The 140,187-nt window shown below is 40.6% G+C and overlaps 9 protein-coding genes and 5 long non-coding RNA genes across 25 annotated transcripts; 6 read left to right on the top strand and 8 right to left on the bottom strand.

Annotated features, from left to right (window-relative positions):
* The first annotated feature begins 14,989 nt into the window (after positions 1-14,989).
* Positions 14,990-22,205, top strand: LOC116934045 (uncharacterized protein ZK1073.1). Of its 2 annotated transcripts, XM_032941679.2 has the most exons (12): positions 14,990-15,166; positions 15,233-15,378; positions 17,227-17,286; positions 17,817-17,880; positions 18,169-18,286; positions 18,630-18,840; positions 19,259-19,336; positions 19,864-19,875; positions 20,081-20,190; positions 20,979-21,150; positions 21,534-21,642; positions 21,724-22,205. In XM_032941679.2, exons 2-12 carry the CDS (start codon positions 15,322-15,324, stop codon positions 21,831-21,833), a joined length of 1,101 nt encoding a protein of 366 aa, XP_032797570.1. In that variant the 5' UTR covers positions 14,990-15,166; positions 15,233-15,321; the 3' UTR covers positions 21,834-22,205. The 2 variants fall into 2 exon arrangements, with proteins under 2 accessions (XP_032797570.1, XP_032797576.1); XM_032941685.2 differs by lacking the exons at positions 14,990-15,166; positions 15,233-15,378 and adding an exon at positions 16,768-16,853.
* Positions 22,206-31,214: 9,009 nt separating this feature from the next.
* On the top strand, positions 31,215-32,641 carry LOC116934141. Of its 2 annotated transcripts, none has more exons than XR_004400534.2 (6): positions 31,215-31,273; positions 31,339-31,670; positions 31,731-31,791; positions 31,855-31,942; positions 32,003-32,083; positions 32,179-32,641. It is a non-coding gene; the product is annotated as an uncharacterized LOC116934141 (long non-coding RNA). The 2 variants fall into 2 exon arrangements; XR_004400513.2 differs by having other exon boundaries at positions 31,217-31,273; positions 31,376-31,670.
* Positions 32,642-34,862: 2,221 nt separating this feature from the next.
* On the bottom strand, positions 34,863-99,018 carry LOC116926993. Of its 4 annotated transcripts, none has more exons than XM_032933921.2 (17): positions 98,882-99,018; positions 74,194-74,595; positions 43,977-44,117; positions 43,640-43,783; positions 43,388-43,556; positions 43,188-43,301; positions 42,870-43,118; positions 42,652-42,771; positions 42,454-42,590; positions 42,046-42,265; positions 41,887-41,967; positions 40,271-40,375; positions 40,081-40,210; positions 39,826-39,986; positions 37,453-39,762; positions 37,005-37,382; positions 34,863-36,928 (listed from the first exon to the last, which is right to left on the bottom strand). In XM_032933921.2, exons 2-17 carry the CDS (start codon positions 74,508-74,510, stop codon positions 35,762-35,764), a joined length of 5,943 nt encoding a protein of 1,980 aa, XP_032789812.2. In that variant the 5' UTR covers positions 74,511-74,595; positions 98,882-99,018; the 3' UTR covers positions 34,863-35,761. The 4 variants fall into 4 exon arrangements, with proteins under 4 accessions (XP_032789812.2, XP_032789807.2, XP_045026050.1 ...); XM_032933916.2 differs by lacking the exon at positions 98,882-99,018 and adding an exon at positions 92,263-92,968; XM_045170115.1 differs by lacking the exons at positions 74,194-74,595; positions 98,882-99,018 and adding an exon at positions 58,278-59,322.
* Positions 99,019-99,188: 170 nt separating this feature from the next.
* On the top strand, positions 99,189-101,955 carry LOC116927076. 2 transcript variants are annotated; one of them, XR_006643818.1, is made up of 5 exons: positions 99,189-99,747; positions 99,813-100,515; positions 100,608-100,746; positions 100,848-101,121; positions 101,212-101,955. It is a non-coding gene; the product is annotated as an uncharacterized LOC116927076 (long non-coding RNA). The 2 variants fall into 2 exon arrangements; XR_004396432.2 differs by having other exon boundaries at positions 100,848-101,955.
* Positions 101,342-102,808, bottom strand: LOC116927082. Its single transcript, XR_004396434.2, has 2 exons — positions 102,628-102,808; positions 101,342-101,499 (listed from the first exon to the last, which is right to left on the bottom strand). It is a non-coding gene; the product is annotated as an uncharacterized LOC116927082 (long non-coding RNA).
* Positions 102,809-103,139: 331 nt separating this feature from the next.
* LOC116927013 (bromodomain-containing protein 8) lies at positions 103,140-106,750 on the bottom strand. Of its 3 annotated transcripts, none has more exons than XM_045170120.1 (9): positions 106,565-106,750; positions 106,140-106,233; positions 105,857-106,083; positions 105,660-105,792; positions 105,185-105,594; positions 104,001-105,111; positions 103,795-103,935; positions 103,549-103,726; positions 103,140-103,475 (listed from the first exon to the last, which is right to left on the bottom strand). In XM_045170120.1, exons 1-9 carry the CDS (start codon positions 106,596-106,598, stop codon positions 103,242-103,244), a joined length of 2,562 nt encoding a protein of 853 aa, XP_045026055.1. In that variant the 5' UTR covers positions 106,599-106,750; the 3' UTR covers positions 103,140-103,241. The 3 variants fall into 3 exon arrangements, with proteins under 3 accessions (XP_045026055.1, XP_032789830.1, XP_032789838.1); XM_032933939.2 differs by having other exon boundaries at positions 105,857-106,071; XM_032933947.2 differs by having other exon boundaries at positions 105,857-106,071; positions 106,685-106,722.
* Positions 106,751-106,857: 107 nt separating this feature from the next.
* LOC116927061 (charged multivesicular body protein 3) lies at positions 106,858-108,308 on the top strand. Its single transcript, XM_032934036.2, has 6 exons — positions 106,858-107,038; positions 107,170-107,230; positions 107,292-107,471; positions 107,527-107,648; positions 107,705-107,797; positions 107,963-108,308. The coding sequence occupies exons 1-6, from the start codon at positions 106,994-106,996 to the stop codon at positions 108,110-108,112; spliced, it is 651 nt and encodes a 216-aa protein (XP_032789927.1). The 5' UTR covers positions 106,858-106,993; the 3' UTR covers positions 108,113-108,308.
* A 64-nt stretch (positions 108,309-108,372) lies between these two features.
* On the bottom strand, positions 108,373-110,112 carry LOC116927054 (ubiquitin-like domain-containing CTD phosphatase 1). 2 transcript variants are annotated; one of them, XM_045170144.1, is made up of 6 exons: positions 109,643-110,112; positions 109,334-109,530; positions 109,063-109,269; positions 108,973-109,008; positions 108,785-108,907; positions 108,373-108,723 (listed from the first exon to the last, which is right to left on the bottom strand). In XM_045170144.1, the coding sequence occupies exons 1-6, from the start codon at positions 109,800-109,802 to the stop codon at positions 108,451-108,453; spliced, it is 996 nt and encodes a 331-aa protein (XP_045026079.1). In that variant the 5' UTR covers positions 109,803-110,112; the 3' UTR covers positions 108,373-108,450. The 2 variants fall into 2 exon arrangements, with proteins under 2 accessions (XP_045026079.1, XP_032789914.1); XM_032934023.2 differs by having other exon boundaries at positions 109,096-109,269.
* Positions 110,113-110,250: 138 nt separating this feature from the next.
* LOC116927049 (adenosine kinase) lies at positions 110,251-112,226 on the bottom strand. Its single transcript, XM_032934010.2, has 9 exons — positions 112,063-112,226; positions 111,795-112,002; positions 111,654-111,739; positions 111,522-111,571; positions 111,311-111,456; positions 110,999-111,169; positions 110,784-110,937; positions 110,641-110,727; positions 110,251-110,579 (listed from the first exon to the last, which is right to left on the bottom strand). Exons 1-9 carry the CDS (start codon positions 112,086-112,088, stop codon positions 110,437-110,439), a joined length of 1,071 nt encoding a protein of 356 aa, XP_032789901.1. The 5' UTR covers positions 112,089-112,226; the 3' UTR covers positions 110,251-110,436.
* A 440-nt stretch (positions 112,227-112,666) lies between these two features.
* Positions 112,667-114,416, top strand: LOC116927027. Its single transcript, XM_032933959.2, has one exon. It carries the CDS (start codon positions 112,870-112,872, stop codon positions 114,352-114,354), a length of 1,485 nt encoding a protein of 494 aa, XP_032789850.1. The 5' UTR covers positions 112,667-112,869; the 3' UTR covers positions 114,355-114,416.
* A 195-nt stretch (positions 114,417-114,611) lies between these two features.
* On the bottom strand, positions 114,612-116,254 carry LOC116927067. Its single transcript, XR_004396431.2, has 6 exons — positions 116,124-116,254; positions 115,788-115,878; positions 115,519-115,622; positions 115,145-115,311; positions 114,940-114,982; positions 114,612-114,765 (listed from the first exon to the last, which is right to left on the bottom strand). It is a non-coding gene; the product is annotated as an uncharacterized LOC116927067 (long non-coding RNA).
* Positions 116,255-117,595: 1,341 nt separating this feature from the next.
* On the bottom strand, positions 117,596-119,328 carry LOC116927043 (nitric oxide synthase-interacting protein homolog). 3 transcript variants are annotated; one of them, XM_045170149.1, is made up of 6 exons: positions 119,205-119,328; positions 118,738-119,137; positions 118,141-118,673; positions 118,026-118,068; positions 117,849-117,957; positions 117,596-117,756 (listed from the first exon to the last, which is right to left on the bottom strand). In XM_045170149.1, exons 2-6 carry the CDS (start codon positions 118,911-118,913, stop codon positions 117,685-117,687), a joined length of 933 nt encoding a protein of 310 aa, XP_045026084.1. In that variant the 5' UTR covers positions 118,914-119,137; positions 119,205-119,328; the 3' UTR covers positions 117,596-117,684. The 3 variants fall into 3 exon arrangements, with proteins under 3 accessions (XP_045026084.1, XP_032789886.2, XP_045026083.1); XM_032933995.2 differs by lacking the exon at positions 119,205-119,328 and having other exon boundaries at positions 118,141-118,443; positions 118,504-118,673; positions 118,738-119,153; XM_045170148.1 differs by lacking the exon at positions 119,205-119,328 and having other exon boundaries at positions 118,738-119,153.
* Positions 119,327-135,028, top strand: LOC116927034 (RNA/RNP complex-1-interacting phosphatase). The gene is made up of 10 exons (XM_032933982.2): positions 119,327-119,530; positions 119,651-119,726; positions 127,636-127,670; positions 127,756-127,843; positions 127,975-128,054; positions 133,066-133,112; positions 133,261-133,321; positions 133,420-133,466; positions 133,590-133,692; positions 133,805-135,028. The coding sequence occupies exons 1-10, from the start codon at positions 119,499-119,501 to the stop codon at positions 134,697-134,699; spliced, it is 1,464 nt and encodes a 487-aa protein (XP_032789873.2). The 5' UTR covers positions 119,327-119,498; the 3' UTR covers positions 134,700-135,028.
* Positions 119,520-120,522, bottom strand: LOC116927087. The gene is made up of 3 exons (XR_004396435.2): positions 120,383-120,522; positions 119,824-120,308; positions 119,520-119,763 (listed from the first exon to the last, which is right to left on the bottom strand). It is a non-coding gene; the product is annotated as an uncharacterized LOC116927087 (long non-coding RNA).
* Positions 135,029-140,187: the final 5,159 nt, after the last annotated feature.

Below are 140,187 nucleotides of genomic sequence, written 5' to 3'. Positions count from 1 at the left end.
ATTATGCTAATATCAGTTGTTGCTTCGATAATGGAGGCCCAACGAGGAAATCTGAAGGCTCAAAAAAGTGTTCGTGTTATCCATCATTTTCTGCCGTGCATTCATTTTTTGTTGTTGTTTTGTTTCATCTCTTACGTATACACATAAATATTGTTCAAAAGTTTCTCTTCGCAGTTTGAATATATCTGGCAACCGGTTTGTCCGAAAATGCCATTGATACATAACTGAGGCGAACCTCAAAACTAAAACTCGACCGAAAACCGGTGATGTCAGCAGCAATGTCAGTTGATTTGGTTCAACTTCTTGGACAATATCTCTGATAAATCATACGTATATAGTATAACGGGTCACGTATCTCTTAATACAGTCAACGTGAACGGGATATTTGGGACTATAAATTATGTACCGAAAAATAGTGAATAATTCTATGTGTCACGTGTTATTAGTGTGGGTGAAGAGCGAAACGTTTCGACACAAAAGGACGAAAACAAAAGAAGAACCGGTCTTTTCTCTTTCAAACTGGTGTTATTATTCCAAACAACATATCGTCGATTTGAATCAAGAAAAAAAACAAATGTATAGCATTGAAATGATTATAATTTATTCTCCGTCTCTATGGTTTTGCGCTTCATCATTTTATTCATGCTAATTCGTTTTCTCTGGCGCTTTACCATAACTGTTATTCATTTCACGTTAACAGCGAGCGCCATGCACGCATGCGCAGTATATGTAGAGATGACTTGTAGAGAGAGAGAGAGATGGTCGTTGATGATATTCTACGCGTGTAACTGTATACAATTTTCTTTCTGTTTTTGATGTGCCTCAAACAAAAAGACGCTTCTTACGGTCTGTTTCTTCGGATGCTGACGCGCTGCTAATTGAGCTTAGCTAACGGGTTATATATACATAAAAAGAAGAGTCGAATATGCGTACAGTATACGTTGGAAACGATGTAATTACATCACCCACCCAGCTTGTTCTTAATTAGTCCTCTCTTTTATTTTATTTTTAAATCTAAAATTCAAAATGCAAATCAACATTTTTTAAGTGGGGTGGTATTTTCTATTGAATTTTACATACAGAATAATTATTTCTTTCTTATGTTGTTCAGGAATTGAATAAAAAACTTAAAAAATAAATAATCTTTGGCGTTTCTTTTCCTTTTGCGGCCTCTTCATCTTTAAAAAAAAAATGTCAATAAGCAACTGACGGGGAATAGAATAAACGAATAACTGTTAACGTCCGCGCGTCAATAATTTCCCCCCCCCAAAAAAAAGGCCAGGGAAAGTCTGAATTGTTTGAGTTCGACTCGCATCAGCTGATGCTGCGCTATCGACGAAAAACGGTGAACTTTAATAGCTGAGGCGGACCATGGCTCTCATCGTGCGCTCACTCGACTTGAAAGAGGGAAGAAGAAGAACACAAAAACAGTCAGATAACTATACATCCATGAAATAAGATTTGATGCAGCAGCATTATACACAATAACAGAACGCACGCAGGCCACACGGCATTGGAAGCCATTAACATTGCGGTCCGCTGGCTTATTTTTGTATATCCTTAATATACCCAACGACCCCCATTAAAATAGCTGCACCCCTTCATCCCCCCCTATACTATATACTATAGCTGATAAAATATGAAACAGATATTACATTCTTTTCGAGCTCACTTAAAACCCATCAGAGTTAGATATATACGGAGCGCGTTGACAACTCCATTTCTATAGCAACCCCCTTCTTTTGTTTTTCAAAAGCCAATTCAAAAGGACGAGTGCTGTAATACAACAGCCGTTGAAGCACTACATAAAATTGAGTACCTCATCTGGTCAACCCTCTTGTGTGCATACCCTTTTTCATCTCTTTCTATACATATTTTTTTTTTTTTTTTTTGAGTTGTTGTTATCTGAAGAATTTAGAGTAGAGAGTCTCATATGTTGGCATGACCGTAAGACCACACACACACACGTAGGTATGTTGTTTTTTCTTACCTGTGCGGAATAGCCGGAATGCATTCTTTCTTCCTCCATTTTCCTTGTTGCATATCAATTGAAAAAAAAAATGGATGTTGAAGGGTCTATATAGACATATAGCACATTGTGTGGAGATTATTCTTGTGCTTTTAGAGACTTGGCCAACCTTCATGGAATTACATCGAGTGTACGCTGGAAGTTTGGAAGAAAAAAAAAAAAACAATTTTTCGTCTTTTAGGAAACATACCGGCGTGCATAATTGCAATCGGATACGCGTGCGGGCGTCGCTTAGTTGTAGCCCTCGTGATCAACACTAAAAAAAAAAATTGTTTTTTTCTCATTTAATAATTCAAGTTTAGTGAGACGACGCTGCTGCTGCTTATCGGCGGGCATTAAAAAACAGTCGGACCTGAAGAGATTGTTCAAATTTTTTAGTTTTTTTTCCAGCAGTCGTGCTGTTCACCTGATGGATCTTTTCTTGCAGGCATGAGATTTTCTCCAGCAGAAGGAGATGACGTCATCCACGCCCAATCGACTGTAATGAATGTTCCATTTGGAATACATTTTTTTTTCAAAATTTATTTCTTTGACAAGCAAAAATTCTTCAACATCTATAAACGGGTTAATGAACAATCATCAGCTGCTGGACGTTCTCTTGTTTTTATCCGACGTTTCTTCTTATGTTGGCCGTCTTTTTAAGGACAATCTTTCACGGTCATCTGCTCGCCCACGTTTGCCAAAGGAAATTCCTTTTGACGAGGAATTCCACCAATTAAACGAAGCCTTTCCAAACGCAGAAAAGCAAATATTTGAAAGTTGTGTCAGACAATCAAGAAAGCGACATGTGTGCTGTTATGCCCCAGCTGTGTGCCAACAATCCTTTACCCTTATCGGAAAGGAAGCTCGTAAATGTATACGTACGTACGTAGAAATATGTATTTTTTCTTTTTCTTTTTCGAGAAAAATAAGGAAAAGCTGTTCCAAAACAGCCGCCCATAATCTCCTTCTTCTACCTGTTGGCGCTCTTCGTCCGTTTTAATTTCATTTTCTCGGTGATGTATTTGTACGTAGGCATGTAGAGTGTATATACATCTCTGTTTCCTATATACTTCTTTTTGTTGGGAGGGGGCTATTGCGATCCAGCAGCACACCCACTTTGAAATGGCCGGCCGATTGGAGGGCGCACCACTAGTCGAAAAAAATGGGTCGTAAAATAAGTTGGGAGAATAAAGAAGAAATAGCCGGGATGCATTCAAGTTAGAAGCTGAATTTGTCTGTGTGTGTGTGTGTGTTAACAGGGAGCAATTGGAATGTTCCATTTTCCTTGCACATTTAAAGACACAACACAAGAAAAAAAGAGCCGCCATGGAAAAAAAAAATAAAAAGGTGTTGAGCAGAAAAAGGTAGACCTGGAACACCTTCGTCAATCGTGTAGACAGCAAAGAACTGAGTCGGCTCGTGAGCTCTTTTCCACTAAAAAAGATAGAAACTGAAGGCTCAAAACAGATAAGAAAAGCGCAGGAAAAAATAAAAAATAAAAATAAACGATGGAAGAGAAAGATATAGTGTTCCAAAAATCTTTTCTTACCTTTCAAAAAGTTTAGAGGACATTTTTTTTTTGTCCCCGCCCTTCCAGGTCTAAGAGAATCTATGGGTAGGCCTAAGACGTACAAGGGACATAAACACAAACCGCCCTTCTGACCTTAACTGTCTGGAACAAACAAAAAAAAAAAAATGTCAACTTCTTTCTTTCTTTCGGTCTCCTTTTTGGATCATTTTTGTACCCCCCCCGCTCTCGTCACTGATTCATCTCCCAACTGGCCCAGCGGTCCAGCTTATTGCCGGTGTGTTTTTGTATTGAAGTCATACCTTAGCTGCTGTTGCTTTTAAACAAGGAAAAAGGCCACCCATCATGGTTACTACCCACCCAAGAATCTCTTGCTAACAATATGCATCCCTTTTAGCATCGGAAAGCAAATGGCTTCATTCATTTGTGTTCTCCCTCTGGTGGTATAATATAAGATGCTTCTTTTGCTTACCCCCCAATTTTTTTTTTACCCCATTATTCACAACTTTAGTTCTAAGCTTATTACATCATACACGTTCAATAAACTTTGAAAAAAAAAATAATCACGTCATAAATTAAAGGGGAGATAACTTCCCTTTTCCTCTTTTCGGTTTAATAATTGACCGATGAATATGAGAAGAAATAAAAATGAATTTCCCCACTGTTTTTTTTCTTTTTCTTTCCAGAAGATAAAAAAAAAAAAAAAACGAAATTCAGAGACGTTTATCCTTCATCAATTTTTTTTTGCCCTCCAAACTTGCCATACCGTTCCAGTAAATGTCTATAACGTTTCGGCCAGCTGACTATATACGCGTTGATCTTTCTCCTACGGGACTGAAAAGATAGGAATATATATATAAAAAAGGGGGGAAGAAGAAGAAGAAGAACCGACCGTGAGTGAACGACCGTAGCGAATCCGTGACTGTGCCGGTTGCGTGCCGTTCAACATCATGATTGCCATCGAGAAAAAGAAAAATAATATGAAAGAAGACGAGGCTTCTCGAATGCCTTGCAGCAACCGGCTTTATTCGAGTTGGTATAACACATAGGAAAAAATATATATACAGTATATAATATAATATAAAAAATTAATTTCTTTTTAAATTTATTTAAGACGAAGGGGATTCAAATAATAAAAGAGAGATAAGGGAAGGTGTTGTTACTCGTTCCGTAAGGTTGGCCGATAATTCCGAAACGGTTCTTTTTTTTTTTTTTCTTTTTCCGTTCAGATGATTCGTAAAGAGAGTCACGCGGGAGGAACAAAAGACCCATCCCATTATCGATGGCAAAAGAAAAAGAGGAATGATCGCAGGTGCGTGCAGTACCGGGTACAGACAGCAATTGTGAGAAGCGCAAATAATGTAATGGCGCACTACAGAGGTATGGAACGTATTGTCTTCTATTTCGTTCTATAGGAGAATCAAAGAAAATAGAAACAGAATTCCGTTTTATTTTATTTCTCTCTCTCTCTCAATCCTTTAATATATTCATTGGCTCTAACGAGCGACGCTAATGGCAAGTTAATGACCGGTCCCTTTTCTTTTTCTGAAAACTTCCCCAACAAAAAATCAAAATTCATTCACATTTGTTTTCTATGAATAATTCTCGTCTCTTTTGTCCTCGTGCCTATTATCATTTGCTGCCGAACATATATCCGTCTGCTAGATATATCTTTAATGGATACAAACAGTAAATTATGTTCCAGAAAAAAAAAAACACCAGCAAAAGGCGCTCCTTGGTAGAAGGAAACAAACCGAAAATAAAAAAAACAAATGAATTCCAGCAAAATAATGTGGCGCCAATGGGCGATTTATTGTATTTTCTTCTTCGTGCATATGTGTGTGTCTGTAATAGGTAAGAAAAAGCACCCCTTTTTCATTGTTTTTCTTTCGAAATGAAAATACAAGAAGGGGGGGGGGTGAACATGGCTGGATGATGACAACTTTTGTTTTGTTTTTTTAAATTTCATCCACTTCCATAAATTGTTTGCCCTTTTTTTCCCCCCTTCCTTCCATTGTTTTTCTTATTCTCCATTTTACACCGGTCGATGGGGGGAATAGGATAGGCACAACATCTATCTCCAGTGGGGTTGGGATGTGAGTTTCTCTAAAGCGCACACCTGGACAAAAAAGATCTAAAAGGACGTGGGTTCCAGACGACTTTTCTTTTTGTGTTGGTTTCACTGCAGGAGGGCGCGGTCGTCATCGTTTGCACATCAATTTTATTTAATAAAAAAAGAAAAAAAGGCTTGGCGGCAGTTTAAACTTATCGGTGAAATACTCGAATTTCATTCTTGTCCACACAACGGACACAAAAAAATAAAAGAGGGAAATATAATTCTGTTTTCTCCTCCATCGAGCGACATACAAAAAAAAAACGTGAAAAGAAAAGGGAAAAACGACAACGTTTGTCTCTTGTCCCCCTTTTTTTTTTTAAATATATTTCGGTCGTGTTCTATTATTTTCTTTTATATACACAGCCTTTCGAAAACGGAGTTGCAACGATTCCAGGTGAATCGTGTCCGCAGGGGCTGGACGTGGAGGGTGTCGGAGAGAACGGGAGGGGTGCCAGATGAGAAAGTCAAATCATCCAGGTGTGTTATTGGACAAAACGGAGAAGAAAAAGAAAAAAGAAACACATTTTGTGTCGTACTGCGTGATGAATCCGACCCTTAATTGCATTTAACACGAACGTATAAAAACGCTGGAGAATGTTTTTTTTTCGGTTAATGGAAAACAGTGTCATATAGGGTCCGTCTCGTTAAATGTTTCTCCTTAGAAAATAATAATAAAAAAAGATAATAATATTTAGATCTGACTTGTTTCTGATTTGTCCGCTAGATATTCCACGCCGTTCAAGCCATAGGCTACGGAATAAGAACCCCTTTTTTTTTCTCTTTTCTTATGTATTATATGCAAATGCGCTACAGGTGTGGACGATTCGGCTTCATCTTGCGTCTCTTCTTTCATTTATTTTATATTTTATTTATTTTTTGATTGTTATTACGGCATCTTATTTTTTTTTTCTTTTCTTTCGGTCGGGCGCCGCCCTTTTTTTGTAAGACATCAGTTCGAATTTCATCGTCTCGTTTCCATTGCTGTATCTCTCACCTGCTTCTTTTTTGTTTAACAATCATTTCTTTCCCAATTTTTCGATTTAAAAATATATACACCCACCACCACCTACCCAAACGATTATTCCCATTAAATTTTATAACCATTTTGGATTTGGATTTGAATCACGCGCGCCCTACCGCACCAATTATTTCTTTTATCTATACGTCATCAATTTGACATCGTTGCCTGGTACCAACAGATAAAGACGATGAGGCGATCTCGCTAACTTCAACCCAACACTTTAATTGACATAAAATCACGCATTATGTTTTAAAAAAAAAAGAATAAAATAAAACGTTGTGCTATGTTGCAAGAATGAAACGATTGCCCGTGGCTGTCGAAGGTCTTTACACACCAAAGGAAACAAAAAATCCCCAACAATGTCCCTTCCTTTTATCGTCATATTTATGTATTACTACATTAAACTAAATAATGACATGCGGCTTTTTTTTTTTTTCTTTCCCCGACGACCATATAAGATGACTATAAGACGACCAGAGTAATAAGCATCGAAATGATAATAATAAAAACCGGGATAAAAAAAATCCTCAACGTCACATGGCATTAACCGGCGCTCTGGGTCGGGTTCATCACACACGTCTCTGTATATAAACTATTCCTCCGTCTTCTTCTTTCTTTATCCTTTAGCAGCTTCCGCACTCCAGGAGGTCCATCTTACCAATTTTTTTTTTTTCTTTTTATATTATTAAAAAAAAAATAAAAAAATAAAGATGGAATAATATTTTCTTGTTGTTTTCTCCCCTTTCACCTTTATCCTTCTCCTTCTTCAAGGGAAACCTATTTCTTGAGGGAAAAGACGTGGCTTTTATTACAGGCTAAGCCGCGAAAAGAAATGAAAATCCAAACGATGAAAAGGATTTGATTTTTTTATGTTTTAAGAACCGAAAAAAAGGGCACGTCGTAGATCTTCAAAACACATGCGTCTTATGTATAGCTGTGCACGCCAAGTGCTGCATACGGCGAGGACACGATTCGATTCGGTTTCAATCATTTTCTCATCAACTGTCATCAGGCAAAGTTGTCTGGTCGACGTGAACGAAAATGACTGGCTTCGGCTTTCTCGTCTGTGTTGAGACTTCAATTAGCTCGAGCAAGTTCCTCGCTAGAACCAAACATTTTGATCGATGACTTATTGAAGGGATTATATTAGTGCTGTCTTAACTTTAACACGGCATAATGTCAATAAGCCGATTTAATCCGCATACAACGAGATGCTGGCCCTCCGCTGGAGAAGTTCTCCATACATATAATTCTGTGCTCCGATCCTGAATGTGTATATAAGAAAAAGAAAAACGTGCAATGGTACGATGGCAACGGATCTAAATACACGGACGTGTCCACCGCGGAATGCGGCACAGTTTTTATTGGAGAGTTTTGCGTTTGCTGTTCCAAAAGGCTTTTGACTTTCGACACGGGAAGGAAATTGTATGGTAGACACGTAAGCTGCAACTCTTGAAAATAGTTCTCACGTTTTTTTTATTCGCTCGCTCGTAATAACATTTTCTAACGATTTTGTTTTTCACAGTTTTTTTATTTTTAAATAGCAACGCAAACAGGTGCGTCTAATCGTGTTATTTCATTTCGATTGGTACATTGCAATTACATTCAAAAATTACTCTGTGGGGAAATGTCTATCAAAACAACCTTAAAAATGAATCCATCATTAAGTCATTGTGGAGGGGGGGGGGAGGGATAAACTTTGGGACTTATCGTCTCCGACAGTTGGAAGAGAGGGGGCATTTTCCCACACTTAACATCTTAAATTATTTTTGTAAAAAAAATTTCTTTCGAGATTTGATTTTACGAGGAAGAGGATTCTCAGATCGACTTTCATGGAGGCACTAGTTAGTGGGGGGTTAAACTATAGCCAATTGCTTAATTGGTAGAGCATCACAAAGTTTGTCGGCTTATATAGTGGGGGGGGGGGGACCCTGTGGTTATAAAAAGAAAAAGAAGAAGACGCTAAAAGACTTTTTCTTGTTTTTTTTTTTAAGGGAAACTATTCGTTAAGTCTGTAAAGAGAAAACGTGGGAGGAGTTGAAAGAAACGTTTTCGTTTGTTTTCATCTTCGTTAAATTTGTCCTGACAGCCAAATGCAAGGAACACAAGAAACAAGGAAAACACTAACGCAGTAATTCCGTCTAACACACAGCTGGATCGCTGCCCACCCCCCCTTTTTTTGTTGTTGTTATGTTTCAGCCTTCAATCAAAAACGTTGAAAATGAGCCCAACAGCAAATGATTGTACATACAACCTCACCACTCGTTTTCGACCAAACTATTCGGTAGAAAACTCTGCCTCGCCCGCCCTCGGTAAAAAAGAAATACCCAGGCCATACACACACACACACACACAGTTGTTCTTTTGCATTATAAATGTTCCCCTTCCTCTATTTGGCGCAGGGGCATGGTCCGGGCAACTTGGGTATATCCCATTCAAACGTTCTATCCTCCTTTTAATATTTTATTTTCCCGATTTTAACGGAGGAACCAAACGAGGAGCGCGCGCGCGGCCATTCGTCATGTCCAGCCAAACAGAGAAAACCCCCCAAAGCATTTTCTTTTTTTTCTTCTTTTACCTGGACAACGTGATATACCTGTCTCTTGTGTTGGGGGTTACTATATTTTCTTTACGTATATGGCACCATCACCATTTCTTTTCTCTCTGTGTGTCTCTAAGTTTTTAAGTTTTCCTTGTTTACAATCAGCATACGATGTCGTGTGTGAGCTTGCCAGACACACACAAAAATATCAAACGAACCGTGGGAATATGTGTGTGTTAAAAGATGAGCATTGGAAATCGAAACGTTTGAAGGAAACATAAAGACAAACACACACAAAAACAGAAGATACCTCCCCCCACTTCTTTTTCTTTTTTTTTTTACTATTATTGTTATTATTTGTAGTTTCTTGGCTCTTTGTTTTTTTTTTTGTTTTTTTGTTTTAAATATTTATTGACGATGGCATGGGATGGTGGCCTGACTGGTAGACGAGGCGTAACGCGTGAAACGGATTCTCGGCCTCCGCAAAAACGCGGAAAAAAGGCGCACGTAAATAAACCGCAATAGAGTTTATTTTTATTTGTCTTTTGCGGATACTTCTGGAAAGAATGTTAAAGTTATCAAAAGTAAAATAAATTTAGGTATAAACATATGAATTACTATTAAAACTCCTCCCTTGACATCAACGCCAAACGACATCAAGAAAGCGTGCGTGATGAATGGACTTTGAAGTATGTAACCGTTTTTTTTTTTTTTTCTTTCAGGAAACTCCCATCAGATTTACATACTCACTGAATATAACATTTATTGAAGACAGACGCACAGAATCAGTATATATATATATCGCATATATATTTATAGACTGGGACGACTTGCGTGCGTGAGCCCAGGCATTGTGGGAATGTAAATCAACAGCTCTGCCTCTCTTTTGCATATGAAACCTCCATACATATACATATACATAAAAAAAATAAGCTATAGACGTTAGTCTGTTCTCTTTTCTGCGTCTTGTAATCCTCTTTTCTCCAACTGGCCGCTTGAAAATGATATAGTCGAAGTGGTGTCTGTGTGTGTGCCTGATGTATGTAACACAATCTCTTGCATAAGAATGAAAGCGAAACAGAGATGAAATTTATAGTGAACTGACCTTTGAATACGATACGTCAACCCTCAGGTAAATGGACGCATATAACAATTCGATTTAAAATAAAAAAGGATATAAAGCAATTGGAAGGTTAGAAATCTTTTCCCGGACGCACTTCTTTTGTTTCCTACTGTGCGACACGATGGCATAAATACTAGATAGACCTACGCAATTATAACGAATAGATGTGTTGTGCGTCTCTTCTTTTTCGGATTCTTCTGTTTTCCTCCTTTATTTTTTATTTTTTTATCTTCTGATGTCCGAGTCTGCTATCAGACGACAGATTCAGGGGATTGTCTGATGGCTCCTCCGTTTTGTTTTCTTTCGAGCGAGACAACACCGCATGCTAGTCGAACAACTTTGCCCAAAAAGATATGGAAACATAAACGAATATAGCGAAAAAAGGATAATAGCGACATGAAAAAAAAAATGGGTTTATGTGTAAGCGGTGCTTATACATTCAATGCCATTCACGACGTTCTCCGGGAATGAATGGCGAAAAGGGAGGGGGGGGGATGTCTGACATTTACGGACAAAGTTGAATTTATTATTGTATTGTTTGTTTTCTTTTTTTCACGTAACAACTGCAGGTGAGCGAGAGTTGGTTGACTGGACGCTAGATGTCTTTCTCTGATCGTAGTTTGAGAAAAGAAACCCCAAACACATCTTACTGGAGGATCCAACACCAGCAAACCAAACGATCAAAATGAAATTAAAAAAAAGGGCCAAGGTGATCGGATTAGAATCTCATTAATCCGTTCCCTTTTTTTTATTTCTCAGCCGCTGCATCGAAGGGAAAAAAAAGAGTAAATAATGGGATAGCATCATCAATTAAGAGTCCGCTACTCTTTCCTTGCCTGTCATGGGAGAAAGTTTTAAGCCGCTTGTTTTGCCACTTACTTTGAACTTAAGTACGTCGTTACGAACGTTTTAAACGATACTAGAACATAAAAAATAGCTGCAGATTTCAAATTGTAGAGAAAAAAAAAAATAAAAAAAAGGGTGACACGAAAAAGAAAAAAAAAAACAAATTGTCCTGGTTTAGTTTCAGACCTCCCCCACATAAACTCTGCGTTTATTTCTAAACACAAGACATAACGACCGTAACAAATTTCGCAACGCCCTGCGATTCCAGGTGAGTCCCACCCGCCAACTCCAACCGCCGCTGATGCGGTTTTACCGCTTTCAAAACAAACTCTTTTGTGTTTGTTTCTCGACTGGTTCCACGCACTTGTATCCCGTTTGTCCCCTCCTGCAGCTGCAAGACATACAAAACTAACACAAAATTGCCAATAACGAAGAAACAGGAAGAAAAGAGCTGCTCAATCGTGAATGCAAGTCGGAATATAAAGAAGGATTGAACACAAGGATAATAACAGGGTCCGTTCCTTCTTTGCAATGGGGCTGACTATTGTGTATACATATATGTGCAGGTGGAAAGGTAAATAACAATATTGTTTAATGTTGTATACGACAGAGAAGGCGGACGCAGAACATTGCCGATTTCGTGAAAAGGACTGGTCTGCCGAGAAATGCTGAACTACCATAGCCAATGGCGCTGGTTCCTTTTTTTCGATGGCCCATCATCTTGACAACATGATCGACCGATTGGGCTCAAAAACATATAGTTTGCTATATCCTTAAAGCGATGTGTGTGTTTTCCCCCTTTATCAATGCGACGATGTGGTCAAGGAAAAAGAAAGGACGCGCACCGTCTGGCTTGATTTATACAGTCCATGTCTGCAACGTCTTCGCCATGTCTTTCTGTGTTTTGGGCCTAAACTTAAGCTCGTTTTATTTCTTTTCATGTAACACATTTTCTTGATATAGCTCTTTCCTATATATATATCGAAGCAGACAGCACTGATGGAGATCGGACTCGTTGACTCCCTTGTGCGGACCTGTCGGGAATGCTACATTATGTTCAGCCGAATTTTTTTATTTTATTTGGACGACACTTTGGAACACACACGAAAAGGTTTCAACTCCGGCCATATTGGAACGTTGTATCCTGGAGTGAAATCAATATACCTTGGCGATTTACTTTTCCGTATTGCGTTCGCAGTCGAAACGTATATCGCTAACGGGTGTGAACGATTGGATCCAACTCGGAAACGGTGCAAAATTTGAAACGAAAGGAAATCGATAGTTGATGAACAGGCTCAACAAATAAAATTCGACGTAAGTATACAAATGATCAAGAAATGTATCCGTGACATTGTTCCCGAAATTGGTAGTCCCTTCCCCCCTTCGTGTCTCTGTATCCGTGTCCATCTAGTAAAGATCCTATACACTATAGGTTTTAACTAAGGATTAACAATCTCATCAATGCTGCTGCAGGGGCGGACGATTCCGGATTTTGTTCACCTAATGCTATAGGCCTCACGTTTCATGATCAAAACTGTCGATGCCTTCCAGAAAAAAATCTTCATTATTTCTGCGTTGCTCTGATAAAACTTTACGGGGACAGGCGCGGACGGTGAAAGTCGCACGCTATTCTTATATAGCCCTCTAGCCAACCTGATAGCGATGCTTAAAGCTCGTTGATATCGATCCACCCCCTCTCCTTACAGTCTCTGTGTTTTTGCGCAATATCAACTTATCATCGTGAGGGGTCTACGTGTCTTTCGTTATTTTCTATGCTCTGTTTAACATCTTTAAAAAAAGAAAAAAGCATTATGCACATTGCTCAAAAGGTTTTAACTCTTTTTCTTCCGGATTGGAGGTTCCGGAATGAGTCTATAGTAGCACAGTATATACGATCTCTACTTGCTCGTGTCTATACTTTCCTGCCCACGTATCCCATCCGAAAGAAAAATAAATAAATAAAAGAGTATCTTCTTCTTGTCAACAAATTTTCGAGTGACTTTAGTCCTCTTCTTCCACAATTGCCAATGGCAATCCGCCTGGCACGTCAATAAAAGCAGCTGCACAAAGTGAGTTCCGTTTGATGCAATTTCCTTTTATTTTTTATTTTTTAAAGAGAGAAAAGTATAGGGACAATAAAAACCGTTTGATTCCCAGAATTTGACGGCAGTCAGCACGACGTGAAACTGGACGGATCAATTAGATCCGGCCATCTAATGCGTCGGAAACCTTCCCGTGTTATTACAAAAGAATTCTTTTGAAAACGCCCTTTCATCTATCGTCATTGTTATTTTCTCCGGTTGCTAACCGACACCGGATCACCGGGTTACGTAATTGATGGCCAACTCAGTTCATATCTAATGTGTTCCTCGCATTTATCAGACGGGTGGGGAAAACGGGGTCGTATACCTACACCCCCCCACGTCAATTGCTCGATTAATTACACAACACCGTCGAAGGAAAATTTAAGCTGGCCAAAATATCCGTCAGCGAATAAGCATCCTTTTCATCAACGTTGAAGGGTGCTTTGAGAAGACCAAGTGTACCCTTGATATATCGGTGATATCGCTCAAACAGATCTAAACAATAATTACCTTGGGTTGTGCGTCTACGGGACATTGGAAGCTAGTTTTTAATGAGTCTGTTGCCTTGAAAACCCTCTCATTTGCAGTCGACTTTGGTTTGCTCAAGCACTCCCGAGTAGAAAAAGGACAGCGAAATGAGTTTGCGAAACTGTTTTTGCCGATGGAAACAAATGACGTTTGTGACCTTCATATTAAGCCCTGTGGCAAAGCCAACTGAATGAGCTAGAGAAATCAACTGATATGTGCTTTGCATCTGAGTATTTGTATTTCCCCCGTGTGGTTTGTTGGCAAAGAAACCGCACAATTCAATTGCAGAAAAAAAAAAAACACTTACAAGGAAATCAAAAATAAATCTATTCCCTTAGCGTGGGTCGTATCGACTTTGAGACTCTTCAGTGTGTGTGTACAACATCCGCCGCATGACAATGACAGGGATGGTTTTTTTTTGCGACAAACAAAACAAAATGTGTTATTCCTGCCAAAAAAGATATTCACCATTTACGTCCGCAAACATCACCCTTATCCATAACAAAACCCACGCGTCGACATTGAAATGGGTCAACTGACTATCTATCACCAGCTATCTAAAGTCGTGGCTGCAAGTTTTTTTCACGTGCAGTTAAAAAAAACCTGCCCTTTTATTGTGTATTGGCGGATGGTATGAACCCATGGAATGCAGAGGTTGAGATATCTTATTTTTTTGATTTTTTTTCCTTACCCCCCCTAACCCTCCGCCCATATTTACTTAACTTTTATTCTTAACGTCATTTGCTATTTTACCAGGATGTGGCAGACGGTTAAGCAATCTTATTAGTTTTAACGTGTACACAATAAAGACTCAGTATTAAGCTACATTCTGACTTGCTTTGACATGGAAACTAACGTTCAATCCCCTCGTTTGACTGAATCAGAAAAACTTTGTCTCTATTCGTTTCATTTGAGCGTGAGGCAATAGGGTTGCTTAACCGTATGCCACATCGTGGTAAAATAGTAATTGACGTTAAAGGAAGAGTTAAGAAAATATACGTCCGTAGGGGTAGGGGTTAGAAATGAAAAAAATCGAACCAATAAGTTATCTAAGCCTCTGCCGTAGACTCATACCATCCGTCAATACACAGTAAAAGAGCTGTTTTTTTTTAGCTACACGTAAAGAAACTTGCAGCCCCCGACTATGTAGGATTTGTATATTCTCCGTTTTTTTTCTGTTTGCAGACGAAACTTTTAAGGTTCTCATTCCACGCCAAGTGGCTCAGTGCAAATCGATAGGGGAGCGTGCGCTGTCTTCGAAGGTCTCTTTTTCCTGTCCTCCAACAAAAGTCTTGGAATAACGGGAGAGAACACAAGCAGGATCGCAACCACAGATCCAGTCTTTCTCCGGAGCTTCCACCGTCAACGTCGGTTTCAAACAGAGATTTTTTTATTTTACTTTTTTTTTATTTCTCGAATATTTTCCTATTTAGAGATTGAATTTTTTTGTGTTCCGCTGGTGTGTGCCGTGCTGCTGTGGCGATCAAGTGGTGTCTAAAAGTTGTTCTTGGTCCACAGAATCATGGCGACAGAAAGCACTTTTAAGAACGGCGACGCGGTGCACGTCGACAGTCCAGAGGTCATTGTTTTTAAGTTTAAGCATTAATAGTTCATTCTTTTCTTCTTTTTTTTTTTCAAAACTGTTTGATTGGTAAGAGAAAAAGTGGTTTTTCTGGACCGGATTGATTGATGTTTTTGACCGATGATTGATCCTTCCTTTTCAATGTTACTCGTTTCTTTTTTATTCTTCTTTATCTTGTTATCATCGTATTATATTATCAGCTGGTGGAAGCTGTCGTTTGATAATCGCACAACAGGGAATCAGCGATCTTTGCTGTCTTGTCAAAAATTTTGATCTCGTGGTCTTAGCCAGTGACGGCAATAAAGCGGGGAACCTTCTGTCACAGACTACGAAGTAAAGACCGCTATCATCGCCATAAGGCTGAGAGAAATCAAGTAGGCGATGCTCGGTCTTACCGCTAGGGGCGCGGGAGTATACTTTCTGAAAATTTTTCTACTTTTTCTAATATTAGTACTGAATACGTGCTTCACACACACGTATTGGCGGGAATTGTATTTAACTTTACGTCATCAACTGTACACCTTAATTTTCTAGATCCCCTTCCTGTATCCCGTGAATTATTTCAAAATTTTATTCTAATTCTTTGGTATGGTAATAAAATTATACATTTACCCCCTCTTTTCCCTATTTTTCAGATGTATAGAGCCCATCGTGAAACCCTGCACGATGGGAACACATCTGAAAAATAGGGAAAAGAGGGGTATGTATAGAGCCCATCGTGAAACCCTGCAAGATGGGAACACATCTGAAAAATAGGGAAAAGAGGGGGTAAATGTATAATTTTATTACCATACCAAAGAATTAGAATAAAATTTTGAAATAATTCACGGGATACAGGAAGGGGATCTAGAAAATTAAGGTGTTCAGTTGATAACGTAAAGTTAAATACAATTCCCGCCAATACGTGTGTGTGAAGCACGTATTCAGTACTAACATTAGAAAAAGTAGAAAAATTTCAGAAAGTATACTCCCGCGCCCCTAGCGGTAAGACCGAGCATCGCCTACACGGTGAGATAGAGGATAGCGGTCTTTACTTCGTAGTCTGTGCTTCTGTGTACTCGATCGAATCAAAACACCCAGCCACCGGGCCACCCTCAGCCGCCGCAAGGCAATCGTACCTAGGCTGTCGGTGTTGCCATATAACAATGATTAATTCAAATTTTAATAATATTACCGAAAAACACGCAATTCAGGAAGTAATAAACTTTCAACACCTCAAGCTACTCAAAAATTCTTTGTAATCTCGATGCAAGGAAACTGTTCTCAGAAAATGGAATTTTTATTTGTTTAAATAGAAAGTGGCAACGTTGACAGCCTAGGTACGATTGCCTTGCAGAAGCTGAAGGTGGCTGGGTGTTTTAATTTGCTCGAGTACATAAAATTGTTCCCTGCTTTATGACCGTTAATATAGAAGACTATGCTCATGGCCTCAGACATTGGTGGAATCGCATTTTTAGTGACCAGTATACAAAGTACATTCGTTAATTTATAATTTTCCTTAATCTTTTTTGATTTATCGTGTTTAACTTTCCCTCATTTACGTGTAGTTTATGATTCGTTTTTGACGACGGACAAAAGCCCATTTTCTTGAATGGGTTTATTATCGATCGTCAGTGCCGAGTAGTTTGTGGCGCTTTGACTTCGCCTATCAGACTTGATCGGTTCACGTTTCTTTTTGTTTTGTTTTTGGACAAAATCCAGTTCAGTCAAAATATTTTTTTAAATAACTAAAATAGAAGAAAAAAATTACTGAGCTTTTTTCTAATGTTTGTCTGGAAAGTGATCGGTACACACTCGATGACAAATATCTAAAATTTTGAACATTTTCTTTTTTTCATTTTACAGCCTGTACAGAAAAAGATCGTCAGCACTAGCAACTGCGGACTTTTGACTGTTCACATCCAGGTAAATAAAAGTTTTGGTTGGTGGGGGGGAAATGAACATGAAATACAGAACATTAAAAGAAACTTTTTGATAAAAAAGGAAAACAAAATGTTTTCAATTTGTCGGAGAGAGTAGAACGAAATAAGGACGGCGGTTATGTCCGTCGAAGAGCAAATGACGGGTTGTTTTTCTCCCGAGTCGTGAACATGTGGGCAGAAGCTCACTGGGTGATTGATTAATCATCGTGCCAGCGGGGCACGCGTTTTCCCTTCGCTCTCGTAATGATTACAGAAATTGCTCACCCCCCCCCCCCTTCATCCTTGTCCATCCGTTTATTATTACTGAACAAAATAAAAGCAAGAGGAAGAGAACAAAAATCCAGTAAGAGTTTTGATGGTTCACTGTGGGTTGCGACTCGTTCTTTGTTACGCATTTGTTTGTTTTGCTTATACCATTTGTTTTCTTGTTTGTTTCCGGTCCACTTTGAAACGGACGAAATATCTTCCCCTCCAAAAAAATTGGAAAATCAAAATCACTACGACCTACCGAAGGGATCGCTGCAACATGTCAACTCCAAGCCCGTTTTCCTGACTGTTCACGACATGGGATCGAATCGTAAGTCCCGAAAACTTTTCTTTCTCGTTCTCCTCCTTTCTGTCTACTCGTATCAACGTTTTGCTGAAGAGGCCATCCCTAAGGCATCAAGAATACAGTATGTCGGTGAAGTAAATTGCTAAACATTCGGGATCGTTTAAAAGGTCTCCCGAAGGCCGTGATAAGTTGCTATAGTGACTCCGTTTAAATCTAAATTCGATCGCGTGTAAATTCAGCCAACATGTTTTCTTGATTTGATTTAAATTTTTATCTTTTCATGTGAATAAAACAAAACCTACGAATGAACAGATGATGAATTCATCAAGTTTGTCGATCACCCGTCGATGCTCGACGTCAAAGAGCGGTCCATCTTCGTTCATGTCGACTTACCGGGTCAAGAAGATCATGCAGCCGATCTGCCTGAAGAGTATGTCTATTCTCTCTCTCTCTCTTCCCTTCCTTAACCTCACACACACACAGACTTGCTTTGTTTTCTAAAAGCGGACCTTTACAGAGACTTGATACAGTACAATGGGCTCAAAATCTGGATGCCAAGTCACGTTGAAAGCGTCGTCTTCCGTGCTGTTAGATGTAAAACGGAAAACGATTGATTTCGTGTGTGTATGTGTGTGTGTGTGTCTGCACTTGGCGATTGTTTGTCCGTTTGAAGTCCTCTTTACCATTTTTATCCCGGAGTTAATCGACCATGACTTTTATCTTTGATGTTTTTCGTAAAAGTGAGACTTTAAAAATCTTTTTGTGTCTATCAGTTTCCAGTTTCCGGATATGAGGACTATCGGTCACGGATTGGTCGATATCCTAGACGCCCTGTCTATCCCTTACGTCATCGGACTAGGCGAAGGAGCCGGTGCCAATATTCTAGCGCGATTTGGCATGGATTATCCTGAACGCAGCCTCGGATTGATCCTGATTCATTGCACGTCTACCGTCGCTGGTGTTATGGAGTACTTTCGTGATAAGGTGCGTACGTGTTTATCGATGCATGCGCGCTTCGGTTATGTCGCAACTCGGTTCCCACGAAAGCCACCGAAAAAAAAAATGCTTTTAGTTTTACAAGAAAATTCCGTTTTCATTCGTTAAACGGATTTAATTCTTGTTTCCCTTTTGGGATTCATAGTGATTGCATCAGCGTCCATTTGTTTGATGGCTTTACCGTCAAGATTTCCTGCTTTCCATTTAGAACGAACGGAAAACGAGCTTATGCGTGACTGACATGTCAAACGAGGCAGGAAATCCAAAAATTGAAACAGAATATTAAAGAGAAACTAACGAATTGCGAACGAATTTGAAATGTTATTCTTTCGTTTTTTGTACGGCTAATCAATTTCACTTCATTTTTCCTCACGTCTTCACTTTCTACGGCGTCTATGCAAACCAGCTGATCAACTGGAAGCTGGCTCACGTCGGAATGAATCCCACTGCAGAGCAATATTTGGTCTTTCACAAATTTGGACGTGTAAGTTACTGTTATTTTTACTTATCCAGCTTCTCTTTTAGCCTTTCCTTTTTTTTTTTGGTCTCATTTCTTTATCGTGTCGCGTTACGCAAAGCGTTTTTTGTCCAAGGCTAAATGATTGTCACGCTAATTTAATCACCACCGATAGAGGAAACGCTATTTTCGCTTTCTCCGTCTCGGTCGTTTTTTTAAATGGCCTGACGTGACAGACTTCCATGGAAGGGGTTTTAGTCTCACGACACCGATCAACTACAACAAAGCCTAATCAATTTTTTTGAGGTTTCGTGTAGCGCTGTAATAATTCTTTTTTTTTTGTGGGTTTGCTATTGAAATGTCCATGAACTATTTTTTTGTGTGTTGACATTTTCAATTATTTGTAGTCGACTAAATAGTCGTTAAACGACAGACTATTTAATGAAATAATTTGCCTCATTTGCCGTTCCTTTTTTTTTTCTTGTCTGCGTGTCGTGAACGCCACCTGGGGCGACGTCTCAATGGATTACGAACGACGTCATTACGCGTTGCAGTCGTTGGAAGAGGTAAGAAACCAAAAATTCTCTTTCTCCCTTGTGCGCAGTATCTCACCCGAAAAGGGGAAAAAAAAGAGAAACCAAAAATTGAATCAGAACGTTTCTCTGGTGAAGGGCATCACACACAAAAAAAAAGACTTTGATTGTTTTGTTCTTTTCCATACCGTAATAATTTTTTTTGTAAGTCTCATGTTTCTTTTCTTGTGAATTTTAGCAACTGGAACAGTCTGAGAACAAAGAAAAGGTGATCACCGAGTACCAACACAAGTTGCGCAGTACCATCAATCCCAAGAATCTACGCCGCTATGTGGAAACCTTTCTCAAGTATTGACCACAGCACCATCCTACATTTTTTGATTGTACCCGCGGGTCTATTAGTGGCCAGCTTCTCCTGTCTTTTCCAAATCCTTTTTTGTTCTTTTCTTTTCGTCTATAAGATCCGGGTAGCATAGCTAGTGGATTACTTTTTATTCTATTGACGTCCTATTTGCCCTTTCTATTTCCATGTAATCAGCTTGCTACTTTCCTTTTATACTCTTGCTGGCTCACCGGAGTGAGAATGCGATTCGTTCCTCTTTTTTTTTTTCATCCCCTTTTATTTAAAAGATATATTTCTAAAGGACAAGAAAGTGGCGTGAATCGGCAATGTGGACGAGAGAAAGGAAGAGATAAATGGGCAGATGAAAAAGTAGTTTGAAGGAATCGTGTGTCATGGCTGTTTCACAATCTTTTTCGTACACAGACGCATCAAAAGACAGTGTTCTCAATGATGCAACATGCTGTACTGGAAGAACTACTGCAGACAGAAACTGATTGCATGTCGTTCTTTTATTTTCGGTTTGCATAGGCGTAGGCTTTCTTCTCTCGTTTGCCAATCAATCTTGTCTTTTCTTGGGCTTTATTTCCCCCCCCCTTTTGACTTTTTGGTATTAAAGGAACAGTTTGTTGGCATTAGATAGAATCTAAAATAATACTCAAAGACTGTACGGCATAAATGTCGAGGGCTGGGTTTCTCCTGATCGGCTTAAAAGACTAAGCTTCCATCTGATTATTATTAGCCAACGTATTCAAATACCGTTTTTTTTTATTTTTATTTTCTCTGTATAATACAGTCGGACGGATTTAAGCGAAGTGCTCGAGTCGCAGCTCAAGACTGACGTCATGCTGGTGGCCGGAAGCTTGGCTTCTCATTTACATACAGTACGCACCATGGCCAATCACATGAACAAAACGAAATCGACGCTCGTCTTAATTGACGGAGTAGGCGACGTTCTCATGGAAGCTGTAAGTCCATCTGCTTTTGCTACGCATATTCTGTTCTCCACTTTTGTACGTACAATTGATGTCGTTGACGTTGGAGTATAATCAAACTGGACACCTCTCTTTCCGTCGCCTTGGTCAGGACTGTAAGCGAAACCTAATACGAGACTATTCAGTGTCAGAAAATGAGGTTGACCATGAGTGTAACAGCCTTTGTGGTCAGTAATTTGGTCTTTATTACATTAAAAGGGCGCTTCGACTCCTCTCTCCTTGACCAAGTAGGCGAATAAATGAGGAGGATTATGTATTATGCTATTATTTTAAGTGTGTAGGATAGAATTCTACAACACAGCACTGTGAGAAAATCCGCAAATAAAAAATTAATTTAAAATGTGAATTTTTTCCAGCCGGAGAAGTTTGCGCACAACTTAGTTCTCTATGTCCAGGGGCTTGGAAAGTTGAGCTCCCTTTCGGTAACTGGAAGTTGGAGCTCGCGCAGTCGCACCACATCGCAAAGTGAGTGCAAACATCAACACGAAATAAAAATTCTTGTACCACTTTTGCTTAACACTAACATTTTTTAATAAAAAATCTCAGGCTCTGACGCCCAAGACTTGGAGGCTGGTCGCCGACGATCCCGTGCGATGTCCATGGAGGAGTATGATATCCCCAACGTACGACGTCTTAGTCTGGCTAAAAAGGAATGATAACTATAAGCAACAGCAGTACAAATATCGAATATCGATGACATCGTAAAAAGTATATTTCGTTTTCTGCTGGTTAACTTTACTTTAGAAAGCAATTTTCTTTCCCTTGCGACTATATATATAGTATATATATTTGGTTGCTTATAGAAAATAGTTTATAACTTTCTTTCATGTGGTATACGTTCGATTAGTATAGTCATTCTCCCTATTGCCATATTTCCTGATCGTCAAACCTTTGGCACTGGAACGAGTTCTGTTTTGTTCTTAGTTTATTTCGGTTTTTCTCTTCTCCGCAAAAGAAGACAACAATTTCATGTAGCGGTTGAGATACCGTAAAGATTCAGCGAAATAAAAGCCATTGTTTTCCTTATACATACATCTGCAAACACATTCTCCTGTTTAGTTCCATATTAAGGAAGTTGACAGAGGACGCGGTTCATTTTTTACTCATGATAGATGTTATTGACAATGGCCAAAATGCCATCGATGTTTTCTTCTTTTTTCTTCACGGTTTGTTCGAGGACAATCTGCCCGATCGACCATTCCAGTGTTTCGGGCTGTTAAAGCATGATTTTATTTGTGTTTCCACGGATGTCGTTGACATTCTCAGAATTGGATAATAAAAATAAAAAGTTTTGTGACTTTCAGTTTAGCATATCATATAGGACTCTCAAGTGAATAATGAAAAAAAGGGAGTTACGTGAATGTTTCCGGACACTATTCTCCATATCCATATCCATTTGTTGTTCATGTTCTATGGATATTTTACTAAACATTATCCAAAGTCGTGTTTCGTCTGGATTCCTTCAGCATTGTGCTTGAGATGATCCTGTAGTCTGAACGAGCCTTTAAGGGAAAACTCTTACCGTCACCAACCCAACCCATTGCTCTCTTTCTCTGCCTTTTTTCCTGTCCTAAAAAAAAACTGTAAATTGTTATTATTTAAGGAGTCACACTATCGAGCGCTAGATGGCGTCGTTGTATCCTTCCTCTCCTGATTGGCCCTAATCGGCACGTGATCAGAAAGGATTCTGATTGGCTTTGGTAGCAAATCCTCTCGCCTTCATAGGAAAGATTGAAGTTTACTGGCCTTAACCATTTAGTAGGCCATGGTCTATTGAGGCCTAAGTTGGCTACAGAAAGGACGAGCTTTTTGTCGTCGTAAAAAACTTGTGAAAAGAGAAAAAACTTATTTGTAAATTTTAGCCCAATAACCCTAATAAAATTGTGTATGACTTTGCATTCATCTTTCCATTTTACAGGAATGTTACCTACTGCGTGAAGTTTGTTAATATCAGTATTTCACATCATATTGAAATTGATGTTTATCTTGGATTGATGTAACAATTGTCTTCAATGTTTGAACCTAAGCTGAAAAGAAGAAAGTGAGAAAAAATTTTCAGGGTGTTTTAAAGTGTGCTTAAACAGGTGGCTTGTTCCTTTTCAGGAATTGATGAGAAAGGAAGAAAATGGAATCCAGCAAATATACCCACCAGGGAAACAAGGAATATATAGGATGTCTTCATGTCAACCAAGTGTCATTGGAAAGATTGTAAAAAGATGTTTAAGGTATTTGACAAATTTTAAATCATGTTAATAAAGTGACTTTTAGTTATTCTCAAATTTAAGAAAAACCTTAAGTTGGAGAACACTACATTTGTTTCTCGTTACTGGTTTTGTAAAACAAATGGTAAATTGGTAAATGAAACAACATGTGGCCTATTACTTTAAATGAATTGTTTTTAAAAGTGGAGATTGATTCCAAATTTTCAGCTTCCCAGGCAGACACTCACCCACAAAGCCATGGGTGATAGATGAAATTCACAGCGGGCACGACTGTGTTGTAAATTCGTATCACTTTTACAGAGCCAAACAGGTAAAATCACTCTCACGCCCTGACCGCCCCGACCTAAAACCCTAATTTAAAAAAAAATAGTATTCCCCGCTTTCTGAGGGAAAATAGCCTTAGTGGACGAACCAGGGGTCTATGACTCTGGTCTATCTGCCTTACAGGTATCAAGTATGTTACCTATCGTACGAAGTTCATAAACATGTTTATCTCACATGATATAAAACCATTCCTAGTCTTTCAAGGTCTTACACGATGGAAGCCATTGCCTTCCACATTGAAATCTGAGCTGAAAAAAAAAAGAAAGTGAGCTTAAATCTTCAGCACATTGCAAAAGTTCTTTCATATCTGTGGTTTGTCTCAGTTTAGAAATCAAGAGCTGAACAAAATTCAAGCCATGGGAATAAAATGTGCAGTAAATAACAAAACCCTAAGAACCAGAAGCATTCAGCAATGCAATGCAAGTTTTGCTTTGCAGTTGTTTCATTTGTGAATTTTAGCATCAAAAGGTATAGTACATTTGATTGAAAACCACAATGCAATGCCGGTTGCTTTGACCCAAGCCATTTGCCAACCTTTTAAACCTGTGGTGGGAAAGTAAAATTTATGTTCACCTATAGCAATATAAAAAAATAAAAAAAAACTGTTATTGAAATATTATATTTGTTATATAATTTTTCACTTTTTAACGCTCATTGGATTTGCTACATTCATAGGAAGAAATCCCCACATCGCCCTGTTCCGGCAGCTGTAAGCAAATGCAGAGTAGTAGGCTTGCGCTTTTAACAGAATAAAAATGCAATGCCACCGCTCTTATCATTTGCATACAAGCTTGCCGGGAAAAGAAAGCGATTGGAATCGAAATACATGGAAATCCTCACGACGCGCGACAATGAACAACTACATTTACGGGTTCGCCAATCAATTTCGTTGGATTACTACAGTGAAAAAGCGTTCGTTCATGTTTAGGGTTTGATAGGCCGAAAAGGGGAGGGGCGAATATTTGACGGTTCGTTTTCGTAATTATGACGTAAAAGTAGACGAGAAGAAACCGTTCAATGAGCTGACTATTGCACAGTTGGAGTCTCCACCGACTGAGCTGTCTCTTTAAGAGCGGCCCGTTGTGTACGTTCGATTAATCGTTTCTCCATCTTTTTCTGATACCACGCATTACCGTAATGGGGTTTGGGTTTCTTGTCCTTTTCGACTGGCGCATCCTTTCCATCGGGGGTGGGAACAACCGAAGCGACTGAGGGTTCTTGTTTGATAAAATCATCTCGAACACACGGCTTGGCACTAGCCTTGGATCCTTTTGCTCGTTTCGGCAGTTTTTTCTTAGGTGATGCGTTATCGTTTTGTGATCTTTGCTTCTTTCCTTTTTTTACAGGAGCCTCGTTTGCAAGGGCGTCGGTAACAACTAGTGCGAATGCAGGTTCTTGTTGAATAACGTCGTTTACCTCTGCTAAAACAGGGGAAGAAAGACACGGCTTGTCGCTGGCGATGGCCAAAGATTCATCTTGGACTATGGCCTCGTCAAGCCCTGCTTCTGGGATTATAGCGACTGGGAGATTTTCTTGAGAAACCACTGCTTCGTCTTCGACCAAAGATTCCATCGATGCTTCTTCGGCTGCCATTGACTTCTCTGACGTGTCACTTGCATCGGCAAAAGTAATACCATCCGTTGCCTGCTCAACGCAAGTGACAACCGATGTGTTTTCAGTCAACGTGTCTTCGATATCTACCGTGGCTGCTCCTGCTAGTTCGCTGTTAATAACGGATGGGCTTGTTGTAGCCAAAGGATCGTCCTGAACGACGCTGTCTTTGGGAGAAGAAACTACTACATTCGGAGTAATTTCTGGTGTCGTATCCACATCGGAAACATCGTCAACCACCTCGTCTGGGTTTATGGCGACGGAGGTTTCTTGTTGCGACATGTCTGGTTCGTCCAAAGTGTCCACTCGTGTTGTTTCGGCTGCCATGGAAGCCTCTGCTGGGTCAGTTGCATCGCAAACAGTGACATCATCCAATGGTTATGTCATGGTTCCAGTTTGTTCTGTTTGTGGATTGAACAAAAAAACAACTGCCAAAATGTTTAACTGCATAATAATTATAACTATTGATGAGCTCATTCGATTACAAAGACAGTTGGATCAGAAAAACCTTGCAATGCAAACCTGTTCTTCATTGTGTGAATAGTAGTTGAATCTATTTTGATTGTCCTGTAGTTTCACATGTGAACTAAGTCAATCAAACGGGGCAACAACAATTAGTCGGGAATGGAATTAGTCAGTGTAAAACAACACATTCATTCCTGAGGATGGTTTTGAGTTTATCTTTGCTTATTGCATTTAATTTTTATTATTTTAAAATTAATATCTGAGGTTTTTCTTTAGCATGATTGAAATTTGCCATGTTTTCCGGCCAACTGGAAGGTTTTCTCTTTTTCACATAACTTTACCATTTTCATGGTATGCTTACTTGCTTGTCAGTGGATTGTCACTTGGCATCATTTGAATGGTACAGTATATTTGCACATTATTTTGTTTAGTTTTTGTTTGTGATCATATGTCTCACAGTATTTGCATTTTTTCAGGTATGGTCCTTATCAGCAATGTTATGGTGCACTTCTTAAATACACCAATCCCTCAGAAAATATTCTAATTGAAACAATGGAAATTCCTGCCCTTCGTGCAGAACTGCACAATGATTGGTTCGTATAAACAAGCTTGAAAAAACAAACCAACAGTATTTTTGGTTTAGCTTACACATGCAGCTCTATGACATGTTGATGTTAGCTAAATTGTTATTAATCATAGGACTAGGTGGTATGAAGTGAAATATCTTTTCTTGGAAGTTTGTGTCAATGGATTTGTTTGAGATGATTCTTGATTCAGGAAGCTTTTCCTGCTTCATGGACATTGGATGCCTGAATGTCTAATACCAACAAAGTGTCATTGCAAAGATAGGTAAAAGATATATCAATATAGATTATACTCTGAGTGATGGTGACATGGTAAAAAGAGAGCAGTATGAATATTTGCTGCATCATGTACTTCTATTATTTTTATCTTCAAGGCATCTTACTGACTTCTATTGGTTTTATTTGTAGAAAGAATATCTTGAGTGGGAGAATTGGATCACAATTGACTAGATATTTTACTATTTTAAATGAGTTTATCACAAAGAATTGTTTACTCATTCATGTTCTGTTTCTGTAATGTAGGAAGAATATTCGCCATGTCGTGGTAGTAATTCGCGAGAGATATGCCAATAGGGTTTCGCTGTTTTCAGTAAGTGTATCAGCAAAAATATTATACTGAAGCATACTTAATTTCTTTAATGTAGATTCGCAATCGTAATGGATTCGAAGAGGATATTGATGGAGTCTTGGTATTAAAAAAAAGTATAGGTACATGTTCGTTGGAAGGGCAACCGAAGAGTTCCGGTTCCTTTTACTATCGCACATGTTATGGTATTTTTACAAAACCATTGAAGTGCTTATCTGGACCCCCTTGTTTTCTGTGGCCCCGTTTCCCCTTGACTTATATTATTTTCTTTAACCCTCTAGTGCGTGTAAAACTAAAGGCTAAAAGAAGAAGAATGATTCAAAAATTGTGGGAGAGAATCATCAAAGAATTATACTCATTTAGGTAATCCAAGGAAATAAGAAAGAGTATTAACTCGGCGCAGTCTTCGATTCCATCTTTTTAAAAGCTGTTTTTACTGTGCTTGTAAATTTTTTGGTCGAGACGTTATGGGTGTCTCAAAGGCACTGAAGGTTGCGTTAGATGTCATAATCCCCAACAAATAGGGAACGCTGAAGATCCCAGGTGGCGATGGGAATTAGTGGCAATGTTACGGTGTAGATAACTTCAGAAAGTGTGACACTAGCTGATGTAAACCGCATCAGCTGTGCTACTACTGAATCAGGCTTACTTTTGCCGCCTAGGTATCTCTTCTAACAAAATTTGTGTTATCAAATTTTCCTTTTGTTGATTGATTCTCATTTAGCAGGAAAAGGTTGTGAGATGACCAGAAGAAGAGGAAATTGCAGTAAACTAGGTTTTGAAAGAAGCCAAACATTCCGATGATATGGGAGCCCAGCCAGTGGAAACAAAAACTCTATGTTTCAGATAGTAAGTAATCTTGACATTCGACAAATCCAAAGTTTCACACATAGATCTGCTTAAATATTCTTTGTTTCTTAAATTTATATCGACATCAGGAAAGACAAAAGGAACACATCTTTCCTCAGCTGCTTCTGAGGACCACTGCCACCGAAAGAAAGTCACCTCGCTTATAGACTCGGAAGGTGAAAGCGAGACCCAAAAATTTGCCACAACGAAGCAAGTAAAAAGTATTTTCGCAGATTATCGTGCATACAAAGCTAATTAGTCGATTCCATAATATTTTCTTGACACATTTTACATGAACATTTGCTTAAAACGATTTTAGGTCCTCCACTGTTACAGACCACAATGTGTAAATGCGTCACATCCGGGAAATTAATACTGCAGTAACCAGAGCGGTAAAAAAATTGGCATCAACTCGTACATATCAGGCAGACTTATCCAATTCGAAAGCATTCGGAAAGACAGATTTGTAGAAAAGTTCTGTGCAAATGATGCCATAAACACAAATCATAAAGATTCCGAAATGGTTCGTCAGTTGCGCATTTACGGCCGTGTAGTAGAACCTCTTAAAGGGAATTGCGTTGTAGCGTCCTAGTAAGATCTTTAATCTTTTCGCAATTTTCCCCAACAGACTTCCATAAAGATGAAGTAAGGGCTTAGGTCGCGAGTTGGGTCTGTCCACAGAATTACTGGAACGTCACCCGTTTCCTGGTCCCGGTTTGTCAATTCAAATCAGTTATGCCGAAGAACTGTTTATGGAAGCTGATTTCGTTGAGACGCAAGTGCTGATTCGTTTGATGGTCGATTATGCTAACATGGCAGCTAAGTAACATGCCTTGCTCAATCGGATTGAAATCGTGACGTCGGAAGAAGGGCGTATTGTTCTAGAGGAACTGTCCAGACGCAACCAGTATGTTGCCACGCCACTGCCTATTCGCATTGTCGGTGTTAAGGTACAAGAGCTTTGCAATTTAGACGTTTTGTTGGTGGAATTTTATAAAGACGGTTCTCTTACTTGCAGGGAGATTGCCGAACTTCTACCTATTGCGTAGAACTGAGCTCTGATCATACACAACCAAACTGGAATGATCTAGCCACCTACGCCCCCTTAATTCAGCGTGTGTGCCATAATGTTGTGTTCGCTACATATTAAGAAAGGCTGTGTGTGAATCGGTGACAGACGTTACACCTACCTGCTTAACGAGTAACATTTTGGCGATCTTGAGGGAAGCAGATTATTTGTCAAATAAAATGTTACGGGATTTGGGTTGCTGTAAGAAGCTAGCGCAGATGCCAATCGTCTTGATCCCTTTCACTTTGATCGCGATTCGAGTCAACGCATTCCATCATGCCAGTGATCAGTCGTTTTTCGATCATTCTTTTCACAGGATTTTATGACTGGACTTCCTGCAATTCCGGATACCCATTTTCCGCAAGAGGTACGTAAAAAGTAGGTACATTTTTTAACAGAAAAAAACATGGATACCGCTTATAAGGTTGTAGTCAAAATGGTTGATCCGTCTTAACTGTTCCAGGAATTTTCAGGGTCTCTTATGATCTGACGGCGAAACCACCCTGGAAAACAAAGTGGGAATAATTTAGTTTACGAACGTTGCTTAGGCAAATGATCTCCGCCACTCTTTACAGGACACGGATGCAGAATTGTATAACTGACCAGATTTAAATGGGATATATTATAATAGTGGATTCAGTATAGACTTTTGAAATTGAAAAATTTATCAGCTTTGTCGTCTCGTGAAAATCTCTTAAACTCGCTTCTTAGGAAAAATTCACGTGATGACTCGGTTGAGTATTCCTTAATATACATGCGCACTTGTCGGAAATAATGGGTGCATTTGGTTTTCGTGGAACAAATTAAACATTGTTAATGTGCAGCTAGGTGGGTTGTTGTTGCTCTCCGAAGGCTATTCGATGCGTTATGCCATTTCTTGAAATTGAACATTCAGTAAATATGTTATATGTTCGCAAATTGTTAAGATCTATTCGAGGTGGTTAAAGTATGACAGAAGGAAAAGGTACGTATGCTTCTAAAAGTGAAGAACAGCTCTGACGTCTTTGGTAAGCGGAAAAGGTACTGCTTATTGAAGCGTCAGATGACGGTTTTAAGAATGGACTCTTTCTTTTGCTTTGCCCAATGAATCTGTGCTTGGAACTGGCAGGTGGCGTTTAGCAGTGGCACCCAATCTTTATTCTTAAAACCCAGAGGTGTTCTTCACTATTCAGGGGGATTGATTGATGATACTTGTTGATTAATTCATGAAGAATACCAATACATGGATAAGTGGAGGGTAATAAAAGTATAAAACTGTAATTCCTCATGGCATTTATATTCACGCATATGTGAAAGTTCATGAGCAGACGAACCATTGAAAAAGCCTTCCGTAGTCTAGCTGCATCTAGCCAGATACTAGTAGAACCCAAAACATTGTTTTGACAAGTACTGTCATATTTCGGTTGCAGGTTTTCACTAAATACCAAGTAAGTAAGTGGTTTAATTGTGTTAAATGTATGCTTTTTAGATTCAAGTCTATTTAGGTGTCAGAACTGAAATTGTACTTTTAGAACTTTTAAAACACCGCATAGCTTTTATTAACAATAGTTTACTTTTACAACTATTAACATTTTGTTAACCATTTGAAGGAGAACAAAGTTCATTTTTTAGATTTTTGGAATTTCAACTTCCGGTTTTACTTCCGGTTCTAAAATGCCAAATAACTCCTTATTTGTTGGTCTGTCAGAAAAAAGATTCAAATTTTCGTGATTCTGTCAAATTTGGGGTCGACTCCATGTATCAACTCAAAATACCCGAAAATCGTCAAAAATCGCAAATTTTCCTGAACTCATGAAAAATCGCGATTTTGGTCAAATCCGACTTTTGGCTAAAAACAAATCATTCCAAACCCAAATTTAATAAGGATCACGAAAATCCTACTCGTTTTGTTTTGGGATCACTATTTCCGGAGATATCGGCTACTTCCGGTCACGTCCTGAAAATTTTCGTGACAATCTGCAAAAAGTAAAAAGTGAGCTGTATTGTTCTAACAATTTAAAATACTTTTCTCGCATTCGTTAGGGTGTGGTAGCTATTATTCCGTGTTTTTTTTTTTTGCTTTCAACAATACAGCCTGATCCTACGAGCTACGCCAGTTTTACCTACAAATGTTTTGCGTTTCGTGCTGCAACTAGTGTTGATATTCTAGGATGTTATGCCTAAAATTGGAATTCAGCTATCAGAGATTAGCAAAATTCAAGTACTTAAAAGCAAATATTTTACTTATTTCAATATTCAAAGTAAAATATAATTTTGGGTTCTAGGCGGAAACTCTAGATGGCGTTGATGTGCGTCTATGATGAAGATTATGAGTGACAAGTTAAATCGGTGTTTGTTACGTTACCCTGTTATGTGTTTCAAAGGATTTTTCGTCAAAAAGTTTACGGTTTGTTGTTATCTATCAGTATTGCTATCGTTGGGTATGTATTGAAAAGGAATCCCTTGAAATAGTTTTCTTTTTGTATGTGTTGGTGTTTCGCCTTGTCAGCCATGCCAGCTGCTGAACCAGCAGCCTGCATTCCTGCTATCAATGTACCACAAGAGATCCTGACACTTTAAGAAGACCACTAATGCTTACATGAAGATCACCATCTAGTTCAAATACTGTTAATTGACCTCAAGCCTTTTGTTTAAGCTTAGTGGTGTGTTCTCTTGTCAGTCAACGACAGAGGCTTCATCTACTTTGTGTTGCTAACCATCAGCCCTCAGCATCCCAGGTATCCAGATTTCCAAGTTTCTCTGATAAGCCAACCATCATCCATACCCTTCAGCTCTTCATTGTGGTATTTCAGAACATTAATTATCTTCCACTACACACATCTGTAACAATTTTCTCTACACAGGCTTCTCTTCCTCTCTTCTTAGTCTGCTGAATCCCAACATTGAATAAGGGTCATCATCACGGTATTTTAATTTGGTGGATTATCTGGATTTGTCATTTTTAATAAATCTTTATTGTATAAACAGAAAATCTGCATTGTTAATCCTGCTGTTCTTCTCCCTGTTACTTAGCCAGCTCACATGGATATGCTTTAAAAAACATCTCCATTTTTTGGTATTTTAAGTTTCAACATTATGGAGCATTGTTGTGTTGTAAGAAAAACTTCTGTGATAGAACTGCAAATTTTCATCTTCCTTTGGTACAACACTGCCGTTTTGACAATTTCGGTAGTTTCGCCCCCAGTGGACCACACGCGTAAGTTCTTTGTCTTTTTCATCGTTTTATCAGACAAATGCCATTTTCCGCTCAAAATCACTTACTTCTTTTTTTGCCTCATTTAATCTATTTAGAACTACATTTTCTTCGTCTTCTTGTCGTTGTTGTCTACGACTTCACCTCATCGCTGTCTTCGTTTACGTCTTCGCCTTCATCTCCATCTCGTCGTCTTCGTCGTCTTCGCCCTCTTTGTCTACGCCATCACCTCGTCGCCGGCTTTGTCTACGCCATCACCTCTTCGCCGGCTTTGTCTACGCCATCACCTCTTCGCCGGCTTTGTCTACGCCATCACCTCGTCGCCGGCTTTGTCTACGCCATCACCTCGTCACCGGCTTTGTCTACGCCATCACCTCGTCGCCGGCTTCTCCTTCGCCCTTCACGTAGGGAACTCACCGTGGATCGTCGCTCTGGTATTGTTTTATTTTGCATTCTTATGTTTAAGTTAACCCGTTGGCTGCCACCCCGTTTGCGTCCCATTTTTTTTGTAGCTTGTAGGGACCGGCCGCAATGGCCTTCGCCGCAAGGCGCCTTAGGCAATGCACCAGTAGGGACTTCTCTTTGTCGATGCGGTGGCGGATTCCTGAGGGTGTGCATTCCCTGTAATGGATTCCGTCACCGTGTCAGCCCGGACTTGTCTTCGGACAAGTCCCACCTTGTTCGCGATCCTTAAGACGCGATGCTTAGTTACTGTAGTTTAAGCAACCTACGGGTTGCGTGGCCTGGCAGCCAACGGGTTAACTTAGTTAAGTGTATGTATGTTTGTGTAAATATTTGTGTATATTTATTGTTGTGTAAAATAGTGGTGGAATTGTCGGGAGGAGGTGGGACAATAAAAACAATTTTAATTTTAATCTATTTTTCGTGTTTATTTCATTTCATCTTATTATTTTTTATACAAATCAAAGATAAACTTAGATCATTTGTTTCCCCAATCTATTTCACTCTAAGTCCAGCCATCACTACTACTTATTTCCATAGATTTCACAGTCGGTGAAACATCAGTGAATAAATTGTTTTCTTTGTACCATTTGACTTCAAATGCAATCCCTTGGCACAAAAGAAAAGGGAAAAAATGACTGAAACAAACTAACTTCACATGGTGGCATCACAAAAGGAATGAACCATGACCTTCTTTAACTCCTTAGAATTTGAATTGAATGAGGTAATAATTCAACAAACACAAGAATGATGCTGGATATGTTTTATTTACACTGACAACATGACATTAGGGGCATTCTCTTCTGCAACTGAATAACTCCAACGTCAATGAAACACATCAGGGGCCTCCAGGATCTCTGCAAATAAAAACTGTAAACCACTATTAAAAAAGCCAAGTCCTGGATTGAACCAAGTCATTGAATGATTTTGCGGCCACCACAGTACATCAGGTACACCCCAAAGACCTGAAAGCATGATTTTAAAAAACTTAAACTATTAACAATAAATTCTAACATCACCTGATGACACCTCCAAGAATCTAAGAGATTTAGATAGAGAAAAAGATTATAAAGAACTACTTTTTTTTCATATCACCTTTGAAACAAAACGGGTATATCAGACTATCGGAGATATTAAAAAAAACGTGCTAGCATAGCCAAGCCATGTTACTCCTTTAAAAATTCAAAATATAAGTGGTACGATGTTTCTTTGACATGCAATTTTCCCATAATACCTTGAACAACTCTGCATTGATTGAATTCACAAGATGCAACTAAAAACACACTGAATCTGTGGTAAAATTTCAAGAAGAGAGACGTTCGTTTCAGCAGCCATCCTCAGTCCGAAGCCACGCCAAATGAAACAGCTGACGGGACAGCTGACATACCCATAAAAATTCTACGGAGTTAGTTATTTCTCCCCTAGATGTCTTTAAAAATATACGGGAAATGTCAGCTGTCCCGTCAGCTGTTCCAATTCGCGTAGCTAAAAGCAATCTAGAAATGACCTATCAACAGAAATTTTGTTTTATATGTGGCTTTCATATGCAAATCAATGACACATATTTATATTAGCTAAACTGTTATTGAACATAGGACTACTCAGTATTAAAATACTCTTACCTTTTAATTTGCAGCTGTGGACTTTCTTTAGAAAACTCTTGTATTGGAAATATTTTCCTGCTTCTTGGAACAAGGAACATGGGATGTCTTGATGCCAAAAAAGTGTCATTGTTAAGACTGTAAAAAGATGTTAAGGTATTTTACAAATCTGTAATCATTTTAATAAAGTGACTTCTTTGGTATTCTTAAATTAGCAAGAGAAAACTTAAATTGGAGGACAATACATTTGTTTCCTGTTATCAATTAATGAAAATGTCACTTTATTCTCATGGGGATTGAATCAAAGACTTTTATCTTTCTATGCCAACATCTTAGCCTTTTAGCTATAATACAAGAATCATGGGCATCTATGTTTTGGTACGAAAAAAAGTCATTCGCGAGAAGAGTCGGGCTTGTTTTGTGGGACTTAAAAAAAGCCCTAAGACTTTTATTTTATTTTTTAAATTTATCTTTCAAAAACCAACATATTGCTATAAAATTACACGATTGATTCAAAATTCACGGAGGAGGTCGAAAATCATCAGGAGAGTATAGTTTAGTTTTCAAGTGGGTGATGCCTTTATTGCTGGAAGGTAAGTTGTCATTAGATGTCAGTGAATTTGCATCACAGTTTTCTCCTGGTATCCCATCTAGTTTGCTATTACCTCAGATCGCCAGATTAAATACTAACTTTAGAAAAATTTGCTAAAAGCAAGCCGTCCCATGTTTTCGTCGTTTATTTACATTTCTCTTCTTTACAGAAAAGGAAGGTCAGAGTGTAATTTTATGAAAAAAGGTAAGAGTGGCAAAGCGTGATATCATTGAAACTCCTACAAATGAAATATATTTTGACAGTTCCACTGCGATAAGCAGCAGTATTTGCTTTAGTTATATTATGCAAGATAAAGTGGTAAAAAAGATGAACATAACTAACAAATATGGACACCGTTTTTTCTGTTAACAACAGTGAAATAGTACTTAGTGATTGACGGAACAAAGAAAAACACCCGATGTCACCAACGTTTTAACGAAGAATACTAATTTCTCGAATTTGACACACGATAGAAAATCGCAATGTCAATAATGATTCTATATTTTTATTTTTAAACGCGAGACGATTCGACTTTTGTCCGGTTGCTTGTTGCCTGTCTTCGAGGAAAATCCGATCGGAAACATTTGGCGACTAGCGTAAAACAAGTTTTGTTTTGTTTTGTTTTTTTAAAGAATGGGGTTGAACGATGTCGACAAATAGCGAAACCACACGATACACAACATATTCACGGCTGGAGTTAGAAATCAAAAGGTATCCAAATACAAAATAAAATAATTAAACTTATACGACACAGGAAACCTCTAATCGCTTGGGAGTAAGATGGCGATTTTAGCGAGATTATTTTTGGGGTTTCATTATTAGACATCACGAACGAGAACCATCCCACCAGAACTTTACAGAAATTCCAGTAATGACTGTCAATCTAAGTGTGACTCATTACAATTACAGTTGTACCGGAGAAGTTTTGTGTTCGAAGCACACGAAGCAGGTCGGTGTACTAACAAACGCGGGTTATGATTGTCACCGTTTACGCATTAATTAGCTCACGGCAAAGGAGATTAATGTTCACGGGCGCAAGGAGCGCATTAGAATAGTAAGAACGCCGGCCAAGGCTGTGGCCTTACCCATAAGACGACCCATGCTCGGGTCACTAACTCCCTGTCCGGACGCTTCGGCGGCTGCCTTGAGCGTGTGTAGAAAGGCTCGGGCTACGTCACGAACTTTTGGAGGCAAATCGCGGTTTTGTTCCCGTTGAGATACATCCCCGACAGCGATACCCATACGTTCTATCAGCACGACGCACTGGGAGAGACAGATGGCCATTGCCTGGGGAGAATCAGTAACGCTCTTGACAAACATTTTTGAAGCCGTAACAAATTGACGCGATTCGTTAATTAATCTATCCCGGGCTGCTTCTACTTGACTCAAGTCTTCGTCTCCTTGAAAATGGGCTTGTTCGGCCTTAGCTACAGGAGGAACGGCTAGCCGTGAAATGACGCGACTGACTGCCTGTTCCGACTGACTGATGAGTGTAGTAAGGTCGAAATCTGTGCTGCCATCCAAAGAATCTTGTTCGAAGCTTCCAGAATCCAATGATCCATTATCTCTCTCCGGTAAGACGACACCACTGTTTCCCGATTTGCGGTGAGTTGGGCTGTTATTCGTCCACGTTGGTAAATCCTGGCCAGGCGTGCCTTTCCCTTCTACTCGAATGTTCAGACTAATGACATTGTTTCCAATACTAGCATTAGTCCGCGCACCCAGCTTCGGGCTACTGGTGCTTAATGGAGCTCCCGGTTGGCTTACGCGGCTGCTATCAGATGGAGGTGGAGGTGCCATCGTTGTTCTCGGTACACGCGATACAACGGGAATCTGATATTCTGAATGTTTGGCTGGACTCTCGTTTAACGGTTTCATGACACCGGGTACTGCGTAATGACTGGGACTCGGCGGGGGTGTCGATGTGATTGGAGGTGGAGGTGGCGCTGCTGCTTTGGTTACCGTCGTGCGGGCACCGGATGGGCCGTTTGCGCTGGGCGTCACCATCTGGATCGCAGGTGGTGTTGGTTTCTGTGGACTGGTCACCGAGCTGGTCACCGGAGGCTTGCGAAGACGGGATGGCAAAGCTGGAGGTCTTTGACTTGGTAAGACATTCGCCGTGGTGGGTGCGGATCTTGAATCTACGCCTGGACGAGTCACTCGATTAACGATCACGCTTTTTGTTGTTGATTCCTGGGAAGTGTTAAAATAGACGTATGTAATGAATGAATGAATGAAGTACCGTAAAAATCGATAACAAATGACTTACGATTTGGGGGGTCACCGGCAGCTTTGGAATTACTACTCGCGTTGGGCTGTTACGTGGAGGCAATGGAGGTGTGCCGTCTGATTCCTTTACTGAGGTTACAGAAATTCCAGTAACGAAATTTCCTGGGGCATTTTTCACGGTCGCCACGCTGGCGTTGGAACCAATAGAATCACTGCTGGACGCCATGCTCAACTTGGAGGGCGATGAAGTGCCACTTTGCCCATTCTTGTGCACTGTTGAAATGCTTTCCGTAGAGGCTGACATGCCCTTGACTCCGGCAACGCCGCTTGGGCCCATTTCCTCCATCCGTAAGCGATGAGTATCGCTCATCCGGCCGGATGAGGGTGTCTTTACGGAAATACGTCCCAAGAGGTCACCCTATATTTGACATCGACATTCTAGTGTTAGTGAGGGAATTTGACTCATCCATTTTGTATTTCATAAATACCTGAGACGAAGATTTGGTCAAGGGACCTGGAGGCGGTACAGTTGCGCTTTCGGATCCTTTTCCGGGCGTCGAAAGGCGAGCATTGGCGGCTGCAGCGGCGGCTATAATCATTCTTGGAATGGGATTTCTAGGGGGCGGCGGTGGAGGAGGGATGGCTTCGTCGTCTTCATCATCATCCTCGATAAAAGTAGACCTGAAATTGGGCCCGTAACCTGGTGCTTTAAGGGCACCATTCAATGGATTCAGCGCGGGCATTTTGAAATTGGCGAATCCATTCTTTCGCGGACTGAACTGGCCTGCTGGCTGACGGGCAGGTAATTCAGGTGGAGGGTTACTAGAGCAGTCAGCAATCGACTTGAGTGATCCGTAGCCTGAAGAGTGGCTAGAAGCCGGACTAAGATCTGGCGTTGTGCCTTTGGTAGAAGTAATATTCGAACTTGCGGTAGTCACAGTTACAGTCTCCGTAACGGCTGATGCGTTGTTTGATGATGCCAGTAAACGATGCATCTCTCCTATTTTCGACGAGACTCCATGGTTAGGCTCTCGCTGTTCGAAGCGCACTTTCATTTCCACCATAACTCGATCTTTTTCGTCAAAGTTCTTTGCACTTTGCTTGGCGCTGTTTACACCGGAGGGAGGCTCTTCTCTCATTACCTGGAAAATACCTTCACGTGCAGCGTAGAGCTTCTGCAATATGACGAGTCCATTATTAGACGAAGTGCTGGCATTTGCTGGTGGTGGTGGAATGATGTAAGCAGAAAGGTCGTCGTTGCTGAAATCACCTGATCCAGCCTGAGACGAAGATTTGTTGCCGCCAACTGGAGGTAAGGGTACAGCTACCGTAGATAAAAACTTGTCCAAATCAGGATTGGCTGTCAAATGTTTCCGCTTCTCATCTGCTATCCATCGCCTCTTACTCTCAGTCAACGTTTGGACTGACAAGCTGGACGTAGATCCCGCGCGGACTGAGCTGGCTAACGAACTGACCGAGCGGGTACTGACGCCGCTCAGTGAAAATTTGTCTTCCGAATCATGGAAGTCTCTCTCCTGGCTGCTGTTTAGGCATGAGGAATCAGAAACAACGTCCGACCATTGGGCCAAGTCGGTCAAATCTTGCAATTCACCAAGATCAGATGGTGAAGGACGGCCACGAGCAACGCCAGACGGCGTCGATTTCATGGCGGCAAGCTCGTTTTCCAACGAGTCGCGATCGGCGAACGGAGTTGGAGGTTCGTTAATGGTCGCTGGAAATTTCATTTTGAGTCCGTCCTCTTCAGGAGTGATGGGCGGTGGAATCATAGTCAAGTCGATGATGTCCGGATCGAGGTAGATGAGCGAACCTTCGGCTAGTGGAAGGTCGTCCTGTAGACGACGAAGTAGACCTTCCAGATCTTTCTCTTCGTGTCCAGCAACGCTGGGAATGACGTCTGGACTATGCAAACCGAAGCTTGAGTCGCTAGGCTTGAGCATCGACGGTGGCCTGGACGGTGTGCCATGTTTCAGCCCTTCAGCTGATTTGGGTCGCTGAGACGGGCTGTGAGTTGGCGTCTGGTTAGGAGTCGTGCTGACCGAATCCGTGTCGCTACTGGACGCATGATCCGCAGCATCCAACAAGATCGTTGAATTGTCTGGCAATGATAGTTGTTTCTGTCCCTGGGTTAGAAGAAGGAGCGAGTCGCTGTGACGGAGCCGGCCGTATCCAGCGCCGGCACCACTACCTGACTGGTCCGACTCAGTTTTAGAGAGCTGTGACATGTCGGACAAGAGGCTGGAGGTCTCAACGTCAGAGACTCGACTGGCACGATCCCCGCCACCCGTCAGGTACTGTTCAGCGTCTTCCACCAAACGTTTAAGCTCTGAAACACGTTGAATGACTGCATCGTTACGAGCCTCCGAGCAGTCAGCTAATTGCTGAACAAGCAATTCAGTCTGTTGTTGCTGGGATTCTAAAATTTCCATCGATACGACGCTGGGCATGTCAAACCCTAGTTTGTGACTGGGAACTGCCGTCTCCAACGTAGAAACCCGACGGGCAGCTGGCATTTCTCTCGACGAGACCGACGTCAAGACTGGCATACGGTTCTTCATCGCAGCCGTTGCTCCAGCAGCATCAACATTGTTGTTGGGCAATGGCTTATTCATATTGCTGTCAACCTTATTATTTTGCTGTGGACACAGGGCTAGCGAGACGCCTCGAAGAGCGCGTGGGCTATCGTAAGTCGCGGTTGGATCGAACGGATCGTCGAATTCCCTTTCACCGATGGCTCCCTCGTCATGTTCACCAGCGCAAGGGTAGCGATTGTTAGGTATCTGTGAAATTTCAATATTTTTATCTACAGAATTCGACCCGTTAGAAAAACGAATTCAAAATACCTGAAAGCCTTGTGGTGGAGGGTGATACGGAGGTGGTACCGACAAATCAGCGTAACGAACCAGTTTTTCTTCGGGTTCAGATGCACCGCATGAAGCAGGCGGTTGTTCAACAAAGCTCCATGGAGACGGAAGAACTGTGTGTCTCGTGTGATACGGCGGAGCTGTTAAACAAATAAAATTAGCAAAGTAGAATTAAAGCAAACAACCATGGTGGATTGCGAATTTCGCCTTAGCCAGTTCAGACAGTCAACTTACCGGAATCTTGGGTCCATCGGCTTCTTTCTCTATGGACGGGCAAAACGCGATCTGTGGCTAATTTATGATACCCACGCAAAACGAGGATGATCTCTTCGGCGTCACGTTCCTCCAGGCTTAAGAGCAAGGTCTACGAAACGTAATAAATCAACTTCTTGTTCGTGTTAACTCGAGTGAAACGCAATCTTACCTCCTTATCAGGATCTTTCAAACGGATTTCAACGTACTGTATTAACTCGTCCTCACGTCTCACATTCAGAGAGGTGATGTCTTCGACGTTACACAGCGTCAAAGGCTAAAAGCGAACAAAAAAGAAAATGCATTTAGAATTCAATCACGAAGAGGATGTAGGGTAGTTACAAGTTGACGACTAAGTCGCTAGAGTTGAAGGGCATTTCTCCCACATTTCACGCCAATAGTTAGCTTGGATGGGCAATGATATGGAAACGAAAACAGGCACCCTCCCCCACAGTTTTCGGCCGTTTCTACTCTTTATCGATGACCAAAAGACATGTACTATCTGGGTTAGCAACGCCCACGCAAGTTTTCCAAGTATTTAAAGTTCTTGCCAGATAATTCGCAGTGATGACGCGTGATGAGCGTAAACAAACATTCCATTCCTTTTATCCTTGCTCATCATCCAACATAAAATCAATTCAAGCCAAACCAAAGTTTAAAAGGAAACGACCTGAATCTGAAGACAGTCACAGGGGCCTCACTTTCAAATAGTTGTATAAGCATTAAAGTGATGTATTTCCAAAAAGCTCATAAACTTAGCCACTCTTTGATTAAAACTAGCATTCGATTTGATTCATATTTCCTCAGATTTACCTTGTGTGAAATTTTGATGCAAAGGCTTGGCAAAAAAAAACAAACAAAAAAACTTTGAACTAAGCGATGTACAATCGCCGTTCGACAAGAGAAATGATATGGAGAGAGACAACACAAACTTTTTCGAATGCCAGGAGCCGGCTGTTACCGAAACATTCGTCTTTCTCCCCTCTGCCTCAACTCTGACAATCAGAGCGGCTGCAGCACTCCATTAAGCACCGACCATCAATCCGTCACGATCCACTCTGCCTCCGCACACATACGTACGCGTAGACACACACAAACACACGTGAGCTCAAAGACAAATCTACAAAAGACATAGGCGGGTTCCTCATTCGTCTGTCTTCATTTCTATTCGAAGCCATCAGGCGGCCAAACGCGATTGGATGGCCATCGGAGCCGACAAGGCTTGACGCTGTCGAACATCAGGCATCGAGACTGATGCATTTTTCACGAGAATCCTTTTTCGCTTTACCATCCCGACAAGAACACGGAAGACGTTTAACAGAACCTTTGGCTCGCGCTACGCATAGTTGTCTTTTTTCTTCGATCTGTCAAGCCGGCAGATGAAAGATGTGCTTGTCGCAAGTTACCAACCGCTTTCACCCGCCCTCCCATCCGTTCTTCACACACACAACACAACTAAACAAACAAATTCCACGTCAAACAGGGGGTCGGCTAACGCTCTAGCCCATTGAGGACCTGGAATTTCTCTTTTTGTTTAGTTTTATTTTTTGTTTTACCCTCACGCAGAGACGGTGGTACCTAAACCGATTTTCTCCGCCTCGCTCTCTCCACATGTCTGTGGAGTAGGTCGATAAAAATGCCAAGATGGCTCACCGTCTCAAACGTTAAGAGTCTCGACTCACTAAAGATGGCCAAAACGTCAGAAATTTCACGATATCCGTACACGCTGCTGGAACAGCCACATCGTTTAGACAACATCTAAGGTGTAAAATGAAATTTCCAACTCACCGCACTGCTCCGCATTCCGGATATTTGACTAACGCCAAACTTCGGGCTAACCAGTATCACAGTTTCAACGTTTGAATCCGACTAAATAGAACACAAAGAGAAAACCGTGAAAAGAAACTGAAAAAAAATGGGGATAGAAAAGCTATACTAGGAAGTTACCTTGAAGTTGGTAGAAAAACACTTGGCTCCATAGCTGGGTAGTTCAGCGATTATTTTGAGGTAGTGGAGCTTGGCCTGCAGGACGGTCAATTGTTTCTGACCGGGTGCTGTCAGTTGCTGGTTGACTTTGAAAAAGTGCGAAAGCAATTTGCGCAACTCTTTGCGTTTCATCGCCTCGACCAGCGAGGTGGGCACGAAACGTTCCAATCCATACTCGCGCCTGTTGAATCACCCAAAATTAACATTAGAACAAACAATGCGAGATCCAATAGTGAACGAGCAGAGTAGGGAGAGAATTTAACGTGATTGAATTACAGCTGCCCATTACTGAACACGAACTAATGGTTGCTGAAAACTTATTGCGAAAGAGGATATAAAAATATATAACAACCAATCAACATAACTTACTCGATGTTTTTGATGGTGAGTTTGCCCTGCATCTTGTTCGTCAACGCGTGTTGGTGCATGTGTAGGGCGGCGATGCGCAAGGCGATGTCGTACTTGAGCTCTGGGGCGAACCTCTCCTGCACCACATCATTGCAGCACTGCAAAGATATTGGCGTTTAATGTGTTGATAGCATTAGATGATGATGGCAAAGGACATACTTGGGTGAAGAGGTATTCAAAACTTCCGGTATCTTTGCGAAGTAAGTCGTAAGCGTCTTTCGGTAGAAAAGCTATTCGCAACATGCAGCGCAGATTATGGGCACCAGGTCGAGCCGCAATCTGGAATAAGAACGCGAGAGAAAAATCAAAACATGCCGCGACCGTTCTAAAAACAAAGCCGAATGATGATGCGGCAACTCTTAAAATTGTGGACGTACCCAAGCGAGTGATTCAGCCGGATCGAGCAGCGTCAACTTATTTTTGCGGATGCTTTTGACGTGCTCGACACAGAGGGAAAAGTTGTCCATCGATTTGAAGCCGAGCTTTTGTTGAAGTGAATTGAGGACGTCGGAGACGGTCGTGGCCGAATCGTATTTGAACGACTTAGTCTGGCCGTTTTCTAGGTAGACCTTCATCACGTTGGGCATCAGTGGCGGGCACGGTTCTTCTTTGCCCAGCGACTGACTCTGCAAAAAGGGAAAATCAAGATGAACGGAAACAGCTGGAAGGAAACGGAAAAAGAAACAGAAATTTACCAGTGGCAACGTGGTGCCATTAATAACCACGCCTTCGGCAAAGCGAACGCGAGACGGATTATTTCTGAGTTTGGCTTTCTTTGCGGCACTGAGCAGAGCGGATTTGCGCGTCGACTGAAAACCAGAACCAAAACAAGAAGAAAAGGGAAAAATATTTCAAATCCCGCAAGTGAGTAAAAGGAAAACAAATGGGGGTTTACATTATCCAACGGCGGTTGGCAAACGGCAAGATGGACCGTTTCCTTGCAAGAGCGGACCAACTGGATGACATGATCGCGTGGCGCGTGTTTCACGTCTTCCCCGTTGATCCTCCAAATTTGATCGCCCGGCAGCAATTTGTCAACACTCGGGCCACCTTCTGTCACGAACCTACAAAATAAACACGAGTACACAGCCATTTGTAAAGCGTTGCCAATGAATATGTAAAGGAACCCATCGTTACGATAACCTACCGGACGATGACTGGTTTCTCGCTACCGGCTACAAAACCGAAACCGAGTTCTGGATGACGAGAAAGTTCCACTTCGCGCGGCTGTGGAGGCTCTTCGCCCCAATCCTTGCGGGGATCCTCGTAGGTCGTCGTTTTGTTCAAGTGACTGTCAAATAAAAATAAAAATGAACACATAGCAACACCGAGACTGAGCGTCCAAGAGAAAACTCCGCACACGCCCACAGACGATTGACAATTGTATAAGATAATCGAATTTGTAATTCCTATCTGTGTGGCTGTGTCGACCGTCGCTAATCCGAGACTTATCGATCCAATTGCCCAATTTCCGTATTACTCACTTGATGAAGTAGGCTTTGCCTTCTCGATCGGTGGCTGCCTCCCAGCCATACGGAAGAGACGTGCCTCCACTGGCACCAGCCTGGATGCTTCCATTCCAATTGTCGATGGGGGGCAACCAAGACGACGTTTGATTGATGTGACTGTAACGGGAAATAAAAAAGAAAACGGGAACGAATGAGTTTCGAACGTTCGTCGAGATCGAGGTAGCAAAAAGAAAAAACAAAAAAATGATATCGGCGGCGACGCATTCCGTCGTTTCTCGCAACCGATTCCATCACGATTTTTTCTTATTAACTTAGGATATGATTCTTTCTCATTAGCTGCATACATCGGATAACTGGAGAGGAAACTAAACAATCCAATTTTGGCTCATGTTCCGTCATAAACTCATAGTCAACGTCGTTGATCTCAATCAAGACAGAAATGAACCAATACTAGGCCTTTTAGGTTGGCACCCGTCGCGGTAACGACACGAGTCAGACAGAAAGGGTTCCCTGACGGCCACAACACGTGCGAACGTCGTGGCAGGCGTCGGATGTAAAGCTAATATAACTGTAGCGCGTAATGAAGTTTTATGAATCGTTGAAAGAGGCGCCAGACGTTGGGATCGTCAAGTCCCGCGTTTCAAAAGAAAAACACACGAAGCAGAATCTACGGATATCTTCGTTTTAGTCGCAAAGGAGAATCAACGAAAAGGTTGCTAATAAGATAAGAGGAGGGAAATACGAAAAATCAAAATAGGGAAGAGGATAAAAGACGAACAACAACAAACGGAAACAAAAGAAAAACATGGTCGCATCTAAAATTGGCCGTTTTTCAGACTCTCTGGAGACGTAATGGGCTATGGCAGACGAAAACAAGGAACGTAAACGCTTGTAGAATCGGCCAACAAATTGGGCGAAATAGAGCTAAAAGAAATGATATAATTTCCTTTCATTATTTAGGGTATACATTCAAAAAGGCTACGAGCCTCGTGATCGAAAGGGAAACGTCATTGCGAGACGTTCACGTTCTCTATTTATATTCCTCCCTAGACCCTCTGTTTTGTTTCCAACATTTACGACGTTGGCAGCCATGCCCGTTACGTTTATATACTTGTAACGTGCACATTCGTTAGAGAACCGTTACGGCTCGGTACACTTGCTGATTGATTCGTGACTAAATTAAACAGGCGATAGCATTCTAGCCAGAAAGAAAAAAAAAAAGGTAGCTAATTCATCATTTTCTAAAGCTCAAGTTAAACATCCAAATTTAACTCGTGGTTAGAGTTTAGATTTAAAAAAAAATAAATGCTCGTGAGGGCAAAGAGAGTGAAAGAGGGATACTCGCTATGCGGTACACAGCAGGAGGAAGGCTTTTCACTTGGGGCTTGGCGATTAGGAACGATATTATACAAGGATAGACATGAAGTTTGACTACCGTTTTTGATGAAATGATTGAGCTGGTCCCGAGAGCAAACTCTGAAAGAAAACGCGCAAACTGTTGGCCGCCATATTTTTTTAAAAATAATTCTCAGGGTTCAGTATAATTTCCTCTTCACTTGAGCTTTTCCTTTAATGTTTTGGTTAGATGCAAGATTTCCTTTAAATTTTTTCTCTTTTCTTTTTTGAATACCGCAAGCTCCCGTCACTCTATCATCAGTTTCTCTTTCAGTCTATTCTCGCACTCAACTGCAGCTTCAAATTCACGTGAATTGCTCTAGTTTTTTTTTTCCCCCAGCGTCTACGCGCTTCACAAAGCAGACGAGCGGGATTTTGATACTCAATCCCTCACCAAACGAAAACTTGAACAGCGAATGCACACAAAAATAGTGTTTCAATGTTTTCCCCCTGTTTTTTTTTCTTCTCTTAGATTGGGAGAGTTGTACGTTTCATTTCTCTTCTTTTCTTGTACTGTATTCCAAGCAGCATCGTTCACTACGGTTGGCACTTCATCGAGTCACGCACGGTCCATGTCAGATAAACGGCAGTGACGAATGCCCCCAAAAGACTGCTTTCTCCTTAAACATTTGTCATGCCTTTCTCTCTCTTTCGGTTAGATCCGATGTGGTTGCGCTTATGGCACTGCAGTTGCTCCGCGTTGCACCGTTCCATCAAAAGACACTGGACATCTCGAAGGACTTGCACGAGCAAAAATACGCTGACACATTTCTTCTTTCGTTTTGATGATGAACTGCCGTGGGATAGGAGTGGCTTTATTATTTTTGTTTCCAACGTTTGGCGCTTTTTTACGGTCGATCCTTGCACACCTTCTCTTTGCAAAGTGCAAGGATAACGATGGTTGGCTTTCCTCACAAATCGTCACGCCAAGCCGGAAGCAAGGAGATTGGATTTGCTTCTTCCACCTCCCTCTGTTCTTTTTTTTTTTCCTCCTCTTGTTTCCGTGTCGTGTTCTATTCTGGCTCACTTGGCACTCAAAATTCCACACACTAAGGATTCACTCCGGGCACGACGGGCGCGAGACACGACGCACTTGAACACCAAAATCTACTATATCGAAATGGCACATACTGACCAGTACTTGTTGTTTTTTTTTTTTAGAGTGTTCTTATTTTCTTGCCTTTCTTTTCTCTCACTCGCTTTTACTTTATTTTGCCCTTTCTTTTCCTTTTACGCTCTCTATAGAATGGGCCAATGAAACAAGACACGGTCCAAGTCGAGAGAGTTTCCTTCTTCTTCGAGGCAATGGAAGAAGGTGAAAAGGAGGCGGACTGTAAGTGCCCAAAATGAGGACGGATAAACAAAACAAATAAAAACAGTAGTCACACTGCGGTTGGTCCGAAGGGATTTCCGCCAGAGACGCTAATGACGCAGGACTTCACTTTTTGTTTGTAGCGTTGCCAACGGGTCTGGGTATGATTTTTTTTCCCTCCCTCCTCTTCGGTCTGTCAGTCTAGCACGCCAAGTAACGAGCGGGCATCGAATACAAGCATTTGCCAAGTTACGTGGAAGACGATGAGAAAACAAAAAGAGCGGACGCACTTGTACCCTAGAGAGGGCGGAATAACAAAAAACGATTGTAGTTTGTGGCTGGCAATTGTTGTAATGCGGCGTGTTTTCCTCGCGGTGCTGAGCAATTCTCGCAAACGCGATTGGTCCACTCAAAGTAAAATCCCAATCAGGAATTCGATCGCTAGAACTGCCCGAAATATATCGCAAGTTTCGCTTCGAACAGAAACTGGTGATGTCGACGTTATCGTAAAATTGGGCTTAGTGGAACCCGCAAAACCAATGGCTTTCGATTCGAATTATTTTTAAAGCAGAGGAAAATGGGCAGAGGTCAATGAAGCGTGAACAGGGAAAAACAACGAAATCCGACCCTCTTCCTTTTGCGCGTCAGCGCAAAACGACACAGAATGTAGTAAACTGTGTTGGCATGCGGAGAGTCATGCGACCGGGAGTGGGGCGGAAGGGACAAGGAGGATCATCGCCACCACGGATGAGTCGTCCAACGGCTTCGCTATAGAAGGAAAGAGCCAAACGGATGAAACCTTTCAACAATCGTTGATAAGCCGAAGTGCAGAAAGGACCGCTCTTTCATTTCACTTCCATTGTTTTCAACACATTTTTCGAACGGAGTAACGAAAGCCAGAAAGAAAACGGAAAAGAGTGGAGCAAAAAGAGAAAAGGGGATTATTAACATCGACGACAATGGAGCACGCAATCAAACGCCAACAAAGCGACGAGTTTCTAGCGCTCGTTAGTCGAATTTCGCCAGCCAATATTTGTTTCCGCTTTTTTCACACGCAAATCGGTTTCCATCTGAACAGCGACGATCCGTCCAAACAGAATGCGGAACTGATTTGAGACGTCGGGATACGAGCGCACAAATTCTGAAGTGGGAAATGTCGATAGAATCGAGTCTGATTGCTTGCGCGACATTAATCAAAACATCCGCTTCGGTAACCGATCCAACGGGCAAGTCGATCTCGGTTTCAGGCATCAGGTCAACGAGTTATACGAAGAACGAGGCAGAGATCAAGGGCCAAGTGGTAAATAAAATCTTGTTGGTTCCTTCACGTTTTATTTATTTAATTTTTTTTCCCCCCCTGTCTCGATTGTGAACTTGGCAATGCCCAAAAGTATATGACGCATGGATAAAAAAAAAAGAACGAGACCAGAGGGGATAAAAAGGAAAAAGTGAGGAGAGAGCAAGAAAAAAAAAAGCGGAGAAACGAAACGAAGTCGAGCACTCGACAAGGGACGACGACCGACTGAATCAGCAAGGCGAACACGGCGCACTGGTCACACGGGGAATTCGACGTCGGCGACGCCCGAAAAGTGTCGGGAAACGAGAGATGAAGGGAATAAAAAGGAAGAAGAAAACGAAGAAGGGTGGGAGAAGAAGGATAGAAGAGGGAAAGAAATGAGAGGTTGCGGTGGGTAAATATACAGCTGTGAAGGATTCAAAGAGCCCATCTATGCCTGCAACTGGTTGGTTGGACTTCCCTCTATCCTGATTCACTTTTGACTCTTTGGTAACCGACAGAGTTATATTTATATCCACGCAGACCGTAGACAGATGGACGAAATAACCCATACCCTCGGTGCCAGCGCGTTCACACTCGACAGTGTGAAATTTTCCATTTTTTTCTTCTGATGTTTGTGTCTTTAGGGGGTTTATGTATTCGGGAAAGACGACAGACGAACATAAAACGGAGATATTCCTTATCATAGATCGGTAAGGAAAATAGAAAAGTAGGATAAAGTGGAACCGCTCCGAAAGTCAAAGCAAACCGTGTAGTACGCTAATAAGCTTGAAACGAGAGAAAACGAAATAATCGTCTGTAAAGAGATTTATAACACTTATACAACCTCTCGCACGTATACATCCTATGCGTGCATACCGTTAGGCAGTATATATAGAGACGTATGTTGGCTTTTGCTTTCGACCGCGTGCGTTTGGCATGCGCGGGACCGGCCCAGAGTGGCACGAAATAGCAACGAAGTCGGCATACAATCGAGCAGGTCGTGAACAACAACATCGACACCACAGCGCCATTTGCAGGTATACCCTAGCGCTGAGCGCAATGGTGTTTATCGATCATATCGAAGCAGCGGCGGCGGCAACATCCGCGTCTAACATACGAGTTATTATATTGGAAAACGCACCCATCGCCTTCCCAAACGCCGTATCCTATTGGCAGTGCTGAAGCTTTAAAGCCCAGCACATCTTGTCGGCTATTTTCCTCGTGAATAGGTACAAAAAAAAAAAAAAAAAGTGCCTTTGCATTCGATCGTCTAACGGGCTTGAGGATCGGGAGATTTCTTTTGAACGGGACGAATAGTTGTGGGGAGGATAGAAACGATAGCAAACTCGTTTGACCAGTAAAAGCACGTCGCCAGGGCACCGCCAGGTCCGACTATATATGAAAAGCACAGTACCGTCTATAATTTTTCGCATATCTATGTTAATTTTGGGCATCCTTTCTCTACTCTCTTTCACTCATGTTTCTACGTCCCACCTACTCTTTCGCCTCAGTTCTACACAATAAATCGATGTACCATAGTGTTTAGCGCAAATGATATAAAGATATGTGTACAGTACATATTTAAATAGAGGTTTGGACGATTTGGTGTCGACATCACCGGGGCCGACTCGATTTCTACCATTAAAAGGATTGATCCCGCGGTTGACATCGAAATGCCATTGGTGCACTCAGCGATTGCCATTCCAACTATTCATATGAGCTTTTCTTTTTTTTTTCTTTTGTTGAGAGCGCAGCACAAGAGAAGGAAAAAAGTACGTAGGCGGAAACCGACAGTGATATGGCGCTCACGGATGTTTATGTCTTTGCCGTTCTAGGCCTTTAAGTCCTACACATAAATATCTACTACACCGGTAGTGTGTTCTCGGTCACGAGTACAACGACTGACCAAGTTCTTCTTCTTCTTTTACCCCCTTTTTTTCTGAGAAAGTTTCATAAAGAGGTACACATACGAGCACATCCAAACGTGAAGAAAAGAATGAGCGGAAGACAGTGTTTGCTTCCGACCTTTTTCGGCCCGTCATCCAAGTCTATATACTCTATAGATGAAAATATATTTGCAGAAGATGAAAAGAACATTGCCTAAGAATAAGTCAATGGGGCCGAGACGAAGGGACAGAGAAGTGGAAGAAAAAAAAAGAGAAGTACCGGATTATGTGAACGACTTACGTGTTTTATAGCTAATGCTGATGAAGGCAGAATGAGACGTTGTGTGAATGAATTCTCAGAACGAATCGATATGCCGTCGTCTGTGGAGAAGGAAGAAAGAAGACGGCGGAACAAGATGGCTCATCACAAATTTAGTTGTACTACACATAAACCGCAAGCAAGCTGTAAAAAATAAGGTATCGGGGGCGTGACTCGATTGAATCTTTTCGTGTCATGGTCAACCCATGCAAACTTGATTTGATTTACTTGGTAGGATTCCTGTTCGAACTTCTAAGCCACTGAGCTTTTAGCTACCAATCGATATGAAGCTTATCTCTTATAATAAGGCCACACGGTACGCGAACACCAGACGGCAATATTCCCGCAAAGTACCATACAAAGTCGAGTTGCAAAGGGTTTCGCAATGGCACGCGTTGAATGGATCAATCCATACGAGAGGAAAAACATGTAAATGGTAGATAGGATTTTAACTTTCAGAGCGGAAGTTGCGTCAGCAAGAATAACGCTTGCCTCGCTGAGTATATACAATAACAAGTCACTGTAGAAGGGGGGAAAGAAAAGAAAGAAAACATTCGAGTATACATACAGCCCCTAATAATAACAACTACAAGCCCAAAAAAAAAAAAAAAATCTACTCGAACGTGTCTCTTTTCCAAATCTTTGAACCTCTCCAAGGACTACGCGTATACTCTTATTGTATATTCAACAAACATGGCGTCATCCGTATACAAACAGAAGAAGCACCTAGATGCAGACAAGACCGTCAGCCGGACTTGCTATTTCTTCCAAGTGCGCTGTTGCTTCGGGCTGTTACATGTACAAGTCCCTTGAAACGTCTGCTTTCGCTTCTTATTACCTCCCACTTGCTGTTTTTAGTAGACTGCAGTGAGTTGTGTTAACTTGCACGGGAAAGAGGCGCACAACGTTTACATGTATAGTAAAATTGGTCGACAACGCTGTTTAAGGGAAACGCACATTTTCATGAAGGGCTCACCGTTCGTCCGGAAATATCAACAACAAGTAGGAAGAAGCTGTGTGATCTGCTGCAACTAATTCTTTTTATTGTGCTTAAATAAGTAAATAGATGGTCATCGTCTCAAATTCAGCTCTACTTTCGAACGGCTATGTACTGCCACTGATGCCTTTATAGCCACTCACTTCAGACGGCAGCGTGACAAACTCCCACTCACGAAATTCCCGTCTGAAATGGCTGGCCATGTTGTATGGAAATGAAGTAGAAAAGCATTCAAACGATCTCGATTGAAACGTTGGATACAGCGGGCCCGTTATTTTCTCAATCAATGCCGGCTGATGTGTAGCCCCTATACCAAGCCATTAATGAATTTCATTATCTTAATTGCGTTGGTATGCTGTCGCCACGGTGGAGCAAATGTGCCGAATGAAGGGGCAGAGACGATTCAATTTTCAAGGAAAATAAAAAATGAACACAAATTACAAGCTCCTGACATCAATTTCCCGCCCTCTTCCCTTGCTATTTTTTTTCCTTTTTTTGCATCTTGATTCCAGAGTCGTTTCGTAGAAGAGCAAGGCCTGGCAATCAGTTCGAGCTGATTTGAATAAGAAAAAAAAAAAATCACCGTGTTTTGCATGGTGCACTGCATTCAACGTGCGGGGTGGATGTGGTTGTCTGTTCATTTCAAACTATCAGAAGTTGATTGCTTTTGGCAACTAGGGTGAAATAAAAGTCGCCACGAAGAACATGATTGTCTGGGTGTTGATTGTTGACTAACAAAAAGCGTGGGGGAGTATAGCTAGAGGATTCGCCATTGACAACAGAAGAAGGACATCGACTACAGCAAAATCTTTCCATGACCTATTGTATACATTTGCGGATAACATTCAACGCCAAAACCCGCTCTGTTTCACGCACGTCGGTCATGTGCTACCGCGTAATCCCATGGGCGGCCGTGAGCTTCTGAGAAAACAAACGAAAAAGAACAGGGAACCGAAAACGAGGCCAGATCGAAAGAAAACCGAAAAAAAAAAAGAGTTGGAAATCCAACTTCTTTTAATTTTTTTTTTGGCTATAGTCAAGCGAGTGAAGACCTGATCTTGACAGTGCCTGTCATCTTTGCTTGGCGCTCCTTCACTCAAAAACTAACGAGTTCATTCCGCTTTTATAGCCACGCATGGAATGGAAGAAATTATTCACGACATCGACAGCGATGAAACCGAAAAAAATGATTTTTTTTTCTCTCTTTCGTGCAGGGACTGTACAAGCTAGATGACTCTGAAATTTCTTCAAATAAAATAGTCGTGCAGAGGGGTGATGCATTACGTGGAATATCACTAAAAACCGTGGGCATCTTTTTATCGAACGCTAGCACGACAACAAACTTATAAGGAACAGAGTCTAAACTTATGCAACCCCCGCAAAACTTCCAAGCAACCGATAAAGGAATCAACACTATAATATCATATGCTTTCACAAGATGATGGCTCTATATCTTCCCACTGGTCTCGACCCCAATCGTATTATTATCCCCTCTCCAGAAAGCAATTGATGGTCACAGTGTACCATTGCTTGCTGCACTGGGTTTCTTTGTACTGGCCGGCATGATCCTGTACGTGAACAGCTGGAGACTGGACACATCCTTTTCTTTTATAGATTACATACGATAAGGGTAAATAAGACTGCTTTCCGATTCCATCCAGAAATAGGAGGACAAAATTTTGAACAATATCGTAATAAAGGGACGTCACTGTGCTCGACATCAAGGATTCTTGTAACATCCAGGAGATAAACCACCAACCAAGGATAAAAAGAGAGCAAACAAAAGGATGAAAGAAATGCCGACGGAAAGAAAAACAAAGTCCCAGTTGCGATCCTTGAGGATTCTTCATCTTTGACTATGGCAAGAAGCAGTCAGTTACGTCACACGTCCACAGTGTCCACGTCGTTACGCTAATGCTTCCAACTAGTAGCGCCTGCGTCCCTCCCACTCGCTCACATCTAAGACGGTCTTTGCTCGTGCGCTCGTTGCCTGATGCAGTAAATTCGCTTTTAATGACACCCGGGGTGGCAGACAAGTAGGAGAACTCCCTGGGTGAGCTCGAAAGCGAAATGAAAAAAGGCAGAGAGGAGGCAAAGCAACTCGTACGTATTGTTGCGTGTTAAGGTATGCATACAACAAACGCCTCCCTCCAGGGCTATACTAACAAGATTGGCTTTTTTTTTCTGTCTTCCTCCTTCTTTCTTGCATTTTTTTTTTTTGTGTGTAAAAACATCCAACAGCTGATCCCGTCTGGTTTCAAAAAGAAAACTCGCACGCGGATAGCTTTTTAGATTATTTTGTTCCGTTTTCTTTGCCATGTCTTGTTATTGCCGTTTCCGAGTAATCCTTCATTTTTCATTGCTTTTCTGTTGACTGCTGTGTCTCTTTTACTAACATTAAATGTTGTCAACATCGTCTGGATTCACAGGCATGCCACTCAAAAGCCCCGTAATAAAAACAACAAAATCTTATGTGTTGTCGTTGCAAGATGGAACATTTGCGAGTTGAATGGCGAGAATGATTTGGTTGCGTTTCAAATCTTTGAAAAGACAAAAAAATAAAAGTAAAGACCTGTTGTGTTTGTCAAAGGGTTTGAACTAAGAAACGCCTCGCAAAGGACGCGAAATAGAAAAAAACAAAAACACAAAATTAGGGCGATGGACTCTATGGCAACGGGATGGAAAGATAGGCAGTGAGAAATCTTGCGGGATACGTACACATCCAGATGGGAGCAGATGTTTGCTTGTATTATGAGTGCCAAGCGTATGCTAACCTTCTCACCTCCGTACAATAGAGAGGACGGCATTAGGCCGACTGTGGGACGCGCTCCACCGAAGGCGGCCGTCAAAACACTATTAACGCACTCTCGCAAAATAAATAGAGACATTTTTTTTTTTTTGAAGAACCAAAGAGTACCGAAAAATAAAAGGAAGAGCGTGAGAGACAAAATAACGCATCTCAGAAGGCATTCTCTAACAAACGTCTTTTACAACAAAAGTCATTTCCCTGTTCTTTTTTTTCGACGACAACGCCACTTTTCAAATAAAAAAGAACGAATTCGTTGTAAAGATAAGAGGCAATTGAATAACATCGGCAGCTGTTTAGACTGCGATGCCATTAACAACACGGTTGAGGCCCGGGATGCGTACCGAGTTATACAGAGAATTACTTGAGAATCTTGTTTTGCTGGACTCACCCATTTATCACGCATCTTTTTGTTTCCCGCCTACAGCAAAGAATTGACTGTCGTTTATCTAACACAGCCCCTCTTCTTTTTTGTTTCTTTTGAGTTATGTACGTATAAAAAAAAAGGGAGGAAGCGGAAGCTCGGGAAGGATACAGAAAGAATGTAGGAGGAGTCTAGAAGGGTAGTATTACCGTCTCACGTCAGTTCCGGCAAAGACAGGGCTTCTGCCGGAACTCACGCCAATAAGCAAGAGCCACCTAGTGTGTGATGGTTCCACCGGAAGCTCAAAACAGCCCCGACCAAATCGAAGCCACAGGCGGAGAACGAAGCGCGCGGAAATCATTATGGCATTATATGGTCACACGGTTTCCGGCGAATAAGAGAGACACTGGATACTCGTCCCTAATTTACCGCATACGCGCGTGACCCCCTTCGCTCTTGTTAACGAATACGGGAGAGTCTCTTAACTAATGAGTCGGCGTCCCACTTGTACGAGCCTCTGTCGAGAATATGGAAGCAGGATCCTCCCCAACAGCCTAGTTATGAGTTTTGTATAACGAGACGGGGGCTGAAATTACGCGACGTGGCCTCTCTTCATCGGCACGTCACTCCGACACGACGAAAAAATTGAATAAAACTTCCGCAAGATGAGAGCCAGAAGAAAAATGCCCAATAGCGCGTTTGAAGTACGAGACATGTAAAAGAAAAAAAAGGGCAATAAGAAACAATTTCCCCAGACCCCCACGATAGACTTACTCGAGTCCAGCGTATCACGTCTTAACTAATACCAGACGGTCGAAATCGATGAAGTCCATCGATCTTTCTAGTTATGGAAACAAACAGCAACGTACGATTCCAAGAAGTCGAGTTCAAACAAAGCAGAGAGATATGCAGATACGTATCGACGTCAAAACGAAATAGATGATTCAATCGTGCACGGTCAGCTTGGATCTACCTTTCTACGAAAATGCAGCTTTTTACCTTTGATATTGTTTCAAAATTCGGTCTCTTTTCTTTATGTCGTTTGCAAGTCGTTGTTTACTTGTAGCGCATAGCACGTCATTCGTTAACAAACGCACCGACATATACGAATCGACTTGGCTCCGACGCATATTGCAGATCTGTGTCACGGCCGGAGAGATGAAACGAACCGTTGATCCATCTACTGTCATAGAAGAGCCGACAAAAGACAGCGGGGGATTTCTATGGTCTATTAGGTCGGATTATGGTGTAGGAACAAAAAGAACAGAGTCGACAGAGGCTTGTTTTGTAACCCACAAACGGAAAGAACGGAATAAGGAGGGCACTTGACAGGCCTACAGGAAAGACATTTCTCGCGTCTATATTGCGCACTATTGTTGCGGACCAATTCCGTTCTGATGGATCACCGCCTCTATATATTCTAATCCGCATTTTTTTGTTTTTTCATTTCTTCCCGCAGATTCATCAGTTACCGTAGCAACCATCAGCAGACACTCGCCCCATCGTTTTTCCTTTTCGCCGGCTCTTATATCCATTGCCAATTTTTCCCCTTTTGGCTTTTTTTTGTGTGACTTTCAGATTGCTGCGTGCGTCAGCAAGTCGGATAAGAATAGGGTTAAAAAGGACAGAAGCACACTGCAAACTTTTGAAATGTGTTTAGATAAGAGTATATCTTTGTGTGTCTGTAAAAATAACACTTTTTGGCGCATAGCTTCCTGCCCCACTAACACTAGTGTCACGCTAAGGATACGTCAGACTCTCTCAGGGTGGATTCGTTTGATCCTCGTCTTCCTGTGCCACACGGGATATGACGTGCTCGTCAACGTACAATGTGGTATATCCAAAAAGATCCAGATGTTGTGTCAAATGAAGCCTCCGCGACAGAATGATGATGAGAATTCTGACGCAAAGCGAGAATCGTAAAAAAAATAAGAAAAGATCTAAAACACGTAAAAGTACGTAGCATTTCGTCTCTATTTTGTTTGGGGGGGGGGTTGCAGTTTTATCTGCCATTTGGATTTTTATTTCTAGGAGGTCATAAACGAGTACGACATCTGTCATCCATACCGATCACGGTGGCTACCCATTGGGGCGTTGTTCCACCTTCTACGGCCGTCACGTTTATTGACGACTTGCGTTTTACCAATTTTCCCAGTTTCGATGTCATTGATGTTAGAAACCGCGCTAAATTAAAGAGTCGTGAACGAGCCCTTGAGCTACAAAATCCGAGAAGACAGTGTATGGTAAAATGTTCATTTGGTTAGGGGATCTCTCGTGGCCTCGTTAATAATGTCACCAGATGGAAGTTGTGGAGACCCACATGTCGTTCCAGCCACGCGAAAGAACGCGAAAACAAAACAAACAAAATCCAAAATCTGTTATGCAAAAATAAATAACCCCCCCTCCCCTCTAAAAGGAAACCCTAATAATAATAAACAAAACTCTTTATAGCGCTCGTTGAGGGACTGCAAAGCCGCGAGTTGACGACCGTAAATGACACATGATTCACGAGACATAAGGGGAAAAAAAACCCATATCGAAGCTAAGGAGATATTTATAGACTCATACACACACGGTGGAATATAGGCAAAAGCCCGAAATGATGAAATAAATTGCCAAAAAACTTGTCCCGCAACCTAAAGTGGGATGATGGAATACACATTTCCTTTGCTGACACGCAAACACGATTGCAAATAGAACAAAAACAAACATAAATATACACACAAAAAGTGCAGCGATGCGTGACACTCGTACGTAATCAACTTTCTAGGAAAAAAAAGAAAAAGGGGAGGGGAATGAAACGTCAAAAGTTTTCCCCGCGCTTGTCATCATCATCATCGATTTCTTTATCGTCGTCGTCGGTGAAATTCAATTTGTGCGTACCGAAATAGCAAGATTTGAATGACGGGCGCGTAGAGACATATGGTTGAAGCGTAAGGAGGTTTTTCATACCATCAGAAGGAGAAAATATGAACGGAAAGAGGCGAAAGAAATTCGCAACAAAAAGATTTTCATCTGGTGAATGACTGCCGCTATGGTTTGACTTGTAGAAGAAAGTCATCCGAATCCTCCCGGTGGCATTGCCACTTTTTCTTTCTCACCCATTCGAAATTTCAAGCAGTTTTTTTCTTTCTTTTTCTACTTCAAAACCAAATCCGATTTTTCTTTGATCATTCATTCGTTATAATCAATCAAAAAAAAAAGGTTTATGGTTTGCTTGCTGTCATTTTTTGTTATTCAATTCTCACGCAATCAGCAACTTTTGCATATGTTTTCTCTTTGATTTCTCTTCCTTGGCTTATGGTAAGTGTACGCAGCAGTCGGCTTGGCTCAAAAGAAAAAGAGGATTTAGAAGCCACGAAAATAAACAAAATAAGTGGTAATGTTAGGATGTTTGGATGTAGAGAATTACTAACGCGCGGTCCTGTCTTTTGTGCCTGTTTCTTTGTCGGCAAAGTTTTTTCTCTTTTCAAATTTGACGACGTCACAGATCGATGGTGAGTAACTGATCCCGAAAGCCTTACAAGTCTAAATACGACGCTTGACGCCGGATTCTCGCCATTTTGCAATTCGATCGATCTCGAATGTAGAGACCTGATTTTCAGTGATGCAATCAAGCCATGGTGAGACGCACGGCCATTAGAAATCAATCGGGCACGAGCGAAAAGAGGCCGACAGAATGGAGTGACCAGCACCATTAACATAGTTAACCTCGACGTTTTTCATTCACAGCTCTCCCTTTATAAATAAAAAAAAACAAAAAAAAACAAACAAAAAAAACACGAACGAAATGGTGCCTTATCTTTCATTATCAAAACGTCTCTTTCGCACTTCCCTTTTCATTTCCTTCATCTTCTCTCGCCCTGACATCAGTTATGGTACGCTGATAACGAGGGAACGAATGGGTATATAGTAACCGAATCGTAAACCGAATGGATATGGACACGTTTTACGTTACCTGGTTCGAAGAGATTGAGCGATTTTAGAGCGTTTCCTGCGCTGCCACGACCACAATAGGGTCGACTGCTTGTTGCCCATCTCTCGGGACCCTGAGAGAGGGAAAAACGAGTATCACTCTTTCCACTTTTTTTCTTTTTTCTTCTTACTTTTTCTCTTTTTATAATTTTGCCCGTTCGCGCAAGTTGCGTGTTTTTTTTTTCAACGCTAGAACGAAGTTGTCTGGTCTAAATCTGGTACAGATAAGCAACGACGAACCTTCAGCGTCAAACTAGGACGACGTTAGCGAAGGCGGCTACGGAGTTAGGGCCGATAACACAAGTAAAAGCTCCATCAACTCGTAACGAGAGAAAAAGAAAGAGACTAAATGTAGACATCCACAGGGATCGGAGGCGTTCGAATCGCGTAGGACCGTCGCAGAAAGACGGCCCCTTTTTTTCTTTCTCTGGTTGCCTCGTGCGTGTTTATTCACTCGCTTCCGTTGCCACCTCCGTGATTGCCCGCACAGGGAAATCGGGAAGCGCAAGACCACTGAACTGATGCGACCCCATCGAACCACCAATCGAACAGTAAAAAACCAGGCGACATTATCCGTCTTTGTTTTCTTCGATGGCTATTCGATGGTTTCGGCAACTGTCAATTCACTTTTAGAAGCTGCTCAAACTCACGAATTTTCACAACCAAACGTCACATCCACCAAAGTGCATCTTGCATACCGTTGTCGTGCATTGGCTCAGTTCGAACTGAACCGATCACCCAACTAGACAAGACTGCTGCTGTTCCATATCCATCGCTAGCGTGACTATTGTTGATGACGTCGATTGGAGGAAAAAAGAAAAAAAAAGTAGCACCAGACGAATTGATCTGCCCAACTAGGCCACCGCTAGACGAAAGTACCACTAGAGAGACGGACATGACACGCAATGAATCGCCGAGGAGGCGGTGCCATTTGAAACTACACAGCAATGAAAGCAAAATAATAATAAAAAAAGGGTAGAAAGAAAGAAAGACAGAGGCCTATTAGACGCGGACCGTTCGGTCACGGATCGCGACGCCAACTGAGATGATACACATGTGACGTTCCAAGGAGCAGAGGCAACAGCGGTAGGAGGATAGCAGACGAGGGAAGACCGAGGAGGAGCTCCATGTACCGCATGTTGTTACTGTAGACTTTTACGTGTGTGTGCGTGTGTTTGCTCCAGTTGGCCTTTTGACACGAGCAAGAAGAAACAACACGTTACAAAAATGAGGCAAAACTCGAGACTAATTGTAGGCAATTCAGACGAACAAGATGCAAAACAGAACCGCGAGTGTCGTGTTTTGATGTTGAGTCCCGACAATGTCACTGTAATCGTTAACAAAATTTGGGATTACAGATAAACTAGAAATATTAACTATAAAGTTGTAAAACGTTGAACGCAAAGTATTAAATATTAAAATTTCAAACCAATGGGCGTGGAATAAAACGTTGAAAAACGCGAAAAGAGAAATTGAATAGTCACGTGACGATCGCCATCTATTATTCCATGTCCATTTTTTTTTAGTAGCTAGTATTACTCTTGATTTCCCCCCGAACGCTCCATTTCTCAACTCGACTTACGGTCTGAGACCGTGCGCACTGTCGATGACAGCCGCGCTATCCACCTGGGTAGTTTATGGTACGGGGTATATAGTTACATCGAACAAACATACGACCCCGGAGGACCAAAAATAAATGCAACGTGCGCTACTGTGCTGTCAGATAATGCTAGCTGAGAGTCGGCAAGAAATGCACCTCAAACACGCAAACAAGAAAAAAGTGCGATCCGCGGGCAATGTGGGGATTGGGGGACGAAGAAGACGACGTCCCCCCGATCGACTACGTTCGATCATTCCCCAAGTGGATAACCTCCTTCGCTATCGTCCGAATGTATCGCAAAAAAAAAACGAAGGGAAGGACAGAGAAGAAGATTGCTAGATAGCAACGGCTAACGCACGTCATCCATTTCGTTATATTTTTCGGTCTGTGGAACAAAAGAAGTGCTCTGATGTTGCGGGTCAAAAGAGAGTGTTTCGATATACGTAGTATAGGCAAGGCAGTTTCTTTATTCTTGCATCCTTCTTATTTTGTGCCTACGTCATTTAACGGGCTTTCAGCCGCATGGCTACTACTGTTGATACATGTAAAACGTGCAAATGTAGACAATAGGGAGATCGTAAAGCCTGAGATGAAGGGTCAAGTACCGATACGCTATCTACGCGAAAAGAGATTTTCGATGGCCGGAGAAAAGAAAGTTTGGAGGGAAAGAAGAGAATCCAGAGATGGACGAACCAAGGATCTTCAATGTCATAATTGATTGAATTCCATCGGGGCAGGAGGGAAGGAAGCCTCAAAAGAAAAGAGCGAGTTTCCTTTTTAAAAATGGAGATGGTCTGACTTGATCGTCATGCAAAAAAGCTGTTTCAAGTCTATTTACAAGTCAAGTAAGGCACTCTGGCTCTGGGCATCAATAAGAAAGAAGATATAGGGCGGATGGTAGAATTTGCTTTCATTTTTATTATTTATTTATTTATTTTTTTTTTTTCAAGTTAAACCTCTTGAACAGAACACACTTGGCTAACGTTTGGACTCCGAAGTCTATAGTTCGATCGCACGAGAAATGATACATCGCTCAAGTAGCTTGTTGTGTATGACAGGCTCAAAGTTAATGGCCAATCAGCGTGAAGGTTAGTGCGCTCCTAATCCGTTGTTGAGGACCATTCATGATTGTGTGTCTTCTTGTGTGCTGGCCATAAAAAGTTGTTGGCTACCTGTCATGGTGGTGATCACGGCCGCGCTTTTAACTTGTCTAGGAATGTCCCCCGTTAGAGATCGACTGCCGACAAAGAAAAGTTTCGTTCTCCAAGATCCCCGTCATTCAAGATCCATTCGTGGGGATGAAACTTGATGAACTCGGCTGGACTTCATCTCAGTGAATGCGTGTAACTTTGAGAAAAGAAACTTGAACTCCTTGTTCTACATTCTTATTGCTTTCGTTACGTACCGCGTTTTTTTTTTTATTTTATTTTTCATGTTAGTTTGAAACATAAGTTACTGTGTGCATTCCATTCAATTGAAATCAGGAGCTCCGAAAATTGAATTTCACTAAAGCCAAGCCAAGTTTTTGATGTCATTCAAACTCGGAATGAGTTCCTGCTGCAAATGCCGTTTTAAAAAGGAACCATGTCGATTCAAAGTAAGACGAGCAAAGGAGACGGGCCAATTTCCAATGTTGGAATCCCGGAGGTGACGCATCCCTCTACATGCGCTGCGCCATCATCTCTTTTTCATGACCGAATTCTGTGGCCACCACTTTTGTGCATTAATTATTCAGGCTGAAGGGTACAGCTTGACGTGACGTATCTTTGGCCTACACGATGACGTGAAGAAAAAAAAAATACCAACACAAACCCAAAGGGAAAGAACGAAGAGAAATAAAAAAAAAAGGGTAAAATTGCAGAAGAATCCAACAGCCTAAAGGGAGAAGCCTTAGGATTAGGAAACCAACTTAAAGACGCAACGTGATCCATCTTGTTTTGCGGATCAGGAGGATTTCCTTCTAGGAATGATTTGGAAACCCCCCCTCCCCCCGTGTTTAGACAACAAGATGATTGAATGCCGGCTCTTCGACGATGCCAGCGCTCGCGTGATGAACACTTGAACAGCCGGCCGTAGCGCAACCCGAAACATCTCCATTCTATATTTTTATTTTTGCCTTCTATTTTGATTATCTCTTTCTTTTTCCGGCTTCTAATCTAAGCTTGAGTTTTACACACAAACAGAAAAAGGGGGAAAAGGAAGAATGCTGTTCGAGGTTTGAAAGAAAAGTCAATAGTTCACAGAGCTCTAAAAGACGACGCGTTGATTTACGACATGAACGGCGGCATCGGTACGTGTCCAAGACGTCGTCCTTTCCAAAATTCGAATTTCTAGATGCAATGAATGATCAAACTTGGTGCCATTTGAATCGTTTGTTGGCAGTGTTCCTAGCAAGCGTTTTAGTGGATTGGACCGTTTGAATTCGGGAAAATGGTGCCATTAAATTCGGAGACTTTGGTATTGTTTCCAGAGATAAGTCGCTGTTCGCCGAGCAAAGAACCTGCCCTTGCTATCCATTTTATAAGGTTTTTGATAGCCCCTTTAATTTTTATTTTTATGGGCAGTACTTTTATCGATATCTACGACGACGTAGTGCGCCACTAGAACGGAAGATGGCTCGAGCTGTCGAATAGAGCTACACAATTCCCCCAACCAAACAAAACATAGGGCGTTCTATTTTGCTGACGGTGTAAAAATTCATAGAAACGAACGATCATCATTCCCATGCACGCACTTTTTCAAACCTAAGGGAGAGTTGGGTGTGTTAATCATTCAACGGGAGTTGAAAAACGGGTTTAACCCTCTATGCCTCGCAGTGCAACTCCCGGACCCGAATCCAGTTATTGTACCGAGTTCCCAAGCGCAATCTATCTCAGTAGTGCAAAAAACAAAAACAAGACGCTGTATTTCATCCGTTAGTTGCTTTCCATGATCCAATGGAAGATGCTTAGCGTGATGGCCAGCAGCTTGAAACACTACGTTCCATGTCCAGAGCATCAGTTCCTTTTATTTTTAAATCATATTATCCTTAATTAGAGACAACGATCAAGAGCGAAACGGATTTGCATGCAGCTTACATTTGCAACGGCCAGATCGTAAAATAAAGAGCGATCCGTTCGTCTGACGCATCGTATAAATAAAAAAGAAAAGAAACGTATATCCGTCACCGTCTGTCTCCGAGTGCGGCTTGGGTCAAATCACACAGCAAACACAAGCTCACCGCGCATAACACAAAAGAAGGCTAATATAACATATCACTCGGTTCCAAGAATAACAACGTGAAAAAGAAAAATAGGTCCCATAAATACAAGTTGATGGGCTAAAAAAAAAAGGGGGGCGGGCGAATGCTGGGCAAAGTGCCTGTTGTTGCTAACACCACATCGCCAAAATGGCTTCAGTTTTATTTCTATAAAGAAAGAAAAGTAATAATAAAAATAGAAATAAAAACGTGTCTGAAAGACGAAAACAACAATGCACTTGGCATGACGACAGTAAAAATTCTATACTCATTTTGTAAATACATTTTTTTTTTTTTTCAAGAATTACTTTTCCCAAACCCATTTGGATATTTAACGATTTGGTATAATTGGCTGTAATCAAAGAAATAGAAACGGAACAAATAAAGGATTTTTTTTTTTAGCCCCGAAATAAATGAGCAAACAAAACAAATGAAATAACCAACAATTGGTTATTTGTTTGCGCATCATTTTGTTTCGATTGTTCTCGGTATGTGGTTGTTGATCCAACCGAATTCTGTCGTAAACGAGATCTTGCAAAACCAAAAATGAAACTCTTTCACACCTATTATAGGCACCAATCGATTAAGAATAAGGACACATCGGGTGCTGAAACCGATTTCTTGTTAAAGCTTCACATGCAGAGACAGCATTAAAAAAACAAAACAAAACAAAAAAAAGATAAAGGGGCATAGCCAATAAAAACAAAAACACAATCATCCATTTCCTGTAGATTTTGATTACTATCGCGTGTATTCGTTTTTTTCCCTTCCGTATAGCGTAATATAGCATCTCGCTTCTTTAATAATGAGAACCTATTACGATAGAGGCACCCTACTAGGTGGGACGTATAAACGAGGCGTGCGGATAAGAACGAAATAAAACAAAAAACGCAAGGGAAGGTTGACGCCAGAAATTCCCATCACCCGTTTTACACATTTCACGAGTCCTCTTTTCATCTGGCTTTATTTTATTTTTACCACGGGTAAAATGGGTAACGCTTCGTTGCCAGAGATTGTTGTCCCTTTCTACTTTTTTTTCCCAACATTCGTTTACGACATCCTATTCGTTTTTCTTTCTAGATATTCGACGGTTTGGCTTCTGCTAACATAGCCATCAGGCGCAATCATACAATAACACGACTTGCCTATATATATATTAAAAAAATGATAATAATAATAAAGAACTTGAATGAGGTAAACAACAAAAATAGGCAAAGAAAAACATCTTGGTTTGTTTCAGTTTTTCTTCTCCTATCTTTTTAGTTGACCCTGAGCTGCGCCTATCGGCATGACAATCGCTCATCAAATTGCCGCCGCCGCTGCTAACACGCACGCGTTTTTGGTGTGTGCATGTTAAGAAAACGAATTGTTACACGGGTTCAAACCTATAGTCACTCATTTCATCTAGTTTTCCTTGACATTCAGAAATTTCAGACGCATTGCCCAATAGATGGGTCGAGCCATGCAAATTTTGACGCATACGATAAAAAATTGGAAGCTATTCAACTTTTTAAAAAGTGAAGCGACCGGAGGCATTATACATTACATAACAGGAGCAATTCAAACGCATTCTGGCGTATCGAAAATGATTCGTTTAACAAGGAAACCCATTGGACAATTTCACTACCGTTTGAAATAATCGTAGGGGTAAGGGAGGGAGGGCATGTCACGAGTAACCAAGGCCATCAACATCCGGCCGTCTTACACAACCACAATGTTAAACAAGGCGGACGGGCACGCACCGTATCACTGGAAAGTAAAGAAAAGAAAAGAAAATAAACAAAAAATCGGACGAACAACTACAAACAAGACAAACTCTATGGGGTCCGCGAAGGAGCTGAGAGAACCCAACTACGCCTATTTTTTGTCTTCGTCACGTAACAGGTAGACTATGAAGGACATTGTGTCATGATCACAACAATAAACGCCTATTTGTTGCTACGTAAAAATCGTGTTTCACACATAGAGAAAACAACTGCTACCATCGAGGTTAAGGCTATCGAAAGAAAGCCACAATGTTCCATACAGTAGAACCAGCAAAGCAAAGCTGGAATATAAATTTTTTGTTTTAAACAGGTAATATCAATGGTATCGGAAAAATTACTCACGGCCAAAAATAAAAAAACAAGGCAATAGGCATGAGAAACTTTTCCTAAAAGTGAAACCTTGATTATGTTAACGCCGCGTTCAGCAGGAAAAAAAAAAATAATAATAATAAAAAAAAGGGACAACAGATCTCATAAAATCAACTTTTAGTTCCGTATCGATGTACTGGCGTATGTAGTCGATACGCCTGGCATTCAATCGCCGAGAAAGACAAACGACCACAAACATATAGAACAACAAGTTTGGCAGAGAGTTAACAGGGCTAACTTTTCAAAAGAAGTTGACCCGCAGCCCAAAGAAATGAAGCCGCCAATTCATTGGATTTTTAAGAACGACGTAGCAGCACGCGACACGACGGGCATATCAATAAGGAAGAGCAATAAATCGCAACGAAGTGGGTTGCCATCCTATAAACTACATCCATGTACTGCAAAGTCATATACCACGTCGAAAAGCCGGAACCGAGGGCGGAGGACCGTAGAATTTACAACGAAAGGTGCAGCTGCCGCAGTTCTAGCTGTAATTAAACGAGGACCTACGGGAATATTTCTTCCAAGTTCATCTTGTCTTCTTCTCTTTCCTTCGTAACATTGACCGTGGAAAAAGAAAAAAAAAAAAAAAGAACGAAATGTTTCAGTTTCTGCCCGGCCGGTTGATATGCGCACGTTCCGCAGTCCGCATTGCCGAGCCCTATACCCTTCCAGCACCGATGCCAATTCGAATACATAATCAGACGGCAAGTCTGAATGTCTAAATCCGACGACTTCCACGAGCGTGACTATTGGTTTAAGAGTCTTTCATTGGGGATTTAAATCAAGGAGTACTATCTACCGGTATATAGTTGATCTTTGAAGTAGGTAAATGCATCGTCTGTCTACTCTTGCCGTCATACGACATTCACTCAGATGTTGACACAAACAGTATTATGCTGCTTCGTTCCTTCGCTCTTTACGAAGATTCTTGATTTTTATTTACGACGGAGAATGGTGTTGTCTGTTCTTCTTTAAGGATGTTAGTTCCCAGAAGAAGACGAACATTTCTAAAGGCTTTGTAATATTGGAAAAAGAGCATCAACTGATACGAGGAAATAAGGCTAAACGAGAGCAATGAGCGACGCCCTTCATTCCTCCTTCAAGAGGACAAATGACGAAAAGAGACAGCAAGATTAAGTCTGAACATCTTGGTAAAAAACCTTAAGCTTCTAACAGATTTAGACAGCAATGATGGTGCCCTCATCCCGAATCTGTTCAATACGTTTTCGAGCATGCAAATAGGGAAGAACAGCTCACAAAAATATAAAGAAAAGAAAGAAGTGTCACATCAACAGATAACCGATTCTTCAAAATTGTTTGACTAGTAGCGCAGAATCAATAGAAGGCTACCTCCCTTTTTAAAAACAAAAATCCATTGTTTTCTCGGATAGCACACGTACACACAGTCAAGAAATGCTCACGCTGATGCATTAAACGAACCCTTGAACATATTTGACTTTGTCTCTCGACAACGTAGCATATTGCATTTCCGTGTAGCTAATTGTTTGATTGAAATACGAGAATTTCCCTTGTACACATTCCCTTATGCTTTTAATGTTCATGCCCGCAAAGTTCCTATTCCTATTAAGAAAATTTTTATTCGTTTTTCCTCGATTTTTCCTCCCGAATTTTACCGGATGGCCAAAGTTTTCTCACCGTTTTCGATGGGCATACGGATTTTTATTCTTTTTTTAAAAGGGAGACCGTCGTGCAGGCGCCAAATTTTCATTCGCTGGCATCGCATGGCAGCCATAACTAAAACCTCCGAATGTAAAAAGAGCTTCAAGTTCGACCGTATCGTTGAATAAATGTCTGTCGATAAACTTTATCCGATTTGCATAGTACCTAACCGCGCTCGAGACACTGACGGTTGGAAAAAGGAAATATCTTAAGAATCACCGCCAAATTTTTAAGAGTTGCGTAAAAAAAAACAAACAAACGAAAACAACACAAAAATAAATCAAGTCCAGATTTAGTGAAGAAAGTCTGCAACGTTGCCACCGGGACGGAAACAATCGATAACAGTCAAGATATACGAGTTTTAAGTTGCGCTTGGATGACGAAAGCGACCGTCACCGGCATTGCAAACAAGACTAACTACATCGGACTTGGCCGTAATGGAACTTGAGAGGATAAAGGACGTCAGTTTCGCGATCTACGGTCGACTGCGTACTGACAATAGTAGCGCATAAATCAAACAGGTTGCAGCTGCGGATGGAGCAGAAAGACTGGGCAAAAAGAAATTGTCAATTAAACACGTACTATATTACATTGGCCAGAAGTTAAAATTGAAATCAGCGTTGAAAATGAAGAGAAGATCGATTTTCCCCACGCATAAACGATAATTACATTGGAATCTTTAAGCTTTCTCTCCCCCCCCCCCAACCTTTTATTCTACAGGTAATGAGTTTCCAGATTATAATAGCATTTACTTCCATAGGTCGAGGAGGCCAAACAGAATCGGAACCAATGGCTAAACTGACTTGAGTTATCAGCAAAAATGACTTGCTTCCCCTACTATTAACATCACGGCCCTGACCATCATCATCATTTTCACCAAGTGTTGCCGTCTTCTTGCGCGTTTGTTTGGTCTCCTGCTTCTTCCGTGGTTGGATCCTGGTCTTCGCGCTTCCGGCGTCATTAGGACAATCTATCGAAGCGATGTAACGATTGCTTCTACAATCGGAACTGGGTGATTTACGCGCAAAAGCTTGACACGCAGCAGTCCACTTTAACATCTGAGCCTCACATTCGGCGCAATGAAATGCTAAACCCTTTTAAAGTAATTTTAAAACTGCGTTCTATTTTTGTTCGGTCCATGGTGAACGTGGAAAACAAATTCCCCATATAGCCATTCGTGGTGTAAAATGAAGTAGAATACGATTTAAAACAAAAATTAAGAAACTGTTGACAAGTAATTGGGGCAGGAAATGCCAATTAGGTCAACTTGTCGAGAATGCATTTGTGCTTTGCACAAATTAGAGCGTCGCAATTTTTATTGATAAAAGCCAAACAGATTGAGACGTAATCAACATCAATACGGGACGACTTTCAATCGGGCAAATTGCTGCGTTACTCACAAGTCACGTCGCACTTTGCTGCCATGCCGCTGGTCTAATAAAACTACCGGATTCTTCTACAAGGCGTTAACACGACAGCGTCAAAAAGAATCAAACAACAAAAAGGCAATCACCTTAGGGTCTTTGGTTTCTCTTCAAACAAGCGAGACCTTCTTCTTCTTCTTCTTTCATCAATGCAAAGAAGCACCGCCGAACGACGGGCCGCCTTGATTGTTACAAGTTTTCGTACTGATGACTAAATTAATGGAGATATGAGGAAGGAAAACGCTTCCCCCAAAAAAAGAAAAGGGAAATTGGAAGAGAAAAAGAGCTGAAGGCACGAGAAATCAAAAATGCGTGAAATGGCCTACCCATCAACCCGACCAAACTTCCCATGGAATTGTTGATTGCGATGTTCTCTTGCTATTGCCCTGGCTGCATACGCTCAAAAAAAAAAGAATAGACTAGAGAATTAATGGCCGGATTCAAAGACATTGTAGGGAAAAAAAAAACTTCTTTTGTTTTGCAATTGAACTGAACGTGGGAATAATGATGCCATCGAATTTCAAGGTTCCTTCCGATTCAACGACTTCGGAGACCCTCCGGGGGGTTCTAGTTTACATAAACCAAAGTGTCTACGCTATTGTATGATAACGTGATAACAAGTGGAAAACTAATGTCACAAGAATCAGGTGGCGATATGCCAATAAAAGAAAAAAGCCCCTATGGCAATTGTGTTCGTTTTTTTTTTTCCGATGGCCGATTCCGTGCCGGAAGGTTTTATTTTATTTATTTATTTATTTTTTCTTTTCTATTTAGCCAAATCCGAAACGCTTGCCACCTGTGCAACGGGGCGGCAACGTGCAATGGCGTCGTCACTGGACTGTGAATTGTTAGCTGTTGGAACGACAGCAAAGTCTCGTTGCCAACCAGATGAGAAAAAAAAAAAAAAAAAAAATCAAATTAAATAGGAAAAATTTACATAAAGAAAAAAAAATAATAAAGAAAAAGTGAAAAGATTGACGACAGTATACGTTTCCGCAGAAGCTTTTGCAATAAAAAAACGAACGACGAATTGTTTTCTTTTTTTTTTTGGGGGGCTAAACGAACCGAAACCCTCTCGAAACTGCAAATTCTTTCATAAAGCGAGTCGATATTAAAAAAATAAATAAAATGGGAAAAACATCAGCAAAATACAGCGAGAAACTCTGGAATGTAATAGTTAAAAAAAAAAAAAGAAGTGGGGGGGAGGGATTTCGCGTGTGCGTTACGTGGCGGAATTTCGTAATCATCGTCATCAACAAGCGGGAGTGGGAGGCAGAGTAAAAGCTCGCGCTACTCCGTCAAAAGAAAGAAGAAAAAGAATAGTGCCGGGTCGTCAAGTATTGTCGAATATTAGTTGAAAAAGAAACCCAGCATCTGCCAGTTGCATAAGGAACACACAAAAATAAAGAAAGACACTACGTTGTTTCCCCGACTCGGCGGATGCCTAAATTTACATGCGAATGTGAATACGTGTGAGCTGACTGCATAGCACCTGACGGGCCAACTACATTATATAAAAAAAAATAAAAAAATGATTGTTTCGCTCAACCATTGAACGATGACAACGCTGGAAAACAAAATTTATTTCTATAAAAATGAAAAAAATGTGAAAATCAATAAGATGATGGACGATACGTCTACTTTGTCTGAAAAACGAGTAAATATCATTAAGTACCCACACATTCCCCGTGTTTCATTTTTCATCTTGGGGTTCCCCATTCTTTGAATTTCCTTCGTTCATTTCCCCATGTTTTTCTTCTTTTTGGAAAGGAGGGAAAAGAGTGGGGAGAGACCTTTAATTAAGTTTTTGGTCATTATAGCAAGCCCCCAGAATTCTTTCTCCATAAATACGTATTGATAATGAGACAATGTAGGGCCCAATCCTCCCTCCCCTCCACCAGAGAAAATAGATGAGAGTTCCAATATAGACGGAGAGCTCGACGTTTCATTATGAGGCTTATACATTTCCCATTGCTTCACAATCATCCATCGATTCTTTCTCATTGCAGCAGCCGGTGCGGAGAGAGAGAGAGAGTTATAGTCTTATTTATTCTTTATTTATGTATTTATTTATTTGTTTTACTCGCTCAAATGTGACCGTGCTAACGATAAGGAGCCACCGGCTCCTCTTACGTCCTCCCCGTTAACCGGATTTCGTCAATCATTCCCGTTCGAGATTTTTCTTTTTTTTTCCCGACAAACCACGCCCATCCTTTTAACTCACGTCTTGTGTCCCAGTCAAAAAGAGACATAAAACCGTCTGATTTATGATTTCCTAGTTTTCGAACGAGTTTTTCAACTGTAATGCAACAAACTTCAAACTTCTTTTGGCGTCAATCTGTTATCCGCCGTTTTGCCTATCACTTTGGCTATAAATCCAAAGTCATTTCAACTCACGCAAAGGCTCCGGCAGGTGTTATGACGCTACGGTAATGATCTATGACGAACGACGATGATAATGGGCCCGATGATGAATGATGCCGCTGTTTACCATGTCCAATATATCCCTCGCAGCCCTTACAAGTTCACAGCCGTTTACCAAACGTGAAAACGAAAGCAATCGGTCCACTCGCCCAAAGCCATCGCTTTCGTTCGTACGTCGAACGAAGTTTTTTTTTTAAGCACAATGCGTTTGACTCTCATGATTTATATTTATTTTATTTTTTTACAACGCGGACCCCGCTGTGTTGCAACAGCAATAAATCTTTAAGAACACACTCTGGCTAGCAGAAAAGCGAAGCAGTCGCCATGACAACAAGGGCTAGCTCACAATGGCTGTGTAACTTGGCCGACTTGAATATGATTTTGTCATTGTCACGAGCTGGAAATGTATGCGGTTTGACAATCGTACTGATCCGGCAAACAGTTGACGACAACTTTTCCTTTTTCACTGAAAAACGCAATCAGTTTGGAGCCGAGAACAATAGCAAATAACGCCATTGTAATAATGGAGAAAAACGGAGAGAGAGAGAGAAAAGCAGCGCTTTTTGGAGGCAACCAGCAGAATAAATACGACGAGTCAACACATAAATGTAGGCTAGTATAGTCAGCAATAGTTGCCCAAATCCCATAAGAAGGAGGGGAGGGGGGAGACAAAGAGCCGTTTCTAATGAGCAGACCAATTAGTAAGAATCAGCCTCTCAATCCCCCGGTAGTACGACACACACACACGCAATAATCCTAAAGCTGTTAAATGTAGCGCGCATGAAAGCATGTCTGCATGGTATGAAAATTCCCTTTAGTGATTATCTGTGGCGGATATGTCGACCGAAAATGTGTGTGTGCGCCTGTGTGTTAGCCAACAAAGTGCGGCTTAGTAGATTCAGCGGTGTATATACAGACAGCGCGTTATCGACTAGTTTCTACGGTTCGTGAGTGTGTATACAGTCACTTTGAAAAGCCGACCTGGAACGCACATACACTGCGGTGGACGACCATTGGACAACAAGTTGACGTCATTTGCGGTCAGCGACAAGTTCTCCCACAATTTTTTTTTTTTTTTTTAAACTGCGATAGCAAACCCGAAAAAACAAAACAAACGTCCATAGTTCATTTAAGAGGCCGGAAAAGCGGCCAACCGGAAAACGGCAGATGTACCGATAGGTGTACACTGTACACAGGTACATTCAATTCACACACTCGTCGCACGTCATTAATACCATATTATTCATATACTCTTTCCCCTTTTGCTTACAGAAACTCGTTTTTTTAATTTTTTATCTTAACTTTTATTTTTCTTTCTTTCAATTAAACGCTTTCGTCTAGCCGAGGATTCCCTTACCACCCACTTTGAATGTAAGTTGGTTAAGAAACAAGAAGGCCAGCCGGCCGGTCGTTTACCTTAAACAAGAAAATCGAAAGTGAAAAAAAAAGGAAGTAGGAAAATAATAAAAAGAAACATGGATAAAAATAACAAAGCAAAGGTGAGAAAAACGATGGTTGAAAAAGAAACCCCCCCAAAAAAGGCGGCCGACAATAAAAAAAAGGGATAATTATAGCCATCATACCGCGCATCTGTTGCTACGTCTAAATACTCTATCATCTGCTTATTCATTTTTACTACTCGCTTGTTCTTCGAATTTGCAGAGAAGGCAAACGGAGTTTCCCGAGCCAGACGCTGTTGTTATTACAGGCCACACAAAACGGTGGGTACATGAGCGATGTCTCTTGTTTTATCGCTGCGCTATTTATGTATTTTCCTTTCCAAAAAATTAAAAAGATAAAGATAAAAGATAAAGAACGTCATATAGAAAAAATAAATAAATGATTGATTCCGTCATCTTTTTTTTACGGTCAAACATCAAGGAACGAATATGTATGTAATAACATGTTAATACGAAGTAATAAGAGAATGAAAAGAAAAAGGATGGGAGTCCGGATGCTGGCGCACGTAATTGCATTGATCGAAAAGGACATACGTGCTACCTCGGTCCGTATGTGTTTCTTCCTTTCCCTTCGATGTACAAATACAAAAAAAGAAAAGATCGAAAAAATGTAACACCTTTGAGGACGAGACGGGGTATATGTGAAATGAAAACGATTTGTTCTCCGTCGTTGAGTTTCTATACCGAGCCGACCATCAAACGAACGAGACAAGAGTAGAAAAAGAGCCAAGAAAGTAGCAACATCTGCAACGTAGCGCGACATAAAACACCTAAAAATAGTGTGTGCCTTGCTAAACGAACTGTACCAAGAATGAAACGATTGCCAGAAAAAAAAGTGGGGTAAGACTCGTACTTTTTCGAACGTGAATTTCATCACGAAAAAACGCCGCCACCCCCTTAGTTAAACGCAAACTCTCATGTGCGGGTGTATAGGGAACTGGTGAGAGAAGCTCCTGTGGCTAAACCTCTTGATGTCTCAAGATCGGATTAACTTGCCATGTTGTTCTTGTTGTCCTCCCCCCCCTCCCCTTTTCAACGTGCTGCATTCGCTTTCACTTGACGACATGGAAAAAGAAAAAGGAGGACTGACAGTAGGAGCTACGGTGACTCGTGACTCGAGAAGATTGGGCGGGCGTGAATTCTTATCTCATCTAAGTCAGTAATTCTCAGTTGCGCGGCGTTTTCATTGAATTACACACGAAACATATGGTGAGTCGTGCGTAAGGGTCATGCACACAGAGGGTGGTGGTAGCCAAAGCGTTCGTTTTCTCATTCTTTTCGATCGGACGGCCCGATAGCGAAAAAGAAAGAGAGAAAAAAGTAATGACATTGCAATACATGTACTGTAGATCACGCCATGTGTTGGCATTTTGGCGAGATGCTACGAGACTCGCCTTCCCCAAAACTAAACAAAAACTCGACAACAGATTACAGTCGACGACGTTCTATAATTCTCTTTTCGCCCCTCAGAATAAAGAAACAAACGAAAAGAGACGTCAAATGAAATGTTCTTTTCAAAATCCCTGGATTTCTTTTATAAAGAGGCAAATTTTGAAGTAACATTTCAGAGGAAAACGCACTGAGCGTGTGATAATAACCCGTTGGCTGGCACGATATTGTAAAAAAAAAAAAGGCAAACATCACCATAACTAAGAAGGGTATCTAAGTACAATAGTCCCCAACCCCATTATTCCATGTTTGAATTACTACTATTCATAGCCACGCACATTGCAACATGATGTAGAGTGTGATAAGAGAATTCCAAACAGTTTCTTTCTTTGCTTCTATTACACGCATCCGAAAAACACGATGATCCGCAGTTGTAATGGAATTCAAGACAAATGATGACACGACACATCATTTCAATCAACCAGGTTTTCTCTCCCCCCCCCCTAAAAGAAAAATGAATTTAAAAAAATGGATCGGCACACTTACTTGCAGTAGAATAATCTTCCTTCTTGCGTCATGTGCGCCGTCCATCCGCATTTGAGTCGATTCTTGAACGGTTCCGTTTGTTGGCCGGACGGAAGCGTGGCAACATCGGCTTTGGTGTCGTCGTTCTCCGGTTTAGCGGCAACGCTGGCTGCAACATTTAAACTCACCGTTGGTGGAGTTTCCTGGATGTCGGTCCCATCTCCTTTGACCGCCGTCTCGTTCGCCACCGCATCCGGCGCCTCTTTATCCGTCGTCGTCGGCGCATCTTCGGCCGCCGGGCCGGCCCCGATTTGGCCGTACCACGGATTTAGAAACATTGACGATGGAGCTGCAGTTTCCCTTCCGGACACGAATTACTTAGCAGTACAAAAGCAGCTTCGCGACGATGGCTCCCGTCTACAGCTGCATAATAACAAAAGGCAAAAATAAAACGCAAACAATTAGTCATTTTTGTATGGCGCTTTCGTCATTGTGACCACCGTCAGGTGGCAAAGATGGACAGACGCAACAACAATAGGAAACCGGAGGCATGCACTCGTCGAACGCAGTCGTTACACACACACACACACAAACAAAAATGTCCGTGGCGACTGTTCCCCGCAACCGGAACTCTTTGACGTGAAATACATCATTTTCTTTTCTTTTTTTTTTTTTGCTTTCTTCACCACGGACTGTTTTGAGTGAAGAAGACTAGGTTTTCTTGGCTTGGATGAACGGAGCTCTACCCACCCGCCGCTGTGAGCTGGCAGATGGCCGCTCAATTCATGCGAACAAGGATCGTCTCTTTAACTCTTTCCATGCGAAAGCGGGACAGACACGACCCGGCAAACGCCCAAAATTGATGACGCACACGACAAGATGAGACACAAGGTCTGGTAAAAATATGAAGATGCGACACGGAAATGATTACAGAGAAAGGGCGAGAAAAAAAAAATAATAATAGGATCACGTCTTCATCTTGCGAAATCAAGTCTTTCTCACAGAATGGAATCATTACTATCGGATGGTTAATGTTTTCACTGATATATAATCGAAGGGAAAACGAGATCAATTCGCCACACACACAAAAAAAAACTAATTAAATAAAAAGAAATAAATAAAAGTCCGATTGATCTTCGTTTTTCCTCCCCCAGTTGCCGAACATTCCATTCCTCGTTGCGCAATCGATGAGATCTTAAAGCCGACAAAAACCCGATATCTATCGCACCACAACATATTACCGACTCGATCGCTAAAAGAAAAGAAAAAGAGGCATAGAAATTACTCGTTGCTTTCTTTTATTGATATAGATTTATTTTTAATCTTTCTGTTTGTGTGTAATGTATGTGCATGCACACTATGTCTTCTCCGGCCTTCATCATGCCCTCTCCATCATCTTATCTAGACCTTATTGGTTTCTTTCTATTGCTTATTGTGATGTCATTCGTTTTTGTACACCCTTCGAGCCCTTCCGAAAAAAATAAAGCAACTCGTTTGCTGATGATTGATGATTAAAACATTCCAATCATCTCTCTCTTTCTCCCCAATAGAAGTAGAGATCCAATCCAATTCACGCCTGATGGGGGTGGCAGCTGGTTTCTCAAGGAATAACAAGCTACTTCTGATTTAAAAAAAAAAGTACTGCAAAAAGAAAAGAAAAAACGAGGAAGTAAAGGAGGAAAAAAAAAAAGGAATTGTGAAATATTCAAATGAGACGGGGGAGGAAAAAAACTCGTTTCCACATGCTCCCCGATTGCGATTCCATTTCTATATTATTTTTTCCTTTTATTTATTCGATCACGAAACGAAATTGAAGTTTCCGCTCATAGTTCTACTTCGCATTCGAAATAAAAAAAAGAGGAAGCTAGGCGTCAGCCAACGTCGCCGCAATATCAATCCGATTAAACCCCTGAATAGAATCAAGCGAAGCATCACAATCCTTAGGACGGGCTGTCGTTTTCCTCGATTTTTCTTTTATTATTTTTTTTTTTCCAACAAATGATCGAATGATTGACTGAATCTAACTAGAAAATGTTTGTATTCCTATACCGCCCTTTGCAGGTGATAAAAAAACACGATATCGGTTTACCGTTAAGCCTTTCTATATCACACTCGTCAAAACCGCGATCTAAATTTCCTATTATTTACGGCACATCAAGACGCAAACACCGGAAGTTCTGTACATCGGTCGATTCCGATAATTGCCTTGTCGCAAAATGAAACAGCCGTACAGCATTGCAAAACAAAGAAAATGGAGACACTAAATTTGACTTCATTTGACATGCAGGGGCAGACATTTAATAATAGCGAAGCCAAGGAGGACGTCGCGACCACTATCGAGCGTGAAACAAACTGAATGCGCGTAGAAATTAAGTTCAGCAATATCTTGTAAGGCCTCACGCCCCTTTGCCTTTCGTGATGACCATGTTTGTCGACCCACTCAATCCCTAGCCCACGCCTAAACAAAACAGTTTGTTGTCTTGCAGCAACTGCTGGTAGTCGATTTCTTTCGAGAGCTCTTTATTTAAAGGTCAGGAAAACAAAAACGGAGGGGGGTGAGCAAAATTCTAAATCTTATATGCACGTTTTCTTTCTCTTCTGGATCTCTTTCAGTCAAACACTCGCGCACTTGTACACGTTCCTCGAAAAAAAAAATAATAATAAAAGATCTTATAGTTATAACTCTATGGCCCCTTCTCGACTGACTGCTGCTGGTGTGTCGGTTAAGGATGGCGTCTTTCGAATACAGTCGATAAAATTAGATTCTAAGCCCCCTTTATATATATATATAGCCGGAAGCTTTTTCTAACACATAGAGAAATGAGATAGAGAGTGATTATACAGTATAATAGTATACTATATATTCCTGTGTGTACATATGGTATATGCCTGTTTGAGAAATATGAAGAGGGGGAAGGCCGCTCACGAATAGATCCACTTTTGAAATTGAAAAAGCCGGCGGCTGAATGAACGCCATCGTTCCTCTATTTTTTTTTTTTTGTTCCCACCACAGGTGGACGATGGATGCATGAACAACACCTGATGGTACACACACACACAGAGAGAAAAAAAAAAGCTCGTCACGCTTAAAATTTTTGACCGAAAAGATAAAGAGAAAAAGAGTTAGACGTTCTCTCTTCGCTCAATTCGACTTGAAAAGAACGTTGCCAGAATCGCCAGCCCTGGCTGATATTCCAGGCTATTCGACCATAGACCACGTCGACCAAATAGAAAGAGAAAAGAAACACCCCCCTAAAGGTCTGTGTTATTATTCTTTTTGTGTAAACCAACGTGAAAAGAACTGGAATTAAAAAAAAAGAAGAAAAAAAAAGGTAGACATCAAAACGGATGACGAAGCTTCGACCTTGACGACACACACACGCGTTCAACACGACAGCACGCAGCAAAGAAAGAAAAAAAAAATGCTCAAGATTTGTGGTCTTAATGTAACTAGCCGAGCATTGTTTTCTTTCGATGGGTCTTCTTACCGACGCTCAACCAAGTCGAGAAATCCAACGAGTGAGGTACAAACGGGCGTTGCAAATTCGTCCAAGCGAAAACTGGTACACAATAAAAAAAGCCTTTTTACAAGCGCCTTACACCAGGCACTCGACAAGGGACACCGGATAAACAAATGTCGCCTTCGACACTGCTCCTCCGCATAGATGGCGGAATGTTATATGATAAGAGCAGCGACGTGCTACAGTTCAAGAAGGCATGCGCGCACCTACGTGCTGATGCGCGTTCGCCACCCCGTTTGTCCCCAGACGTATTATAGGCCTATTTTAGTTTCGTTCTAGAAGTCCCGCAAAAACAGGGAGAAAAAATAAAAGAAGGCGGAAAAAAAGGGCTTGTTATCCCCGGATGATTTCAGTCCTCCTATACCAAACAGTGGAAACTAAAGATTTTTTCAACACCAAAGAAGCACTGGCGAACAAAAGCCAGGTCAAACAGAAACCCATGACCTGGCAGCAGGTGTCGAATTCGCATTTTCGTTTGCTGTCTTAAAAACTAAACCAAAATCAGAATAATGCAATTTCGATTGCTTTTCTGACATTTCCTTTTACGGTCTTCGACAATTGTAAGTCGGCAAAATGTATTCGAGAAAGAGCTTCGTTGGTTTCCTTTCGTGTTCCATGAGCTTGCAACAAATTCGTCATTTCGAACAACAACAACAAAAAATTGCAACGATGGTAACAGCAGTGGTGACGACGACATTCCAAACACGCGTGTTGACGGCACCGTTTTCTTCATTCGCATTGCGTTCAAAATTCCTCTGAAATCAGTTAAAGGAAATCCATCACAGACGCACACAAAAGGCGTACACTAATCACGCGTTCTGTCACGACTTTATGAATACGCTCGATGCACTATGTGGTACATAAAAGAGATACGGAAAGAGAGAAAAAAAAATATATAGCTTTTGCACGATCAAAAGGCTGACGACAGCTGTGCAGCGTGATGGTCACATACATTGCAGTGGCCCTTATCAAAGTTGGCTGCGGCAGGCTGGCGATGAACCGGCCTTTTCTCTCATTCGGAGGCCAAAATGTTGGCTAAGACATTAAACGAGACAAATCAAGAGACACGTCAATGTACAGCTCTTTTTTTTCTTCGTTGACCTGCACCACTCATTGCTTCTCATTTATTTTTGGTTGTTGAATATTCAACGATCGATAGACTTTGAAACACGATAGAAGTGTCGTCTATAGTAACACCATCGAGATTGCGAATGAAGAGCGGAAATGGAAGCTGTCGGATAACCACCGCGTAAAGAGAAACGATGAACAGCTTACTGAAAAATTTAAATGCCAATCCAATTTTCTTTAAAAGAAAAAAATATACATATAGTACATCGTTATAAGCACTTTCGCTGGAATAGTTGGTGTGTGTGAAGGGTAAGCGTTCAGAGAGGCTTGCTTTCTAAGTTGGACGGGATTCTTTTTGGAGCATTTTCTACACCTCTCGCATGACAACAATTTGCCTATTCTACGGGCTTTCGGGTTGACACTAGACTGGAGGGTATTCGGAAAGCCGAAAGAAAAAAAAAGAAAGGCCTAGCGAAGGAAAGACACGTATTCCATCGGCTTAAAGAGCAAGTTGGCTGCCCTTTTCAAACAACAATTTTCTTCTGATTTTATATCTTAAAGATGTAATTGACACGAACTAGTTGTGTAAAGCTCCTTCGAACATCTTAAGAGAAATGAAAAACAAGCATCAAACTTAAAAGAGCAGGTATAATGCTTGCAAATACGTTGATGCTGGCAAAGGATGGCAACGAAATAGTTAAACTTGCAGTTTTTGGCGTTTATAACGCCACGTTGCCAAATAATTCATTCCAATTTTAGTGGAATCGCACAGGAAAACGGTTTGGCATTCACAAGACGACTTGCAACGAGCAAATAAAACGTTGACGAATAACAAATGACAAAGGGGAAAAGAGTCTACACACAAAAAAAAACTAAATCCTTGCTAGTTAAATGCATTAGACCAGCACAGTTTGAAAACTCAACAAGAAATGAAAACAACTCTTTTTCTGAACACTAAAAAGAAGAATAACAGAACTTGATTTCCGTTTGTCTACTCTTTTTTTTTTCCCTAAAATTCTTCTCGGACGTTACAATACGACGATTGAACGTAGGACGGAAGGAAAACCGCCATCATCGTTTTCGCCGCGCAATCGAATTAGAAAACACGCAACGCATAACAATAGATTATTCTCCCATCTATATGTTCAACTGCATCGGTTACGCAGTTCCAACTGATAGCGCATCTTATACATCAATGTCCCCTTTGAAAAAAAAAAAAAAAATCCAACTAAAAAATAAAATAAATCCACCCCAAATCCCGTACGTCCCATTCAACCGAACGCAAAGTTCACTCTTCTCCAATTGTATTGGCAAATCGTAGAGTTGTTGTGCCAGAGTCGCTACTACAATCATCAAAGAGAGATTGCCACGATAAAATAAGGGAACTATTCGATCCCCCTTCACCCTCCTTTCCTTGACGTATTTATATTATATATATATGCCCACTGTCGTCAACGTACAGGCACTTGGGCACGCGATCACAAGTCTATTAAGCGTCCAATTCGTCTGCGTTATGTCTACCGTTTGGCTATCGATCGTCGAACTACGTATACAGGGGAGTTATGATAACGAGCTCGTGAGGTCCCGAAGAACGTACCAATCACCCCGCCGAAAGGAAACGCACAGAGGCGGCCATTTCTCGTACTCGAAGGAATAAAGGAAAATAAATAAAAAAACGGGGCAAACCAAACGGGTTTTCATTGCGGCTCGTCACGACATATCGCTGAGCAACTCGATGTGGAATGACGATATGAAAAAGAAGAAACGTACCACCGAAGGAATCTTGCAATGCAGACAAAAGAACAACATTTATAGAGTGTTATTTTATGTTGCTGTTTTTTTTTTCTTTCGCCCCGCAACTGGAACAATAGAACCCCTGGCTAACTGATGGCTAGAAATTCCAAGCGTTCAATTGTATACGTAAGTGAAGCTCCGTTTTGGACGGGACCGGTTCGAAGCGGTTGCAAAAACGCAAGAGCAAACAGTTGAAGCGACATTATTTCGGGGGTTTGACGCCAGAGTGAACACACACGTTACACGGCAGCGAAAGAGCAGCAGCCGTGTGAGATATTGCCTGATGACGACAACAATACAACAGAGCATCAGGTTGAGGCCAGCGACGGGCAACAGCCGCGTTGCAACTGTGCACTGTCAACTGTTCCAGACGGCTATTTTCTCATCGTTTAAGGGACGGATAGAGTACGTAACAGCAGGTCCGTAAAAGAAAAAAAGGACCCTGATAGGACTACGTACGTACTAAAAAAAAAGAGCTCGGTAAAATGTTTCTCTTTTTAAAGTTCCAGAAACAACCGACAGAGAAATAAAAAGCCGGTTTTAATAGTCATAGTGTTTCATAAAAGCTACACGCATCCATCGCGCCATCAAACCATCAGACAGTAAAAAAAAAAGAAAAAAGAAAATGCAAAATAAACTTTAGGGCTGTAAGAAACAACAAGAAATATCATCTCCTTTAATGTCGAGATTTCAAATAGAAAGCGGATCGTATACATAGGCGATTTCAAAACGATGGACGAAGATTTTTTTGTTTTAATTGTCTTTGTTTTAAAATTGTAATTTCAGATGTTTCAGAGGCAGAGCTAATATTTTTCCATCACTGATGACGTTCACATATCGTACGCTATGTGCCCGATATTCGAACACACAACATATGTCATTTCCGGCAATGAAAAACGGACCGTGTTTTGCTTGATAAAACGGTCGGAGACGAAGCGATGAGACAAAGAAACGGATAAAACGGGAAAATTTCATTCCATTCCACATCAAAAACTGTGGAACAATACGCAAAGCCCGTTCTATTCCTTTAAGAAAAAAATGACTTGTCTTGTTATTATCAGTGTACCAGCTTTCAGATCTTTCATTTTCAGTCCTTAAAAACAAAAATTAACGTACGACTGAACTAAATGTCAGCAGACATGATTGTAACGAGAAATGGGGGGACGCTGGAATGCCGATGTCATCCTGTCTGTAACAACCTCCAAGACAGCAACATTTTCATGAATCATAATGGCATGTACAAATTTCTCTTTAACATCTTTGCTTATCTTGGACGTCGCGACATCAACAACGATGCGATGGACGCATGAAAAAAATTACGTACTGACTTTAAGTCCCTTTTCTTTTTCATACTCGAGCCGCTAGTTTTAAGTTAAGAGTCAACAAAAAAGAAATGGGAATTGTAGATGTGCTGCCTTTTTTGTTGTTGTTGTTGACGAAAGAACCGTTTTTTGATAAACGGCTCGTCCGGCTGTCGTTTCCAAACCGAATCCAAAAGTTATTCCGTTTTTTTTTTTATTATATTTCTTTTTACCTTTTCTTTTTATCACTGGTCGTGGCCAACCTGATCCGATTGACGCCTTAACTTGGCGTTTATAACGGCTTGACGTCAGTACCGTGTGCTTATAGAGAAAAACCGTTTACACGTAGATATCGAGCAGTTGGGTAGAGAACCGGATGGCTGACATTCTCTGGCGTGTCCCTCCAGCCATCCGAATAAAAAAAAAGGATTGGGGCCTGGCAAAAATAAATGAAGACCCACCCGGACGTTGAGCGAGTTGACAGCTCGTCGATGGCATTTTCTGGCGTTTACAAAAGGCAAAGAAATAAAAGAAAATAACAAACCTGTCCCCACACACTCACACACAAAACCTATCATTTTCTACCGAGCGCTGCTTGGGCGTAGCTCTAGATCCACACACCAACACCATCGTTTTACGTGCCAAAAACATGCATCAAATGACGCAAGATCGTCATCTACTTCTTCGGCTTATTCTGTATTTGTTTTTATTCGTTATACCATTTCCCAACATTTTTCTCGCTGACGATCGATGGTCGTCTTTACTTTTGGCAGCGAAAGAACGAAAAGAGATGATTACTTTGCTACACGAGGCATACATTCTACCCCCCAGGTTGCCTATCGACTGCACGTTAAAACATATATAGCGCAGGTATACTCCGCAGTACGTACACAGTCGTTTTGAGCGAATACATATTCACGGTCGACAATGAGACAGTCTTTTTGTTGATCGTTCTTCAGCACGTGATGCGGAAATTGGTAGGTGGCATTGTGTGCTAGGCTCGAATCAAAACAAATACGATTGTCTTGTTTGATATTTGTATACTAGACAACGAAGAAATAAAAAAAAAAATATATATATTAAAAAAAAAAAAAAACACGGATCGCCGTCGGAGGTTAAAGTGAAACGCGCACAATAAAGAAAAGCCACAAAAGAAAAACGTTGTCAAATATTGAAATGGAGCAAGTACCATAACAATAGCTGGCAACGTTTCAAAGAAAATCATAAAAAAGGCCAAGCGTAAGAAATCTATGTCAAACATTGGCAAACAATGTTATGTATACATATATATAAATACGGTCCGGCGATTCCTTGAAGCAAATATATTTGGCCCGTCGTATGGCACACGGCCGAAAAGAAAACACGCAAACTCATATTTTTCTTTATGCGATCGGAAAACAACATAAAAAAGAAAAAGAAAACGCTAGGTGCTGATTTGATGGTCTTTTTGCCAAATATTTTTGACCATCTCGCAAATCGATAAAGTCCACATCGAACGGTATATCGAGCGAAAGAGATCGAAAAAGAGAAGGAACGTTTCAACTAATGTTCATCCGATATAGACAGTAAAGCTCGTTGAATCGTATTGAAGAGCAAAGACACAATCAGGAAAAGAGAAAGAAAAAAAAAATCCTAAAGATCAAAGTCCGTCATCCACTTCTCGCTTTCCCATCCGCGTGATTTCGTGATTGCGGGACGAACTCCACACCCCCCCCCCCACAAAAAAAACACCCAAACCCATTCGGCGATAGTAACGCCTCAGTCATTAATGATGATCTGCTCTGAAGCCACACGCACGTGAGCAACCAGTCAAACACCCTAGCTGTTGGCCACACAACATACACACACACAAAAAAGGAGGAGGATCAGATGGGTCGCCTCGCAGTTGATTTCCGAAATGCCACAGGAAATGTCAAAAGTAATTGAAGCCACCGTCTTCTTGATATGCCAATAACCCCGAAAGACGGGTTGGATGCTCAAGATTCTTGTTCCATATCAGCTGGCCTACACACACGTGGCAAAGAGAAAAAAAGTTTTCATCTCGACTTCCGTAAAACGCCACAGAGATTCGCCCTTGTCTATTTCTAGTGACCCAAAAGTTGCCCAAGTTTCCGACCTACATCCGTTTATTATACAGCAATAGCGAGGCGCCGTGGCAGCTGTTTCTGATGGCGAAGCGTCTCTTCTTGTACAGAGAGCCGCCACATAGGACAGTATTGATTACATTCACCCATTTCCTTCACCGTCATCCTATCGAGTTGCCCATATGACGGCGTGTGTGTGTGTCTGTGCTTCTGAATCCAAGTTTTATCCTCCCGTGGGGGGGTTCACGCACAGAATATACATTTTCTTTTAAACGCGAAAACAAAAGAAGATCGCTACTAGAAGCAATACCTTGGGAAAACAGAATATCAAGTGAGTCGTCTGTATATATAAAAGAGGCCTGAAATCTCATATAGTTCAATTATAGCCATTTGCTTTTTTGCTTTCATTGGCAAAGAAAAAACAAACAATTTTCTCTGCCGATTCGATTAGAAACTCTGCGCGGTTGAAAACAGTGTTTAATAAAGTTTTGTCGTTGGCGCGGCACGAGCGCGTTTTGAATTGAAATTGAATTGACTTTGCTCTCACCCTCATCTGCAAGCAAACAAGTTGGAGAGTTTCTACAGCATCTCAACGACTATACCCCGTCCACAGCGATATTGGTAGAATTGCATAGATGTAGGGTTCGTTGTATAATATATACAGCAGCAATTGCAAAATGTCAAGACTCTCCGGCGGTATTGTGTGCAGACAAACGACACCCACCACCATCGTCCCTTATGGAACGCATAGAAACGGCGTACATGTGGCAACGAATAACAAAACGAAAAAGATAATTTCTACCAAATTCAAAAGCGAAAATAAAAAGATGAAGAAAGCAAAATGTGGTGTAGAAAAGAATCCGCAACACAAGTGGGATTTACTATTGAAAACCCTGGCCGGAGCACACACACACACACACAAACAAAAATGACGGAAGATTTAGTTTGTGCAAATTTCTTTCCGTATTATTCCTTGATTTATTTTCTCTACGCTTACGATGTTCTATTGAAATGCACTAAACAACAGCACGGGATACGAGTATTTACCTGCACGATGACAAGTGCAGTCTGTATTAAACATTCGAAGCTTTTGAGAAGGATAAAAAAAGATCTATTGCTTTTGTATATATTTATATATAAAGAAATATGCTTTTTTTTTCTAGGCAGAGAATGTTCTTCTAAAGAGACAACAAGATCGATAGTCTACAAAAAAACAAAAAAAAAAAAAAATGCAAGAAAACAAAGGCAAACCGGAGACAAAAATAAAAAAATCTAAAGAAAAGTTTCGTCACTATATTTCAAACAGTTAAGCGGGCAATCCTATCCGTGGGATTTGAGCAACCTGCTCCGAAGCGACAGTTTGAACGTTTCGGCTCCGGCACGGCTTCACTATATGGCCGATAGTAGAATAAATGGACTCGCCCACGGGCTTGGATGAAAAAAGAAAAAAACGATTGTCATGTTGCAACGCCGATAGGACAGAGAGAAAGATGGATATATTGTGAATGGCTATATAGACATGCAATCCAGAGCGGGATGCTTTCCCTATGTAGATACCCAAAACAGTGGCAAGTATTGCGGAGGGAAAAGAAGAAGAAGAAAAAAAAAAAGGGACAGTTAGCTATTTCATTGTGTCTGCAAGGGAATCGATCGATGCATTCAAAAATCTCTTCAAAATTTTTTTGCCTTTTCAATCAGTTCGTAAGATGGTCTTTTGTCTCCAAGACATCGTACACTCGACAGTACATGTCAGATTCTTATTCAAGTTTCAATCCGCCAGACAATTGCTAAGTTTGCAGAAGCCATTTGGAAAAAAAAAATAATTGATGAATTAACGATTCAATGGGGATGCATTTAAACCCTCTGTTCCCTTCGAGCACTTGGAATCAGACGGTATAGGACAAACTTCGTGCCTCGTTAACGATTAGATATCTAGAACACAGGCTGCCCATCCTAATTTTTTGTCCATTCCGGCAACGCTTCTTCTTGATTGGCTGTAGCGCTTTCCCAACTACGTGAGAGCTATGAAAAGAAGCCAATCTGTTTAAATTGATTATAAAAAAAAAACAAAAAAAAACTAGAATTAGAGTAGCATATCTATTTCTGGCCTCTATTTCTAGTTACCAGTAGACATTCATAATGCATGAATGATCGGTACTGCACGACCTACCAGATTCGAAAAAGACCAAATGAATAAATCAATAAAAAGAATCCTGTATGAAAGAGAGGGGGAGGCCGGAGTATCGGAAATCTGCCCAGCCGGTAAATAGAAAAAGAAAGCGGACACGGTCGCCTTGGGAACTCTTGTAGCGCATCGGTTTTGATTGGTTCTCGAACTGTTTAATTGGTTTTGCCACGAGTTCAACGGCATCGCAAAAAAAAAAAAAAATTCACGGTCGATTGAACGGAGGTACGTGGTGGGGCGGATGAGCGGTCGGGCGGAGCAAAGAGTTGGGTAGGGAAATAGAAAAAAAAAAAAAAGCTATTAAAATGATACGATAAATAACTGGCAATTACCAAGCGAAAAAAAAAAGCAGTTGGATTTTTTTTTTATTTCATTCCTCCTGATCGTAATTAACTCTACCACTCCCACCCCCCATCTTCTCTCGCTGAAACATAAAAATATTACACGGGGAAAAATGGAAGAAGATGATTTTTTTTGTGTGTGTGTGACAAGGACACGACGGCGACGATGTCGAGAGAATAAATAGTTGGTCGTTATTCATCTGTCTTTAAAAAATTCAAAAAAGAAACAAAATTAATGCACGTTAAAATAACAGCAGGCGAATAGACAAGAAGCTGCGCTCGACAGCCAAGAGGTCGACATATGCGCTAGAGAAGTTAAAACAGATCTCTTCCAGCCCGTCGGCGAGGATTTCTCCATTCATCAAACAACAAGAAAAAGGAAAAGTCTCCATAATCACACCTGCCATACGAAATCAAAAGGGCTGCTGGTGCTGGTCACCAACACGCGTGTGACTCTCTACTTCCTTATATAGTTACGTGGATTTTTCCCTTTTTATGTGTGTGTATTTGGCTTGCACGTTCGTAGCGCGAGAATGTCGGATTGATTGCGGAACCAGCGCACGGAGTCGTGCGGTGCAAAACTAGTCGAGCGCGTCGCAAAGTCTCCAAATACCTTAAACTGGTAGCGTCGGTGGAAGAAAAGTCATCGAAGTAACGACGTACACACACACACGCATAAGCGGAGCTAGCTCCCCGCTTGACTGCTGATGAGCGCCACCCACCCTTGCACGACTCCCCATCCTGGAAGAAAACACCCAGGCTCAAGATCCAGGGGAACAGGAAAAAAAAAAGGGCAGTAAAATAAAAAAGAATTTTGGAAAAGAGTTCCACAATACAAATTCCGAGTGGGAAACTAAAAATTACGCTTTAAAAAGGTGTTTTTTTTTCTCGTAAATATTTCTTGTGTGGTGTGTTCAAAATGTATCGAGTTCTAACGAGCGCGTGTACCCAAGTGAGAAACAAACGAAACGAATTGAAATAGGAAAAAGGCACATTCATTTAAACCAACTCATCGCCAAAACGCAGGAAAAACAAAACAAAGATCGTATATTGGTCGTTAAGATAACATCGTCTAATAAGGGACGGATGGATTTTAAAAAAGGATTTATATTTTCTCTAATAAAAAATGCAAGTCAACTAAGAAGGAGCGTATGCTTCATTGAAAAACGATGCCACACAAATCATTAAGCAAAACCATCCGCTTTTGTTAACAAAAGTAGGAAAGAAGACGTTTGAAATAAGTTCCCAATGTTTCTTTCATTTGGAACAGAATCCTGATTTAATGTTGTTATCTGTAGTCTATGGATGCGATCCATTTTTCCTGGCAACGCTCGAGACAATGTCTGCTCATCAGTAAACAAGCAGAAAGCTGACAATTTGGCCATCCTCAAGTGAAATGCAATTGATGGCTGAGAGACGAGAAGAAAAAGAGAGGTAGAAAGGAACTGACACACGTTCGGAAACATGTCAATCGATAAAATAATGAACTCCATAAGCCACTGGATTGTATTCTCAAGTCTTGGCACGTACACTCGCCTTCTCTCAACTTAAAGACTCGCTCGAAACATGGCCCCAATGCAAGACTTTTTTTTCCTCTTTTAAATACATTCATTTTGCACTAGATTCTGTTTAATTAGACGCCTATTCAAACATTCCCCCTCCCTCTCTAGTTGCGTTAATTTGCCTTACAAAACGCCTCGTTGCCCATCCCGCTCTCGTTCCATCTTTCAATGCCTTTAAGAATTTTTGGCACTTGAATCGCGAGAAAACTAGAATTCAAATTGGCTTGATTTCCATGTTTTCCTTTCTGTTTTAATAAAAAAGAAAAAATTGCAGCACGATCTGTTAATTTGTTTGTTTTTTTCTCTCCTAGTTACCAAACCAATCAGGTATTTCATTAATCGGAATCCCTAGTCGACTTAAAGCAAAACTGGGATTCTGCACGTCATCACTGCGTTCTTTTCCAGGGAAATCTTTAGCTGCCAAACAACAACAAAAAAACGCACTACTCTTTGATCGAATATTATTCCATTGAGATTTCCGGGGAAATCGAGGATCTTTGTTTGCTGCAGCATCAGCTGATAGAAAAAAAAAAAAGATGAAGCGCAAGTTTTTTTTCCTTCTCGGCAGGGGCGGTGTTATTGAATACGTTTCACTAAGCCGCTGCACCATACGGTACTGGATTAATCTCCATTAGCCGCATTATACGAAGAAACTTTCAGCGGCAAGGCAAAACAAAAACAACAACAAACAAACGAAGTGCCTAACAGCTGATAATGGGTAACACGGGCAAAAGAACGAAGACGGGCAAGCGTATTTATAACGTGAGTGGAAAATTGAGAGTAGAGTAATGCACTAGTCGGATGTGTTAGTGTAAGATGCAGGGGAAAGTTGTTGTGTTTTTGTTTTCCCAACACAACAGTAACGAACACCCGTATCAGAAATAAGGTTGAACTATCCCAGGTACGCAATAGATGAAGGAATTTACTCTTTACAAAAGGAAAAGCAGATGCTGGATGAAAACAGGATGGATATAATAGCAAAATTTAAGAGGATTTTATTTTTTCGTTCGTGATTGGATTCGTGAAATTTCATCCGTTTTACGACGAAAATGTAAATTTTTTTTGCAGCCTGGGGGGTAAAATGTAAATATAATGCAGCAAAAGTCAATCGTCTAAGTGTGCCATGTTATACTAGTCCGATCGGATGTTACAGACAGTTTCTCTTCGGCTACGGAGCTTCTGCTACATAATTTCTCTGACAGTTGTGGTGGAACTCTTCTTTTTTTTTCTGTACGCATACACAATCATTTTTATATGTACATGTACGTACATAGGCAGGCCACACACGAAACGTCGTGTTTCATTTTTTTTTTTTTTGGCAGCAATGGAAGAACAGCTGAGACATTTCAAAACATAAGAGGTTTAAAAAGAAAAACAGTCGATAAAGAATAACATCCCGCCGGCTACTTGGGTGACACTAAGACAGAACCGCGCCGCAAAAACACTCTGATACAGGATTGCTACCGTAGATATGCAAGATCAGCAGTGACAGAAGCCGCCATAAATCATTTTGCGCACCGAATATGCATATCGAATGTAGATACACATGTTCTTTATGGCCGCCCAACATTGAACGCTTCAGGACATGTCCTACTCGTCAACCGTGTCCTGTTCAGACGACACGATTACGCGCACACAAAATCCAACGACAGGAAATCGACATGTTGGAGTGGGGAGGGAATCAAAGCATTGAAACCAATCTGTTTATAGCCGCCAGGTAAAATAGAGTAATAGACGAACGAATCGCGTATTCGTGTTATCGTCTTCAACTCAATCCGCACCGTATTTTTGACAACCTCGATTCTTTTTTTTTTTTTAGTCAAGCCAATGGACAGCCCAATAGGCAAGACAAAAATAATAAGAAAAACTTTTGAGTGCGTAAGAGTAATTCCAACACACACACACAAAAAGACAATTAAGTTCGGAGATATAACAAGAGAAACGAGTTTCAAGTGCGCGCATGTCTATCGCAGCGTAAAAGCGCGTGAATAGCCAACGGTTCGCTGGCATTTTAATATCAAACAAATTCAATAAGAAAAGAGACAAATAAAATGGCTAAACAAAAAAAAAATTTTTATCTTTCAGTTTGACGAAACGATCCATCGGTTGAGCACGCTGTCGAAACGTGACGAACAAAGAGCAAACGAGTGACAAAGCTAATCCCTGGCGAAAAAGAAAAAATTGGCCTGATTGATTCACAAACAAGCAGACGCTATCAGTAAATCGATAAATACGAGATGGCGTTAAGGCGAATTCGTTTTCACTTCGCACATACGACCCAAAAAAAAAAAAACGAGGGATGCAACTGGTGGTAGCTCGTGAGTTTGTCCCGCTCCGTTAAACATACTTGCCAAGTTAGCGTGCACGCGATCCACAGAGGATAGACGAGCTAAAGACGAGAGCGGTTTGACTAAGGAAAACATTTGTCACAACGGGTCACGGTCCCGTTGTAGTGTAGACAAGAAATTGGCGTGTTTCTCTGTAAACCCCCCCCTGTGCGTTTGAATGCCTCGTTTCTTTCCTACCCATCTATTCTGTACGCCATTTTCTCTTCCGGTGGGATTGACTCGCCGTGTTTCAAACATTTGCTTCTACAGTCGTTAACTTTAGCTGTTAAAGAAAATGGTAAGAAGAATAAAAACTCTTCTGTTTTCCTTTTTCGTCTGTACATCGTTCTTTCTCTTTGTTTCTTCGACGCAACTATTCGTAGGCAAATGAACAAGTGCGTACCAAACCTGCCTTTTGTTTTTCAGTTGTCATAAGACGCTCGTTTGTGTGACGTAACGTACGATCCTTGCGCGAGGCATTCTCGTGAAAAGGCCCTTTAAAAAAAAATCGTTTTATAAAAATGAAATTGGTGGTAAACAGCGCAAGCGTCCATCTTTGCGAGTCAACAAAATTGTCAATGTATACAGACATCAACTCTTTAATTTGATTTTCCACGCTGGCGACAAAAAAAAAAGCCATAATCGTTGAACGAGAAACGAAGTACTTTAAAGCTTCGATAGTCATTGATGTCGACAAAAACACAAATAAAAAAATTGTCTTTATTCTATTTCGCATTCTAATCTCCCGCCCCACCTTTTTGTATTTTCTAAAAGAAGCGAAACGGCTAATCAGCAGCCGTTAAACGGTGCGACAATCTAATGACATAGTTACGCAAGGAGAAACAGCAGCAAAACAACGTCGACGATGAAAACTCGCATTCACGCAACGTGTAAACACAAAACAAACAAAAAACAAGGTGTATTTAACTAAAAAAAAAAGGGGGGGACTTCCGCCTAAGCACCTGTTCGAGTTCCCGCAGTCAGCAAACCAACACACTTGCTCGTTGAACCAAATCAAATTGGGTCACATCGGCACGGGATCATCGCCAGCTTACGGCCGGCCCAAAGCTATAACCTGCCGGCTATTATTAATTCATCTCGAGTCGTGTTTTCTTTCTCTTGGCCACATTGTCTTATTCTTTTTGAAAGTAGGACTATAATGTAAGCAATATTTCTCTACGTAAAAAAAAAAAAAAACTACCTGAGAATTTACGTTGTCTTGGTTGTTCTTTTATTTTTAGGAAGGAAGGAAGGAGACGTCATGGGAAAGCTGAAATGACAATGGGAAAAAACAAAAATGCCGATAGAATAAAGAAGAAAAAGTGCCGTCAGTAGGAAAGGAAACCCAGTAGAGACATTAAGTTTTCTCTTTTTTTTTTACCATTCCCTCATCTGCATACGCGGTACTGTAGCACACAAGGGAAAATGATGGCTCGACAAGAAGAAAAATATAACCACTAGATGAAACAAAAAAAAAAAGACGGAACAAACCCGAAGACCTGAAGAACAGAAAGAAAAGAAAGAGTGGACGGCACAGATGACGCCCTACAAAAAGGATTTCCGCCAGCATAAGCGGGTACTGCGGAAGAAATCCGACAAGACACGGAAAGGGGAGAAAAGCAATACGAGTATTTCGAATTTAGGTTTTCTTTCTGTTTCTAGATATTATTTTTTTTTCGAGAAAAAAAAAACGCACAAAAATGTAGACAACGACATACTGAACAGCCATTAACGAAAAAAGAAAACCTGTCGGAAAGGGACTCAACAGATGTTGTACAAACGCATAACAATATCGACTTGAAAGTCTGACAGTGGTTCCGAGAAACGTTGACGATGAGTGTGGTAAACATTCCGAATCGAAAAATGGAAGGACAAAACGAGATGGATTCGTCATTCAAACAACTTACCAGGCAGCAGTTTTGGCGGAATAAATTTATCAAGTCACTGGACGAAAAACTCATCAAAAGAAAAAGCTCTAAATTGTTTTCGCTTGTTTCCCTCGTGAGTGCGGCTGATGCGTTTGACGTCCTTTGTATTGAAGATTTTTTTTTTTTTTTTACGGGCTTTCCTTCTACGAGTCAGTAGCTGACAATCCTACACAACAATAGCTCACAATTTTTTTGTCTGCATCGAGGTAAAAAAAAAAAACAAAAAAAAGGTTCCGATTTTCAACGGATCCGGAACAGACGACCCAACAACCGCACGAAACGGTCCGACACACACAGACACGATCACACAGCGAAACACAGACGAGGACACGGTAACGTAAAAGAAACACACACATACACACGGAACTAAATAAGTTCAACAGCTCGAATGTCTCTCATAGTTGTTTTCCGTCTGTGTCTCTTTGTAAGTTAACAACAACAACAAAAATCACAATCAAATTGCCTAACAAAGTCGAACTCCAATGAAAAGAAAAAGTGATAATCCGCCTGGAGTAAATCCCCCCCAAAAAAGATCACCCCCTTGTAAATATTCACGTAAAAAAAAAGGGAACGGGTGAAATGTCAGAGGGGCAATTCTTTGACGTCGACTGACACGAAAATAATTTGAACGGCACCCCTTTCTAAACGCGTCCGCTCGGGCATCGACTCGGACCACCGACTGAACGGAGTTAAAGTCGAGAGAGACCGAACGAATGGCTCCAGGGAAGAAGAGGAGGAGGACACACGGCAAACACTAGTACCTAGCAAAGAAAAAGAATCTCCCACCCTACCGCCACCCACCTCCCGCATGACATCAGAGACCGCGCACGCCTCACGCAGAGTCCGCGAACCGCGCCGCTTCACTGCCCCCGCCCTTTCCTCTAAGAATGTTTCTTGTTTTTATTCCTTCGAATTTAACTCGGCCACACAACACCGCGTGTACTTTTCTAAACGAGTTGGAATAACAGGGAGAAGGCAGAGAGAGGCAGGTGGCTTCTTTTTTTTTTTTTTTCTTTCTCTTTCTGAAGACTCACGCGGGTTGGTTTTCTAACCCGCACGAAAATAATAAGCCTACTACCACCGCTGGTAGTAGTGTGAAGGCTAGGTGGTATGGCCGACTGTTGAGTGTGTGCTTGCAAACGACCTCGAACGCAACCAGGTATATCAACGAACAGGAGGAGAGAGAAAGACACACACATAAGTACACTTCTACAAGAAACCGAAAAGAGGGGATAATGCTGACAAGTATATAATCTCTCTCGTAAATAGTGGCAGAAAAAGATCTATGCAATTTATTGCTCAGCACTTTCACCGATGGGTTGTACAATTGAAAGAAGTCATCGATATGCAATTTCTCATTCCCTGGTAAATTAAATACTGTTGTTGATAGTACCTGCATCGGGCCGCCATACGGTACAAGATCAATGTTTTTCTTCTATCCTTTTCTTAAAGAGAAAAATATATTTTTAGTTATTCCTCCATTCTCCTTCCTTGGCCTGTTTTTCCTTTCGATATTTCTTTCTTTCCCGTCGTGTGTGTGTGTGCGATACCCAGAACGGATTTTTGAAACCCCAAAAGAGAAAGAGCCGCACCTCTCAATGACGTGGTGGCTATCGACACCTTTTCCTTTTGCCTCAGATTCATACGCTCTTCTTCTTTCTTGGTTTTCATTCTCTACAGAAAAAGAAAATCATTGGAAGAAAAGAAAACGCACAAGGCACAGCAGCTTCTGCCATACAACAGCCCCAAAAAGATTATGTCTTTGGCCAGCAACGGGGCCACAAATAATACAACAACATCAGGCCGTCTTGGGGATACATCCAGCGAGCCATGGTAGCATCCGACATCAACCGAACGAAACAAAAAAGCGAGACTTTCTGCTAGTACCTTGATCCCATTTGGATCCAACCAATTTTGTTGTGTTGTTTCTTTGCCCACAGTCACGTGATGCCAACGGATCCTCACGACGTCGTTCATCATCCTTTCCAACGAAAAAAACAAGCATCAGATCGAACGGATATAATAAGCTACGCATACCGTGTCGCATAATCTGCCCGGCGTGATTACTTGCAACACACGACGACGACGACGACCACCATCGCGCGTAAAATGGGGGAACCTGGCACTCCTTGCCTGTGCCCTTCAGCCGTTTTTCAATGTCTGTTTACACATTTGTTTTTCGATTGCGTATTTCCGACTAGCGGATTGGGTTGGGCTCTTTTTTTTTTACTTCCTCCATCTCTCTATTTTCTTTTACGAACATTTACGAACATGCATAAAGAATTATCGGCTTCGTGAACTCTTGCCTTTCTCTAACGCTATTGATTACTTTCGGTCCATTGGAAAATGAAGAGACCAACGGGTTTCAAATTGGCGGCGAGCAGCGACGTCGAGATCGACATGTTGGGTTTTTATTTTTTATTTCCTTAAGATGGTATTTTAAATAAATTGCCGAAGAGAAAGAGAAAATGGCATGGGCACGAGAGAAGTTTGAATAGCCATTCGCGGTTTTCCATTTGCTTGGATCGCTACAATCCTGCGCTAACATACACTCGGGAATTTTTTCGGTTTTTTTTCTTCTTCTTTGGGTACGTACATGAGAAGGTTCGGTTCACCGGAGATGAGCACCGCAACAAGAAGGTAAGGAACTGGAAATCGGAACCGAAAATCTCACGGTCTGTTTTTATAATTGAAATGAATCCTCTTTGATAACGTCTTTTTTTGTGTTACGACACAACACTAAATATACTTTCTCTGGCACAGACGCCAAGACCGATGACTTCTGTTTTCAAAAAAAAGAGAAACAAATGAAAAAAAATGGGGAAAAAAAGTGAACATCTTCATTTCATTCATGAGACCCCTATCTTCATTTCAATAACAGGACGCATTGTTATCATTTCTTTCCAATCGAGAAAATACAATTGCTCGTAGGGTGGGCAAAACATCCCTGCCCTTGCCTCTTCCATTTCAAAACATTGCCTCTTTTCAGACAAAATCAAATTGAAAAACAAAATTAAAATGAGATTTGTAGATGAAAATTCCTTTTTTTCTAACAATTACGTTCGCTGTAGCAGTCAATCTAGTTGGATAATCATAATAGACAAACTGAACAAGAGACTGTCCCGCAGACAAAAGAAATTACAAAAAAAAAAAATCTAAATTCCTGATTGCATTTCATGTTTCAATTAGTCGAAAAGCTTTGCCTCGCCCACACACGAAGATGCCATTTCTAAAGTTAGAAAAACCAATAAAAGGAGGCCAATTCAGTTGGGCGCAATCCCATCGATGATTGTCAAGAATCCGGATGACTCTTGCACGACTCCGCTTCCTCAGCAGGCGGGTTCGGCTCTTTGACGCCCACCCAAACGCATTCGACAGTCTTTTCTTTTTTTATCCTTTCCCTTTTCCCTCCTTCAATGGTAAATGTACTCACATTCGTCTCTGTCAAGTGAAGAGACAGAAAGGTTGGGTTTTCAACGGTTACAGCCTCTCCTTAAACCGCTACTTATTCGCCAACTGCAGCAATAATAACACGACGCACATTCACAAGAAAATGCCGGAGCCCGTCAGGTCCGCCATCGTCTCAAAACTTGAGACGTGCCACTTGACAGAATCCATTTAACTTGAGTCGACGTGAGTGAAAAAAAAAAAAAAACGGGGGTGGAGGGGGAATACATTGGCGAACAACTGACGATCGATCGATGACTTTCAATCAAGAAGGTGGCTGGGAAATTGGTAAAAAAGAATCGACACTCACGCAAACATGTTTGCAACCATGAAGCATCCCAACTCGATAAGACGTACTAAGATGTTGAATGTCCAATTGCCCATTCACTCTTGTTCTTAGGCGAAAAAAAAAAAAAGCAAAATAAACGTGGGGAATAAAATCCCGAAAAAGAAAAATGGGCACTCCTTTGAAAATAACGTTGGCGTGGCAATGAGGAGACGAGCGATTTTTAGAAGGCAAGATGAAGAGAGCTTGAATATAACGGGCACACACGAGAGAGGCTTTTTGTGTGTGCCATACACGACTTTTACTGCTAAACACATATCAAGAAGGCAGCAGGAGGTCCGTCATCATAACGCACCAATGTTACGTATTGCTACGTAGTGGACGAATAGGTCCATAAGGCAACATGAAAAAAAAAAAAAAAATAAGAAAAATAAGAGTCAGTCCGTCGTTACATCCGCTTCCATACTAATGCAGCCAGGGATTTGCTCGTGTGTTGTATGAGTAGATCGTGGCGGACATACGTGATGGGCTTTTAAAGTTGTTATTTTTCTTCGTTGGACGCTATCCGCTTATCAGCAGGGAAACAGTCTCACTTCTTTTGTTTTTCTACTGAACGCGTGTGTGTGGTTGGAATAAAATTTTGTGAGACGAGACATGGCCTATTGCCAATCCAAAAAAAAAATAAAAAATAAATTGTTGAAAAAGGAAAATACATTTAAAAGCGTGGGGGGACGAGCGAACATCTGACAGGTGTCAACACCTTGCCCAACATTTTTATCGTTGGAAAAAAAAAAATTTTTTTACTCAAAAAAATTCAAAAATGTCAATAGCTATATTCAAAAGGTTTTGATTCATAAATTTTGTGTTTTTTTTCAATAGCCTTTACGATCGAAAGAGCTGAAAAAGGTGTTCAATAAATTGAAGTAAATCGCTTAAAATGGGACGGCTGATAGGCAGTGCTTATTTACGTTAGGTGCCTCACCGGACAAAGGCGTTACACATCCATAGAAAATCTTTCATCATTTTGGCTAGTGTGGCACCAAACGTCAAGCTTGGAAAGAGCTCAAAATTTTGAAAAAAAAAACCACAATCGTAGAGAATTGACGCAAAAAGAAAACAAACTGCTCGAATGGATTCAACTTTTCAGATACAAAAGCAAGTTTCACTGCCATAATTGGTATGTTTTACCTCCAAGAAGAACTTTCCGCATGAGGGCGAAAATTGACGGGCCACGCGGGAAAAACGAAGACCAAACCAAAAATAAGAAACCAAATTACATAAATCAAAGATTCAGTGAACCAATCGACGGTTGCGTACCGTCGGTCTGGCAAATAATCGGGCGTGCGTACAACACGTGTTTCATCTCCAGATGGCGAAAAAAAAAAAAGCACACGTACAGAAAATTCGATACAACACTAGAAAAAAATTTGTTCTCTTCACTGCGAGTGTTTTTCGCTTTATTAACAGCAGCTAGAAACGGCGCCAGTGATTCGTGGACGCTTCCACAGTCCATCTTTGAGAGCGAGCGCAGCCGAGCGTTGAACAGTCTTTACAACAAGAATTATTGCATCATCATCAGCAACACTGACGGGAAAAAGCAAAGCACTCACGCTACAGGCCAATCAGTTCCGGATTAAACGATCCCCCCCCCCTTCTTTTCATTTTGACAGACCAAAGACGTCGCAACCTCTTCCCATCCCCCAAAAAAACACAAGGATGGGAGTAGAAAATTACCCGCCATTTTAATACCATGCTTTTCTCTTCTTTTGTCTGTGTGATTTAGATTTCCCGCCATTATTTTTTGCACGCTTTTCGCATGAAACTTTAAAGGTGTTTGAAATATTCAAGTGACAATCAGGGATAAACGAAAAAGACGTAAGATTACTTCTACTAGACATATTTTGAACAAACATGGGGAACTTCACGAAAAGACTGGGAGAAATTTTAGAAACAAGACGCTACGTATTTCAAAGATTACCATTGATTACGAGAAGTACCGTAGGCATCTATAATAATAATGTTTTTCGAATAAATTAGAGTTGGAAACCTCGAAACCAGTTTTAAAATTCCCCAAAATTACACGATGTTAAAGAAATCAATGGATACGGGATAGTCCATGAAACGCCATCTCAAATGTGTTCAAGGTTACCCAAAAATTCGAAAAATTACCCAAAATCTGGTTCAACCACGTCGTTTGCATTTTCTGTCTTAGTTGGATTTCTAATATTTTTTATTTTTTTTTTTTTTTTTTTTTTTTTTTTTTTTTTTTTTTTTTTTTTTTTTTTTTTTTTTTTTTTTTTTTTTTTTTTTTTTTTTTTTTTTTTTTTTTTTTTTTTTTTTTTTTTTTTTTTTTTTTTTTTTTTTTTTTTTTTTTTTTTTTTTTTTTTTTTTTTTTTTTTTTTTTTTTTTTTTTTTTTTTTTTTTTTTTTTTTTTTTTTTTTTTTTTTTTTTTTTTTTTTTTTTTTTTTTTTTTTTTTTTTTTTTTTTTTTTTTTTTTTTTTTTTTTATTTTTTTTTTTTTTTTTTTTTTTTTTTTTTTTTTTTTTTTTTTTTTTTTTTTTTTTTTTTTTTTTTTTTTTTTTTTTTTTTTTTTTTTTTTTTTTTTTTTTTTTTTTTTTTTTTTTTTTTTTGTTTTTTTTTTTTTTTTTTTTTTTTTTTTTTAATTTTTTCTTTTTTTTTTTTTTTTTCCCTTCCTTCTCTTTTTTTTCCCTCTTTTTTTTCCCCTTTGTTGTTTTCCTCTTCGTTGTCTATGGTTGGATGGACGGGAGAAAAGATTGAAAATAATGCAACCATCCATGTTGGTACATAGAAAACAGACACATAGGAAGAAATGGGTCCCCAAATTCAAAGAGAAAATGCAACTTACTTTTTGCAGGCCAAGGCGCCATTTCTAGGTGACCGGTCACGTTGTCGACACCGTCTTCCATTACGAGGTTCAACCCATCGGCCACTCAAAGTTCAGTAAAGAGCACAGGAAAATGTCTTGCCAAGACATCTCGTCGTAGGAAACAAGTTCAAATACACGAGGAAATGGTGAGTCACTTTTAAGTTCAAAAGGTTGACCACTAATTCAAAGTAACTCCAGTCTCATGACTAATGTCCGACCTACTCAGCAGCACTATTAGTAGTCTCAGCCAACGTTGCCGACACCAATCGTTAAGTTCCGAATTTCTAATTCATCAACGAGCATTTAAAAATATTTGGCATCGTGTCTTTCATTCGCAGCTCTCGTTGACACCCGCCTTTTGCTGACAATAGCTCGTCATTAAAATAAGTACTTGAAACAAAGGCTCAATAAAGCAGAGACATTAGAAGCTTTAGTTCTTCGAACACAAAGATCTACTCTCCGCTGACAAGCTTGTTCATCAATTCACAGAATCTATCGATCGAAGAAAAGAAAATCGTTTTAAAACAAAACTTTCTAAAGAAAATGTGGGGAAAAAACGATTTATCGATCGAATCCACAAAAAAAAAGATCAGCGAACAGGTGACGTGCTTTCATTACATGAGGCTGTCCAGCTCAAGTCACAAAGGGACGATATTTTAAGTTTATCTACAGTCAACTAACTACAAACACATGTGCCTGCGAATAATGTGGCTAAAAAAAGAAAGAGTGAAGATGCCAAGAAAACAAGAAGGAAATAGAAATTATTGGTTAATATACGTCACCCAAGAGGTCGACGAGATGGTATGGCATGAGTCGTCGACAGAAGAACAGGATCTCATTTCCGGGTAAGATGGTGGCTATTTGATATGCGTCCTGTTGCGCTGTGCTTTATACCCGGTATCCTTGTCAGTTCATTTATCATATGTGCTCCAACGCCAGTTGATAAAGAGTAGAAGACCAAAAAGAAAAAGGCGACGTAAAAAAAGAAAGCTTTCCAGGACCAATATTAAAGAACGTACACCCAGGTCCCAGTGAGATTAGCAGACGGCTGCTTCCGACACACGGTGACGGCCCGTTCATCAAAAAAGAGTAACATGCAATTGTTCGACACTATCGCTCACTGTTCACTGTCAGGTTAGTGCAACTAACCCTCTCTGTCTTCTTCATCTGAGATCTCCCGCGATGAATAATGCTACTGTACGTAAACAATCTTCAAGACTTTGTTAGTTGTGCCTTTGTACTAATCTGTGCCAGACGCCATTTTCGAAGGATCAAAGCAAGAGAAAAAAAAAAGCAAACAAAAATGGCATCTTAGGAATGTTTAGTCATCACACAGCACAGCTGGCCGTAACTAATAAGAGCTTTTAAATTCTGTTTCGAAAGGAAAAAAGACTTTTGGGTGATCGCCCAGTAATGCCTGCTTCCAATTTCACGCAATTGAACGTGCGGAACAATTGACGTTCACATAGCAAGACCGAGTTTTTTCTTTTCATTCAATTTTTTTTTTCTTAAACCAATATTGACTTATACACAAATGATTTGCTTTAGCTCTCTTTTGTTTTTCGTATGTTCCTGTGATTATTTAATTCGTCAAGGCAGCGAACATGCGACAGGTGGTTTCTCTTTTTTTTTTTCTCTCTCTCTTTTTCTCTCTCCTGTCATGCTAATGCGTGTTTCTCTTTTGTTTACCGACACACATATACAGACCCACGAAGAACTCTGGCGAGGTTGAAAAATTCCAGCAGCACAACCACACATTAGTCGACCAAGACACCCTCCAAAAAGAGGAGATAACAGTCGCCAGACCAGCTGTTATTTCAACAAAAAAATGCCTACAAAAAAAGGTTAACTTTAGATCGGCATAAAATCCAGAAAAAAACAAAACAATATAATTTTTTTTTTCAAACAACACCTTAATGAACAATATTCCAATTGCAATCAAAAGCTTGTAAAACAGCGAGAAGAAACCAAGGAAAAATTGCTCAAAGAGGGTAATGGTGGGTGTGCGAACATCCGATTGGAACCCACGCGTTATCAAGAGGTTCGTTGCCCAGATTGCCGTACAATGAACATGTAATGTTCAGTGTCCAGTAATTAAAACAAAAAATGGTGGAAAAAAAATAACAACATAAGATTCAAAAATCAACGAAGAGGTAGCAACTACATTTTTTTTTAATACTTTGGCCGCGCTAACCACACACACACACACACAAATAAAAGTAAAAATACATTAAAAAGTTTAAAATTAAACGGCAAAAAATATATACCTCAAAGTCAAGGTTTTTTCATTTTTGGTTCTTTCTTTCTAGCTGATGGCCTCTACCGAGCAGTCGGACGGAAAGAAAAGAATGAACGGACAAAAAAAAAACGAAACAGAAATAACGCTTTATTTATTGTTTAAAATTGAAAAATAAGAAATGTAGCTGCCGAGTTGGTTTGTCGTTTTGGAAAAAATATGCCGTGTATTGTGCCACCGAAGACGGATGAACATTGCCGGGGCAAGGTTTAAAACTCGCGCTTAAAAACACAGCAGATGGTAACTTTCTGGTGTTCTTGGTATCCCCACTTTTTTTGTTTTTGTTGAATTTTTGTTTTTCCTTTGAAAAGAAAGAAAATGAAAAGAAAGTAAAATGCATTTTGAGCGGAATACAAAGCTGGCCTCATGATTGCAGTACTTTTGTATAGGTTTTTCATGACTTGTCTTTCAAAGTTTTTCCTTTGCTGCCATAAGAAACTATCATTCTACTGCTGAAATGATGTTTCTTCTACATCCCCCTGCAAAATTGTCTTCCTCACGAGACGTCCTTAAGTTTACGGATGTTACTAAGGCCAAGGCCCAGATACTACCTTTTTATGAACTGTGATTACAACCATATAAACCAGAATTTACAAAGGGTCCACAAACTAGCGTCCTCTTATCCGGGAATATCTTCTTCTGTATCATTTTTCTCTTTTCTTTCGAGAGTGAGTGTTTTATCTTTGCGATTATTATTTGTTAGAATTTCTTGATGAAAACAACGAATGTAAACACGAAAGAGTCCTTCGACTATCGCTGGAGGTATAAGTCGCCTTTTTTTCGACCGATTACCGCAGAACTAATAAAAAAACCAAACAATCTATCTTGTCCTCTTCCACCCGTTTTTGTTAGTCGGAAATTTGTCTCTCGAGCACAAATGAATTTCACTCAACTTTTTGCTGTTGTTGTTACATCTGCAGACTTTAAAATGAGATCCAATCTATGCGTGACTCTAATAGACTTCTAGGTCTTGATGACTCCATACAGATTGGCCTTAATAGGGTGACGCAATCAGAAGACTCCATCCAATTCAATGTTCGTTACAACAAGCCTTGTAATCCACATTTGTATGGAACAATTAGAAAAACAGCTATATCTCGGTTCGAGAATATTCTCAAAGCTAGTGACAGACGTACTGAGTTCATGTACAATTATGTTGTTGCAAGAAAAAAATTAATAGTAACAAGGGATCGGCGGATGCATCGATCAGTGGCCGTACTGTAACAAGATGAGGATTAAGAAACTTTGAGAATCAAAGTTTTCCCCACTTATGCATGACGTAACTAAAACACCCGTCAGGATCCGAGAGCAAATCAGAACAAAAATGATTACCTTATTGAAGACAATTGTTTCAACGGACAAAAACAAACAAACTGCCATTTTCTTTAAGTAAATAACGAAATACTTAAGCAAAAATTGCAATTCTTACTTGGGCCTAACCTCAAAAAGGTCAATGGTTTTCTTTCGTCAGTGAAAAAGAAACGGCAACTTAACGAAATGTTAGAGGATAAAACGATATTAAGCAAGATGCCGTAGCACGTATAGTATGACCGGGGAACGCGACAGTGGACCCCGAGGGTACCCCGACACCAGTCCACCCCCCACCCCCCGACATTGGCCCCGCTCGTTTTTGCAGGGGGGGGCTACAGTCGGCGAAGAACGCGACACCAGCCCCCCCTGGCAATAGAAGCGGGGGAGCCTGTGTCGTGTAGGCATACGACACCAGCCCGTATGAACGCAAGAATCCCAGCCAAACAATCAAATACATTCACGTGGTCCGGCAACCAAGTGGCTGCACAATTTTCTAAAAACAAGACTCAATTGTCATCTAGCGGCCATTTTAATGGTACTTTCCTTACCTGCCCAACTAATTATATCACATTTTTCTTTCGTTAACATGAAACTGAAACAAGACAAGCAAACCTATAAATTGAAAAGAAATTTTAAAAAGATGATCTTTATTTGAGTCAGAATGAGAAAATGATAATGGAAGAGAAATACGTTTTTATGAACACATCAGCTACGCGTACATTCCTGACTGTTTCAGTCATTGTGCAAACGCGATCGTCTCTTTGTTTTGATGGTCGTGCTATCGTCAATTTGCGCAGCAGCAGAGGCTCTTTTTGCCGCTCGTGTTTTGCCTTCTTCCAGCTTCACAGGTGTTTCTTCATGTGAGCTCAACGATTCAGTTCGACGGGCAAGATCTCGTGTTTCACGTCGAATTGGACGCATTGACTCTACGTTATGAGCTGCTAGCAACTGGGCATTAACAAATTCCTACAGACGAAAATGGAAACTTAAATTGTCGACTTCATCAACAAAAAGGCGATTGCGATGATCAATCCTTTACCTGAATAATGGTAGTGCTTTCGGTATACATTTCCTTTGCTAGACGATTAACTTCGTGATAAGTGGGGTTGTATATGATTGAGTTGAAGAACATGAGAGATATGTCCCGTTGGAACTCCACAGTGCTTCGAATAGCTCCACTTTCGATGTTCTTTTTAATGGTACTCAAATCCATCGGTCTAGAAATTCGATTTACGTAAAGCAAACCTCAATTATCATTCAAACACAGCTCAGTCAATCTATTTACCGCATGACCAAACTACGATAGCCTGGAACACTTTCTTCTGAGATTGGTTTGGCAAAAAGGGATGCGTTTTTGTGGCTAGATATTTCTCGCCATACCAGCAGTATGGATTTTTTCCAGGTCCTGTAATCTCGATCGTCCTCCCTGGAAGACAAGTTAAATGCATATTTCTTCATTTTAAAAATTTACGATTATTTGTTTGAACTTACGCTACGGTACTGACAGACGAAGTGGGGCTATTAGGAGTGGAATCAATACCGCTGGACGGGGCCGGTGAAGTAGACGGGACGTACAGAGGTGGGGGTAAGGAAGTCTTCTTCTTCCCAACGCCAGTAGTAGGTACAATAGTTTCGGTGGGTTCCTCGACGACTTCTGTATCTTGGTCGTCAGACTGTGGTCCTTTACGGCCAGAACTACGCCTTGTCGTAGGGCCCAGTTCAGAGGATTTAGTTTTTTCATCACTGGGTGTCCCTTCTGCTTCGCTGGCTATCTCCTTTTTCCGGCTGCCCCGTTGAGCTCGTCGAGTGGTTTTCGGTGTCTCTGTCTCTGATTTAGAAGTGGACTCTGCTTCAATTGTCTTTTGTTGTTTTTCTTCAACCTTTTCATCGGCCAACTCTTCATTTACTTCTTCAACTATCTTTTCTTCTTCTTCATGTATCACTTCCTCTTCTTCGACGGGTTCTGACTTCATGTCTCCAACGGTGGCTGTTACGTCTACGGCCATCTCTTCAACAATTTTCTCAACATCTTCGGTGTGGCTCACTTCGATCTCACTGTCGAATGCTACCGTAACCTCTGGCTGCTCTTCTTTAAGAGTTAGTCCAATGTCATCCTCTGCTTTCGACACGGGTTCATCTTCTTTCTTCACGGAAGATTCTACAGTTTCTGTCAAAAGGTCATGGGCTGGCGTCTCCTCTTCAGCTGATGGTTTGGACTCTTCCGTCTCCTTGGCACAGCTTTCCTTCTCTGTTCGGACGATTGTAACATCATTGGTTTCAACAGTTTCTTCAAGCACAACTTGCTCCTCGTTTTCGGGCACTGAAGTTTCTTCGATTTTTTCGGCTTCCATGTCTTGACTTTTTGTTTGCACTTCATTTTTGTTCGGGACAGAAACCGTAGACACCTCGGTTTCCTCGCTGACTGTCAAATCGGGCAAAGGTTTTCCCGGTGAGTTGAGCGGTAATTCTAACAGATGAGTTAATGTCGGAGCTGCCACTCTTGTTCCTGGAGAGGTTGAAGCGACTTTGATAGCTGAGGTGTCTTCTCCAATGGCAGTAGAAACCAAATTTTTTAGTCCAGGCGACAGACCACTTGGAGAGGCTATACCCACGAAAAAACCAAGTTAGTTGTGGCGTCCGTTTTACCAAAAATAAACACACAAACAAATAAATACTTAGTGTAAAAGGCTTTGAAGGTGGAGTCGTAAATCCTTTGGTGGCATTTGGCGGGACACTGGCCGTGGCAGTGGGACTCCTCAAAAGACTGGTGAGCAAGGGCGAAGAGGGAGTAGCGGCTGGAACAATTGGGGTGATGCTACCTCCAGTACTGCCCTGTTTAGCTTCACTAGGAGAAACAGTGGTCGTCTCCCGCACCTCCTCTGTCGAAATGTCGATGTTGAGCTGGTCTGTGACTGACGGACTACCAGTCACCATTTCTCCATCCACCGCTTCGGAACTGTTGCTAGTTTTCGTAGGTGAACGTAACATTAATTGCTGCGCTTGTTTTAACTCTTGTTGCTTTGATTCGCGTTCTTGCAGCCATTTTATGTGAGATTTTTGCTCGTTAAGTTTTTTCTCGTTTTCCCTATAAAGGTACGAAGTCAACGGTAGTAAAGGTTTTTTTCACCATCTGATTAAATTTATCCTTACTCGTCAATTTGTTTACTAATTTCTGGTAGCCGGTCGTCGAGTTTTCCATCTTGAACTAAATCCAATTCTTTCTTTAGTTTCTGATACTCTCGGCGTGAGGACTCCAACAGTTGCTGTAGCTCTTCTATGCGCTCTGAAATACACGGTCAAATGTTCAATACATTTGCGGTCTAGCTAAAAAGGAGTGCTGTGTTTACCCTGAGTTAGCTGTCTAAGAATGATCTCTCCAGCCGTTTCTCCTTGCAGCGAGTCTGTTGACCCCGAACTTGGATGTCTCTCCCCTCTTTTTCTCTTATGGGCACCTGTTTTCTCCAGCAAACTATTGTATTGCAAGGCACAGTTTCTGGGAGACAACCAATCTTGTGGACGATTCGGTTCAGCAAATAGTTTTAATGATCGGCTCACGGAAACCCTTTCGCCAAAACTGTTGCTTTAGATTGTCTTTGTTTAAAATTTGTTTTAAAATATTAAAAAAAATACCAGTTTTGATCACCACTGCGAAGTACAGAAGAGGCCAAACACAGTTGCTCACGAACAGACCAAGTATCAATAGAAACCATTTTCATCTTGAGCTCTAAATTAATCACAAAAATATCTTGTTTAATTGCTCAAAAAAGAATGTATTTCAAATGAAGCTTTATCCAGATGTTTTATTTCTGAATACAAATATAATTATTTTCCTTCTCCACATGGTCAAGCACAAAAGACATGCACAAAAACGGTCCTCTAGCTGACAAACAATAAAGATAGTTTCATTAATGAAAATCTCTATGGATTATTGAAAACCCACGTTAAAGAGAAATTGGGTTCTGTAATTGCCTAATAACTAAACTGGCGAAAATGTTTTGAACACACATGACACTTAATGCACTATGTTCCAACTAGCTATGGGAAAGAAAGATTACTTTGTTGAGAAGAAATCTTGTCCGGACTCGCCATTCCTCAAGAAATTTTTTTTGTAGAATCTGGTCAACCTCAAGTTGATTCGGCTTAGTATTCTATTATTGTTTCATATTCATACTCACATTCACAATATAAGCATTGACTGAGACGCTCTGCAAAATGATAATTGAACGGTAATTGTCGGGAAACATTGAGGGAAGCATAAAAAGGACAGATCACGGTATTTGAGTTACAAATTTCGGATGCGAAGCAATAGATGGCGGAACTGATGTAGAAGCTCTGCTTTAATAACAGTCCGCAGCTTATCAAAGGGCGTTACCTGCTGTTTTGGACCTTGTTTCCCTTGGCCTCTCTGTCAAACCATAAACTTTTGGTTAGTTAATCGTTGCATTATAGTTACGCCAAAGAAAATTGTTCTATCAAACGGAATCATGGGATTGTTTGGGAAAACGCCAGAAGCTAATCCAAAAGACAAGGTAAAATAAGTTTCATTTTCCCTAAAGTGGACGATACAGCGCAGAACACAGATAGCGGGATTGAACGAAATTGTGTAGGACTCGCGCGATAAGCCTTAGACTTAACAATATCCAATTCATGTTGGTTCAAGGTGAACGAGTGGTGTAGCAAACTTCGAAAGGAGAACTCCCAATTAGACCGGCAAATTCGTGGTACTTTAAATATTATGATAGCTTACTCCTTTAACTGAAGTTAACCAAAATAAACCTAAAGGTATTCAAAGGGAAGAAGAAAAGGTGAAGAGAAGTATGAAGGAAGCTGCCAAAAAAGGAGATAGAGATGTCTGCATTATACTTGCCAAAGAAATCATTCATTCAAGGAAGGCCATCTCAAAAATCTATACATCCAAGGCTCACATCAATTCCATATCAATGCAGATGAAAAATCAATTAGGTTCATATTTTTAGCATAATATTAGTTTCTCTGGCTGACTAATTATATTGAGCAGCAACCCTACGAATTGCTGGAGCACTTCAGAGGTCCACAGAAGTAATGAAAGCCATGCAGCAACTGATAAAAATACCTGAAGTTGCAGCCACCATGAGAGACCTTTCGAAGGAGATGATGAAGGTTTTCTTTTGAACCAAAAATAAATTTATTATGAGATTGCACCTATTATTGTGTAGGCTGGAATTATTGAAGAAATGTTAGAAGACACAATGGAAGGTCTGGAGGATACTGAAGAACTTGAAGAAGCTGCTCAGCAAGAAGTTGATAAGGTTCGTTTTCGAGTGTATATATTTTTAAATTTCGTTTTCACATTTGAATCGTGTTGATTTTGATTGATTGATTGAAAGGTGATTGAAATAGATTTTTTTATTTATTAAATTTAATTAAATATGTTAAAATTATTATTATTGTTATTTTGTTACAAACTGATGCAGGTTTTGTGGGAAATAACAGCCGGTCAATTAGGGAAAGCCCCGGATGCTGTTACCGACTCTCTTCCTGTTCCGGAAGCCATTGCGTCTACGGCAGATGACGAAGAAGATTTGGAAGAAATGCAATCCCGTCTACAGGCCCTGAAAAGCTGAAGACTTTTAAATACGTTTAAGAGATTTGGTGCATCGTTTAAATTTTAAAGCTAATCATATTGAGATAACAATAGTTTCATTTCATAACGTAGCGCCCTGAGTATCACTTACGTAAATTGGCAACTAGGGCACTACACGCTGTACAAATTCTACATACTATAAGCTCTTATTATATGATTACATTTGTTCAAACGTACCAGCTTTACTAAGTTTCTAAAAAATGTCATAAAATAGAGCAGAAGTAAACTTTAATCTAGAAATAGGTTGTGGACGATGTATTTTTTCTTATGCACCAACTTCGGATAATTTAAACAAAGTTTCTTTCAATGAGAACGGGATTATTTATGTTTCTTGGACGGCCTGTACTTTTCCCATGATCGATGGTTGAGATGACTCATATCTTCGAGCGGTGCGATGTCCTTTAAATACTGAGCTAAATATAAAAGTTCACGATCCTTATCACGATTCTGGTGAGCGTCTCGGAATGCTCTAATACGCAGACCGTTTTGGGGATTCATTAGAAAGTTTCTTCGAATATCATCAAACATGATGGTGTTTTTCGAACTGTAGATACCCGAAAATTTTCCCCATATCACAGCAAGAGGCTTCACCTAAACAAAATTGTTAAATTTCAATACTGCTTCAAAAACATTTACACCAGACATAGCATACATCCAGTAACCCGTATTTATCCATATGTACTGAAATCATTGCCAAATAGTCTAGGTATCCTAAGATCTTGTAGTTCTGGTTTGTCGATACTCCAAGTAGTTTCATTTTTTCTTCAATCCATTTCTAATAAGAATGGAAACCTTGATTACTAAGTAAATCAAACATAATGTTATTCTGCAACAACATACCATAGATGTTGCAGACCAAATCATAATATCATAATCCTGTAACAGCGAAATCAGTGCAATTAATTAATCTAAACGTCTTGACGATCAGACCTGTATCTCAAACAGCACCCCCATGGTACGTACGTCATAGGCGGCAGTTAGAAATTCGTGCAGGAACGGCCTCATCAATTCATTGCCAGTCTCTGCCGCCGAACGATGATCGAAAAGAGTATAGTCTATGTCCAAAACCAATAATTTTTTTCCTTGTCTTGGTTCATTCAGCAATTTGATTTCATAGCTATCCACTCGTTTGGCAATCTTGAAAAGATGTAGAAAAATTTTACATTAAACTAAAATACAAACTATACTGCTAATAATATACTTTGCTGAGGTATTCTTCTCTATTTTCCAAAGCTATTTCCTCTTCAGTCATGTCTAAATCATTTATTATCTCATCAACAATTTCTGGGACTGTAGATGCTGTAGTGATATCCTGTTCCAGTGAACCCATCATCATGATTTTAAACCCTACTTTTAAGTCCAAACTACTTAATTTAACTGCATCTTCAGCTGGTTTTCCTGACAGGAAAGAAATGGTGTTAATGAGATCAAAGGATTATGTACTATGCACATTGTATTACATTACTGAACTATTAATAATGGCTTTATTATTTTGTACAAGACCACATACCTTTGAATTTGAGGTTTAATAATTTTTGTCTTTCTACTTTAACTCCTGTTTCAACTTCAATGGCTTTTTTTAGACATAAAACTGTCCCTTCTTTATCGACATGAATTGCGTACTCTTTCGCAGACCATTTTACCACGAAACTTATCAAGGCGTCGGCCATGATAAACAGATAAATAAATAACCAAACTTATTAATTAACAAAGAACAATGAGTGGCTGGAAACTTCAACTCGAATTTCTTTTTTCACTTCTTGAGTCTTAAGTCTGAACTAGAAAGTCAACAATCGAACTTCACAATGTTGTCAGATGTACGTACATAAACTAGAAGCCTTTTTGCCAATCGGGGTTCGCGTTTCGTGGCGGGGCTTTTGAGGTTCAGGTGGGGTTTTTTACCGATTGGATAGTAATCTTGCTTTTTTAGGTGAGGTGGGGTGGGCTGTGATTCAATCGTTGTTTATGCCCACGAACCTCTGGAGCCGGAAAAAGTTAAGGCAGAAATCCATATAATACCGAAGGATAACCATGGGCCATAGACATATAAGTATAGTGTTAAACCTCTAAGATAAATAGAACTAATAATCATGTTGGTATTTAACTATACACATGGGATTATTTTTAATGCTCGTACTTTTATTAATAATTTTCCCGAGAAAAAAAGGTCGGTGAAAACATTATCCCAAAATTAAAAGCAAAGCAAATTTGCACCTACGGAAGTAAAGAAGTTCTTAATATTTCCTTGGTGTCGTGCTTCGTGCTTGAACCCGAAATCGTGTCGGGCACTTTAGCTAAGCAATTTTAAACAGCCCGAAACTCTTTAGGAATTTGCAAATCCGTGGGGAAAGTGCAACCATCTTGCTGGATAATTTGGGTCGCCGCCCAAACTCCGCAACGAACACAAACATCAATGGGGCGACCATGAAGTAACTGAGAAATAAATCCTAAACAAAAGCAAAAGTTACAGTAAGATGTAAGTGCTTTGTGGTTTTTATTAGATCTTACCACCAACAAAGGCATCACCGGCTCCATTCGTGTCCACGATCTTATCGTCGGGAACATTAATGGCAGCGATTCGGGTAACTTTACCGTCTAAAAAGACAATCATCAAAACAATCTGTAAAAAAGATAAATATTTACGTACATACCTTGAGCGATGATAACATCATCCTTTCCCTGGGTTATAATCACGATGCGTTTTCTCTTATGGTTTTCTTTGGGGAGGGCTGCAATACTCAACGCTATTTCAGACATATCATTAGTTACTGGTAGATTTTGTTCCTTGACGAAAGTTTCGGCTTCCTAGAAAGGAACCACTCATTGTTACCAATGGTTTCTCAGTCGGATGTTGCGAGATACGTACTGTTTCATTCCCGAACAGAATATCAATATACGGAAAAGCTTGCATCAAAGGCTCTTTAAAAAACTGTGACAAAAACGGGGCGCTCAGGTTCATCATTAAAATTTTGTTTTCGGCGTTTGCGTGCCGCGCAACTTCCATAATCGTGTCTGGATTAACTGTAAGGAAAAACCCCTGTTGTGGAAAAACATAAAATAAAAATTAACATTAAAAGAACCAACAAGATAAAATATGAAAAATGAAATAAGAATGGAAAAGCGCTCTACAATAGTAAAACGATGCGGTTTGCAGAAAATTTGGTATGATTTTTCTTACTGTGATGTAGAAAAAATCTGCTTCGTCGATGAATTTTCTGTTTTCAGGGATTTCGACGTGATGCTTTGTAAAAAGATTTGCTGCCGCAAGGTTGGCACACAATGAACGATTTGCCCCATTGTTGGTTAAAAGAACGGCACACGTTCCTTAATATAATAAAATTTTCAACAATGTTACAAATTTAAAAATGTCAATAGTATCATTTATTTACCTGTAGATTCAGTATCTGTATATTGATACCTTACATTAACACCTTCACTCCTTTCAGGGGAAAAAAGTTGATTGAAGACATAAGTTAATTATATCATCTAAGCAATAACACATCCCCCATTTCTTAAAGTACCTTGCTTTAGTTTGCAGGATTTCGCTATACTCATCCTTGCCAACACAGCCCATAAAAACTGTAGCATTTGGCTTCTCCAGTACTCTCTGAATAAAAAAATTTAATTAAATTTAAAAAAATTTGACAAGTTAACTTCAACACCTGTGCAACTCGGAGAGCATTTTGTCCTGACCCACCAGCAATATAATCTACTTTATATTGAGACACTAATTCTTTATAGAGAGGCCGGTGCTTCTCTTCAGCTAGAATAGCATTATTTAACTGCAAGTCGTACTTTTCCAAGAATGCCACATCCGTAGCTGCTGAGATATCCAAAAGCGGATTACACAACCCCACCAGCATTCCTTCCCTGTACTCAAAATTTCAATAACATTTGAAAGCAACATAATATATGTGTTTAATTTTTAACCTCAGAACTTTGTTATCTCCTGACATTCTTGGGTGAGAATGTTTGCAAATAACCTTTCGTGAGCACGTCGTGATCGAAAAGACCGGGCAAAGCAGACTAACAAGTACATGACATCCTACCCGACAGTAATTTTGTTGTAAGGCCGGCTCTTTCAATTAAATGACACATTTAAGACAAGCGATGTTCGTCAGCGCCTCTGGTAATAAAAACAACGTGAATAAAATCCTAATGCTTCATTGCTACATTCTTAAGACTTACTAGCTAAAGGTTAAGTGTTAAAAAAATTAACGTTTGTCTTGTAACCTTTTTGATTACCTTTTTAAACAAACTTTTAATATTTTATAAAACAAACCACTTCATTATTCTTCACTTTTCAGCCGATGAACACCGCCTCTTGGTACGTACGCTTTTAAAGTGTTACTAAACTGGAGGAAAAATATAATTTTGCTAAAAATAAAATGCAATAAATAAAAAAATAATGAATAAAACGAGAGTTTTGCTTAAACAATTCTGCACTATAATAATAACATTTTTAAAGGAATAAAAATATTGCCTGGCTGGCCTTAGCTCAATACTACCATGTAGTCAGTCATACACATACACATGCCTCTTAGTCTTAGCTACGTTTGCTTTTGTAGTAGATGACTAGAGTTCAATGGTTTCTGCCTGAAGGAATTTGTTAAAAGCATTGAACTAAGCTACGTTGTTGACGTGGCTGAATTTCCAAGCGTTTTAAGCAGTACCAGAAAGTTTTCTGTAGTTGCGAGACTTATTTCTTTTTCTACGGTATTTAATAACGTAACAGAAATGTCGGTTAAATATGTGACTTGCGTAAGCATAATTTTAGCCATCTCAATATTGGCAAATAAACTTCATGGAGCAGAAAATATTCAAAAAGGTTCTGAACAGCCGTTTAGTCCTTTTAACATTTTCTCATTTCTGTCCGACCTTAAGTATTCCTTTCAAGCTAAATCCTTGAATGAAACTTTGGCAAGCTGTCCCAATCTCTGGACTCAAACAGAAGAACAGTTTAGTAAAAAAGAAGAAACTGGCATCCTAGGTTCAATCACAAAGCTTCAAGAGCTATGTCCAGATAAGGAAAATGTAAACTTGGTTTGTAAAGGTGCCATTTGGATTTCAGATTATGTTTGCACAGCAAGTCAAGGTGAAAATCCCTTGTCCCTTCCCATTGTCCAAGATCTAAAAAATCTGACTAGCGTCAATGGCTTGTGCCAAGCCCTTGTTGGAAATGTAAACCTTACACAGAAACTAGGTAACATAGTCAAAACTAGTGTAAAATCCAATGAAGCCCTTAGAATGTTTCCAGTAGAGGAGAAATTTGAAAACATTTCTATGTTACCTGGTAGCGAAACATACACAACACAAAAACAGTGTATTCAATATTGTGGTGAACACAATCAGCCACTATGCAAAATTATTCTCCAAAGCTTACGAACAATTTTGTCTTTGGAAGAGAAGAAAGAACATCAATTGGCAGATACTAGTGCCAATGCTGATACAGAATTAACAACAATCAATGGCAAACTTACTTCATATCCCACTTCCTTGACAGGTCCACCTGACATCAAGACACCAGTCATTGTTCAACAAAGTCAAACTGAACGAATTATTCAAGGGGTGACTTCACAGATCAACAACGGGTCCTTAAATGCTACAACGCAGTCTATCAGCACAGTCACCCCCATTACGATTAACAACGAAAAGCCCGCGCTATCTAAGGATTCAAATGCATCTAACGTGCCGTCTAAAAACAATCATACAAAATCTTCGTCAACAGTGGCAACAGATATTGACACATCTTTGGCAACGGAAGTGACAGTTAATGACGAAGATTTTGGATTAAACGACTTCGGCTCTGCTGACAAGCCACCAATAAAACCTGCTGATGAAGATCCGCCGTCATATGAGGATGGTGACGATGCCATTAAAGAAGAAAAAGAGTTAAACAAGGAAGAAGAAAAAATTCCTAATGAAACACAAAAGGCTGTTCATAATTTTGATTCGTCATCTGATATTGATGCTGATCCAGTCAATACGCACTTCCTTTTCTATTTTATTGCCTTCGCCGTGCTGTCTGCAAGTGGCTATCTAATGTTTATACGCAGGAAGTATCTAATCGCATTGGTGTTGGAAGGTCGTTCAAATTCAAGTAGAAGACGCAGTAGCTCCTTTCGGGAACGTCCTTCATCTGGGAGTTATCGCAAGTTGGTTAACAACCTTGAAGAAGCCATATCATCAAATTCCGTCAAAAATTCGAATGTAATATATTGAATGCCTTTGTTGGATAAGTTAATGTATAAAGTACGTAATCGAATAAATTGGTCCACAATTCACATTCATGTTGCAAAGGATAATTACCAGGAAAGCATTCCCTAACGAATATTGACATTTTTCTATAATTTTTAACTTTGTAGTTTAAACGAATATTATTTTTGAAAAAGTTTTGGTGACGTAAAATTTAACAAGGTTATATGTATTTTTCGATTAAACAAGATATTACTAACAATTCTAGAAATATAAAATAAACATTGATTTTCAAGGCTATATGTATTTCTCGATTAAATAAGTACATTCCTGTCACATTACCATAATTGGTATTTAACAATGCAAAGATACAGCGACCGCTTCTTCGAAGCATGCAATCCGTTCAAAATCCATAAGAAAGCCCAGTGCCATCTGCAACTACAATGAAAGGATGTTAGATGAAGACTACATCTTCACATTCACGATCAAAACTTTATGGTTTATAAACAGCTCAGACCCATTTTGACTACATTTAATTTCAGATGACGAAAAAATATCGTTTCCTCATAGCTAACAATAAAAAATACTTGAAAAATGCTTAAGTCAACTGACCTGCTCTACAAACGTTGCGAATTTCCTCAAGTCGACCAGGAATCTATAGATACAAACGAGAATTACATACCATTGGACAGAAATTGCGATTCATTCACACTTCAAATTAGTTTCAGTCAAATTTTGTCCACAGTTCTTTTTCAGATGACGAAAAATATTTCTCATCATAATAGTATATGAAAACATTTCAGTAGGATATTCATACCCTCCTTGGATGTCTAACAGTTGTTTTCATTTTCGTTGGATGGTACACTTTCCCCCCTGTTTCACGTTGCAATTCCAAACCTTCGGTAGCAATAGATCACTTGTATTGAACGGTTTCCTTACTTCCTGGCGCACACATACAGTATGTAGTTTTCAACCGGAACTTTTCTACATGACAAATAATATTCATTTATAATTATTTAAATGTTAACAATGTGGGAAGATATTTGGGCAAACATTCAAGAAAATGTTTTCTTTTTAAATACTTCTATTTAATATAGCACTACCGCGAAAGGTGACCACATCATATTGAATTTTAGTCTCCGCTCAGGTACTGCAAAAACTACTTTGGGGAAAATATTCTAACCAACTTACTGTGCATGAATGTATTCTGCCATTGGTCTAACTGCAATAAACCCAATCAGGTTTCAGACAGATCCATTAGGAATTCCAGTGATTGTCAGCAATAGCATTTTGAACTGTAGAAAACCGAATATCTTAATTAGTCTATGCACATGTTAACTAAAGACCAGAATCTATTTTTTCATTTATAGCTCAGATTAGTTGTGTCAACAGTAATTCAGATGACGAAAAATTATTCTCATCATGCTTATACAGAAAGTATTTTATGATGTTTTTCTTACACAACATGGTGATCAAGATGTGTGCAAATGGTTTCCATAGCAATACTGCATCCTTCAATGCAGCTGGAAGATCTTGTCAGTGTATGCAAACCTTCAAAAGCAAATGTATTCATAAGTAACATTCAGCAACATAAAAGAAACCGTTATGTTCTTTGCATAAGAATTTACGAACTGCATATAATAGTCGCAAATACTGATAGAGAAAAAAAATTAAATACGGTATAAGAAACACGTGGCCTAGTAGAACAATCAACGAGCTTCGCTCAACTTGCTACATGGGTTGATAAACTCGAATCCAAATATCATTTAAACGGTGTCAAACAAAATCTAACTTACACCAATTTGGACGTTTGCGAAACAATGCAGCGAATCAACGATAATGAATGCCATAGACGAGCAGCAGCGAATTTTAAGATGGACGTCGGTTGATAAACTCCAGGAAACGAATATTACAGATGATGCTCCGTTGGTAAAATCAAGCTTTAGTATCGAAGCAATCGAAATAGACTGTTGAATTATCGATCGTTAACTATATGAAAAACTCAAAATTCGAAAATCAAACAGACTAGCCGTTGTGATCAATTTTGAAAATCTTGATTGGCGATACAATCTTTTGTAAAATTATTTAATAGACGACATATTCATTGCCAAATTAATTATCGAAAAAACACTGCAAAATATTTATTGTTAGATCCAGAAACAGCTTCGGAAATCTTTTCCTTCCTCTTTTTTTCGTCATTACTACGGGTCACAGCAGCGTGCGAAAACACTCAGAAAACCCGCGAAACCGCGAAACACACAAATGATACATTTTAACTTTGTGTAAAAGTATTTATAGAAACTTGAAGCTCTGTTTTGTTGCATTTTTTCTTAAGCACTATGATTTTATGTATGTATGTGAAGTCATGAAGTAATTCTTTACATTTCAAAAGCTCAAATTTTATGATGTCTATTAGACAGTAAAATACTACCACTCGCAAGTCTATGAGTTTCCATAAGGGGAAAGAAATGCTTGTCATTAAGTATTACCTTAGGAGCCATTCTGTGATAGGAAAGAATTCTTCGTAAAGGCGTTTGAGCATACAGATTTTGGACTCCTTTACCATAAGGACTCGAGCTCCCGATCGTAGACCCTCAAGCCCCGACTCAAGACCCTCGACCCCTACGTATATAAAGTACTTTAACCTTGCATAACCAAGTTTTGACTAAATAAACCTAAACTAACAAAACCTTTACTAATGTGAATACTGACACATTGAAATTTTTTTGTCTTGCAGCGGAGGGCCTGTGTAAGAATATGGGTCTGCAGTCAGCAACATCATCTTAGGGGATCTAATACCGAGGCTCTCTAACCTCCGTAATGTTGCAACCATCAAATGAATGGCAGGTGATCATGGTTTGCTGAAATTGATGATTTTTAGCATGCTGCAGGAAAGGGCTTGCTTGGGGAAACTGTTGTAACCTTCATTAAAATCTCAACCGCGCCCAACATGCTAAGTAAACGCAACGGCCTTTTCTTGTCGGTCATTATGCACAACAAGTGTGGCCATTTTCATGTACCAAACTTAAAAGATTTTGGTTGGTCTCACTGTCGCACAATACGAAATGGATACTATAACATATGACATAATTACCTTTGATTGATACCCATTCAGCCATATTTCCCCAAAATGGCTGGAACACCTTGCAAAGTTACAAGCAATAACTTCCTTATGCCCTATGCAAATGCAAGCGATTTTTTAAAACCTCTCAGTGCTATTATACTTCGGGCCAATAGAACAATTTCTTTTGGTTAATCAAATGCATAATAACGAGACAGAATTTTATTGGTGATACAAACGAAAATTGTACGATTAATTGAAAAACCTGATTAGGTCGAAGAATTTTTTAGACAAAACTATGCCATCATGCTAGGTCTAGCTTCAGTGGCCTCAAGTTTGTCGTTAACACTTGCAAAACCAGTCCCACCCTTTAAAAAGAAAAAAAAATACAGTGATCCGAATGATTGATGTAAAAGTTTGGCAGCAAATTTAACGGATTTGAGCAAACAACTATATTTACCCTCTGCAAAGGTATTATGTCCTTTTCTTTTAATTTTAATCCTGTAAGAGGGTGAACCATGTCCTTTTTGATCAGTTTTTCGAAACATTCTGTGGTAATAACATCACCGCTAAAATAATGCAGAAAACGGCGAATAAATTAGGAAAATTTTAAAAAAGAAAAAGATAAATGACTTACGTTGGTTTCAGAATGGTGCATGGAACCGAATTGCTAAGAATATCTGGCATTGGAAAGTTCACGTATTCGTAATTATAAAAAAACTGTTCGTACTTAATTTGAATATGACATTTACCTCTGGTGATAGGGCACATATAACGCACTTGGCGACTTATGAGAGCTTTTCCACGTTCGTCGTCATCCTTCGGGGCCAGCGTAAACTTTACATCAATCAGATCTTTGATTTTTAACATTTTTCCGCTGACCGGGCAGTAAATATCTGTAGATGGTTTTGGAATTATAACTGGTTTTGCATCAGGAGTCATAGCTGGGACCCAAAAACTTGGCAAATCCTTTGCTTTATTTCCAGACATGTTGGACAGACTAGAACTGCTAGTAGATGGGTTGCTGCCAGGTAAGCCATCACCTTTCTCAGTTGCTATAAGTATTAAGAAACATAATTTTGAGTTGGAACTAGTAATAATTTTTCGATTCTCACCAATAAATTTCTCCACTTGACTGCGATGGGCTGCAGCTTTAAGTTCATTTTTTTCATTCTCCTCACGCTTGTTTTGTTTTTCATATTCTTTCTGTTGTCTGAGGATTTCTTTTTTCTTGGCAAGATAGTATTCTAAAATGGCTTCTTTGTCAAATAAATATCCATCAGGGCTATAACAAAAGACAAATGGTAGTTTTATTAATTATGAAAGGTTTCATACAACTTCGGACATACCTCACAACTGGATTTCTACAGGGTTGCAGAGTTAGTGAACAACAATCAAATCCTTTGATAGAATCTTTGCTAAATCTTTCTGAAAGAGATCCATACCCAGAGGCTTTAGCATCTCTTTTTTTTTCGTGATAGGTATATACACTTCCTGCCGTGGAATTTCTGGCATGACGCGTCATATTAATAGCCCACAAAAACCCAAAAGCAATTCAACTTCAAATTTAAAACAAATTATATAGAAACTCGTAAATCCTCTAATCAATTTTATGTTTTGCCCAAATATTATCCCCAGTTTCGACTTTCGAGGTCCTCAAACTTGTTGCTAAACAGAATCCAAGTATTTCGTTTTAAGCCAGTTCTTTCTTTCTCCTCTGTTTCTCTCTGGCTCTCTGCATTCAAATAGCTAAAAATATTGAAAATGAATTATAAGTTCAAGATTGACCGATGCACAAATTTAAACGCCTATGTACAGAAAATGTTTCCTGACGTTTCCTCGTGTGGTTGAACTAGAAATTCGGCTTAAATCCCTTAAGTAATTGATAGTTTTATTGTTAGACGCCAGATGGAGGGCTATCACCACGTGTGGGACATTCGACACTATTTTGGAATTGATTAAAAAATTACCACGGTTTTAATCGCTATTTTGGGGGGGATGACGTTGTGAGAAATTATTCAAAACCAAAATACTTTTAACAGTTAAATACTTTTGTACGCAAGCTACCTGTCAATTATCTCCCATTGATTATAAATACCTTCTAAAGAAAATGGGAAAAGGAAAAAATGGATTGCCTGACAGGTTTGTGCATAATCAGATTTACTAAAATTAATAAATAGATCTAAAGCATTGCGATAATTTATAAAGCTTGGATTCATTTGTATTAACTGTTACATTATGTTTTGTTGTTTTTGTATCTAGATGGCTGGACTATATATCAATTGGACAGGAAATCCGAGGAGTCCCGATTATTGCCTGCAAAGTTCCTTTGAGAGAGGTATGCCACTGATTCTATTCTTTTCCCATATAGCTTACTAGATGGCAAGGAAATACAATTAGTACTTTTTTGGTGGCATAAGAAATTTCAGCTTCACCAGTCCTAGGTTTGTGTGGGGAAAAAAAAGGCTAGTTTCAGAAAACATCATCGGTCTGGTTAGCATCCACTATCTCTCCTTAATCGTTTGCAACTTTTAAAGGTTTTGCTCAAATGTGTGATCCACAGCAAGCTGTTCTACTGATTCTTAGGCTTCTTGAATTATGGAAATATTTAACTTGAATTCAAAGATGCAAATAGTTCTAAATATTGCTACCAAAGGTTGAAGTAAAAGCAGAAAAAGAAAACCCAAATCAGATGATTATAATGACTTGTGCCTACGTTCTTTTGTCGGCCAAGACATGTTAATTGTGGAACTCCACGGGAGATTTTTAACGCCTATTTCATCAAATTTATCTTTGGACACGATGTCAGGTTTTCCTTTAAAGCGTCTTGGGGCTGTTTCTTTCCCTGTTCGTTTCTGAAGGGTTCATGATTTTATTTTTTCAAGAGGTCTAGGTCGAATTATTTCCAGCCGAGTTTATCCTTTTAGGTAAAGAAAAAAGATTTTTAGACTCTTGATTTCCCGCTGAGATTAGAATCGTATTTAAAAACGCTACCTAGTGAGAACAGTCCGGTATTTAAAAAAGAGAAAGAAAAAAAAAATGATGCGCCATCTAACGACGTAGGTCACTTGTGGAATGCCTCGCCATGGATGACGAGAAGGGATAGAAAATAACAAAGATGTATGTCTGTTACATTCCACCTTGTCACTGTTAGGAAACAACACGAGCAAAAGATGGGAATCCCGTTCGTCTTTTTCGTCTTCTTCATGTTGTGATTTATGGCTTGATGCATGTTTTCGCCTCGATCCATCGTGCTGGCGCGTTGACCGAATCCCGGTGGAACACCGCCTTGTCGCTTTGTTCCATCCTTTCCCTCCCTCACTCTCTCCCTTACTCCGAAGAAGACATTGCTGGCCTTCCCCATGCAATTCTGTTCGTTTTCTTCACAAGCAAGTCTGACCAGTGCGAAGTCATACGGGGATGTCATGGTTAAAGGACCACTATACGAGGTGACAGGTGAGGGTAAAGAATTGCGTTGTTTACCCCATTGGGCACCTTCTTCTACCTTTTGTGTCGTACGACAGACTTCAGAAGACGAAGAAGGATCACACCAAAGACTGGTACCATCGGAGAAAAAAAAAGGGAAGGGGGTTAAAAAGCAGGGAATGGGGATGAAAGGCCATGAGAATAGAATATACAGATAGAGAAAAGAAATTTTTGACTTGCAATGAGGTCTCCTTGTTGACTTGATGGGGGGCCGCCACAGCCTTTACCTCGTTGACCGTCTTTTTTTTTTTTTTTTTTTTTTTTATAAATATCCACGTCGCTTTTTCTCATCTTTGCCCCTCCGCGATGATTTCTTCTTTCATACTTTGGTTTTTTCCCTCCTTCACAATTGAACCATAAAACTTAAAAATACAAATAAAGCATTTGACCAAATTTGCGGCAAAGTCCGATCATTGATAGCTGGTCGGATAATCTGGGTTCTATAATCCTCTGGTCAAATATAAAAAAAAAAAAATAAAGATGTCTTTATGCATATCAATTGAAAGTATCCGGATATTGGCTCTTTGTGTGTTCCTAAGGAAAGTGAGATTAGGAATGCCATATAAGTTTCTGTAGTGGCAGTTCTTATATGATATTTCCTGTCTCGGGTCTCCCTTTTTCTTTCTTCGTCCGTCTATGTGTCTATGTCTGTTGAAGAGAAAAGGAGAACTGCATGCAATGGTGGGGGTTAGAAACATTTGAACAACTTCCTGATAAAAAAAAAATGAAAAAATAGCTGTGCTGATTTGAATCGGGCCAACAGGGGGTGTGGGTCATTTCCCCCCAGCAGCAGAAGCCATCTGCCTTTCGATCAAGTATCTTTTTTCACTTTTCTATATAGAGCATGTATACCATTGCAGCTATTTTTCTTTATGTTCTTTTGTCATGTTGTTTTGTTTAATAAGGCCCTGTAGCCACCTCGTCGCGTTTTCCTTTTTTTTTTTTCATAGAAACAATAAGGGAAGAAACTATTTTTTATATATTTTTTTTTTTTGTAAATGTTTAAACCAAACGCTTTTGTCTGTTAACCATCAGACTGGTAGTGAACGATAAATCCTCTGTCTCACGTCAGTCATTTTTTTCTAACCGTTTCTCTCTGAAATTCATTGGCCCAATGAGGACGACAGCCTACAAACTGTGAAACTGTAGACGCTGCGTTGAGCGCGTGCCCCTCCGTGATCTACAATGCCCGTCTTTCTAATTTGACGTAACGATGACGCGAAGCACGAGCTACTTGTATATTTTCAAGGGAGAGGAGGGTGGTTTATTTCATTATTTATTTTTTCCTGTGTGTTTTTTTGGTCTTCACAAAAAAAAAAAAAAAATTCCCCCTCAGTGTCCTGAAATTGGATAGGAGCATATTGTTAAAGAATATGTGCGTTTAAAATCGAGTAGCGCCAAACAGATTAGATTACCGGATAATAAAGTAAAAGTTTCATTTCGTTCCTCTGTTTTTAAAATATTGTTTTGTTTTTTATTGAAAAAAAAACAAACAAACTAAACAGTTGATCGGATGGAACTCTGATAAAAAATAACAACAAAAAGGTACGCGCGATGGGTGGTGGTGGATGACAGCTGCGGTCCACTGCTGTGGAAAAACGATCTATATTTGTATTATCATCTGCGTGTGTGTGTGTGTGTGTGTGTGTGTGTGTACACAGTATATATTGGGAGACAAAGTAAGAGAGAAAAGAAACAGGAGATTGGGAGTGACTAATGAGCCTTCTATTCTCGTAGTAGACTAGTAGAGAGAGTTCCTTTTTTTTTCCCTCTCCCTTTTTTAAACAAATGTCGAAAAGACAGAAGGGGATAGCCCCCCCATGCCATCTGCAACGGGTCCCATCTGCCCGTTGTTTCAGGTTGGGCTCTTAGCTTCTGGCCTCCCTCGCCATGGAACGGCGTCTATCTGATGGATATGAAAGATCATTTAGCACACGGTCCGTTTGGCAAATTGACCTACTGGTCATCTTGTTGGAGAGAGACCATTTTTCTTTTTTGTTTTTCCAGCCCACGTATGTTTGGTATGTGTTGTTTTAGAAAGAAAAAGAACACTGGGCAATCCAACAACCTGGGTGGTTTTTTTTTTTTTTTTTCTTCAATGTCCCAGGGCAGCAGTTATTGGGTCTTTTTCCGTACATACATTCAGCCGTCGATTTCTTTTTGGGGAACATAACACAAAGAGGGGGGGAATCGGAAGTCCTGCTGTGCCAATTGTTTGTTGACCGTGACGTTGTGTGACTGTGACGCACGCCAATTGTTTGCACGATTCAGTCATCGCAGGCAAACAGAGGTGGAAAGTACAACAGTCAATTGGCAGTCACGCTGCCACCTTTTTTAAAAATCAATTTCCCCTCTCCTATCCTTACGTTTTTTTGGCTCTTTTTCTTTCTCCTATATGTTTCTGTCCGCCTTCCTACGAAATCCTCCTGAAATGAAATATGTGGGGTCGTATAGTCTAGTCGTCTTCGCCTCGTATAGGAAAACTAACCAAGAAAAATACGTGGCAAGGGACGAAAATTGTGTGTTACGCATTACTGCGTACGTTCAGGCATCGGCAACAGGAGAGAGAAAGACAATGATGGAACGATCCGACCCGATAGATGATTGGTTATTTTATTTATTTTTTTTCCCCTCTCTCTTTAACGTATCAACAAAATGTTTTGGCTTGCCAAGTCTCTCTGCTGGGTTATGTATATGCGCTTGGATGTCTTTGGGATGTTGTTGTTGTGTGTTGTCAACGGCGGGACATTTAAATGTCCCGCCGCGCACATAGTGAAAACTTGAGGCCCGATGTATATGTGTGTGTGCTGTAGCTGGGAACATCTGTTCGATTGCTGCCCGGCAGGAGGGCCACGCGTTCCTTTTTTTTTTTCTTTTTGATATTTCTCTTTTTTCTTTCGTAGTTCTAAAAGGGAAAGAAAATATTTATTCATCTTCGTAAAAGAAAAAAAAAATCTTAATTTTCTTTTAATATTTTTATTTATTTTTATTTTTTCTATTTTCTCTCTTTTTTTGTTTTCTTCGTGTCTGGTGAAGACGGGAGGAATGTTGTTACCACTAATAAATCGCCATCAAAATAGAGCCTCGGCCTAATTAGAATTGTAAATGCGCACGACGATGAACTACTTGCCTGCCCCTTTTTCTTCTGCCCTGTGAACTGGAGAAGAAGAAGAAGAAGAAACACAAAACACGGAGATCACATAATTAATGGGCAAAAGAGTTACTTCACTCTTGCGAGCTGTGGCCTTTTCATTAAGGGACTTTCTACCACTTGCGAGAAGTTTACGCATCGACAAGGGGCGGCCTTAAACAAGCTTTAGTTGATGAAGCGTTGACTGTGGTCGAATTGATTAGTCAGATGAAAGCCAAAAGAAACTAGAAAAATAAGAGGGAAAGAGAGGGGGGGGGGAAAGAAAAAGAACGAGAGGAACCCTAGGTGAGTTACGAGTCGCTAGGAATGTCCATAAAGAATATACACACAATATCTACGGACGGAGATATTTTCTTTTGCTTGCTGGGCACTGTGGCTGGATCTCTCCTTTCCGTTTCTCTCTCTCTCTCTCTCATCCCGGGTGGGGTCTCTTCTTCTTCATTTTTTCTTTCTTTCTTTCTCATCCTTTGACGGTTGATAGCCGATTAGCTTGATTGACAGAGTCAGGGGTCAGATGACACAACTGCCGTCGTAGCCAAAAAGCCATTGATTTCCAGGCGAACTGATCGTGGGCACCCCTGGTGCTAAACACTCCTCTAATCGGCGGATCCACCGGCTGATTTTTTGTCCCTTTCCGCATTGAAAAAGAAAATACTTTACGTTCTTCTCTATTCGTGTGTGTATACATAAAGACTTTTTCTTTTTCTTTTTTTTAAAGGGGGGAAACGATGGGGGTCTTTCTCTGTCAATTCGGTGGGGGTGTCTCGTAATTCCTCGGCTCGTCGGGCTAAATTAAATATGATAACGCGCCCAAAACTATAAAAGAAACAAGTTTTTTTTTTCTTTTCTTGTGACTGGAATTTTTTTCTTTTTCTAAAAATTTGGGGGACTTGTAGTGAATACAACCCGTGTGTTCCGCATGTGGAGGGGTAGTTGCGTCGCGCGGTCCCATTTGTACGGGGGTAGTACCACCACCAACCAGTTCCGTGGGTTTTCTTTTGTTGTCAGTGGGACGTCTTTTCCTTAACTGTAAAATAATGAGACGAAATGGAAGGAAAAGTAATAGCAATCACAACCTTCGTTTATAGGGTTACGTTGGTCGGGGTATTGAATGTCTAACCATTTTTGTATCCCTTTTTTTGTGTGTTGTTGTTGTTGGATCCGATGGTGGGCGGCACATTGTTGCGTTTCCAGCCTTTTCTCTTGAATTTTCTTTTATTTTGGAAATGGGACGAGGCAGTTGCGTGTACCTGGTTTGAGTAGAAAATCCGAAATGTGTTTATTTGAAAACACCAATTCGTCAATTCATCCATTGCTGGCGACGAAATAGGAAAGAATTCAATTCCTTTTTGTAAATTTATGGAAAATATTTGATTTAAAACAAAAAGTAGAAAGGATGGCTCGCGTCGGCCATCCACGCGCCGCATCATTTCCATATGTTGTACGATCGAGGTGGTATAAAGCATCATCATTATACCAAGCGGCCCCGCTTTAATTCTCCTCCTCTTCTTTTATTAAAATTGTGAGAGAGATTAGACGCGAGATTAAATTCTCTCGCCTTTTGAACTGCGTTTTCTCTCTCGGATGGCAGCCACACGTTGAGACGGAGTCGTGAATAGCAACTTGTTATTGACGCGCAATACAAATCGATAACACGGAATTTATCCGAATCGGTCATGCCTCACGCGTTTCAACTTGTTTAACGACGACTGTCGAGGGGGTCTTGTTGTTGTGGTATCTCTCTCTTTCTCTGTGTGTCTTCGCACACAACAACACTTGTTCGATTCTCCATGCAGTGTTTGTTGTTACAGGCTAAGACCCCGTCTAGTCGTTCTCAGTTGGTTGCTTGATTTAAATCTGTGTGTGTGTGTGTAACAGTTTCGAGAGGAACACACGATGAAAGAACGAAAAAGAGAGGGGAAACAAAAATCGACGCAGACAAAGTGGTTTGATGTCGGCGGCGGCGTCTATTTCTTTTTTTTTTCTCTCTTCTTCTTCTTTCTATTCGTTCCCCTACTAGAGCTATTAGACTTCATCATGTCTGACAGTAATTCGGCGAGACTTGGGTTGATGCATCGGCCGACTGCAATTGACCGTGCCGTGTTGTTGCTGTCGTCGAGCGAAGGAGGACACGAGGGTTTAAAAAAAAAATTTTTTATAGCTGTCGTGAGCATCGGTTATGAAATATAGCCGCCTGTCCGCCTCTTTCATTTTCATAGTTCAAGACACTCGAGCACACAGCGAGAGAGAGAGGAGGTGTACACACAGAACGCGGATATGTTGTTGATGGCGGCAGCAACAGCAGCTTCGGTGTTTGCAACGCGTCGCGTTAGTTGTCTTGTCCACATTTACTGGCGCCGTCTTGCTGCGTTCTCGATGATGGATTTTTTTCTGCCAACAACAACAAAACGCAACAAAACAAACGTTTGGAAAGAGAAACGAACGCGGGAGACTCCACCCACCACGGATAGCCGTCAGTCCGGCGACTTGTTTCACCTGAATTGAGTTTGCCGTTTTTTTCACGGCCCTTTCAACTCTGTTTGCCGTCTAGTCTTTTCTTTTGTTGTGCTGTGTTTTTATTTGTCGGTGTTTGCAAACAAAGCCGACACGCCTTTCTTTTTTTAAATTGAAAAACTGGGAAAGGGTTACGAGTTATTATTATGATATTTTCAATTCTTTCTCACGCATCATTCATTATTGAAATAAGAGGGGGGTTCCCCCCCTGCAAGTAAATCTCGACCGAAAGATTTAAAAGAAAGTGATAAAGAAAACTCCCATTTTTCTCGGCTCTTGTTCAAATTGAATTCCTCTCAATCTTTGCATCTGAAAATGTTTCCCCCTCTCTTTTCTGGGTGGAAGTTATCGTCCTCGCTGACGTCTTTCACCGTAGATTATGCAAATTGTAATTGAGGAGAGAGAGAAAGGTGGGGGAGAGCCAAAAAACAAAAAAATAAGGAGACGAACGCCATTGCCTCGGATCAATTGATGACGGGGCTTTCTCTATCGGGATATCATTTTTCGTTGTGATTTCCCAAAGTGATGTAATAAAAAACCCCACCAGCCAAAACATTCGAATATCCTCGGATGGTGTGTAACCATTAGTGAGGAATGAGCTCCAAACGAGAGGTCACGTAGTATAATACCGATACAATTTCCACTAGACTTAATTGGTTTGAAGTCGATCAATATATGTTACCTGATCAATACCGAGAAAGAATCGTACAGTGGAGAGCAGACACGCAAAAGCGCTGTATGCAAATGTCCGCTAGGATCCCAATTTACTTTGCGATTGTTTCGTGTCGGTAACGCTATACCCAAAGTGGAAAGGAACGTTGAAAGAGAATCGAGAGAGAAAATTGTAATTTGTTCACGCGTTGCGGTCTCCTTCGTGAGTTGGCATTCGAGCCACGTTACCGGCCCGCTCTATTGTCTCATTACGAATCGTTTGTGTTGCTGCCAAGTGTAGGCAATCAACGTCACGCAGTGAAAGATTGAGTGAGAAGAAAAGAGAGAATAATAGCGGCGCCGTAATTTTTTAGCGTAGCTTTGTGTTGTGACACCTTTCGAATTGATATATCCTCATTTCCATCTTTCTTTTTTTAATTTACAGGACCTGCTTCGCTGTTCTCTCAGACGAGAGCATTGGTAAGTGTAATGTTATTAATTATTTAAAGAAGAAAAAAACAAAAAGGAATTACATTTTTTTTGTGTGTGTGTGTATCGCCAACAGGTTCACGCCCGACAATTTGGTGGAAATGGTGCCTAACGTGGGCTGTATCGTCGACCTCACTGCCACTAGTCGATATTACAATCCGCAGGTATACATCTTTTTTGCACCTTTCCTTTCTTTTTCGCTGTTGCCAACGGTGATAGTGTTATGCATATTTGCTTTCCTTTTTTCTTTTTCTTCGACGTGTATTTATTCGGTTTCTCGTTGTTTATGGTTTAGGTTTTCATCGAACGCGGGATCCACCACGAGAAGATCTTTTGCGCAGGACACGTCGTCCCGAAATCAAAGACAGTGAGAAGGTAAGTCCACACACAAAGTATAATGTCATTGTCTAAGGTTGCGTATGTATATCGTGAGCGTGTCCAAATGTTGAGGATTTTTTTCTTCTTTTTTTTTTTTTTTTTCGTTTGCGGATGGATGACTTCTACATTCTCGTGAAAGGCCCTTCTTTTTTTGTTTTTAAACATTTTTTTTTTTTTTAAATCTGAGGTAAAAGAATTTGTAATAGCTTGGCAAGGTTGTTGCATAATTTTTTAGACAAAGGCGGACATTCTCGAGTTGAAACGAAAACAAAACGAGAAAAAAAAAAAAGAGTAAAGAACAAGTTGCCAAGGTAAAAGTCATCGTCAGAGTCCGGTTGGTTTGAGCGTCGTGGCGCCACCAGTCAGCGCACACGAAAGGCCGGGGCATCCATCACAATCTATTACGGCTCGCGACTGAGGGGGGGATGTTGCCGTGCGCATATGCATACACGTATACATGCAACAACAGCAGGAACAGCAGCACGTTTTTTTATCATTTTTCCAAGTTTTTCTTGAGCGCGCATTTTAAAATGTTGAAGGTCTGTGATTCCGCCGCGTAGTAATTGCCCACCCCAGCTCTCGGGTCCCACCTCCTCCCAGTCTGTACTCTGTGAACTGATGTGTTGTTTCGTGGTATACACAATCTGGCAGTGTGGGAAGGACGTGCAGTCTTAAAAAGAAGAAAAAAAAAGGGAATAATAATTTAAGAAAAATGATGGAATGCGGATTACAGGTTGTCAAAGTGTGAGAATGGCTTGTAATGCGGCTCGTGATCCGGCTAATCTTGTAGTAGGTGATAGTAGCCTCCCATCTTGTCCTCCTGCCACACGGTTTATATTTTTCCTTTTCCCATGGAAAAGTTCGAATTGGAATGAAGAAGAAGGGAGGCTAAATGAACCCTCAGACGCGCAGCGATGTGCTGGGTGGTTTGAGAGGTAGAAAATGTTATGGGAGGTGGATTGTTGTAGATAAGCACCTCGCGCTTTTTTTCTCGTTTTTTTGATGGCCATGTTTGGTCACACAACAAGAGAGCCCAATGACGCGCGGGGTGATCACCTTCTCCTCTCTTTTCTTCTTCTTCTTCTTCTTTTTTTTTTTTTTTTGACTCTATACGTTATACTATATTGCACAGCTCCTTCTTGCTCAGCGGGTTATCGCGTTATAAACTGCGCCCCGGTTGTAAATCAACATTAGAACCGATCCGGCGTGTTTTTTTCTTCTTATTGTTCGCACTAACGCCTCTTCGAGCCATCTCTCTCCCGTTCTCTTGCGCTATAAACTCCCCGCTCTTTTTCTTTCTTGTTCGTTTGCAAGCAGAGAGAGAAAGAGAGAGAGAGAGAGATCAGGCGTGACCTACTCGAATTTTCGGCATTTCTCTTGTTGTATAAACAACATACTTTGGCCACCCTCTATTGCCTCCCCTTGGCCGGCTCGCGCTTGTTTAACAGACACGAAAACAGGATGAATCGCTTCGTTTTTTTGATTGCCATCCGACAATGCCGCAATTTATGACCCGTGTTCATGAAAAATGCCGATTGCGCTTATCATTTCTTTTTACATTCTTTCTCTCGGCTGGTATCGTGCGCTTCTCGTTCTTTATTGGCGATATCCCATTTCATTTCTTGTTTTTATTTTTTGATCAATAAGGAAATGTATACAACCGAAATATTCACTATCTTCGAGTGGCTTGCCGCTTCGGCAAGTCACTCGAATTCGTCCGTTGCAAGGCACCATTTTTCTGTTGTTGTATACGCAAGCCAACATCCAGGTGATGAATGTTTGCTAGAACATTGTTTATGATTAGCAAACTCCTGTCTTCCGAAAAAAATGATGATTGTCCATCTTGATTGCTTGCAACAGGAGAACCCGAAAAAGAAAACTGCCTTTTTTTGGAGAGGTTGAAAATGAATGGTGAGAACCATCGTAGTGGACAAGCACCTCTTTTTTTCTTTTTCCCCCAAAGTTTTCTTTCTGTTTGGTCATCCTCGAGGCTCTTGCGTTTTCCCTCTTTTTCAAACTAGCACTAAGCGAGAAATTGTTCGGTTGTTGTTTATTCCGCTCGTGATGACCAAACATCGTTCTCTTCTTCCTATCGCTTGTTGCTTTCCACCTTGTTCGAGCTATTTGTTGTTGTTGCTGCTGCTGCTCTCTTTGCTTATCTGTAAACGCCGAAACAGATTTGTTGCGTCGCTTGTACATCCCCACACCCTAATACTTGGTTACTGCCCTAGCCCCCCTGCTGCCTCTTATTTGTCCAGCCTTTCAAAGTCGATCAGCCCTCAACAAGTTGACGTATTCAGTACCGGCCCCTCTTGTCCTTCTCCTTCACATTTTTACTGCTCCACTATTGTTTCAATCTTCTCGAAAAAGGCTAAAGGACATTTTCCTTTTTTCCGGATTGTGATCCTTCACTAAACGGAGAAGACACTTGCTACTCCCACATTATTTGTTATTACTCGAGAAAAGCCATCATTTTTCGAGTAGGTCTTTTAAAGAAAGGAGAAATGGAATAGAACAATTTTTTTTTTGTTGAATGTTTGATTGTTTTGAATCTTTTCTCTTTCTGGTTGGGTGGATTGAATGATGAAAAAGGTTAGGTTCAAGGGTTAAGTATCTTACCAGCGGATTTAATGACTCCGCCCTGCTAAACCTCCTCCGGAAAAGGTTCTTTAATCAGCTCCGAATTCATTGATTTTTTTTTCTCTCTCTCCTCCTTTATCCATAATACAATAGTGCAAATAACAATTGATGAATGACATTCTTTTTATTTTGGAAAAATCTGTTCACAACTTGTTCATTTTTAGAAACAACAAAACTCCGCCTTTCTTTCGGATCTTGAGGTTAAAGAAAAGAAAAAATGTACTGTATTTACTAGCTATTCTTTTTCCTCCTTTATTCTCGAAATCTTCGCCCTTTTTTGTTTTGTTTTGTTTTGTTTTTTCCATATGGAAAAAAAAAAAAGAAAAACGTTTTGTTGGTTCTTTAGCTGCTCCTGCTGCTTCTGGTGGTCCGTTGGTATTCTTCGGGTGTTGGTATTTATTTTTATATTTCTCCTTGTCTTGTGCGTTGGAGACACATAAGACAGAGCGAAGGGGAGCCGGTCCACATTAGAAAGAACAGAAAAAAGGAAAATGTCGTTGGTTTTATTTTGCTATGTATGCATACGCGTTCAGTCTCTCTTGTCTTTTCTTCGCCAATGCGTGTGAAGAAACTTGTTCTTTATGATGGACCCCCTACTCGGTTTGTTTGAACTGAACGCCTTCAACTGTGCGCGCTCGATGGGTACCCAGTAGGTAAAAAAAAAAACTTTGAGGAAAAAGAAAGAAAGAAAGAAGGGAACCCCACACAGACACAAAAAAACGCACACAATCGGAAGAACAACACGTTAAAAGAGAAAAAAGAGAGAAAAGAATATAAAACAAGCTGAGTATTTGCTCAAGTCTTTTGTCTCCCTTGTCTCTTCTTTTTCTCTTCTCTCTCTCTTGTCTTTCAGTTTTTTAACTGTTTCCCTTTTGTTGGGTGTCGTAGTAGTGGCTTGTCGGACAAATTGGGCAGTAAGAAAAATTCCGCTGGAATCGGGACCTGGAAGAGAGAGATAACCCCCTACTGTCGGATGCAGTATATATTTGGTTAAGGGCCATGCATAGAGAGATAGAGGTGCTTTCGTTATGTGAGGTGGTACCTTTTTTTTTTATTATTTTTCATGTTCTCGCTTTTGTTTTTCGAAACTATGGCCACCACCCCCCGCAAAAGGTTCAGATCGTCCATCTTTAGGTCCGTCTTTTTCTTTCTTTTTTTATCTTTGAAATGAGTTTGCCGTGCATTTTTGCGGTAATTTCCCCCCAGCGTGCCCCCTCTGCGTGGGGGTGTCTGTGTCGAGAAGTTGGTCGTGTTCTAGTGCGAAGAAGAATCATATAAATATAAAGAGGCTTTTGTGACTTCTTGTTGTTTTAGTGTGTCGTTGGGGCGGAGTCGGTAAGAAAAGTCCGATGCTGAGGGTGCGAGAGTGTATATATATATATAACACCCGCCGTGTGGCTTATGCGAGAAGCAAGATGAACAAGCATGATAAACTGAAAAAGAGGATGGAAAGGTATTCGGTTGTTGTTTTTTTTTTTTTTTACCTCTGGTGGGTACACGAAAAAAAAAGAAAACGTAACATGGGGAATCTGAAAATGCCAGGCCCCACACCAAGTTGATTTTCTTATTTATTTTTGACTTTGGTCTGTTGTGGCCTGTGTTCGGAGCCGCCCTTCTTCATATATTGATTCTACCGGCCGGCCCATGCCCGCTATGGATTTGTATGGACACTATATAGGTGGTACGCATTTACGTAGTGCCGCACGTAAAACTACTACCACCACCACAACAACAACGACGACGTGTGTGTGTGTGAATAGAGAAAAGGAGATGGCAAAGAGAAAATAGGAAGAAAAAACCCATATGTGATGAGCTCGGCAAGGAATGTTTCGATTTTCCTGGCCAACACCCGGGCTGTTGGGCCGCCGCCGACCAACAGCATTTTCTGAAGGCCTATTGAATAAATATTTCCGCTTGGTATTTATACATGTGCTTGAGCAACAGGGCGGCAGTTTTTTGTTCATCTTCTTCTTTTTCTCTTAAAGAGAATTCACCTACGGGGCATTCGATTGATCGATTCAGAATGTCCGTTGTATCTTGTGTGTTTGGCTCGGCCTGACGAGGCTTGTGTGTACGCGCAACTGGAAACTTTTATGTCATGGCCGACACATTTATCACGTGATTGGCTTTCTTCTCTTCCTCGCCCCTTTCCCATTCGAAATTCTCGTCTCTTATTTTTCCGCCTTTTGCCCCATGTCGTAAAAGCGTGTGGAAGAAGGGGAAAAATTATTTATTTATGTTTTTGAAAGATGATCTAATGTCCTTTTCTTTATTCCCCCACCCCCCTTTTTTTTCGTTTTTTCTTTCCTAATTGGCGTCTTTTGTTGCCGGTTTTTGTCCGCCCTTATTTTCTTCTTCTTCTTTGCAGATTCTTTCAGGTGGTGGACGATTTTCTTCACAACGTCAATTCCCGAGGTGAGTGTGTGTCATTGTTGATCGTTTTTCTTTTACGACTGACGTCTCTAAACAAGTAGAAAAAAGAGATAGAGACGGGGAAAAACCGTTCGAGACGTGTGGTGTCCAGCTAAGAAGATTTATCAATGTCTTTATCGTTTGTTTGCAGGCAAAGTTTTGATGGTGCATTGCACGCACGGGCTCAACAGGACTGGCTATTTGGTGTCGAGGTAAGCTCTGGCCCAGTGCCCATTGGCCGTTTCATCTTTTATTGGATTTTATTTTTACACGACAACAAAATCTAACACATGTCAACTTCGACTAACAGGTACATGGTGGAGCGACGAGGATTTCAACCGGCCGACGCCATTGCAGGTTAATTTTTTGTTGTTGATTTATTCTTATTTATTTTTTTTTTATTGTCGCGCTTTTCAACGTTGATGTTGATCTCTTCATTTTTTTGTGTTTCGTTGACCTCTCGTTTGGGAAACGCGACAGCTTTCAACGAGGCTCGCGGTCATTGCATCGAACGTGAAAACTACCTTGAAGACCTCCATGGAAGGAGCACGTGCACCGACCCTGCCCCGCTCTATCAAAATAGGTACGACGACAAGCTCTTTTTATTTGTTTTGTTCGTGTCCTTTTTCTTTAATCCTCGATGAATTAACCAAACAAATTTAATGTTATTGTTATTTTTTTTGTATTACTTGCAGCGGTGCGGGTTATCACGATGACGACCAAGCTTGCGCCAGTTACGAGCATGAAGAGGAACGTCCAACCTCGTCGAATGGTTTCAACCGTCACGTTGGCCAAACTCGCAGATGGCAACCGAATGAGCAACCGCCTTTCGCCGGTCATCGTGGTCCGCAACGTCAAGCGCATCCTCAGCCTTCGGTCCACAACCAGGACGAGAGATCTGCCGGCCACCACTCTCAGCCAAATACTTGGCGTCAGGGACAGGGCTCGGGCAATCACAGTCACGGCCAAGCGAGCCAGCACGTCAACAAGCCATCGACAACTGCGTACCAAGGTCGCACAAAGAGTCCCGTGCCTCCAACTGGCTACTATGGCCAACACAAGGGTTCATACTACCACAACGTGCCTACCTGCCAAGGGCCAGCCGTACCGAAGCACATTCGCTTTGCGGAACTTTCGCCGCATCACGAGAACGAGGCCCGAATGGATAACTCGGACGATAGACGCAATTTGGCCAGCCGGGAGCGCGGTCGCTCTAATGTCAATCAACTAGTGCAGCAAGGTGGCCATAACAGGTCGAAATCGCCAGCAGTTCAGGTCGTAGGTGAGCGTCGTAGCAACCCATCGGCGTCTGAAGCGTCGACTTCAAAGGTCCGTGAGCGCAGTCAGAACCGCTCTCGTCGCAACGTACCGGACGATCAGTCGACATCGTCGGTCGAGGTTTGCTACGATAGTCGCCTAGAGGAGCCTCCTCCCGTCCAGGGCCAAGAGTTCCGTCATCCCAGTTCCCGAGAAAAGCCTCGAGATCAACGTGAACGATCTGGATCGGGACAAGCCGATCGTCGAGCGTCGGGAAAGAAGATGCGCCATAAAACTGCTAAACGTGGGTCATCGAACGTTGTTGATGATTAATAAAGGAGAGAATGACTCCGATCACGCCGATTCCCGATGTGAGGAAAAATGAAATTTAAGGGAAAAAAAAGGTTTTTTTTCTTTTTGGGTATTTTCTCTTCCCAACATTTTTATCGCATTTTTTTAAAAACCATTTGGATTATTTTTTTTTTGTGTGTGTTTGGGTCTTGGAACGGCGACTACCTTGTGTCAGTTTCAAGTATCAAAGTCTGTTTGGGTTTCGAGCGTGTCGGTATCCTATAGCTGGCGAGAATTTCCCCTCTTGCCGAGTTTTAGAGATGGAAGAAAGCGACGTCTACCAATAAACAAATTCTGGCGAGTTAAAAATATCTAACGCACGCGTTTTGTATGCAAATTTTCTTTTTCTTTTATTATCATCTTCATTTTTTTTTTCCCCCAATTTCGGTGTGAAATTATTCAAACGTTTCGGATTTTTTCCGTCTTTTATTTTTGGATAACGTGTTATTGATCATGCCGACCTTGACCCGTTGGCATAGCGGTGCACAAAAGCTCGCCTCTGCCAATCTTTTTTTTTTTCACGTATCAGTGGTACATAGCAAAGTCCATTTTTCTTTTCTCTTTTTTTTTTTTATTTAACGAAGCACAAATACCTTTGTTGTGTGTGAACTGGTTGATCAAGAAAACGCTCGCAATCATCCTCCCTTTGCAATTTAGTTGCGGGTTTCTCACTTTCCTCAACACCCGTAATTACCAAAGGCACCGAAAAAAACCCGACAAACCTTTTTTGGCGATGGCTCCGTCGATGGTGGGCGGATGCGTTTTTCTTTTCTTTTCTTTTCTTTTTTTGTGCTAACTAACAAATCGACACCAATTTTTGCTGTTATGCTCGGCTCGCTAACAAGGCGCTGTTGTTCATTTGTCGGGATTGTTGGGTGAGGGGGGGGGTACGGACCGTGGTCGCACTTGCACTTTGACGAGTAAGGTGAAAAAGAAAAACATGATTATAACTCATGACGATCGGCCATGAGTTTCTTTTTGCCGCCTCTTTTAAGCGGATTAGATTATACAGCACCACATCATCACTTTTGGCCACCATTCTTGGCTGTTGATGCATTGCTGTGTGTTACCTTTTGCAACTTTCTTTGACCAGCGCTTCTTATTTTATTATTTTATGTTTTTCTTACCCGTTCCGGCTCCGCCAACAACAACAACAAAAAATAAAAGGGTTTTTCTTTTTCTTTTTTCAAATTCTTTTCCCAACTTGTAAATTTGTCTTGTTTTATCATTCTGCCTTGGATGGCAGACAATTTATTTCTAATAAACAACAGCGGGTTGTTCAGTTTAGAAGGAATGTTGTTGTGTGCAATGGCAACGACCGCATTTGGCAATTGAATTGGAAGTTTAAGGTAATTTCACTGGCGAGGAAACGGCAGTCCGTGTTCAACACGTTACTTGACAAGTCGTTTATTTTTATTTATTATATTTTTTTTCTTTTCCTCGTCCGATTGTTTCGATCTGGGTTTTATTTATTTTTTATCTTTTCAACGTCCCAATGTTTTTGTTTCCTCATTTTTCCTGATTAAAACTATTTGGATTGACGTGACTGCGAGCTACTGTTAATCAACCAAAACTGACCTTGCGCTCCTCGATAAATGATTGTTCGCGTTATACAGAGGCGCTTTACATTGGAATGCAGTGGTTGCTTATCGGTCAGTTAGACAATGAGAGAAAGAAAATTGAAACAAATATTTTTTTTTTTTTACCAATGGCGGCATATAGAAATTTGTGGTTAACCCGCCTGACTTTGAAAGCCAAACACATTGTATCTTTTCATCGCGTTCACGTTTGGTTGTGTGTGCATACGTACACTTGTATTCATAAAGGCTGACACTCCGACCCGTTAAATTTATCTTTTCTCTCTTTCGTCGAGGCCCAAGAGATCAATCAAACGGCTTGTCTATCGCTGACACACTGGGAAGTAGTTGACCAATTTCAAAGCCACAGAGCGAGAAAGAGAATAAATCAAACGACACGCGCATACAGATTACCTGTGCAACGATCAATAGCGCTGAGTCTTTCTTTCTTCCATGTTCGATGGACCGATCACTTGGGCGGTGTTCGACTTCTGTTACATTTCCGATCAAGAACCAATTCATTTGCGATCGCTAGATTTAGAAATGGGGAAAAATAAAAGAGAAACGAGAACTTTGAAAAAAAAAAAGGAGGAGGCGTCAACGTTGTAACGTTTTTGCCGCAAAGCTTACTAATCGTCTGGAAAATGTGTGTCTCTGGCACATTGGCCAGCATATATTTTTTTTTTTACCCTCGCGTCTTTTTTTCTTCGATTTCTTTTCATGGAGAGCGGCACGGTGCGATCGAAACCCCCCCCCCCCTCGGTCACTTTTGAATGGAAGTGACCTTTTGACCCCTTGCCTTGATATGAGCCGCTTCTTTTTTTTTTTTTTACTTGGCTCAAAAACTTTCTGTCTCTATACAACAACATACGAGAAATAAAGCATCAGCGGAAGGAGAAAGGTAGGGGGCGGCCCCCGGATTGGCGGCGGATGGATTGTCACCCGCGATTTGTATACTCCCTTTTCTTTAAAAAAAAAAAAAGGGGCACAGCCGAGAAAATAAAAGTTTATCAAGAAAAGAAAACGAAAAAAAAAAAAAAATCTTTTTCTTCGTTTTCTTAAATATGGGGAAATTACTTTCGGCTTGAGCCGGAGGTATTTGTTAAAAAAAAAAAAGGAAGCCAAAGAGCTTAACGATATGTGAATTGAAGCCAGGAGGGGGGAGGGCCAAGCACACAGCGTAGGGAAATCCAGACACACGCGCACTCTTGACATCAGTTACACTATGCGAACTAGGAGAAAGGGAATTGGGAAAGACGAGAGATTCTATCCTTGTAGGAGCGAAACACAATAGACTTGAATTCAAAAAGCCCCTTCGCCTTTTTCTTTTAACGATGTGTATGGGATCCAACCGGTGGAAGCCCCACGCAGACACGAAACCACAAAGAGAGCAAGCACATACTGTACACATTGGTATATATAGGTTTTAGCTCTTTTATTCGTGGAACGTTTAGGTTTTATAGCCATCATCATTGGGTCTAGTCTCTACTACGTTTTAATGATGGTTTTCTTTTGTTTGTTTCCCTATAAATCTTGAACATGTTCTTATGACAAGGACACACACACAAAAAATGAAAAAACGGATATAAATCAAAAGAACTTGTTAAGAACAGTGTAGAGATGAAGAGCTCAGGTACGTTGTTACTTTGAAAGGGGTTTTCTTTTTAAAGGGGGCTAATGAAGTTCTCGTCTTGTTCGGACGGCCCGGTATAATAACGTAGCTACTGGAACGCAAAAGACTTGGGGAAAAAAGAAACCATTAAATATTTTTTTTTTAAAAAGGAGGTTTGAGTAGGACAAGTAAAAAGGCTCTCGCGAAATTGATTTTCTTTTCAATTTCCGCCATCATTTTTTTTTTTTTTTTCTTCTTTATGTATGGAAGTTATCTGGCCCCGCCGCTGTGTTGAGATTAATTACAAAAATGGCAAATCTCCGGTGTACGTTAATTATAGGTGTTACTGTAATTGCTTGCGTATCTCACGATCGTAAACCCTTTTGTTAATCCGGGCAAAAGCGGAGAAAAGGCGCACAACTTCCGTCTGACTTAGCAACGATGTTTTCGGTGAAATTCCGACGTAATCGGGATTTGACGGGATCAAGACTAGAGACTGCAGTTAAGTCTTTTATAACCTGACGTTCCCCCCACTATCATACAAACACCTTTCTCTCTCGCGCTTTATTTACATGTTTCTCTGCTAACGCTGAATGATTACGCGTTAAAACACGGGGAGTGTTGGGGGTCAAAAACGGGAGAAGTTCGCGGGACAGGCCTTTTTTTTTTGTTGTTGTTGCTGCCTTCACTATCTTCTTCGTGTAACAAAAAAAAAAAGCCTCTCCAACACTGCGGTCAGCGTGTAGTATACAGCGATTAGACAAGAGAGACTACCCACAGCATGGAAACAAGGCTGGCACACACACACACACACACAGAGAGAGAAACGCGTCGTTTGCACATACCGAAAGACCTACATATATACAACCGAAATGGATAGAAACCAAAAAACATCGCTGATAAAGAAGCTAGCGAAGAGGGGGGAGGGGGGGGGGCGCAAATGGAACGATAGTGGATAGTGCACTCACACCTGCAAAATACTTGAAATGGATGTAACCTACTGTGTGTGTGTGTGTCGTGTGTTTACTGTGCACATGTCCAAAAGGCTCTCGGTCGGTTGCACGGTAACACGGGAAGCAATTTTTGGGTTGTCTTTGTGCGATGATGCAACAGAGGATTGGCTGCCGACATCAATCATTGCTCTTTGCGATTATTGTTGACCTTTCGCTTTAATATTTCATTTTTTACTTTTATTTTTTTTTATATGCACGTCATTTGAAACCAAGGGCGTTGATTATGCGCTTCGTTTGTTTATCACGGTGGCAGTGGAATGGACATATTTGCATTTGGCTACATTTGACAGGATTCCCATATCTATAGAGATATATACTCGTCCGATCCACTGAGGCGGCACGTACAATTAGTAGAGCATCCGGACTATTCATTTCTGCTCCTATTTGAAAGGAGAAAAAAAATAGAGGGATTATAATAAAAAGTAATACAAAATAAATAGCGGACTTTTATGATTGACCTTCCATGGGTGGTCTAGTTGGATTTGTGTATCGTTGTCTACCGCTGATAGAATCGTGTGTATATAGTGACCTCTTTATTCATCCCTTCTCACTTTTCTTTTGGATGAACAGTTTTTTTTTTTATTTTTTCAATGTCTGTCAGACGGTCTCTTGTTGTCCAGTCCTTTTCTTGACAACTCTGTATGACGATTTGATAGCCATGAACTTGAGATGCGTGGACAGTTGAAACTCAGAAATGAGGAAGGAAACCCCCCCCAAAAAAAAGAGCCAATAGAGATGTCGATTTTCCTTCATGTTTCGAGACACTCAATTTGTCGGCTCCATTAGATACAGAGAATCCGAATCCTTTTTGCTTTTAGAATGTATACGAAACTGTCTTGATTTGAATAGCGATGCGATCACGAAGAATAAACCGCTTCTTTGCCAAAGACTCTACAAAAGGAAGGGACAGATTTCAGGAAAGAAAAAACTGAATCGACCACCAAAATTTTATTATTTTTTTTTTTTTGTTCTTTAAGAACAAGAAGAGAATATAAAGAATGGGGGAATGTTTGACATGTTGTCAGGTGAATTGGCGCTGGTGCCAAGCGTTGCAAATCGTCGTGGGAAACCTCAGATGGAAACGCGGGAAATTGTAATTAAAAAAAAAAATGTTGTGGAAGATCGAAAGGCTAAGCGAAACGAGAATCGGAGTCCCCGACGAGATGGACAAAAACAAGTGTCAAATTCTAATTTGAATCGGCCGCCACTGCCGACACAGAGGAAACTAGCGGCCCATCAGGCAAAAGAAAAACTTGATTATGTGGCAT

This window comes from Daphnia magna, linkage group LG1, assembly GCF_020631705.1.
Source record: "Daphnia magna isolate NIES linkage group LG1, ASM2063170v1.1, whole genome shotgun sequence".
Taxonomy (NCBI): domain Eukaryota; kingdom Metazoa; phylum Arthropoda; class Branchiopoda; order Diplostraca; family Daphniidae; genus Daphnia; species Daphnia magna.
This window is presented reverse-complemented; position numbering and strand designations above follow the sequence as displayed.

Excerpts from the sequence above, each read along its gene's own strand:
- LOC116926993 (XM_032933921.2), bottom strand. The coding sequence starts at position 74,510 with ATGTTTCTAAATCCGTGGTACGGCCAAATCGGGGCCGGCCCGGCGGCC. Across the intron at positions 42,772-42,869 it reads CGGCTGAATCACTCGCTTGG|ATTGCGGCTCGACCTGGTGC; the intron begins GTACGTCCACAA and ends TTCTTATTCCAG. Across the intron at positions 39,987-40,080 it reads CCGATGGACCCAAGATTCCG|CTCCGCCGTATCACACGAGA; the intron begins GTAAGTTGACTG and ends TTTGTTTAACAG.
- LOC116927049 (XM_032934010.2), bottom strand. The coding sequence starts at position 112,088 with ATGTCAGGAGATAACAAAGTTCTGAG. Across the intron at positions 111,740-111,794 it reads ATGCTCTCCGAGTTGCACAG|AGAGTACTGGAGAAGCCAAA; the intron begins GTGTTGAAGTTA and ends TTTTTTATTCAG. Across the intron at positions 110,938-110,998 it reads TTCTGTTCGGGAATGAAACA|GAAGCCGAAACTTTCGTCAA; the intron begins GTACGTATCTCG and ends GTTCCTTTCTAG.
- LOC116927061 (XM_032934036.2), top strand. The coding sequence starts at position 106,994 with ATGGGATTGTTTGGGAAAACGCCAGAAGCTAATCCAAAAGACAAG. Across the intron at positions 107,039-107,169 it reads AAGCTAATCCAAAAGACAAG|GTGAACGAGTGGTGTAGCAA; the intron begins GTAAAATAAGTT and ends TGTTGGTTCAAG. Across the intron at positions 107,231-107,291 it reads ATTAGACCGGCAAATTCGTG|GTATTCAAAGGGAAGAAGAA; the intron begins GTACTTTAAATA and ends ATAAACCTAAAG.
- LOC116927013 (XM_045170120.1), bottom strand. The coding sequence starts at position 106,598 with ATGGCGAGTCCGGACAAGATTTCTTCTCAACAAA. Across the intron at positions 105,793-105,856 it reads TCTTAGACAGCTAACTCAGG|AGCGCATAGAAGAGCTACAG; the intron begins GTAAACACAGCA and ends CGTGTATTTCAG. Across the intron at positions 103,727-103,794 it reads TATCGTAGTTTGGTCATGCG|ACCGATGGATTTGAGTACCA; the intron begins GTAAATAGATTG and ends TCGAATTTCTAG.
- LOC116927043 (XM_045170149.1), bottom strand. The coding sequence starts at position 118,913 with ATGACGCGTCATGCCAGAAATTCCACGGCAGGAAGTGTATATACCTAT. Across the intron at positions 118,674-118,737 it reads TGTAGAAATCCAGTTGTGAG|CCCTGATGGATATTTATTTG; the intron begins GTATGTCCGAAG and ends CTTTTGTTATAG. Across the intron at positions 117,757-117,848 it reads ACATAATACCTTTGCAGAGG|GGTGGGACTGGTTTTGCAAG; the intron begins GTAAATATAGTT and ends TTCTTTTTAAAG.
- LOC116927027 (XM_032933959.2), top strand. The coding sequence starts at position 112,870 with ATGTCGGTTAAATATGTGACTTGCGTAAGCATAATTTTAGCCATCTCA.
- LOC116934045 (XM_032941679.2), top strand. The coding sequence starts at position 15,322 with ATGGCGACAGAAAGCACTTTTAAGAACGGCGACGCGGTGCACGTCGAC. Across the intron at positions 15,379-17,226 it reads TGCACGTCGACAGTCCAGAG|CCTGTACAGAAAAAGATCGT; the intron begins GTCATTGTTTTT and ends TTCATTTTACAG. Across the intron at positions 20,191-20,978 it reads TATGTGGAAACCTTTCTCAA|TCGGACGGATTTAAGCGAAG; the intron begins GTATTGACCACA and ends TGTATAATACAG.
- LOC116927054 (XM_045170144.1), bottom strand. The coding sequence starts at position 109,802 with ATGGCCGACGCCTTGATAAGTTTCGTGGTAAAATGGTCTGCGAAAGAG. Across the intron at positions 109,531-109,642 it reads ATTAAACCTCAAATTCAAAG|GAAAACCAGCTGAAGATGCA; the intron begins GTATGTGGTCTT and ends CTTTCCTGTCAG. Across the intron at positions 109,270-109,333 it reads GAGAAGAATACCTCAGCAAA|ATTGCCAAACGAGTGGATAG; the intron begins GTATATTATTAG and ends CATCTTTTCAAG.
- LOC116927034 (XM_032933982.2), top strand. The coding sequence starts at position 119,499 with ATGGGAAAAGGAAAAAATGGATTGCCTGACAG. Across the intron at positions 119,531-119,650 it reads AAAAATGGATTGCCTGACAG|ATGGCTGGACTATATATCAA; the intron begins GTTTGTGCATAA and ends TTTTGTATCTAG. Across the intron at positions 133,467-133,589 it reads ACCGGCCGACGCCATTGCAG|CTTTCAACGAGGCTCGCGGT; the intron begins GTTAATTTTTTG and ends GAAACGCGACAG.